The sequence below is a fragment of the Zosterops lateralis genome (assembly GCF_965231275.1).
Source record: "Zosterops lateralis genome assembly, chromosome: 3".
Taxonomy (NCBI): domain Eukaryota; kingdom Metazoa; phylum Chordata; class Aves; order Passeriformes; family Zosteropidae; genus Zosterops; species Zosterops lateralis.
This window is the reverse complement of record NC_139764.1, coordinates 6,431,665-6,553,560: the sequence shown is the minus strand read 5'-3', so window position 1 is coordinate 6,553,560 and position 121,896 is coordinate 6,431,665. Positions and strand designations below refer to the sequence as shown.

The following is a 121,896-nucleotide window of genomic DNA, read 5'->3' as shown; positions in this document are numbered from 1 at the left end:
CAGTGTGCTGTCTGGCAAACAAATGTGCACACTGCTCGTGCTCTCAGGGGCAGTTTGGATAGCAACAGCTTCACCTGCTGTCCACGGTGGGATGGTGGCAGTCTGAGTGGGCCTGAATGAGATGGTCAGAACACAGAGAGAAGCTGCAGAAAGGTGCCAAGAGAGCCTTTGCAGAAACCTGACTGGTGCAGGCAGGGAGCACAGACACTCACCAGGAGCTGGGGAAATCACACAAACATCTCCCCTGGTCCTGCCAGAAGCAGAAGTTTTTGGGAAAGTGCTGTGGTTGGCTGGAGACACTGGTGTGGGCTGGCTGGGGACTCCTCTGTTCATGGCTGTGGTGGCTTTACAGCCGTGCCCAGCACTTGGAGAGAGGGAGGGAGAATGGCTCAAATGGGCAGCCCTCTGGTACCTGCAAGAGAGGAAGTCACTGAAGATCAAAGTAGGTGTTTATTCAAGGCAGCTGGCTTGTCTGCAGAAGATTTTCACTCCTCTAGCACCCCGAAGACAGCAGCAAGTGTGATACACAAGGGCATGGAAAAGCAATACCTGGAGCTCCACCTTGCTGACCGAGAGGGTTATTATCATTACTTGCTGCTTAATGAGCAACAAAGATTTTCCGTCTCTATTCATTAACAACACCCTCGTGCAGTTGGAATTGGCTTCAGGAGGTGGTGCAATGCTACACAAACCCTCGTGGAAAGGTTTAGAAAGACTGGTACAGAAAAGGGGCACAAGTCACTGCAAACAGCACAGAGCCCTCTGATCAAGCCTTTGGAAAGTTCATTTTGTGCAATTATATCACATAACAGTTTATACATTTCCAGTGCATTTTCTTACACACAGTGTCATTCTTTCAGAATGTGACATCTGTGGGTTTATTGTTGCTGTTGAAGCTGCTGGTGGGTTTTTTCTGGATAGCCAACCAGTCTGTCCAGCTGGCAGGGCACTTGGGCCAGCTCCTTGGAGTTTTAGTTCCAGAGTCACCTTTTCACAAGATTAAAAACTCCGAAGCAGTTTCTAGCCCTAGATCCACAAAGCAGGTTCTCGATAAGATTGTTGGCTCGAGAAAATAGGAAATTTGTGGCTGGGCCCACTATAAAAGGAAATTCTTTTCTGTGATTTACAAATAAATGAACTTCGGTGCAGGCAGGATAAGACCCCGTGTATGAAGAATCTTTTTACTGTATATGGAGACATATACAACACGAGACATATAAGTAGGGAGATCTTTTTTAAACAAGAAACCACTTGAAACAGAATAAGAAAGGGAGAGAAGGAGGCCGGGAAAGCAAATTAACCCTTTTTTTGACTTCTGGTTCTTAAACTCAAGTAGCTTTTTAGTAGATCCCCGGGGGAGTTCTTCTGTAAAATACTACAATTTACAAGTGGGTTTAACTACAACGTGTTGCTTTTCAACCACAGACAGACAGGAAAAGATCCAATTGACACCTGCTTCAGAGAACAAATGGGACACAAAAGATGAAACTCATTTCAAAGGGTCTATTTGTTTGTCTCTTGTCATGGATTAAACCAAGGGGGCTACTATTGCAGGAGGGATTCTGCTCCCATTCCACTCAATGGGGAAAAAAAACCCTGTTTGAGTGAATAATGCAGAACCAGCCCCTTGGCAAAGAATAGAGTTGGTCTTTGCTGAAGTTTTACTGACAATTCTGCAGTAAGGGGGGATATGGCACTTCTGAAACACTCGATTTTGAAGCCAGATGTTTGAAATTTGAATATTCACACTTGCAGAACTTTAAACAGACCGATGAAAGTTTACTGGAAAACAATTGGGAATACAAGATTTTTTTTTTCAAGAATGCAAAGTACCACAGTGCTTTTTAAAAATAGGTTTTCAATTATTTGATTCAAGTCTAACTCAATTTAGAAAATTCTTCCTGTCTAAAGCAATTTCTTCCTGTCGAAAGCAATTTGTGTGTGTATGTAAGAACAGAGAAAAATTGCTGAAAATATGCTTTTTAGAAATTCAAACCAAAGGGGGGGAGAAAAAATGACTACCTCATTGCCAGTAGTTTCATTGAAGGGCATAACGAGATGCCAAAGCCAAAACTCCAAATCCTGATTGTGTTTAACAGTTTGTGTGCAGGGGTTGTGTTTACAGAGCTCCCCTAAACTCCTGCTCGTTGTTGCACTTTCTGCTTTGGTCCCTGGGCTCGGGGAGGTCCTGAACAGCTCTGCCTGCCCAATGCAAGAGAAAAAAAAAAAAAAAAATCCCTGCCATGAACATTTTGTTTCAAAGAGAACAGAACTTTGTCTCCTGCTTGCTGTCCTTTGATTTTCGTGCATGTGGCGGTGGCCTGGGTTTCCAAATGCCTGTCCCTTGCCAAGCAGGGAGCCAGAGTTTGTCCTCGCATTCCTACCTGCCTCTAATCCCCTGGAGCTGCGCAGGGTTTGGGCCACACTTCAGCTTCTGGCTGTGTATTTAATATCTGGGGAGGCTGTGGAGTTAGAGCCTGGGCTGTTATCTGCAGTTCTGCTCTCACCCTGAACCTCACAATCGCTTTCCCCCCGCCCCCGCCACCCTTAAAGCCTTCAAACTTCGAGCTACTTAAATTCACAGGTTATTTTTTAAGCTGGCATTGCTAATGATGACACGTACAGAGGAAATAATGAAGGTAAAGGGGCTCCAAAGCAGGAGGCAAACACTGGCAGCTGCAGATTTTAACTCCCAGCTCCTCAGCTGTGAGCACTCCAGCTTCAACCAAGAGGCCAGAAAACTTCATTTGGGAGTGTCACCCTTGGTGACATTTGCTGCTGCAGAGCACCCAGGGTCTGGAGGCCACCCCTGTCAGAGGGGACTGCAGAAATTTGACTTTGTAGGCAAGAGAGAAGCAGCCAAACCCCAAACGTGTCACAGAGCTGTAGTTCCAGTACACAGGAGATGATGGTGCACAGGTACTAACTCTGAATTTCCTGCCTTTTGTAGTGTATAATGTAGAGTATCCTGCCCCTTCCAACCACATTAAAATGCCATTAAGAAATAATTTCATGTTAAATGCTAGGTTTTAACATGCATTTACTCACATGCTTGAAATCTGTGAATGTTGAAATTGCTCTGGTTTGTCTCCTTCTTGTGGTTATCAAACTTACAGTATCTTTAGAAATGAGTTAAGTATGGCAGCTTTAATTCTGTCTCTAGTAAACACATGGCAATCCTCTGGGAAGCAGTGGGGCTACAAACACTTCTGGTTTGGGTAGAGCAGTGGTTGTATCTGTAATGGCATCTACTTATTGTAGAAACCAATATCAAGTCAAATAGTTGATACAGTCCTTAAAGAAATAAAGGACTTGGAAGAATTACATGAAACGAGATTTGATACCTCTTCGGTCCGTGGACGTTCTTTGATTGTTTCAGCAAAACACCAGACAACACTTACCTGGCCTTGCAGAGAGATTCCTGCTAGAGCTGATGACATGAACCAAACAACGAGGGCTGAAAGGGCAAAATTCTGCCACTGACTGAAAATTATTTAAACAGTAAACTTAAAAAAAAGTAGACTAATCAGAAAAATTCACACACACACACACATACACACACATATATATGTATATATAAACCTAAGAAGTGATTGCTAAATTTAGCAGGTAACCCAAAACTGATAAAGCTAAACAAAGCTGAAACAAACATGTGAGGAGGGACCTAGACCAAAAGGAAGGAAGGAAGGGAGCAGACATACAAGTGGATTGAAAAAGGTCTAGTAAAACAGCAACTGGTTTTCACGAAGGAAAATCACCTCTTTCATCCTATTGGACAGAGAAAGTGCCACATCATTAATTTACATGAATTCTGGAAGCAAAAAGGGACATGGTTTTAAATAAATAATGCCTCTCACACTGTAGAAATGAGTAGTGGGATTCAAACAGAAACATGTCGAAACCAGAAGAACAAAAAAATTCTCTGCAAATCTAAGCATTCTTATGTGACCAAAATCCCTCCCCTGTATAGCGTAATATTAGCAAAATCAGTGGAGTTCCATCTGGTTTTTAATGTGGAATGTTGCATTTGTTTCACGTGGATCTCTGTGTAGTTCCTGAGCCTGCTGACATTACTCTTGCTTCCTTCCAACAGCTGCCTGTTGCTGCCCCAAAGATTCATAAACTGCAAGCTGAAAAATCTCCTTATTAAAGGATTTCAACCCTTGGAGCTCAGGACACGGTCATCTCAAGACCAATTAAAAAAAAACAACTAGTGATGGGAATGGAAAGATTCTGCATTGGGCTTAATTATCTAGGGCAAGGAGAAAACATCCCTTTCATCCAAGAATTGTGTAATTGTCTATTATGGGCTGCAGTCTCTGCTTTAAAATGAGTGACAAAACTCATACTGAAATGAACAGGAGAAGGATTTGACCCATGAGGGTTCAGACATTTTGAAGCATCTGATTTGCTGATCGCTGACAAAAAAGAACATGGGGGAAAACAATTCAGTGCTTAGACAATATACTTGCAATAATTGATAAGCCTCTCTCTCCCCTGCAAAAAATCCAAACCAACCAAGAAACCTGGGCTGGGTGCTGCCTGTCTCTCTTGCTTGTGGGTATTTATGAGTAAGTTTACTTGTTGCCCAAGTGGAAGTCCGGGCCATAGAGAGAAAATGAATTTTGTGTGTAATTTGGGGGTTTCCTTGAGCTCAGGAATGTGTTTATTTATACATTATTAAAGAGAGGAGCAGTATAGGAAATCCAGAAATAATCAGCCCTCAAAAGACTGGTCAAAGCTACCATTACAAATAAAGAAACCAGGCTAAAAGACCAATGTGCCAGGCTGACAAACTGGATCTTAAATTAAGTTTAAGCTGGAATGAGTTTCTAAAGCTATTTTTAGCTTCAACCATGTGAGAAGCACATGGCTCCATAAACACATTCCCCTCAAGAATAAGTTAAGGGGCAGGGGTGTGTGTGTGTGTGGGTGTGTGTGTGTGTGGAAGGAAACAACCTAAACAATTCATTTAAACTTAACTGAGTGAAGAATTTTATAGCTTTGTGTTTGAAGCATTTGTCATTAAAGTGTGATTCACTTTTGCAATTACATCCATTCACAGACCAGCAGTGCATGGGACAGTGGGCTGATGGGGGCTTGAAGTGGGCCTCTCTCAACCTCCCTGGAGCTCAGCAAGAGGGGAATTGCTCAGCATTTTGGTGCAGTTGTGGTGGGCTCTGGCTCTGAAATGCCCCACCAAGGAACCTGCCTTTCCCTCTGCTCTTACAGGGAGGGCTTTGGGAGAACCAGCTTGCATGCATGAAACCCTCCAGGCATTGTTTTGGAAAACTGCATGCAAGCAGAAGGGTGAAGAAATGAACGGTCACAAAATAATGCCCAGACATTTTCACCAAATATACAGGGAGGGACGCACTGAATGCCCTAAAGACATTTGGTCTTCCAAAGCAAAAGAGAGCACCTCCAAGAGAAAGGATTTGTGCAACAGAGTCTGTTTTCCCAGCCACATCAGCAGACCTCACATAAAGGCCATGGCTCCTCTACAAACCTCCTCTGCTCTGGGTAGAGATAAAGATGACAAACGATTTGTGCAATTAAAGAGTATCATTGTGTCCTCAGTCTTCAAGCATTGCAGTCAGGGGATGCTCCTTAGCTTTAGAAAACAAAATAAAGAGGCAAAAAATAGGGAGAGATAAATGGGACTATGGGGCTTGTTTATTCTGGTTCATCCCCTGACCCAAGAGGTCACAGGCCAGTTGCTTTGGGGCTGCAGCTCCCTGGGTCTGAAGGCTGATGAGCAAATCCAGTCCTGGTACGAGAGCAGACAGGGGAGACTTGGCTGCCTCTTCAAGGAAGAGGCATTTTGGTTGTTTTGTTAAGTCACTATAGACATCAAATTGTCATGGTGAGTTTGGCTCCCAGTCTGGAGGTGACCCTCTGAGGGGTCTCCAAGACCATCTGCGGCCAACAGAGTCCTGGAGCAAGAGCAGCTGGACCTCTGTGCTGATGAAGGGTCTAGAGGAGTTGGCTGTCTGTTCCAATTTTGCAGATCTATTATTTATTTTTGTCATGTTGGATGGGAGATTGTAAAGGTTTCTCCCTCATTTTTCATGACTTGGTTTGTTACATGGGATTTCCTCTGGTACATGATCCACATAAAGGTTAAAATAAATGAAGAAATCCAGAAAAGAGATTCCATTAGCTGAGATGGCAATGAATTGTAATTTTTGGCGTGCTGAAGCCTGGGTTTTACCTCCCTGCTCTATGTGTTAGTGTGTGTATCTCTGACTGTGGACTTCATTTTCTTAAACTATACAGAGAAGTTTATCTTTGGTTACTTCTACTGTGGACTACTGGCTTTGCCTCTTTTTCAACCTACAGATCAAAGACATTATGTAAAAACAGTGCAATTATGACTAAAATAAACACTTTAAACTCTGTTACTGTGATTTCATCCAGATTTTTTTTTCCCCTCTAGGTTTGTTTTAACACTCATGGGACTGAATCAGCATTGGTAGCAATAAAATACAAATGATAATCCCCTGTTGATCCATCATTTGTACCCAGAAGACTTAACTGGCACAACTTGTATTTTACTTCCTTTTCCCAGCCTCTGTCAAAAGTACATGCCCTTATGAAATGTACATGTGATACTTAGAAATCAAAAGAATGGCTAATTAATTACATCCCACCTCCTCATATGGAAAATGGATCTAAACTAGCATCTAAAATACAATGTGTTTGCTTTAAATAGCCAAATGCTGAGAGACCAGAGAGATCTGTGGGGAATTTTTGGCACCATAAGAAGATTCTTTCAGCCCTTGAATCCCCCACCCTTGAATTCTGTGGTGGGTTAGTAGGGAAAGGATATAAAAATGTGGAATTTTTTTAAAAGGCTTTTCTCTTTGTTTTCTATTCTCCTTGGCTGCACTCTTATATTTTAATACCATATAATAGTAAGGAACAAGGAGGGTCATTCAAAAATATTTTTTAATCTTTATTAGAAACAGAACTGCCTTTTGATGCTGCTGGACCACATTTACCTACAAAGCCCTAAAATGGCTGAAGGAGCTGCAACCATAGCTTCTACTTAGGGGTTTTGAGGGATGCCCACACAAGTCTGAATGACTGCTGGCAGTGGGGAATACCAGGCTCTCACTGAGTTTGTACGTGGTGCTGACCACTTCAGTATCAGAGGCATTTCCCTGGGGTCCAAAATTAGATACCAGCCTTGCTCTTTTGCTTCGGAAACAAAAAAAACAAAAAAACAAAAAAAGAAAAAAAAAAAAAGAAAAAAAAAAAGATGCTTTGCTTAGGCCTGACTTTTTCCACTTAACCCCCCCCCCCGCCCCGTCATTAAGATATATTTGACTTTAATTTGCCATGATGGGACAGTGTGATGAATTTAAGGGTTTTGGTGAATGAGGAGGGGATGGCTCATGTATTAATAGCTATGAAGTGGGACAACAGCAAGAAATGGAGTGAACTTTGGTCTCTGCAGTGATAGGAGTCCTCTTTCTTCCAAGAGTACATGTATATTTGGGTTTCTTTATGGCTCTATACCTTGCCCTTTCAGACTTCATTCTGCTGCCTCCTTCAGAAAAGGAAATCTAAAAGTCCAACAAAAGCTTCTGGAAGGAATAAGAAAGGTACAGGGAGTATGAGGGTTTAGAATAGAAGGTTTCATAATTCAAAAGTATGAAGGCTGCTCCATCCTATTCCAGTGGTTGGGGTGGATGCCTGTTTGCTTTTCCTTCCTCCTACATGCTGTACAATTCCAGCATCTATTGCCATTTGCACAAATCAACACTGGAATTCCTATCACTGGAATTCATGGATTTCTTCCACTTGCTGTCATTTCTATTTCTTGCCCAGTTTGTAAAGCATAATCCAACCCCCCCAGTTTCCATGCCATGGACAAAATCTCACATTTCCATAAAAAAGAAGTCAAAATTGTGTCTAATTCTTATTCAGACTGATCAGATGATCCCAGTGCCTCACTTAGGCACAGCTCCTGGGAGCTGAACTGCTGGCATCACCTCATATCCCATATGGAATGTAACATCAGGCTATTAGGAACTTTAATATAAACTAGCAGTCATATTTAAAAACAAGCAAACAAGAAAGAAAGAAAAACCTAAAAAAAAAAAATAAAAAAATAAAAAAATTAAAGCACTATGAAAAGAATGGCAATTTGCCCTGTATAATGGTATAATGCATGTAAATGTCTGGGCTTCTCAGTTCCTATTTTTGATTGTGAAAAAACGTTCTCAGATGATTACAGAAAAAAAATCTAATATAGAGTTAATATAACTAATATAGAGTTAAAAATTCCATTTTGAAATCCCACAAAACATTCTCATTAGACCATAAGCATGCTACCTCATGCTCTTTGATGGAGTTACAATAGAATTTTTTTCTCTCCTAAAGAATGGGTAAAATGCAACTCCAGTAAATACTATGCTCTTACCAAAATAAATGGACCAACAGCATGTCACCCTGAATTATCTTGAGAAAAATATCCAGCAGAAATTACAGCAACATCAGGGATATGCCAACCAAGTATCTTAAACCAGTCAAAGTATCTATTATTGCTTGTTTTTATCTTTCTCTAAAGGGAAGCTATGTTTGACCTCTAAGGAAGGTCAACAACTTAATTATTGTACTCGAGACAAAGCTACTCTGTGCACAGGAAATGAAAGCTAAAGAGAAGCACTTCGAGAAGAAAGACGTTTCACCCTCTTAAATAAATGAGACCTGAAAAATTCAGCATTGTTTTCATCCTGACCAAGCCTTCTGGCTGGATGCTAAGTGATGTTCATTGGGTAAAGACAGGAAATCCAGGAGCCTTCCCGCCTTTGCAAGACAAGAGTCATAGCAGGGCAAATCTGCTTGGAAGATGGTAAAAGAAAAAGGTCCGTACAGGGAGGGTTCTCACAATCACAGTCAGAAAGCCAAATCCACTTGCTTGAGAAATGAACACATTGAGGCATTTTGATTAAAAAAACCCCATTCACTTCCAGTTTTTGGACACTGCTTAGCAGAGGGTAGCTTGGCTCTCCCAGAAGGTTGCAACTGGAAGAACAAGGACCAGGCAGAAGCAGCCAGGATCTGTGACATTCCCTCTCCTGACAGAGCCCCTAACATCAATCCAAACACACCAAAACAGGAAGAAAAACAACCAAGCAGGCAAAAAGGGATGTGTCACCATCACACAGGATAAGCACTGTGCTCTGGTGCTGAGCTATCTAACCAGAATCAGAATCAGATTCATTAGGTTGGAAGAGACCTCCAGGATCATCAAGTCCAACCCAATCCTAACCTCAACTAAACCACAGCACCGAGTGCCACATCCAGTCTTTTTTTAAACATATCCAGAGATGGTGAATCCACCACCTCCCCAGGCAGACTATTCCAATATTTTATTACCCTTTCTCTAAAAAGTTTTTCCTGATATCCAGCCTATATTTCCCTTGGTGCAGCTTGAACCAGTCCTGCTCTGCCAGCTTATGCCTCTGTCCTTGCTTTTGCTGCCACACACAGGAGCTGCAAGACGTTTGGCTGAGCTTGGAACTCCCTTCAGTAAAAATGCTGTGCTTTTATTCAGGTCTGAGCTGACTTGTGCTGATCAGTCCAGAAGGAAGGTCAGGCTGTAGGTCACAGAAAGCAAGGAAAGGTCCAGCAGGGATGTGCAATATTAGGACTACAAAGGGAACCCAAAAAGCTCAGAAAAGGGATGTTATTCACCAGTGCTGGAAAGACATGAATCTTTTAACAAGGATAGGCTTGCAAAGGTTTTAAATTACCAGCCACAAGCCTTTCTTAGAGAGGAAAATATGGCACTTCCAATGATTAATGCAAAGACTGCAGCCCTGCTCTGGGTATGGGAGGTGAGTGTCTGCTTTATCATCAATCACACAAATTCGGATATAAAATATCTTGGAATGTCCCTAGGGAGAGGAGTTTGGGCAAGTGTGTAAGTGTGCACTACCTCTTTCTAGAGCTTAACAATACATCTTAAAAGTACTTGTACCAACAAGCTAGAACCTCCAGAGAAATGGCTGGATTATCACCAGTTCAATGTGGCAGCTTCTCCTGTGCTTTATGTGCTTCTGGAGAAGTCCAAGAAGGTAAGGAAATCCCTGACTCCCTACTTGTCATATATCCCCACCTGTGGGGCTGGCTGATGTTGGTTTTTGGCAGTTTACTTGCTCAGTGATGACTCGATGGGATGTTTTCCAAGAACACTCCAGTGATTTACAGATTGCGTTGCATTTTCAGACATCATAGAGAACTTGGGAACCTCTTTTAATTAGTAATGCAAACGGCAAATCATTAAGGTAGGGGATCTGTGGAAAAATCAAGAGCAGTCGTGATGAGAAGCTATCCTAATCCCCTTTCACAAGGAAAATTACTTTAGTTTGCACAGAAAACTTAATCCTGGCAATTCTTAACATTTGAATACCTGACAAATACTTTCTTACCTCAAAGGAAGAACAATATGAACTGCTCGGTCTTGAAGGGTTTATGAGCTTCAAGAATTCAAGAGTGACCCTTTCTAATCAAACATCACCATTTATCCATCAGATCTTCAGTGATGTTTTGACTCTGATTTCCACAGAGCCTTGTTTCTTCCCTTAAAATTGGCAGAGCTGCCCTAAAAACTTGGCCTCTTGTCAGGTAATTGGTGTGATAACTGGCAACCTTCAGGATATTCATTACAGATGATAAAGCATTTCAGAGGGAGAAGAAACAAGCTCAAAATCAGATACCTCTGCCTTTTTCCAACTTGAGGGAAAATTGTCCTAAGCAGGCAAATTTTCACTGAAGTTTACACAGTGGCTGAGAACAGAGTGGTCTGGCTAATGAGAACAACTGATTATAGAGATTTAACACAAACAGATTTTAGGAGGTCTGAGATTGGATTTAATCTGTTCTTGTGCATGCAGTGACAAAGCCCACAGCCTGTGTCTGGGCCAAGGCTGTCACAGTCACTGTTTCCAGGATGTAAACTGTCATCTGAACTCTTTGTTCTCAGATGTATGACCTTGCATTTTGCTGGTTTAAAACACATGTTTAGAGCAGTCCACTCTGCCAAGTGTTGCAGTTTGCCTCGTAGACTTGACCCGTCTTGCTTTACTTACCACTGTGGCATCTCTGCAACTTTTCCAGCAGCTGATTTATTTTTTTTTTTTTCCCTTCCAAATCCTTGATAACAATAATGAATGGCCTGCGGGCAGGAACAAATCATTGCAGGACCTTGATGAAAGTACCCTCCTGATACCTTTCTGTTATAACAATTTACTCACTTAATATGTGCTGCATCTTGGGTGGTGACATGTAAGAATTATTTTGTACCACCATTTTTATGATCAAAACTATACTGACTGGTGTAATTTATGTCAGCTGTCAGTAATAATGTTAGCTCCTTCATGCACCTGATTTTCTTGCAGTTGTCAGAGCTGACATCACATTTGCCTGTATTTCCTTGGGGGTCACCTCCTTCATCCTTCTGAAATAGGGAAACATTTGCTCAGTTCCAGTCCTCTGGAATTTCCCTAGTACCTCATGAGGTAAGAGATGTTGATATGGAGTCGAGTGTGCTATAAACAAGAGACAAAAATCTCACCTTTGAGGCTCGGACACTAATGTTGTAACACTTGGCTTCAGCTGGATCGGGATGGAAATGGATAATATTTGTTTCTGTGGATTAGTAATCTGACCTGCTTTTGACTCTGATGTACTCAGCTTCCTTAAAGGTACACTGGATTTCTGCAATTTAAGTCCATCTAAAATCTCCAATGGCAGATTGCTGAGTGGTGCTGACCTCAGCAGCAGTGTGATGTGGCTGGATTGCCAAGCCCTGCCTGGTTTCCACCTCTTACAGCAATTTTCCTGCATTCCCACTGAACTGTGCCCCAGCTTGTGAACAGCAGCACAACTGACCTGAATTGCAGGATTTTATAAGAGCTCCTAAAGCAGGCAATTTTACCTGGTTTTGAGTTTCATTAGGAAAGCTTTGCTCCAGCTTCAACCATTTTTAAGGGCACCAGGGCATCACCTGTTAAAACTGGAGACAATGATCCATCCTTTAGAAGAACACCACAGCATGGAGACATCACTAGGAGAAAGTCTTTGACAGCAGACATGTTCTTCTAACTCTCTGTCAACCTAATTTTAAAGGCTAACCTTTAAAATTATTTTGCCACAGAAAAGGAACAGTGTCCTCTTTTACACTTGTATATTTTAGGCTGTGCATACATGGAACCATTTTAATGGGACAATAGAGTGGCATTGAAGTCACAGAGTGCTTCTGAAGGCCTGGCAGATAAACAGATGGCAAAAAAGTGAGTTCCTAGGCAGGAACTAGGTGTAGCAGTCAGTAGATAGAGCTCTGAAGAACAGCATGAAGCGTGCCCTGCAGTACATGCAGCTATGTCCAGTTGACAATTCTCCCATAAACACCAGAGAGAAATTTACGCTACTGAAAATTGAGCCTGTCTTTGACATTAAAATAATCTGAAAAAAAAAAAAATCCTGAATTGTGAAGGGAAAAGGGTATTAAACATTTATATCAAATTAGGACAAATCCAGCAAGAGAAAGCTTTTTGGCTAATGATCCATCTTTAAGAGACTCCCCATAGACTTTTAGAAAACACATAGATTCAGCTGCTTTAGCTCATTCTTGTGGTGGGGGGTAAGAAAAGAAAAAATACTTTGCTAGGAGTTAGAGATCCCTCTTGGCTTTTTTTGTTTTCTTTCTGTTAGGCTACCTCCTATCTGTTTGCTCAGGATGTTATTTTCCTTTTGTCAAGAAGTATAGTTTTCACAGATACACTGTTTACATGGGCACGGGGTCAATCTCTGTGCATTTTCTTCCACCACTGCTCACAACAGAAAGAAAAGAAAATTGCATAATCACAGAAGAGCTTTCACCGCTCTTTTAGGGCTGATCCAATATCAACAATCCTCTTTCAAGAATAACTCCCACTCTCAACACCACTGATGTAGAACTGGTCTTGGTTCTTCATTAAACATCCATCAGGCCAGATACCCTGCAGGACTCTTTAGGGCAGAAGGCAGCTGAGCTCAGAGAGAAAGAGCTCCTTTTGATGGGTCAAAAGTTCCTTGCAGTTCTTATGGACTCTGAAGGTTGGTTGCCCCAGATGAAGCCTCAAATGCACCTACAGAGACAGTTTCCTAAATTGGAAAGGCAGTACCAGCTCCATGTGCTTCATTTTCACACCTATTTCTTTTAAGATTTATTCAGGAGGTCAAGGTCTTTGACTGATGCCTTTCTGTAAATCAGGGGCACTGCTGTTCAGTGATTATCCATGGCAATATCAATTGACCAAAAGGTTTGGTGAACGAGAGTTTGTGAGGAATCCCAGCGCTTTAGAGAGGGATGGAGAGCTCCATCCCTCCTCCAAGCTGTTAAGGTTTGCTATAAATAAATTAATATTTTAAAAAGTTCCTTCTAATCCTTTTATGGCATTTCAGGACATATCCCATATCAGGTTTAACTTTTTCATTGATGTTCCTCAGAACTGGACTGAGCAATGATGCAATAATTCAACCAGACCACTCCAATTCTTGGCATTTCACACAACACAGATTTGGGAGCACCAGGTGTGACACACAGCAAGTGCAATCCAGCAGTGGCCAGGCAGGGAAAGCCAGCCCCTCTCTCCAAAATGACAGCAGTGGTGTCCCAACTGCACCTCCCCTCAGGTATGTTATTAGATCAGGAGTAGGAATCACCTGTAACAACTGCCTGGTTCAGCTAATTTTACTGTAATCACACCCCACATCTTCTCTTGCCTAATTGGGTGCAAGCTGTCAGCAAAAAATATGCTGGCTCTCTCCCTCAGTATTAATTTTGTCAGCCTTACAGATATTATTTCAAAAAGAATGGAAACCGGTTAAAAAGAACATGTCTTTTGTCTCCATTAATAACAAGGGGTGGAATTTAATGTTATCTTGATGCATTTGCTGCCAGAAGAGTTTCTTGTAAAGTACAAAAAAGCCACTGAAAATCATTGACACAGGCCAGAGGACTTCAGGAGGCTTTGCCTTGTCTGTAGAGACATGGGAAATACATCAATTTTTGCCCTTAGCCCACGTCTTGGGCTGCAGCAAACAAGCACTGCAATTTATACCAGACATTGGAGAATATGAATATTTTCTTTACTACTCAGCTCCAGGAAAGGATAATTATTATAAGCAAAACCAGATGAAAATCTGAGAATATTTTATGATCCACTTTCATTAAAAAAAATCCCCCCAAATAAAAATCTCTATTAGCCTTAGAACAATGGGGCCAAATTCACACTTGGGGTAACATGACTGACATCAGCAGAGCAGTACAATTCATTTGGCTCAGGGGATCTACTTGAAAATATAACATACTTTCACAAGGGTGACAGCCAGATTCTGTGGAGAAAATCTTTCTGTACCGACTAATTTGGCTTTAAAAAGACAGCACAGCTGTACAAGCAGTAATCCAATGGGCTGGATCTTCAAGTGCAACTCTGCTCACATCTGTACAATAAAGCTCAGTTATGACCACGTGAGAATTTGGCCAAGTGCCTTTTCCAGACCAAATGGGAGATCAGAGTACAAGTATTATTAGGCACCAAAATGATACTTGTGTGACATTCAAAGAAACAAAGAGAAAGATATTGGGAGGTAAAATTCAAGAATGACCAGGTAGCCAAAGATCTAAGTGAAATGCTGATATCCCTTGCTAATCCTTTCTTATCCTGTCTCCTCTCTCTCCCTCCAAGTGGTCTCCTGAAGCATGTTAAGCTGTAGGGAGGATCAGAAAAAAAGCAGAAGGCTCTTTAGCTGTTTCTGTCGTCATTTATTTATTTTTAAACAAAAAATTCTTGTCCCTTGCAGTGATGATGTTTTAATGAACCCATCAATCACTGCAAACTCCAAACTAAAATCCTACATAAAAGAGACGTATTTGTAATACGTGACCTAAGCCCATACCTATCGAAATTAGTTCTCAGGGAGACAATGCAGGTCTTTCATTGCTGTCTCCATGGAATCGTAGATGATTAAGCTGGACAGCGCCTTGTGGGACCCCAAATCCAGCCCTGTACACCTAGCATCACTTTATCCCTGCCTTGTTCCCCTGTGTGTGTTATCTAATCCTTTGCTGACTGATTGTGACCCACCCTACAACTTCTCTTCCATGGGCAGATTTCCATTGTGTGTTGCATAAGCAAGCTCTTGATAGCTCCTCTAGGTCTTCAGTTTCCCTGTGCCAACGAGTTTTAGGGTGTCTGGATCCAGGTTATCACTCCTCCCCTCAATTATTTTAAGTATTTCCAAAATTGCCTTTTATTTTTCTTGGTTTCTCATCCCTTTTCTGTGTACTTCTCAGTGCTGCAGGTTTCATCACACCTCTGCCACCATGCTGGGCTCCTCGGGGGACATTCATAGTCAAATCCTTGACTGTATTTTATTGCTGCAATAGGCAGTAAACTTCATTAATCGTGACTCAATTTTTTGCTTCTCTTTTTATGGCTAACAGACCCATTACAATTTGCTTTCATTTCATTTGCACCATTTCTCTCAGGTTGATGTTTCAGAGCTCTCACTTGGTGCTTTCTTACCACAGCACTGCTTTTCCTTGCCACTTGTCCTGTGCCTGCAAGATCTGAGCTGACTTCTTATGGTAGACTGAGAGGACTATGCAAGTTGTGAGGTCAAGAAGATTCTCCCTGCCCACTCTTCTTCCCCAGGACTCCCCCCAGTGACATCACTGAGATGCAAATCCTTAAGATGATCATGAAGATAAAATGTGACCTTGAGAAGACCCTGACGCCACATTCAAAAGTCTTGATCTCTCCACTCTTCAGTGCCTGTTGTTTTGGCTGCTGGTGATTTAATCTCGGTAGATGAGAAAGATACTCAGCGTGCTGCTTCCACAGCCAACTCCATGGACAAATATTCCTGCTGGCTTCAGAAGTATCAAAGAAAGCAGTTGCTGCTCCCTCGTGGTCATCAGCACCATCCCTGTTTTGGAAGTTAAAGTTACTTAAACTTTGCAGCAATTTACGATCTCCTGTCTGCTCACTGAGGTGCTTTTATCTATAGCTTGGTAAAGTCAAAGCAAGTCAAGGTAATGGAGATTCATTATTGAAACGGCTTAAGCCAAGCCATGTCTGCAGCCTGGTGGGATGACTCGACAAGACTCATGCCAGGAGATTGTAACAAACAGTTTCTAAAGCAACTGGGCCATCTTGAACTCAATGATTCCCCTTCACCCTTTTGTACTTTCTTTTTTACCACTTGGTACAGTGTTTTCACTGACTACATCTCCTGTCAGGACTGTCTGGCATGGCTGTTTCAAAACTTAGGTGGCCTCTTAATTTTTAAAGAACAGATAGAGAGCAGAACACTTATATTGTACACAAAGCTTAGATGTTATCACACAGCTGAACTCCTTCTGTGCTCACTGTCGATGGCATCACACAGCAAATCTGCAATTATGAAGTGAATGGCAATTCCAAAACCTTTAGAAAAAAAATCCCATCTTCATGTATTTGGAACAGCACAGAATGAATACTTTGTTGCTACTATTCCTTTCTTCTTTTGTGGTCCATTGTCCCTATAATCACTACCAAAATATTCCTTTACCCATCTGCTAAAACCAAGCGTGAAAATCAGACAGGGCTCTTGTGCCCTTTTCTCACTATTTCACACTTGAAAGCTGGCTTTACTCACTGCAATTTTCAGTCCTGGAAGGCAAGTATCACAAGTAGCTGAATGGAACCTGCCCTCAGAGGAATCTGCTTTAGCTGCCTGCCTCTCAGCAGCTTCCTTCACAGGGCTAGTTCTGAGGAAATATAACTTTTTCTATTAGCTTATCATTTTCCATTGGGACTGGAAGAGTTGTGTGGGGAAAAAAAAACAAAACCAAAAAAACCAACAAACCCAGAGCATCTGTAACTTAAAGCATTGTCCTCTCTCTGTTGGGGTTGTTCTTCAGATGTTTCCTCCTATCACTTGTCACTTCTATTCCCTTGTCCTGATTAGAAGACAATCTTTAATTCCACCAGTTTTCCTCATTTTTTTTGCCCTTGGTTCACATCTAACTTTCTTACTCATGGAAAAACAAGGCATCTCTCTGCTTTTTGTCTCCACATTGTTCCTCCCGTGTTCCAAACCACCAAGGAACCTGTCTGCTGCCATGGACACCCCTGTCCATGGACACCTCTGGTGTGGTGGGATCTCCTCTCCCTCTCTGGGAAAATCAGTCTGTCTTTTATTTCCCCCTTCATTCTCTCCTGTGGAGTCTCAATCCTGGCTGTCTCCACTGTCTTGTCATTTGGTCTTTGGGGGGTAGTTTCCCTTCTTTTCTTCTTTGCCTCTGAATTGCCTTCCTTCTCTAGTTGAATAACTTTGTTGCTCAGCTTCATCTCTCCCACACTAGCTAATTTCATCCTCTCTCCTGCCCCTGGCTTGTCCCATGGATATCCCTTTCCATCTTTTTGGCCTCAAGGCCACCTTCTTATTGAGGAGTTGTGTGCTAGTGTTGCTTCTGCTCTCTCCTGAGGGTATTTATCAGTCACATCTTTGAATTCCTGTCTGAATTTCAAGGTACATCCACTTGTCTTCTTAGCACTGGCATCATTTTGTCCATGAGTGTGGCCAAATTATGTTCCATATTTATGTACCTTCCATCTTGTGCCACACCACCCTGATGTGCAACTGGGAGATTCTGCAACCATCCATCTTTCCTTCTCTTTTGTTCCTTTCAAATTATTCTTCAGAAGAGCCTAACTGAATTAGGTACCACCATTCCATGGATCCTTGCTAGGTGCATAGGTTTATAATTCATGTTAGAGAAACAGGAGACTATCACAAGCTGTTAGGCAATAAAAATCCCTGCAACATAATCTTGTTGTGGTTGGATATTTTATTGAAATCCTGGACAGTCATTTGCAAAAAAAAGCTGACATGCAGGGTTTGGATTTAATCTTCACATTTCCCCTCAAACTGTGGCATTGTTTGAACACAACAGCTTTGGGATCCTGGCAAAGGAGTAAAACTGTCCGAGCTGTTCCACTCTGGTTTGAATTATCTCTCTTTTTATTTATTTATTTCTAGCTTTAAAGTGTGTGTGTACTTTGAAAATCAATGAACATTATATTAACAAGCAGACACTAATTACATTTTAACAAACAGGAAAGATTTGGCTACAAAACTCTGAAAATATAGATTCACATTTTAAAAAGCTTTCTAATCCAACTGGCACCATTGTCATATGACACTGACAAAGCCTGCACAGAATGGAAATGTTAAAGGAATCTGTTTACCAGAATTTTTTTTCTATGATTTATAATTAGTCTTCATCATTGTAATGTTTCATGCACTAGTTCTAGTAAACAGAGTACTCGTGACTTTTATAGGATTAATGGAGATGTGGAAATTAAAATGTGGAAATTAAAAGATCACTCAGATAATAGCAACACTTCACTCTTGTAGCTCTTTTCATTAGTTAAGCTTATTGTTTTACAAACTAATTAGGATTGCTATCAGAGTTCTACAGAGGAATAGAAATGAGGCAAGGAACACTAATGTGTCTCATCTGCAATTGCTTAGCAGAACAGAGGCAGATCAGAACTGGTTCTCTTGTATCCAGTTCAGAGCTCTAATGCTTAGGTTACAGTGGTTCACTGAGCAGTTTTTAAAATATTGGAGTGTGCAGTGGGAGTCAGAGAGTTTATATCGGGATGTTCAGCACATCAGGAAATGCCAAAAGTGTAAATAGATGGTCCTGGAACTATAAAAATATCATGCCTCTTCTGGCCACTCTGTCTGAGAGTAGCTGTGTCCTTGGTGTGAGGGTTGCTGGAAAAGCAGCTCCCACATGAAAGTAGGAACCCCAGCAATGCGTGGAAGAGTTTCTGCACAGAGCAGGGAGCCAAGACATCACGAGGTTTGTGTGGTAACAACGGCGAGAGAGGGACACGAGAGGACACAATCCTTGTGTCAGAGCAGGCTCCAGGAAACACTCAGGAGAAGCTGTGCTTTTGAAATGTCCCCACTGATTTCACCACTTCCATGAATTCCAGAACAGCTGCTTGAGAGGTGAAGAGACAAGGAACCCACTTCAGACGAGGCTATCTCGGCACATCAAGGCCAGCCTATGCCAAGGAACGTTTTCTCACTGTTGTGTCACAGACCATGAGGGGTCATGTCAGAACCCCACAGGCTCAGCAGGCTGTACTCTGTCCTGGAGGGACAGATACACCAATGATCAGGGCAACAAGCTTGATGGCACATCATGGCATGAGAGATCAGTTCTCTGTTTCAGGAACTGAAAGATACAAATACTCTGGTCCACCCACAGGACAGCAGTCAGCTCACGTCCATAGCAAATTCCTTCAGACAATTTCAATGGAAGTAATAGCAAAGCACCATTGCTCCATCACACACACCAGCATTTCTCCATTATACAAGTACTTGATTTGTGACTACTGATCTAGACTTCCTACAGAATCCTGCTTCCTGGCCAAATCTTCTGGTTGAGCTGAATTGCCAGAAAGCAGCTCATCTCCTGGAGTGACCTACAGCTCAAGTCCCACATCTGCACAGGTGAGGACAGACTGTCATGCCTGTCCTGAAGCCACATCAGGTATGCCTGGCAGACCAGCACAGGCAGTTGCCACCTCAGCACAGGCTGTCCCAGCAGTGATGCCCAGTAAGTGGATCCCAACCATCAGTGATTCCATGCACTCTTGTCACTAAAACAATCTCTGAGTTATTTCCAGCATCAGCACAGCTTGCTACAGCTGGTGGCTCAACCAACCCTGGCCAGCCCTGCAGCATAAGCTGTGGAATTTGGGTATACTGATAACAATGAACAGTTTTGGGCCTTAGGACAGCATCTGGCAGAAGTGACTTTCTGAAAAGGTTCTGTGAATAGAGAGCCAAGTATCAGGGTCACCTGTTATGGCACCCTATCTACCCTTCCTTCTCTTCATGAACAAACTGGAGCAATGCAGGTGGTGGGATGTCTCTGTTTGCCTCTTTCAAAGTCACTATTTTGATACTAAAGAGCATGTTTTCCACTATTCCACCTAGCTGGTTAAAAAGATTTAACAGCTCCTGTAATGCTTGCACAAAAGGTCTCTGTACACAACTGGATCTAGTCCAAGTCTCCAGGTCTACCACATCTCTCCAGATCCTGTGCCACTACACTTATGCTTTTCATTTGGTGAGCATGTGACATAAATGGATTTATCTTTGCTTCCTTATGCCACTTGTCAGTGACATGCCACATATGTGGAAACACACTCCCCTCTCCAGTAAGTGCTGAGCCACCAGCCTGACTCAGCCCCCGGCCCCCTGTTCCAATGGTGCTGAACTGTTATTTCCTGTGGTCAGGTGGATGGTGGTTTTGGGACCATCTTGGCAAGCCTGAAGCTCTGCGTCCCAGATGGATAAAGTGAGTTCTCATTACCTTGTGACTGACCTGCAGGGAGCACAAACCATGTGTGAGTAAACAAAGGAAACACCTAGCTGCTGTTTCTGAAGGCATCTGGAGGCTCAGATGTTCAGCTGCCAACAATGGCATGACATCTGCCATTTCTCAGCTGGTGGTGTGGTTTTCTTTAAAATTTGGTCCTGATCTGTGTTTTAAATTGAAGAACAATTAAACTTCATGCACAAATAAAAAGCAGATCATACATTAGAGAATCTCTATTGGATTTCGAAGCAGGCTAGAAAGTACATAAACACCTTTAGTACAGACTGCTTTTCTTACATCACTGCTTTATTCCCTGTCTCAGCAGGACAGGGAAATATGCAACACACCTTCAACCAAGCACAGTTTGGAAAAAGACCAGAAAATAAAACCCAGCTGAAACCCTACTTTAAATAGATCCACTCCATATCTTGGTCCCCTGTGAAGAGCAGCGGCTGTGAAACAGTCCAGAGACACTAGTGTTCAAACCCCTCCGAAACAAATGCAGGCAGCTCACCTCACCTCACACTGACAGGTTCCTCTCAAAACTGTACTAGCTCTAAACCAACAGTATTGACTTCAAAGCAAGACTTGACCTGATCTACAACTTGCAAAAATGACAGAACAAGCCCAGTCTTGGTTCAACAGCTTGGGCAGTTCAGATTCGGTTCAGCACAGAAATTTAGCACCATCCACAGAAAACTTTTTTACTTGAAAAGAAAAGATTAAAGTCTGCAAAAGCTGATGAGAACACCAGGAAAAGCAGGCAGTGAGGCAATGCCCAGAAATCCAACTGTTGCACTCAGCTCCACTGCAGCTGTCTGTGTGCTTTCCCCCAATAGAAAACAGCAGAACAGAAATAACAACACTAAAAGACAGAAGTGGAGGGGAGATCCACCTTGACAAGTTTGGTAAGCTCAGGAGAAAAGACTTTCTAAGAGATGAGGATGAATAAAAGTGCAGGAAAGAGCAAACAATTTAGTTTCTCTGTCAAACAGAAACTCTAGAGTTTTCCCATATCATAAAGGTCAATCCAGATTTTACATAAGACAACAGGATGCAGCTTGCCTACGAAAAGTTAGTGTAGTTTTACTTACGTTTCCACTGGATTAAAATATGACAACTTGAGCATTTTTTTAATTTATGGAAGGAAGCTCTTCAATACCTTCTAAAGCAACTTCAGAGAACTATGTTTTCCAAGAACATGCATGCCTGAAGAGGCAGCACATTCTAGGAAATACATGATCCTGTGCTAGAGGTGCAAATTCCCTAATGGATACTTCATCAGATTTTTTCAGACATGAGCTAAAATAGAATCTTCAAATACTGATCAACTCTAAATCTATTAAAATTGAAGTCAACCAGGAAAAACTCCACACTGTTAGAAGAGCAAGTGCCAGACTATAATAAACCTCATAGGGAAAATCTAAAAGACTGAAGTTTTCTGGGAGTTTTTTTATTGCTCAAGTGGAGCAGAGATTTCTCCCTAACTGTTCCCCAAGCCCAGGGGCAGTCAGTCTGTACTTTCTCTAGTGTGTAAGGGATGGAAGAAATCAGAAGAGAGCACATAATAAATCAACTGACAGTCTCTAAAAAATAGCTGTCCTGTCTCCTTAACATGAGTGAGAGTAATGTTCTGAGGGCAGGAAGAATTCCGCTTTAGACTGAAAACATTCCCCTATTGGGGTACAGAAAGTGATCACTCTGTAGTTTAATCAATCTCAGGCCTCTCTTTGAGAGAAATAGCGTGTTGCCTGCAACAGCACGTGTAATAATGTTTGCTGAAATATAAACTATGGCTGTATACCCCAAGATGGAAGGTCAGAAGTCAACTGAGGATCTGGCCGCAGATGTTCAGCAATAGAGATCAAAAAGCAATATATCAACTCCAGTACTTTTCCCTCAAGGAACAGGTTGCAGAAATTTCTCAACCCATCTCCTTTCCCAGTGAGTGCACTCACCCTGCATGTAACAAAGCTGTGCACCACAAACTGCCAGGTTACTCCAAGATGAAGTTCATGTTTCCTAATTTCTCCTTGTCCTGTGCTCCAGTATTTAAATATTTATACAGTGAGTTTGCTCTTATCCACAAACAGAGAACCTCTGCAGTGCTTTTCAAGTCCTTCTACCACAGTGAGGAATCGCACGACACACCACTTAGTCCTCTCCCAGCCCCTGATGAACATTTCCTAAAACAGACATTTGGTATTACAGAATGTGTTGTAATCAATTCTTAAAGTTATAGCACCACTGGATTTTTATTAACTTGCACAACAACAACAACAACAACAACAAAAATCCAACAAAAAATGGGCCCTCAATCAGTCAGCCTTGTTATATCCTGAAAGCTGCTTTAACAAGCAGGGAGTAATATAGTGTAATTGGTACTCCACAATTTAATTGTTCTGTTCTTAAATCTAATATTGCAGCTGTGGGTTAAGTTTACACCACAGCTTTCAAGAGAACATGAAAGTGTGGTACATCTGTGCAACAGAAAGCTAAACATCTCTCCTCTGATGTGTTTACAATGACATTTGATAGCATGGAATTGTTTGGAGTTCATTCTTAAAGCTGCAGAACTGCTTTTCAACACTGGAAAAAAAAAAAAAAAAAAAAAAAAAAAAAAAAGGAAAAAAGGCTCCAATTTCCTTGCAGCAACTCAGCCCGCACAACTCTGATGCTTGTGGCTGCTGGCATTGCAGGGAAACTGCTGGCTGGAACAATTCCTTCAGGTAGCTCTGAGCATTTGTCACTTGGGCAGTGGACAAGGGGACAAGGGCATCTTCCTCTTTAGGAGATACAATAATTATTTAAAAAAACAAACGACTCAAAAAAACCTCTGGACAGAACAACACCTGACATGCATAAAACAGACAAGAACATTTCAAGAAATGTTATTTCATGGATGACTGTAGCATGTATAGAAATGATGGCGTTTTCTATTTAACAGGTGGCAGAACTACTTATGGTACCTTGAACTTCACATTCTGCATAAGTAACAGCTTCAGCATTATGTACTTGTTAGTGAATTTATGAGGCCCATAAGTAGTTCAAGAAACTTAGGAACAGGCCCATAAATGTCATCTGCAGTTTGTGAACTGCAAGTATCTGACTGTTTTGATCAAAGTTTTTACAGGAAAGTTAAATGTTTATTAAATTTTATTTACTGCTGCTCCACAAAAAGGGAGCAAGCCTGCTGAAGAACTTAGTGATAAGATGTGATAGGCTGTAGGTCAAATGAGTTGTCAGAAAAGCATTTCTGTTTACGTCTAAGCACAAATTTTTGTACAATTCAAAGTTTAGAGTGCATTTAGGTGACCAAGAAAAGGTCTGTGGAGAGGAGGAATCTTCCCTTTCCCATAACCTGCTGTCAGAAACACATGATCTAATCAGGCTACTTTTCTTGTTCTCAGCATCAGACTTTTTCTAACACCTTCTGTCCTTGGAGAAATGCATGATAGTGCAACTTAGTTAAAGAGGTCACTTTCTGATCATTCCTTTGTAGCAGTCCACACCGGTGTCTCGATTTATGCTCTTTAACAGATCAAAGTCAGTCTCACTGATGAAGCTCAGCTATATTACACTGGAATCAATTAACTTTTTTTAAACTTTATTATTTCAGTCACAATTAAGACTATCTGAAGCCTCTTCATAAAAAAGGGCCATATCAAAAGCTGTATGTTAGCAACTGGATCAATGGATGCATTTGTTCTGCATCAAAAATACCTTAAGAAGGACAGATCTCCTGGGGAGGCAAATCTGTATCAATATTTCAGTCTCTTGAACACAGAAATTTGATACAACATGATGCAACACCCGAGCTTCCCCTCCTTTCAATTAACTGAGAAATAAAAATTGTCCTTAGAAGGGAAGAAATGCATTTGTATTGTTTAGTTTTCAGGTTTTCCGCCCTTTCATAGCATCATAATGTTCTCTTCATGGGTGGAAAACTTAATCTTCAAGTTCAAGCCTAGATTCTTCATACAGTTCAGGATGAGCTGACTTGGAATACCGGGAATATTTCAGATGTAGAAAATCACCCAATTCATCCAGAGCATTCAAAACCTGTAAGACCATGATACTTTTGTCAATTCTATTGGAAAAGAAATGAAGCTCTAGTAACTTCTACTTTACTGCAGAACAAGAAGATTATTTAAAAAAAAAATAAATTAAAGAAAGTTTAAAGGACAAATGGGAAAACTTTGCTTTCATTCTGTAACAGTGGATTCAAAAAGTAGCCAAGGAACTCTGTACCATAGGAAAGCAGCTCAGTGTTTGGCAGCATCTGACCCCTGTTCAAGAGCAGCCAACTTTTTGGCATGAAAGAAGGAAATGGCAATTTTGATTTTGAGCCTGTTTCTATAAAGCCACTAGATCAAGGTCATGAACAAAAGGAAGTAATTTGGAACAAAAAGAAGTAATTTAGTAATGGTTTATGCAGGAAGATAGCTTCCAGGTCATTAAGGAAGTTATTCTTGGGAGCTTGCCCTTCCATGGATCTTTCCTCTTTAGTTCCAGGCTGAGATACAAACCAAATTTTGCCAAAGGGAAACATATTCATTGTGCTTGTTACCTGTCGTTACCCTGGGTTTAGGCACACTCACAAAGTGTTTTGTCCTAAAAGCTTTCTTCCTGCAAGTAATTAAACTCAGGGCATTTCCATTCCCCCATGCTCTAAAAGTGCCACTAGCACTGTGGCAAAAGCACCTTCAGTGATGACTGGGGAGTGTCAGACCTTCCCTGGAAGCAGCAAGGTGCAGGGAGCAGGAAGTGATGGCCCAAAAGTGAGGTGGGCTTGACATTTGGGGGCCGGGGCAAATGAAGAAAATCAAAGCAGCAACCTCAAGAGATGAACCTTCAGATCAACTTCGTTGCCTGTCAACAGTTACATCAGCCAAAATCCTCACAGTCAAACAGCAAAAGTTGGTAAGGACCAACACAAGAACGTAGCTATGTCTATGAAAATGCTACCTTTATAGTACTGCACCTTCAAAAGCAGCAGTAATTTTGCACTGCACACATGCAAGGCAGGTTTTCCATGTTGTTTTAAAGCTACCTACACTAGTATTGGAGCTGGTCAGCAAGGCAGGGCTACAGCCTCCACATCCATGCACATCTCAGGGTGCAAAAGGAGAGTCAGGAGCTCTCTGCAGGCCCAAGTGCTTATTTGCGTTTAACTCAAATACCTTTCCGCGTCCAAAGATTTTTTGTTTTGACCATTAACACTCATGCAAAGAGAGGAAAAGCAAAGCCTGAAATTTATTGTTAAGCCTCTTTGTTTCATGCCTCTAAGTTGGCTTAGTCTGAGAATGAAAGAACATATCTCAAGCCAGGCCAAAAACACCTTCGGCAAAAAAAGGAAATGGAAAATTTCAAAGAGTTTATTTTAAACACATTTCTGTGTTGGAATGGAGGTTTATGATGGAAGTCTCAATATACTCTTAATGGTATTTCTGATATCAGAGAAAGATATAGAACTGAGACTGGCCAGACAGCACCAATTAAACTTGATTAGGTTCAAACAGTTCCAAATACTGTTTGCAATTTCCACCTGCACCCCCAAGGCTGTCCCATATACTGCTGCAATTCAAGAAACACATGGAAATATGAAATGGAAATATGGGTATGGAAAACTTGATTTTCAGTTATTTCCATATAGTTTCAGGTTTCCTACTCTGATAGTTTTGATGTAGCATTTAACTTTTGTCTCGCTGCGCTCTTCATGTAGGTTTTTATTAGTGATGACAGATTTGGTCACTATTAGAAATAGAAGAACATAAGAAGCTAAATGCCCCATAATTTATTTTAGAAAATAAAATGTATCAGGCTCAAATGCCTTTAAAGATCAAGTGACAAGGCCAGAAAAACAAATGTAAAAATGAATTATTGAGATTCAAAGTAACAGAGGCACAGCTTCTCCCAGCCGCCTTTGCACCTGAAGTTAATTTGGGCAGGACATCTGCTGTGCTTACCGTGTCTAACATCTCCCGTGTATGTGCAGCTGACACACAAAACCGAGCCCTGGATTCTGTGATAGGAGTAGCTGGAAACCCAACCACGACCACCCCGATGTTTCTTTCTAACATGCGTCTTGCAAAAGCCCTGAGGAGAGAAAAAGTAGAAGGAGGAAAAGCAGAAATACATTATACCCAATAAACTGAACACAGACAGAAAACACTCACATGTAATGCAACAATAGGTAAAATCCTGTTTTCAATTGATTGAATATTCCCACTGATTTCCATAAAAGTCAGAATTTTACAAGCAGGACTGAGATTCTTTGCTGCTTAGTGGCTCATGAAGCCACATGGGTGTTAAATACTAGAAATGTGATGGCAGAGAGGGCTCTGCAGGGTAGGCACAATTAATTTATGTCAATGAAAATCTCTGAGTACAAATCAAACCATGTGGGCATTAACAGCCCCAAAGGATGGAAGAAGTTGGTCTCGTGGAAGGTATGAATGCTTGGTTCCTGAACAGCAATAAGAACAAACCAATCTGTGTGATGGTTTATTTGCTCCCACAATTGCTCTGCCAGTTAGGAAGGCTTGTGTGGCATGTACAAGACCTAGAGCCCACAGCCACCCTAAGCTACCTGTAAATATTCCCCTACAGCTCAACACTTTCATTATGCTATTACGACTCCTGGTCTGTGCTTCCAAGTCACTGCACAAGTGCTGCTTGAGAGGAACTGAATGGTAAAACATGCAAAGACCATTCAAAGATCAGATGGGGAAAAAAAAAAAATCATCCCTCTAAACCAGTTCATACATCAGAGGCCATGTGTCTCCTTTAATGATTACAAATTCAAAACCAAAACATTCAAATTCAAAATGTTACCCAAAGTGTTATTCCTGACAATGTTAAAAAAAGAAAAGAGAAAAAATTTTAAAATTCTGACATCTGGAACAACTCCAAATTATACCTAGGGGAGAATCTAAAAGAAAACAGAACTAAATGATGAATTCAAATAACAGTGTATGGTTCTCCTGAGAAGCACCTACCACAGAGAACATTATCTTCCGCAGTTGTGTACCAAATAACCCACAAACTTGAACAGTGCTTGTTTGGGCAGCAAGGTTTCTTCAGTACTTACCCTATCTTACCAGGCATATAAAGGAGCAAGGGAACAACAGGAGAATCATCATTGCCATAAATGATGAAGCCCATTTCATGCAGTTTTCGTCTGAAGTACCTTGTGTTTTTCTCCAGCTGACGCACTCTTTGGAGCCCTGAAACAAGCCAGTCAGGAGAACAGTCAGTGCAAAGACTCACAACTGAAGTCTAGAAACAGGCAAGAATCAGGGCTGGGGGGTAACAGTTTGGCTGAAATGTAGATGTTGCCATTTGATTGAGAAGAAAAATATGGAACGAGCTAAATGCAACTACACTGATTATTATGGCATTGTAGGATGGATGGCTGATACTCCTGCACTTGTGAGGTGCCTTCCCATGGGCAGAAACAGTCCCTGTCTGTGGACAGACATGTGGACAACTCCCTGGACTTTGTTGTGCTAAATAAAACCTCCCAGATGACAAACACCTACAGAGAAGTAGTGCAGATAGGAGGTGTAAATCAAGTATGCTCTTTCTCAACATAACTGACTATTATCTCTGCATTGTCCCTGGCCTAATTTAGTCATGGATCCACAGATGAAACCCCCAGCAAAACTTACAGGAGAGTTGAAAACAATTGTTTTTAATGGAGGGAAAAGAATAAAAACAGCAGAGAAAAAATGTGCTTGAGAAGACATTTCAGCCATTTCCTTTTAGTGCCACAAAGGAGGTGGTTTCTGACAAGTGCAATTGCTTCCCAAGCCATTGCATAAAGAGGCAAGAAACATGCTCTATGTACTCTAGCAGGAGATATGATACATCCTTTCACCACTCCATCTGCATTATATCAGATCAGTTACAGTCAGATCAGAACTGATCTATGTGCTGCTCTTCCACTGCTGTGAGGTGCTGACAGGGGTGGTGCCACCTCCTCCACACCCACAAGCCTGCCTAGTGCCAGCCCAAGTTCACACAGCCAAGTCCAGCCAGGTCTCTCCTGTGCCTGACCTCACCAGAAACAAAACTGCCAAGCCACTGTTAAGCAGATTGAGTCTCTCAACCTAATCGCTGTTCAGCAGCTTGTGTCTGCCCAGCAGAGGTGGTGAGAATCTGTGGTAAGGCTGGGATTTAGCAGGACACAGTTACATGCTTAACTTTCATTTTCCTGCTGTTCATCAGCCCATACTTTCAATATCACTTACATTATGTCACCAGACATGAACACTGAAACCTCCAGTGCAACTCATTTCCTCTTTTCCCTTTGCTTTTCCCTTTGCCTTTGTACAGATGTGTTATGTTTTCACTCTCCATTTACGTTTTCATTTTACTTTACCTTTCATTTGCTCCATTCTTCATTTACTACTTTGTGCTGTCACCATTCTCTGATTGGATCCCTATTTCCTAATTCCCCATCTTGCTCTGTGTAACCACAGTTGCCAGTAAGGCATTTGCAGCAGCTACATGCCACCTTTGGCAGATTTGTCCTCAGACCACATTCTGCCCCCACCATCTGCTCTGACTTTTCTTCCTTTTCCCTCTTGGCTGAAGTGGGGATCACCACACCTACATGAACCTCTTTTCCATTAATATTTCTGAACATGTGTAGGTTTGAACAAGATCTACCGCTTCGTTTGTTCTGTGTTCTCCTGAGTCAAGGTTCTGTCAGTGTTCTGGCTGGGAAATTTATAGGGAAACTGGGACTTGCTTCACAGCGATTGGCGTTTTGCTTGAACAAATTAAAAGATCTCATAAAACCAGTGCATTTGTAACTTTATGCAGAAAACTGCCCACTCAGACAACCTGTTACTTACAGTCTCAGTCATTCAGTTTAAAGCACTCAGTGGAAGAGATCTGCTGGGTTAGAAAAGGCCACAAATAGTTTAACCATCTCTCTAATGCTGCTAAAGCAAAAACAGCTGTGCCAGAGCAAGGAAAACAAATGAAACACAAAAGCATCCTACTACAAAGCTTTCCAGTCACTAATAAAAACAATAGTCTGTGGTATTTCCAAAAATATTTTTGGCGTAGTAGATCCCAAAGAAACAGGAGGAAGTATTGAGGAGGAGGAGGAGGGAAGGGGAGATGATGGTAAGGACAGGGAGTTAGAGAACTACAGAATAATGTGGTTGACATCTAAAGAGAGATGTTTTCCCTCGTTAGAAATTGTAAAGATGTTATTAGCACCTCCTCAATGTCCAGTTTAGGAGGAGGAGGGTGGAGGAGTAACCTGAACTGGGGGCTCCAAGCCACTGCTGCTCCTTGCTATCCTAGCAGCCCTTGAGCTAGTTTCCAAACTCTCAGTTGGAAAGCACTTGAAACTACTAGGTTTTCACTTAGGGAAAGTTCTTCATAAATGCAGATGTTCTTGGCGAGTGCAGTTTAAGACTTGTGCCTTCTCCTTTCTATTCATGTGTTTACCACAGAGCTGGAAACACAGTGTGAGCCACGCAGGATTCCAGGCTGGGCTGTTCACTATTTATCAAACCATATGCGCAGGGCCCGGAGTTGAACCATTTTTGTCCCTACTTATTTTTGGTGCTGGAAATTTAGACTCCAGCTAAGGAAACTTCGGAACCGAAGGAGGAGGTTCAGGCAACCCCCCCAAAGTCAAACACCTCTTCCTTTTCTAGTCTTCCTTTCCCGACCTTACATCCTCAACCAGCTTGTGGTGAGAGATCCCCCCCTTTTAAGACTCTCTATGGAGCTCATTTCAAGCCAGCCAGTGCTGATGCAAAAGAGCCACTTGAATGTTTTAGCGACGTCCCAGAATACTAATTTCATTTGCAGGGATGCATCAAAGAGCCAAATAAAAGATCAGAGCACTCACATATATCTGGAGGGAAAAGAAGCACATTAGGAGACGATTGCTACACACACTGCATTTGTGGGTGGGTGGCTGGGAGGAATCTATTTCTTTACCAAATGTCAACACTTTCCTTTCTCATGTTAAGTTTTGTGGTCAAAGACCACAGACACACACCATATACGAAGGCTTCTTATATGCTGTCCCTATAAGAGCAATAAAACCATTGAAATTTGTAGCTGTATTTCAACACTCTTTTTCATTTTTTTATGGGACCTTCCAACGTCAGATAAGGAGGCAGATATGAGCAAAATGTTTATTTTTGTCTCACTGGCCTGATTTTTCCCCCACCCTGCAGATTAAGGGTGATGAATTCAGTTTAGAATCAGGTCTTAGTCCAAATTTACCATGGGATGTTTAAGTAAAAGCACCACACTTAGAAAGCATTTTCTTTGGTTCCTGAGGCTGGGATCTTGCATCCTTTGATATTTATTGAGTGAAAATCTGCCCAGCAGACCCTTGAACTAAAAGAATATGGCTGCACCTATGTAAGTGCAACAATTTACCTGTATGGGACTAATTAGAGGATCAGGTCCCTAGACAATAAATATATGTGTTACAAAATTCTTACTTTGCAAAGTCCTCGAGGATTTACAGTCTATGCAAAGAGCTTATAGCACAGCATGCAGCATATCCAGAGAGTTATATTCCATGAAATATGTGAACCACAACACAGCACATGTTTGGAAAAAACAGCCTGGACAGGGAAAAACAACCCTCCTCTATTTAAAACTAAGCACATGAAATGCTCCAGTGTTTAAAACTAAGCACATGAAATGCTCAGCTAAGGCTGAGAACAACTTTATTAAGTGCTCTATATCTTCTTATTGACTGAATCAAGAAGGGAAGGAAAGAGAGAAAAGTGAACGATAAACAATCCTCAAATTTCGTAAGTCATCGTCACGCTGCTGGGAACACACACAGCTGGTTTATGGGCATTTTTCTGAAATAAAGGATTATTTGCCTGGATAGTGCAAGAAAAGCAGATTTACTGCATCAGCAACCTACCTTCTGCTGGCAAATTTAGAGTTTTCATTTGGTTGCACCACTTTAAAAATATTTGGTTTACTGCAAAGCTCTAAGGTGTTGGCAATTCTGGGAAAAATGCTGATTGTATTTTTATGTGACACGCATCACTGTATACTGCTGGCTTTAGCTCATTAATTTATGCAAGCTTTTAGAAAGCTTTATAGCTCAAAATTAATATGGCTTAGTTGACATAAAAATACAAAAATAAGGCAAAAGAGAAATAGTAAAATGTAATAGCTTGGTCATAATTTCTTCGAAGCAACAAGCTTTTTAAGAGAGCCACTTGGAGTAGCAAGAGGCTTTGTCACACACTTTCAGGGCACCTGACATCAGGAAGGCATCCTGACTACATATCCAAGGGCCTGATCCTAGGCTGGCTTTACCCAGCACAGCTCTGTGCACTTCAATAGAACTTTGCTGTTCACGAGCTGAGGATCTTATCCTGGCAGCAAAAGAGGCAATAAAACTATCAGCTCTCTAAAACAAAATTCTGTTTTCCTCTTCCAGGGATGTCTGCTTTTGCCTGCCACAAAATGCTCATAAGCAGAGAAGCTGCTTGCATTCAATTCCTGCACAAACGTTCCACTTTTGAACTCTTCCTGTAGGCTCCTGCCCTTGGAAGCTGTGACTCAGTCTATTGGAAAGAGGAATAAGCCACCTGTAGCCTTTTATATCAAGATCTCAGGTGTAGGAGGTGAAGGAGAGCTCTTTTTCCTGAGCCCATGCCAGGAAAGACAACCCCACACTGTACTGGTTTTTGGCATGCAGTGGACTCTTCAAGACACAAATCCACCTGCTTTAATCCCCTCCAGCTGTTGTTTCATAGGGTCTTTCTGGATAATTAGTTGTACAATTGAGCTTTTACATACCAGTGTCAGTGCTCCTTGGATGGAGCATTCAACTCCCTGCCTTCCTCTGCTAACAACTAGACAGGAAAAAGCAATCTTCCATAGGCTGGAAAAAAAACTGGAAAACAATAGCTCTTTCCCACTAAACTATTGCAGATGGACAGATTTTCATTTTTTTCCTCTGGTTCCATTATAAGAGTAACACACATGTACCTCCATGTGCATTAAATCACAAAGAGAATGCTGTAAAACCGGGGTGCCTAAAGGAAATATGTTCTCAGATAAAACAATCTTCATAAAAAATAACTTTGCTATGAACTGGGGAGAAGTGAAGACATTTACTTCTACAATCTAATGTTAACTAGAAATCTAGCAATTTCAACCTAATTCAGCTGCTAAACAATCCCTTAAGGACTTCTTTTAATTGTGAACTGCTGCAAAACACTTTTCAGAGAAGATTAGGGGGAAGAAAAATGGCAACCTCGGTTGAAGCAGAAAGGAGAAAAACTGTAACGATTCGGTCATTTTGACTTTATTTCTCGAGTGAGTCAGATGTGCCTGCCCAGCCCCTTATCTATATTCAGATACACAAGGCAGGGACAGGGCAGCCAGCCTTGGCTGAGCCTTGTTCGCTCCCAGCACAGGTGATTAATCACGGCTCCGTCCCGCCGCTGGAACTCAGCCAGAGCACAAAGAGCTCCATCTGCATCCCATTAGGTGTTCCTGAGGTGCCAGGGATCCCAAAGCCGCTAAGGAACGGCGCTTTCCCTGCTCTGTGCTCGGCTGCGCTGCTCCAGCAGCATCTGCAGCAGAGGAGGGATCCTCACTCCCTCCTGGCAGGAAAAACACTCGGGAAAGGGAGCTGTGCCATGGAGCTGCCTGCTGCTCTCCCTGGGGAAAGCATTTCACCGCTGGGGCACAGGCTACAGGTCACAGCCAAGTCTGTCATCCCTCCTCTGCCTGCAGCTGACGCTTATGTCAGGATACAGGGAACATTTATCCCACGGGCAGGGTCTGCTAGAGGACTACAGCACTGGTTTAACTTTGAATATGAAAAAAAGTGACTGCAAACGAGGTAGAATTTGATTAATCCTCAGAGATCTTGCAAATCACTGCAAACACTATCAGTCCAAAGCCCCTGCTTGTTCAGATCAGCTGTTTAGATCCCTCCATGGATCCATCTGATGTCCTGTGGCAGGTGGATCACACGGCAAGTATCTCCACTAGAACAGCGTGTCTCACTCATTTTGAGCAAAGATGTCACCATTTAGCTCAGTTTCATCATCCACTGATGGGAGAACATCTGTGCTGTTCAGCTTAGACAAATAATAATTGTGGCAGCATATTATCATCACTAATATCTCTGCTGTTGTCGTGACTGGGAGCCCTAGCCATGGAGCCAGTGCTGTGCAAACAGGGAATAAATGTGCTTAAGGGCTTGAAATGTAACCACATACTTACTGGGAATATTAACTTTAAATTAAGCCAGGGTTCAAGCATTCTGCTTGCTAAGGGCCTAAGAGAAGCTATTCCCTCAGAATGAAGCAGCAAAATGAGAATTTGAAAAAGATAGGCTTTAGCATGACTGATTCTGCAAGCTGTTTTGAGCAGGTCCAAGGGGTCCACCTCTAAGCCACTTGCAGATTTAAAGCTTGCAGCAATAGTTTCATGATCAGCCCAGTCTGGCACAATTTATTTTGCTGCAAAACGGATTGTTCCTCTTGGCTCCAGCTGCTCAAGTCCTGACAGTGAGGCTCCTGGAGCCATATGGCAGGTTGGCTCTGGGGACCAGTTTGGGTACAAGATAACCATTTATGGGAGGGTTGGTTACTTTTCAGCTCCATCAGTGCTCTGATTCAGCTCATTGCAGGGCTGCACACACACTGCTGTAGGGAGAAGGGGCATGAGAAAGGTGATAGGCAGGGGAAGGAGAAACTGAGGGCAAGACTGTTCTTCCTTGCACCAGTGTTGGTTTATGCCAGGTCATGGTGATGTGGAACTAAGGTTTCTGAATTTACAGAGGATCCTTACAAAGCAAAACAAATGTTTTCAAAAGATTGTTGAGGACAGATAGAAGAGGAAAATGATGGAAACTGATTTTAAGGAGGTGCTCCTCCAGTTATACAAAAAAATCTGAGGCTGATGGAAATATCTTAAAAAGGAACCTTTTAAAAATAATTTCTTTAGTGCCAAACCAAAATAGAAAGCTGTGTTCTGCCATTTATCACAATCTGAATGAGCTCAAATGCAAGAACTCAAGAGTCTGCTAAAAACATAAATGAAAAGTAGTAGTTGCAAAAAGATAAACCAATCAGCACAAATGGCAAAGTAAATGATAATTTTAAAGAAACACTTACAATCCAAACAACTTCAGGAATTATCTTTTAACAAAATATTTTTTACTAGTAGATTGCAGAGGACAAACTTTTAGATGTTTCAGCATCCCATAAAAACATGAAAAATGCCCACTGATGTTGCTGAATTATCGTTTGCCATGCATTAAACAGAAAAAAATTCTTCCTTTACAAATGCTGCAATTTGCTTTTTACACCAGTATAATCTATTACTAGTCATCAAAAAGATTGCTTTGGACTTCCCAGCAGTCTTTATTCTGTCTGCCTAGTGGTTCTATTTTATACCTATCAGGTTTAAGTGTAAAAATATGCTTTTGGTATCCTTAAGCAGAAAGGGGGGAGGAAGAAAAGGTCTGAGGGCACAGCTGGAGGGGCTATGTTGCATGCAAGTAAGTTTACTTGTAAATTTGTGCAGGGTCCACACACTCTGAGTCAACCCCAGTCTCATCATGGGACAAAACCACTAAGGCAGCTGCTGAGTTTCCTGAAGTATCTCCAGTGGTGTAATGAGAAAGCCACGAGGAAAACACATAAAAAATATCTATATTATGAATTATAAAGAGTAAATGTCATGGGAACTTCCGCTTCCCATATTTCCTAATAAATGAGCAGAGACACATTTGAGATGAAAAGGCCACAAAGGCTTAAGATGGATAAAATTATTTTTTTTTTCTTTTTAATAGACTACATGAGCTGAACTGTGGAACTTGCTGCCTTATGACATTACTAGAGGAAATACAGCTGCCAGAAGTTCATACACTTTCGAACAACTCTATTATAGGAACTATGAAAGTATCTATGATGTTATGGTACTAAGAACCAATGTGTTTTGTTCTACAATGACATCAATTTTCAGAGTTCTGTAAAACATGGCACTGAGAAAAACAGGACTTTTACTCCACTAAAAATTTGATTTTACATTTGCATCTTTTATAGTCAGTTTCTGATTCTTTGCATATAGTTACTCAAGAAATACTGGTAATATTGACCTCAACCTGTTCCTCTCTCCCAGGCAGGAACAATGCTGTATTACCAATTTTGAGGGAGCTACTACCTTTTCCTAATTTAGCATTTCTTGCCCCTCATTTTCTCGAGTCACCACAGAAAACATGGCAAAATAAATGAAACTGTAATAGCTGGCTGTGGGCTCTGCAGTGTCCTCCCAGTCACATTATCATGACATTAATGTCTCACAACTATCACAAATGCTGATGTGGGACATAACCAAATGTTTATGATTTTCAGCGTGGAACAGACACTGGCTGTGGGTAATTTCCAGCTGAACAGTTTAGGTTTCACAGAATTACTCTGAAGGTGCTAACCTGTTCCTTCCTCGGGATGAAGCAGTACCCCCTGGGCCCATAAACATCTGTTCATATCCTGCATCCCCTGTGCTGATCCTATCTGGGAAATGTATATCCTGATTCCTTTTCCAAACAACCACATTCTTACTAATTGAAAATAAAGGAAGAAAATATGGAAGATCAATCAACTGGACACACATCAGGATACACAAGCAGTATCTGCACTTCTGGGCTCTGGCATTACCTACTATATAATTGCATCTGTGTTAGTCTTTTCTAAATCTGCTGCTTAAGAAATTAGTGGAGAATAACTACCAAGAAATTCAAGGGATGGTAACAGTCTTATATCTGGGAAAATAAAGAAGACTAAGAAATATGGATTTTTCTGAGCAGCAACTTAAATGACCAAATCAGTCTTCCTTCTCTTAGTTGTCTGTTAATCTGCCAAGGAGTCACAAAGTTCAGATGTAAGAACACGCTGGGTTAACACATTTGTTACCCCCCTTGTTTCATCCTGTTTTCAACAAGCAGCCTCCAATTCACACAGAACCTTTTAGCAAACTAATTCCATTATTGTCTAAAACATTCCCAGTGATTTTTGCAAGGCTCACTCTCCCAGAGAAATGACCTCTGGAGGACAAGTCACTGGTGGACATCTCCTTATAAAGGATTCCCCTATAAATTCTTTATAAGAGGGAAGAGAATGCCATTTGCAATTAATGGCAAAATAAACTCTTATGGATCTGAGAGGCCTCCAGAGAACACATGGTCGATACTACCCTGCAGCAACTTCAGTTTACTTGAAACTTCTCTGCTCCACAGCTCATGCTCTCACAGGAATTCACTCATAGGCAGGATTCACCACCTTGTGTGACAGTGGACCTAACAACTCTGTCCTTGGAATCAAAAATATCTAAGGAGAGATGGTGCTTTCCCCCTTCTGTTCCTTGTTCCTTTCTAAGCCACCACCTTCCTCTCTCCGACACCAAAGCAACACATTGTAGTGTGGTCCAGCACAGCATTTTTTCCCTGTATTTTGGGTTGTGGTGGTTTTTTTTTTTTTTTTTTTTTTTTTGTAGTCCACAAGACAGCCTAATGAAGGGAGGCCCACATGAAAGAAAACCCAAAAGACTAAAATAATGAGTCTGGCTCAGAAGGACAAGAAACATTTTTACACATCACAGCCAGCTTGCTAGCCTTTGTGCAATGGTCTAAGTTGTGATATATGATTTATTCATTTGTTTTCCTACTCATTTGAATTTCATATTACAAGGCTTTTTAAAAAAAAAAAAACAAAACTGACAAGAGCACTAATTTATTTCATAACAGATTTGCAGAAGACTTAATAAGCTCTTATTTAGCGCAGAAATGCAAACACTGTGTCATTAAACAGCCCTGCCTGTCGAAGAGAAAACGCTTCAAACTCTTAGCCCTGAGACAGACACGCACATCTAAAAGACTCCATCTTGAACCCAGTTCTCCTCTTATCCTGTAGCTGAACTGCACGCAGGATCACGCTAGCTGAAGAGCAGTTTTTTAACAGGCTTTGAAGGGCTGGAAAAATGCTCTCTGCGTGTTTCGTGTTTTCACATGCGGCATCTGGGAGCGCCGGGTGGGCTCGGTGTCAGACCGCCCTCTCACGGCAAGCGCCGGGGCAGGGTGTCAGGGATGGTCTCTCATAGGTAGGCATCAGCACATGCAACAGGGATCTTCCAAATTTCAAGCTGGAATCAAGTTTTTATGCCCTGGTTTCTCCACCAAAATGACAAAAGCTTCCTCGCCTGTCTGCGCACCGCACTGGAGTTTTGCTGCCTTTTTTTTATCTTTGCACTCAGCAGGATTTGGCACTGGGACTGGATTATCTATCCCTCCTTCTGCACTCTGGGTCTGTAAATTCTGGCCTCATCAAAGCGCTGTGATATCTGTCTTAAAAGCCTTGTATCTAACAGGACAGTACAGGGCAATATCTTACCTGCTCTCATCTACCCTTCCATTCCCACCTTATCCCAGTCATATCCATCAGGCAGGACTAATACAGAATTAATGCTGTTAGTCTCAGACAAAGTAAGAGAAAATAGCACTGCCGGAACAGTACAAAAGAGATTGCAATTCAGAGCAGAATCTGCATTGTCAGCTGCACATTAAAGAATATAGTGACTCTCAGGCATTCCTGAAAAAAACCTACATAAATTCAATCACTTTTTCTCCATATTGGGATTTAACTCCTAGAACACCAAACAAATATCAGCATTGTTTTGAAACAGTATGTATGTCACAGTTGTTTTGTTGCTTGTTGCATAGAAAACCATATTACACAGAGGATAAAACATCCCACAGAGGATAAAGCATGTCACACAGAGGATTGCACAGTAGCTGCATTTCCAACTTCAAGACAGGTATAGAAATACACCTAAGTTTTCATAAGGACACCAAGTACTCAATTCTTTTGGGACAAAATGTAGTACAAAACTAGGCTCAGGACACCATAATTGATGCCTGAGTGAGGTAGGAATTATTATAATATTTTTTTCATGCTATTATTTAACATACAATACCTGTTCTGAAATGCTGCACCATGCTTGAGTTGCTTGCCATTCTGAAGGTCCACACTTACAAAGAAGCTAAACTGACAGTGGCTAGCCCATAAATGAAGGCATGTCCTCATGAACCCTACTACAAAGTCAGACAGTATAGTCCAAGGGAAATCCATGCATTTCTATTTGTTGCTGCAGAGCAGGATGGGCTGGCAACTACACAGGCAGAACCCCAAAATCTTTCCATCCCTGCTGCATGTGGATGAGCATGGTAAAAAACCCCAAGGTCGACAGCACTTAGAAGTATGATGATTTGGGTATTAATTTTACAATAAAAAGGATTTCTTTTGCATTGTCTATTGCACTGCAATACTTCTTTGCTGCTGCATGACGTTTTTCTTGTTCCTGAACTCAGAGAGATGCTCTGGGTAGCAGCTGAAATGAAGGAGGGAGGGAAGGGAGGGAAGGAGGAAGGAAGGAAGGAAAGGAAGGCTTGCTTACCTTGTGTTGTCCCATCCAGTCCCATGAGACATTTCATTGCCCTGATGATTTGCTCTGCTACGGGGGGACACATGGATGTGGCGTACACAGCACTGTGAGAATGAGTTCGTAAAAAGTCCACAAGGCCCTTACACAAGCAAAACAAAGCATGAATGAGCCTCGAGCTTGCCAAACAGCAGATCTCCCTCTTAACTACTGCAGGAGTGGGAATGTGCAAAAGGAAGAGGACGTTTCACCAGCTACTGGATTGCATTCTTGGCTGCCACTGTTAAAATACATGGCCTGAAGAAACATCAGGCAGGTGCAAATGCTTTACCATATAAGTGGGGCAATTACAGCTGAAACAAAAGTCTGGAATAGAATAATGTTTACTTCTGTGCTAAGACATATTATAAAGGAGCCAAAATAATTTCAAGACCAATGAACAGCTGCACTTAAAACAGTGCTGCTGAGTTTCCCTCTGGTAATGAAACAAGGGCTATATGACATCAGTAAAGGTCCTCTGCCCCAGCCCAGGAAAAGCAACCTTAATGGGATCTGTGACTATAAGCACATAAATTTCCAATCAAAACTTTCAATCATTGTGGCAGGGACAGTCATGTCAGAGTTGGTATAACTGCGTTAACATTTCCTAAGAGCACAATAACTAAGAGCACAGTCTGCCCTCTTAGAAAAACCATTGATATACTGTAGGCACATCTAAAACACCAGTAACTCTCCTGAATCCAGGCATGCAGTAGAAATTCAAATCTTACTAAGATCATCATTGTTATAACAACTAATATGCCCTAGTGAAAAATATCAGAGTAACAGTTACCACGCTAAAAGTTGAGTGCATGTTAGTGAGAAAAACTTAAATACTGTCTTTGATAAAAAAATACCATCAGAAAAAAGATAAAATCCAGTGAGAGTAACACAAATCACTACCAAAATGCTGTATGAGTCTACACAGTAACTCCAGTGCTGAGGATAAAGATTTACCTAACCTCACACAGGTTGTGCATGGCCATTTTGCAATTGTATTCCTGAGGGTTTGGTTAAAAGCTAAGAAGGCTTCTGGGCTCCAGCTGATGCAGAATAAACAGCACCACTGTGAGTTTTTGGCTGCAGAAAGGAACGTAAGTGGATGAATGGGTGAGCAGCCTTCCAAGGCTGAGGAGCCTGAGGCTAAGCTTAGTGATACACACAGTCATGAAAAGAGTGACCTGTTTTCACTTAAAAAAGCTTCCAAGGATTAGAGGATAAATTACATAGGACTACTTTTCACAGGTCTAATATTTCTATACTTTCTAGCTACATTACACACATTGTCTTTGGTAAGAAACAAACACAGAGACACAAATTCAGGAAGCCAAGGAAACAAAGAAAATTGATTCTTGATATATTATAACACTTGGTTTTAAGATCTCCAGGGGCAAACTCAAAAAAGACAGTAAGAAATACACAGTTTATATTTTCTTATAGCCCTTTTATTCTACTGTAGGGCTGCCCTTATTAATGTTATCCTGACAACAACCATATGGGCTGTCTAAACAGGCTTCCCACTCATTCAGCAGACTGCTTAAAAAGTACATTCAGCTGGGTATGAAAAGAGAAAATAATCAGCAACCATTTGATCTCTCTGTCAAGCAACAAAACCAATGACATTTCACAATGGTGCTGATTATGCTTTCTCTTCTACACCCCCAGTTAAAGCAAGCTCAGCTCTACTTTTTGTTGACATCTGTTGTTGGCAAGAGATTGTTTTGTTAATGTACATGGAGCAACTGAGGACACAGAGTTTACTATTGCAAAAGGCCCCCAGTAACCTCTTTCTCCATTCTCCTAAAAAATGCAACTATGTCAATCCACAACTCTAGGAATTGTATTATCAGTGGATGAAACTGTGGTTTTAATCTCTCAATATTGCTCCACACACTGTTTACAAATGTGAAACAAAGTAATGAGTAATCTGCATGCAAATTAATGTAGGGAAGTATATTAGCTAACCACAACATGTCCAAACATTTCCAAGACAAACAACAATCATCAGGGTGGCACAGAATAACCCAACTCAAGCAAATTACATAATATGAACATGAGACAAAAATAAGAAAGTCTGACTGTTTGATGTGCATTTGGGATCCGGGCAAAAATGATGCTAACTTTAGAACAGTGCTCGTGTTAAGCAGGCTGTTCAAAAAGATACTGAAATATATCACACACCATCCAAAAGCAGTCCCCACATCCTTGATGTGAAATTGTTTATTTCCTTTTACCTTTTTGCCAGCTATGTATCCTCCAGCTGCGCCAAAGCTCTTTGTGAACGTTCCCATTAGCACGTCAACGTCGTCGGGACTCATCCCGAAGTATTCCACGACTCCTCGGCCCGTTGCTCCCACTGCTCCAATGCTGTGAGCTTCGTCCAAGTAGAGGTAGGCTTTGTATTTGTTCTTCAAGGAGACTATCTCTGGCAGGCGCACGATGGACCCTTCCATGCTGCTCGTGGAGAGAATCAGGGGTGAACAACAAACCCTGGGCTCCTTCCCAGACTGGCAGAAAATACAGTCATTAATTGCCTTATTCCACCAAAGTTCTTCTGGAATCTCAATTTGGCTTTTTACTTATAAGCCAAAGAAAACTCGCAACACGTTCCCGCTTGCAGGTGAGTACAAAACAGTTAAACAGTTTTAGAATTCAAACGTTCAAAACCAGTCAAAAAGTCCTTGAATGTTTGTAAATTGTCTACGTGTCAGAGGAGAAAAGGAAAGGTGTAAAGCAAGGCAGAGATATTTACCCTAAGCAGCACATTACAGTTCAACTCTACAAAAGAAATATTATAAAGAACTTCTATAATTCAGTCTGGTCCTTGCTTACTTCATCGTCAGCTACTGTGGCAATATTTGGGCATGACAGCTCTAGAGCAAATTCATCTGGTCCAGAGGACTTAGGTCCAACATACACTGGAGATTGGCCATGTGAAACCCACAGCTGGTGCCATAAACTCTAAGCATTCCCAGTCTTCACAGAATCAGGGATTAAAACAGGCAGCTGAAATCCAGTCTTGCCAATTTTTGCTTCAATATGTACTTTTTAGGAAATGGAGCCTGCTACCTAGTAATCAAAAGGAAAAAAAGTTTCCATTCCTTTTCTTTTTACTTTCTTACAGCCATACAGAAAAACCAAGTATCTGGAACTGGCACAGGCTGCCTAGAGAAGCTGTGGATGCCCCATACCTGGCAATGTTCTAAGCCAGGCTGGATGGTGCTCTGAACTAAACCTGGCTTAGTGGAAGATGTCCCTGTCCATGGCAGGGGGGGTTGGAACAAAATGAGCTTTCAGGTCCCTTCCAACCCAAACCATTCCATGATTCTGTGATTAACAGCGTACTGAGATTTATAGAAAGGAGAAGAGATGATAAATCTTTTGCACTGCTGGCAGTCATGTCAGTAAATGAGAAGGCACGGAAGAGGTGTCCAGCAAAAATGCAAGCTCAGGGAGATAAATAAGAAATACTCTCTGATCCCATAAAGATGACACATGCAGAATATTGCTGTGAAGACTTGTGCCTTGAAAACCTTTGTGGGATGACTACAGCTATGCTTGGATATGCTCAGATGCACTCAGTATTCATTTCATAACAAGTTAATCGTGTTCTCTTCCACTAGCTCTAGTAAGCAGGTCTTTGAAAACTAAAAACTTCCTATCAAACACAAAGTAAGTGTGCCATGTGCCAGAAAAACCAGGGCTCTGTGGCTACGGTGAATCCACTTGCAAATGCAACAAGTTTCAGATGACCATAAACATGGACTTTGGTCCGAAATAGCAAGTACAAAAGAGAAATGCAATCAATAGCATCTTGGAAGTTTTTGGATACTGGACCAATGGCTTTCACAGGCTGCTTTGTTGCCACTTGTACTGTGCAGCTGGATAATTTTGGCACAAAAGGAGCACCGTGTTGCTTTTAGCACTTGGGAAATTTCTGACACTTTTAGTCCTTCTTCATCCTTTGGTCTCCTAAGCTTGGAAACTGGTCTCCAGTTTTGAAGGAGGCCTGCCCAAAGGCAAATCTCCATCAGTGTAACAGCATGGGGGTGTAGCCATGGACAAGGGTTGCCTGTGCTGTTCACACTGGGAGGTTCAGAGAGCCTGGCTGTGTGTGCCTGGAGGCATAATTTTTGGCTGTTGGTGACTGCTGGCAAATCTTGTCCTTCTGTCTTGCCCAACCATAAAAGAGGCAGCTGCAGGACTGTGTGTTGGCACCAAGGTTCCTTGCAGCAAAGAAGGGTGGGCTTGTACTGCATTGGGGACTGGGCTTTCTCACTTTTCCCAAATGGCACTTGGCACTGGGGGAGAAGCAATTTAAACCACCACAGCCATTTTCCTAGTGAATACAAGGGCAGAGCCCACTGTCCTCACACAGCCCAGAGTCAAAGCATTAGTCAGCTAAAATGACATTGAACCACTGGGTGTGCTTGGACCATCCTATGTGCTGGGCCTGGCAGCTTTTAGCTGTGTTTGGCTGGTCTGCAGGGAGAGCCATGGAGCACCTCTGCAAACTGCAATCCCACCCTCCACCTTCCAGCCATGCTTGGGCACATCAGCCAGGTAGAGGAGGACAATTATAGTTTTTCCACATTTATACAGTCATCGTTAGGCTCCGTGGCTCACGGAGATTCAGGCAGGAGAGACAGCACTGAACTTCAAAAAGAGTAAAAAAATGGTAAATTAAAAATGCTGTGTGTTTGTGTAATGGAAGGAAAGTTGTGCTGAATCCCAGAATACATGGAGGTGGTACATGGATGATGCGAGATTTAACCCTTTGGAAGACTGAATGAAATTTTTTCTTTCTCATATGAGTAGGAGATTTCTCTTGGAACTCTAAGCTGCTTAGCAAAACAAGTCACCTGTATTCAGTTTCAGTGAATACAGTGAATTCAGTTTTGATCTACTGCTCTGAAAAGATGCTGGCTGACATAAATGCAATAGTTGACAGAATTCCTAATATGGCCTTGAAGTGTCCATGGAACAGGGACTAAAGTGCTGTTGGAGTCATGTATATGTTCTCTGCTGCCATTGCAACAGGTCTCAGCCTTCCTGAAGAGAGAGATGAGAACACAGGCTCGCCCTTGACACAAAATGGATTTTTTTTGCCCAGTTTATCTTGAAACTTCTTGGGAAAAGAGGTTTCTACATTCTACTATGGTACCACAGTTTCCTTTTTTATTTTTCTCTCAGGAAAACTAATTTACAAATATTCCACCTCTTATCTACTTGATCTCTAAACATGCCCTAGAGTACCACTATCTTTTCAACATTTAAAGAGTTTATCTGTTCCCTTTTCAGGCTAGTTTGTAATTGGGAAAAATCCCTCCTCTCCTGGCCTGCTACTCACAAGACATATACATTCCACTTTAACAGTTACTTTAGGCACTGTTTTCTTACATGAAACTTGTACATTCATACAACAATCTCTGTTTCATAGTTTAGAGCAATAATTTCAAGGTAATCTTTCAACTCTGCCCTCAACTACAACTCCATTTCAACACTGAAATGATAGAAATGTTAACCTTTAATGCTGGTCTTTGGCCAAAGACATCAAATATTACCTCGTTCCCTTCTGGAAGTCCAGTCACTTAATCCCAGGAAATAAAAAATAGCCCTGCTAAATTTCCTACACGATTGGCATTGAACCCCAAGGAGCTTCTAATGCATATGAAAAGGCATCAGACAATATCTAACTTATCAGAGCTATTTTCTTAGCTGGAAGGGAAAATACACAAATTAAATTAAAAGTAAGGAAAAAACAAATGAAAACCAATCTGTTTTGATCACTTTCTGATAACTCCCCACAACTTCTGCCCTGGGCCTTGGCCTGTGTGACTCCTAAAGAAATATGCATGGAAGAGAGCAGAAGCCCACCACAAACCATGTAAGAATACAGTAACTGATTAATACTGAACTGGAAATGGTAGAAGCCAAGGAAAACATTAGCTGGAGTTCAAATAATAAAAATACGATTTAGCGAGTCCGTTTAACTTGTGCCCTGGTCACTGCCAAAACTTGTTCATGCTTTTTGGAGTCAAGATTGATGGCTATATGGTCTCCCTCAGTTTGGAACACAAATGGAATACATTTGCTCCTAGGCTGGTCCAAGTTAAGAACCAGCTTTCACTAGGACTTACATTTACTTCTGATGATTTTTTTTCCTTTTGAAGATAATAGAGACATTAAAAAGCAAACAAACATATACTTAATGCTATTTATTTGACATGTAGCTTGAGTGCTTCCCAAGTTGAGAGGCCATTTCTGCCTTCAGTTGTAACCAAGCAAAATCTGTGGTTTATGGTTTCAGACACAAGTCTGATTTCCAGAAATGCTCATGTTGGCTAACAATGACCCTTTTCAAATTTTGCCAGCTGCTAAGTCTGGGCTTATGCACAGTATAAACACTTTAAGATACTCCTAATGGAAACGGAAGGCAAATTTCTTTCCATACCATTAACTTCACCATAGTAAGACTATGGTGTCCCATAGAACAATGTTTTTTTACAAAAGGAAAACTCAGTGTTTTCTTTCACATCTCTGGAAAAAGCATTTCTGTAAAAATTTGCCAAGCCAAACTTGCAAATCAAGATATTATAACTGGGAGAGTGGCTCTGACCAAGTTATTTAAATTCTATATTTGCTGTCCCTGAAACATAACTTAAGGAAAAAAATTAAAAAACAGTATTAACTATTGTAAGAAGAATACATTAACTACACTCTAACTCCTCTTAAACCCTCTTGATGAATGTTAATTTGGCAAATCTTCAAGAAAACTACTGTTAGCCAATACGGGGCTGGAAAATTTTAGTCTTTCAAAAACGCTGGGCCAAGAAAGGAAAGAACATACACACGAAAAAGAGTAAGAGTATTTATACTCTGTCTTCCAGCTTTTTCTTTTTCTTTTTTTTTTTTTTTTTTTTTTTTTTTTTGCCTATGAAATACTCTTAGCTACCAACTCTGGCTCTGACTGCCCAGGCTGTGAGCCTGCTCCTTACTTTATTATGCCTTTCAGAAGCATGGACACTCAGGGCATGAGTGGTCTTAATATTATTTAGCCTTTATGGAGCTGAAGGAACTTTATTGTTCCTTTTAGTAGGTACTCTGAGGTTTAACATGTTTTTATTTTGTATTCCAACAGAAGGTTCTTTGAACTTTTGAAAATGAAATCTCATTTGAGAATGAACTGCAAAACTACAGGAAAACTCTACACCAAACATAAATCTGGAAATAGAGTCATAAGTTAGTATATTTAAAGAGCTGTCAGTGGGTTTGTCCCACCGCTTGGACTGATCCATGCCTCTGTGTTACCGGTCTACCTTCTTGTTCCCTAGTGGTCAATATTCAGGGTAGAGGATTTAAAAGTGAACAAAGCTCAGCAGCTGGAACCTTTTCTGCCAGCCATGTAACCAATGGGAACATTTGTCAATAAAATGTTGGTGGTCCACTTAATTTCTGCATGATCAAAGTCCTTAAATCCGAGCTTTTCTGCTAGTAGTGCCAAGCAATGTTTATTTGTAGTTTTGCTGTGTTTATTCTGGTTGAAAGGACATGTTCAGCCTGCTTTGGATCAGCTGATCTGCTGCTGACCTGTTTCACTTCTGAGTGACAGGTGTTTAGATAAGCACCGATTTGGTCCCTTTGCGGGATGGAAAACGTTAGGCAAAAAGAAAGCACTGACAACTATGAAGTTGTGATGACATGAGATCATAAAAGATTTCTTCCAAAAAAAATGCTAATTGGCTAAGCTGTGCCAGCATTTTGCAGTAAAATGGTGTAAGAGACTGCCCATCCAGACTGGCTGCATTTCAGCCACACATGATACAATCCCTATACATAAAGTTCTAATGCCACTTTTATAAACCCTGTCATGTCCTGTGAATGAGTGGTTCTGATTTCCTTCTCTCTGGGGCAGGTGTTGCTACTCCCCAAAACACCCTTGTCCTGCTCCCCCATCCCTGTCATCATGGCAGCAACCTTGCCTAGATTCAGCAAACCCTCTTACTATCCAAACCTCTACTTCTTCAGCCCTTCCTGCCTTTCCCTTCTCCATGAGCTCCCTGGCTGCCTTCTCAACGACCTTCTCCAGACTGGAGCAGTTGCCAGGATGAAGCCCAGGATGGTGAGCATGGCTGGTGCCACTGCTTTGCTGCTCCACTCCAGTGACTGTTTGTCTTTCTGACTGGGTGCAATCTGCATCACACAAGTGAACAATAGCTGTCTGTCTGAGGAGCTCTATAATTTCATTGTATTATTGATGTTGCTATTATCAGATGGGTTCTCAAGGGCACTTCTCTCATTTGAACTGTTCCAGGGACTAGGGCTAGTAGCCCTGTCTTGCTCTCAGTACATCTCCCACTCAACTGTGATTTGCTAAAATCAACACTCAGAAAAATGTACAGGATCTAACTGGAGCTACAGGATACAAGGTTCAGGCTGTCATAATGGAAACCAACCTATTTATGAGATCATAGAATGTTATTGGAATTTCCTCTTTCATTCAGATTTCCCTCAGATACTCAGAGTTTACCCCATTCAATTCATCATTCTGTCCTCAGAAATGATAGAATACTCATCTTTCTACAACACAAACATACCTGTAAATGCCCTCCACGAGGATGATAATTTTTCTCCATGCTCTGTGGGTGCGAGGCTGTCCATATATTATTGCATCTCTCAGCAACGTCTCGAGGCTCTGCATATCTTTATTTAAAAACAGGAAAAAGGAGGAAGGAAAAACATTAACAAAGATTTTTATCAAGAACCTTCAATTTTCTCTTGGGTGCTATTTTTTCCTATGCAGCAAAAGACAACATTAAAAATAAAGTGCCCTAAAGATTAACTTCCTTTATTAAGTAGGCAAGACCCAACAATTCCTCTCATTGGTGTGAATGCAATTTAGTGACAAGAAGAGCTATAAAAAGCATCCAGTTATGCACCTGATCTGGGAAACTTCTAGAAATACTCTGCATACATTTATATTTAAAGGCAAAAGGGAATCAATCACTTTGCTTCAGTACTGAGGCTAACTGCCAGCAGTTCTGGGTAGCAGCTGTTGATATTCATAATTTATCAAGGCTTCAATAGTGAGTTTTAGTTGCTTTTCAATCAGAAGCTCATGATCAACAAGAATTTCTTCAGCAAAGGTTTTGACAAGGCTGCATGAAGCACATCAGGATGGCAGCAAGAGAAGCCTTGTCCTTCTCAGGAAGGAAAGCAAGTGGAAGGTTGCTGAGGAGAGAGGAAGAGACAAGTGGATACAAGCACATTGCATGGATACACTACTTTGGTACCTAAATGCTTGGCACTGGTGAGACTTCAATGTAAGAAGGCTTGGAACAAGGTTATGATCCTTAGCTGCTTCCTTAAGGGCTGAGAGTGGGTCATCTAAAAAAATTCTTGAATGAAAGCCATTGAAATTTTGAAAAAGATGGAAGAATCGAGAAAAAATACCACAGAAATCAGGGTCAGGTTAATGTGACTCAATGCACCAGCATTCTGGAGTCTCCAATGAATGGACACTCTTTGAAATGAATTATTCTGGTACTTTTCAGGAATCCAGATTGGCATTTCAAAATGTTTTCCAAGAATATCCTACAGAATCTCATAATACCCAAGAAACACTAAAGATCAGATCAAACTGTGGGCTGAGAAAATCAATTGCATTTTTTCACAATATAAACCCATTTGCTTCAGCAACACATCTTAACACAGTTGATACAACCTTCTACAATAGCACAAAGTGAATGCGTGAAATGAACTGTCCTGAGGAAAAAAAAATACACCTTAGAAATATTAATATTGACCCATAGTTTGGTTTCTGCCTGAGGGGAATGGGGCCATGCACATTAATTGCTCATTGTGAGTGACCTGTGCCCTGAGAGATGGCCAGGTTATATCTTGAACCCTTCCACATCCTGATGACTCACCTCCTCCTAGCAACATTCAGTGATGCTAATGGAAGGTAAAGGTGTCAGCAACAAAACTGCCACTCTGCACTTGACCAAGCAAGTCCCTGCTGTACTCTACAAAGCACAAAACAGGCATGGATAGTATCAGTTTCCCCTTGTTTCAGTAGTGCAATGGCCTGCACAGCTCAGTGAGCTCTGAGATGGAAATGCTGCTAGGAATGATGCAATGCAGACAGGACACTTTCCACTAGATGGCAATCAAGGAAATAAAAGTTCTTTGGTGCTTTATAAGGGAAAGTTATAACGAAGCTGATCATGTTCTCTTTTGTTTCGAGTAGATAATATTTAGAACTCCTCTTAAAGGGCTCCCCTCAGGATGACAGAGAGCTCACAGTAAAATTTGGACACCCGCTTTTCTCCACCAAATTATTCTCTACTGATCTCACTGTCATCTAAATCCTCTTGGGACCTTTGAAACCCTCTTTTGAATCACACAGGGTTTTTCAATTCAGTGTTCTGTCTATGTGTCAGTCCAGATTGGTTCTTGACTTCAGAAAAGTCATTCTACCTCTGAGCTAGAAGTATGGCTTGAAGATTCAGTTGTTTTAGCACATTCACATGAAAAGAAAAAAAAGGAAAGAGGAGATGAAATAAAATGCATATAATTCTGTTTTTAAAAATACATGGCTGTGAATAGGTCCTCTGTCCAAACTGCTGTGGAACATGATACCACAGACTGGGGAGAAGAACCTCTCCAAGAGACAAGTTTCCCTTTTTTTCTCTATTTACACATAATATTGTCCTGCTGGAGTACAGGCTAAGAACATGTCTATTTGCAGGATCAGGGCTATCTCACTTTCTTTTTGACCTTGTATTCTGAAAAACATGTATGTGTGACCCTTTCTGAAGTCTGTAATAGTCAACACATAATTTGTTCAGGTGCAAATGAATTTTACTGACTTTTAAATCTGCGCCTCATTTGGAAAGGGAAATAGGCAGAAAGAAAAAAAATAATCTGTAACCTTTAGTATTCCCCACAAAAGGCTGGTTCTGTTCTTCAAGGTGAAAACAAAGTGCTCCATGTGCTTGTGCTTAAGCTTTTCAGCAAGTGGGATATACTGATTAGCAGGAAAAACAGCAGTGCAACCCCAGGTGACTTTCAGATATCAAATTATTTACCCATTAAATATAGTTAGATTGAGAGACATTAGGACATTAAGATGATGAGCTGCACGAGTCCATCTTGAATAACCAGTCATAGAGAAAATAACAGTCCTTCTTTGTTTGACCATCACCAGCCCATGGTTTTCAGCAGCAATAGCAAACAACCACTCACCAGCCCAGGGGGTGGTGCTAAGGATTTGACTTGACTCATCAAAGCACACCCAGATCTATCCATGTTTCACTTTCCATCTTGTACTTTTAGTGTACTGTTCAGATACAGAGAATAAAGTGTCCTAAGAGGGGACAGTGGAAATATCAGTGGGTTGGTGGACTTGCATAATCCTTGTTTGGGATCTCTCGTAGCTACTTCAAGAGTAATAGCAAGAACACAAACTGCCAGTGGGCTGGAGCGAGTCTGGACCTGGGCAGGCAGCGTGTCATGCTGCCTCCAGTGCAGGTGGGACAGCAGGCTCCTGGAGGGAGCACAGACACGGCGTCTCCACCCCTCATCCTTACACTGTAAAGCTGGGGATGTCATCACCATTCCTCTGCGTGGGCTGGAAACCTCCTGTGTGTCAGCTGAATCCTGTTTAATTAAAATAAACAGGCTGCTACTACTCTTGTCACGTTCGTCCTTTTGCTTTGTGCTTGTAGCTCTGATTTTTAGGTTCTCCCCTTTTGCACTCTCACGCAAGCTGGCACAGACCCTGTGGCTACACACCAATATCTTTGTTTGGAACGTGGGAGTGGCGATTGCTGCAGCCACAGTAAGAGCCTGAGACTCCCCTTCCCTGCCCCTCCATAAATACCAATCTCTCTGAAAGTAAAGGGCACTGGCTCAGAAAGCTCCCTGTCCACAGCTGCGAAGTCAGATGTGGCTTTCTCAAAGCAGAGAGGGCAGGCACAGACACAGAGTGCACGGAGCAGGACAGACCAGTCTCCTTGCCCTGGTGGCGTCTGCATGTGTCACAGGGAATTACACCCAGCTGGATTAGGCTGCAGTCCACCTATCTGGGCAACAATCTTGTCTTTGATAGTGGCCAGAGGCTTCAAGGAGCACAAAATCTTAGTGGGTAAAGTGCCTTTCATGCTGCTCTGTAATAGCTATAACATTGCCCTCCCTTCTGAAATGTAAGGGTACCTACATACTTGGAAAAAAAATATTAAAAATTAAGGAACCATCCTGTACTAAACCACAAACTCTTTGGGTTTTGCAACCAAAGAGATCTCTTTCTAATTTTTACCTGTTTATTTATCTCTTTAATTTCCCCCTTATTTTATCTGCTTGATTATTAGTTGCACTTAGTTTTCTGCTTTTCTTTCTTTATTATTTTTTTCCCTTTTCTTTCCTTCTTTTTAGCTAGAAAATATATTTGCACTGAAGGGTGAAGGCCTTTTGCCATCTAGAAGTTCCTTCAGTATTAACTACAGCTCCTCCAGGTAGCTGTGCATTTTCTTTAAGGTGTCCTCATGGCACTTGTATCTGAACTCCACAGCAGTAATTTGACAGAGTAGACTGAGAAATGCCAGAGGTGGATTAACATAAATTCACAATTGTTGTCCAAGCTGAGAACTGTACTTTGTATGGAAACATGGACAGCTCACACCTGCATCACACACTTGGCATCAACCACTTGATATCTGTGATAAACTAAAAAACTCCCTTACTACTTTCACAGCATTGAAAAGGTGCGTAAAGAAGAATGAGAATGTATTGGGAATGTATTGCCCTGATTCCCATTTTAGATGTGGATTCAAGCACCGGATTACAGGCTGGATTTTCACCTAACCAACGTGCTTGGTTATGCTTTGCAATTCCCTGCCTTCCCTATAGGATCATTTGCTCTGTGTGGTGAAATGTCATTGAAAATAAGAGAACTGGATATATTTTTTCCCCCATGGCCTGAATTCTGTACCTCATCACAACATTCCCACAGACTGTTCATGGAATTGCAAATCTAAACCTCAGAACGGGACTGCAACTGAGTTGCTTGATGCTACATGGAAAAAATGTGGTAGAATTAGAAAGAGTAAACAAATCCTAAGCCTTGTATGGTCCCTCCTTTTACAGGCCGCTAAGAACAGAACTCACTTGCATGTAGTTAGTCTATAACACCCTCATCTGTTCACTGAAGGAACACCTGACACCAGTATAAGACCCCCCTATTAAAAGGGAGAGAAAGGGTGCTATGAGAGAAACCCCGTGATAAAATCACAGACTGCTTAATGGTTAAATATTTGGTTTTGCTTTTCAGGTTTTATTGGGAAGGGTCAAGGATTTTGGCTAATACTTAACCAGATAAAGGTCAGAGGTTCTGAAAAAGGGCTTTTAAATGTATGGTTTTCTTAAAAGATTGCCTTAGAAATTAAAAAAAAGAAAAAAGCAACAAAAAACCCCAAAAACTTACAGGTGATAAGTCAATCTCTCCCTGAGCCAGGAAGTAAAAACATCTGAGTTTAGACTCCATTCAGATGAAGGACTCCCAAGCCTGTCACTTGGGGGAGGTGGGAGAGACTCCATGGAGCCCAAGGCTGGTGAGGGTAACATCAGACATCTTCTGGCAAAAAAACCCCAACAAACCTAACCAAGGCCAGACTACTACTGCCCCAGTGGTGGGGAGATGTTTTAGCCTCCCACCTTCTCCCACTGTGCACTGGCTGTTGGCTGCATTCCAGTGCAGCAATGCAGCTCTTTCCTGTCTTCCCAAACAAATCACTGCCTGGGAAATGGTAACCTGAGGATTGTCCACACCACAGCAGGAGAGACAAAAGGCAGGTGCTTTATGGGCAGGTCAGAATGATTTTAGTCCACTAAAACACTACTGCATACATTTAGGACTGCTTAGACCCTAAAATAAAATGGAAAAAAAAATTAAAATCCCTTAGACCTGTGATTCAGAGCAGGGGCTCCAGGGAGCTGAACTTTGCTGCTTGTGCCCACAAAACCCCACAAATACCTGAGACAGAAAAACTCCTTTAAAGGCCAAAACCTATGTGCCAATACTGCTATGCCCTTAGCAGGGTGAAGACCAGAGACAGTGCAAATGAGAGCTCACAGGAAGGGAAGGCCCTGATCAGTGGTTTCAGTTATTGGGCTAAGATGGAATATTCTCTACATTTCTCTCACACAGATATCTCTAGGTGTGTGTGCCTGTGCATTTCTCTCAGCCCAGGTGTGTAAATTCCTGTCTATTTACAAGGAAGGGATCGTTCACTGGCAGGCAGGATGCAGGGCACATTCCTATGTCCAAATAAAAGTAGACTTACAGGTCCACGGCACATTTTTGTTCTATTATTTACTTTAAGGCTTGAAAAGCTTCTCATACACCCATGCAATGTTTTTGTCAAAAAAGGAAAGACATCCAGATGCCTTTTATTTCACCTAGGAAAACCATAGAGGTCTAAGGATTTTGTCTCTTGTAGGAAAAACTATTCAGATTTTTTATGGAAAGTGTAATGTCTAAGAGAGCTATCCACTTATTGAAATAGAACTTCATTACCCTTGTAAGAATAAAAACTACATTATACATAATTAAGGTAATACATAGAGATTCTTTCTTTTCTTACAAATGAAATAATTCTCTATTAATAATAAAATAATATTTACTTTTGAAAGGTGACAAATCAATCCTCTATTACAGATTTCATGCTTTGAAATAAAGTAACATTTTTACAGAATTAGCTACAGTACAGCCTTTGAAAGATAAAGGTAGTTCACAGCAAGTTTAAAATGGTAGATTTTACTCTTTTCTCTGTGAAATATTTTTATCATAAAACAAAGTTTTGTATCATTTTTCTTTTGACAAAGAGTTTTTCCATAACAGAGCAGGGAAAGGAAAGAGGAGAGAGATTTATGTGTTTGTTAGAACCTAATCAATGCTTATTAAAGATCTTAAAGCAGTAGCTTAAAGTGCAAAGTTTTCTATTCATGCACAGGGCCACCACAGCAGAAGGAACCTTGCATTCACACCAAGCAGTGTGACACAGAGCACAGCTCCATTCCCCTATTCCTGAGCATGACAATGACAGCAAGAGCACACTCTGACAATTTGGGCATGCCTGTATATGTCACATACCCACACATTAGCAAGAATGAATCTGGGAGCAAAAGCAACTCAGCTGTTGTTTTGCACAAAATAAACATCTGTCTAACTGAAAAGAACCCTCCCAACCCAAGCTGGAATTTTTGGTTACTTAATTAATACAGTTTTGGTCCTTTTTTTTTTTTTTTTTTTTTTTTTTGCTGTACTGACTTGTGTTACACTATTCCCTTGACAGACTGAGGGCACAAGGCTGTCTGCTCCACTTTGGGTGAAAGGACTACAAAGGCAGTGCTGCTGGGTTCTGCTTTCCACTGTTACCTCCCCCAAAACACACCCTATTTCCCCCAAAGCAAAAGGCACATACATACATCTCTGCATGTGTGATTTTAGTTGTTAGTGATGTGTATGATTAAGGAAATATTAAAAGACATAACTTTCTAACCAAGCTGAGAGACTCAGTGTGGGCTGAAAGAAAGCATGAGCACGTGAAGTTTCTTCATATGAAGTGCTCTCTAAATGCAGTTTAGGCTCAATACTACAAAATTGTAACAACAAAAGCTGTCACTCAATTCCAAACAGTATTTGCAGAAGTTTCCACAGTTTCATTCTGGAAATAAGTTAGGGTGATGTCTCAGCAATGGCATACAAGACTGTCTCTGACAAATAAGATCTCTAATCTAGAAACCAATGAGTTTTTCCAAAGCAAGTTGGATAGGCTTCCACTAAGGTTTGCCAAGATCCTTAAAGGAAGTGTCTGCATTTTCTAGGGCTAGATTAGCACTGTTTGGGTAGCTCATTATTATTTTTAGGTTCACCCATTCTTCAGAAGAGCATCAACTTTAATTTACTGTCAGTGCAATAGTAAGATGGTTAGGTATCAGATTCTGGGGAGGAGAATGAGATAGTGAGAGATGGTTAGAGATTGAATTCCTTAAAGCCAGCATGACAGCTCCAGGTCATATCTTCAGAGCTGAGAGTAACACACTCCTCAGACTGGAATGTTTTCTGAAATGATGTAGGAAGTGACACAAGCCAGCTGGACTGCATGAAGCATAGGTGGGTGGAGAGGCTGAGAACATCTGGATTTGGGTAGTAAGAGGTCAACCTGCAAGATGTGATGTAACCTGATTGAAAGGGATAAGGCTTTGAACAACCAAGGAAAAGCTGAGAAAAGACTGGGGCGGGGACCATGTTTAGCATATCCATATTTGTGGAAGTGGACCAAGCTGGGGTATGCTACAGGTTAACCGATGAATAATTAATTCTGCAAAAATATTTGTGTTCAGATGGTCTTTAATCCTTGAATGATCTTCAGAAATTGCTTCTGACCCAAATTATGAATTGATATTAATTATAACAACATCTTTCATTATAACTATAGTGTGCTTTTCATTCCAACTCATCCTTAGGCCTTTTACAGCATATGCATAATTCATTTTTGCTCCCCTTGGGGCTGAACACAACACAATAAAGAGAAGGGATTGTATTAGCCATTAAGAAAGGTAATCAGACCACTCTTCTGGTTTCTCACCATGTCACTAGCTTCTAAACCTTTCCTGCAATCACTGCCTCATGGCAGCAGTGAAGATGGAAAAGGGAACAGCAATGGGGTACAAGGGAAAAGAACAGGCTCCTGTCATCAAAGGCAGTCCCAATATCTCTGACAGTAACCACAGTAGCATTAACTATATAAAGTTAAAGAGCATGAGCATTTTAGAAGAGAACTGTACAATTGCAAAGTCAATGTGTGATTTCTATAGTAAAATTCTATTTCAAAGAATATTTGGGATGATGCTGCATCTTTGCTACTAGATCCCCAGGAATTCAGAGTAACCACTTCAAAGGAATACCATATGTTAGGGTAATTCTGGTTTCACTGAACCTGCTGGAAACAGAGACATGTTTTTTTAAGTGTATTTCTACTGTTTGGGCTACAATGACAATAACAATAAAATTTTTTGTGGCAGCACACAGTCATTCAGCAAGTCAAAAAGACACCATAGCAATTACAGTACTGCGCTATTAATTTTTCCCATCAGAAATCACTCATAATATTAAACAGTTGATCCTCCTGCCCAGACCAAAACATCATCTGGGAACTGGGCAGCAAAGTAAGCATTGAAAGAAATCATTCTTGCCTTTGAGGTGTGAATAACTCTATCTCTAAATTTTTTGCAGCTTCAATACTCACTATTATGCTTGAAGATTCTAATAGTGGCACCTGAAAGCCTCGCACCGAGAACGAGAGAAGTGTGGTTCAATTCATCACTTAAGATGAGGCAGCCCTGTGGAGAAGGAGTACAGTGAGCATTCTGCAGGAACTGGGAGGCTGCTGACTCGTGTGCCTGTGTGTGCCAGCATACACACTTGTCTACAACAGAGCATTACACTAATTAAGCTGTAAGGATTAAACATTAAATGAATTTTTCTGCCACTTTCCTGAAGGTGTTGGGTGCACTGCAAAGGCAGGTTGAAACAGTGGGATCAGATTCTCAGGCATTCCCAGGTACATGGGAGTCCAATATTTCCTGTAACTGGAAGTTACAGCCCATTTTGAGCTGTAAGGAAAATGCACCCCACATATAAAGGCTGTATGACAGTAGTGTAAGGAGGAGTAATGCTGAGGCTGGGCTGACATCAGCACCTGGGACTGCAGAAATGAGATCAGGAGACAGTGATGCTTCCTAAGTCCCACCTCCATTAACATGTGAGTGAAGTTTAGGAACCAGCGTCTTTCTCTGGTAAATGCATATAGAGTTGACCTGTAGTATACTTTTTTTATTAATTAATTCAGTTGAAAATTCATTTTGTTTTTAGAAATGAAAACAGAAATGCAGGAGAAGTAAATTTGTCTATTACATTAACAAGGGGCAGGAATCAGTTGAAATTCGAGCTTGAACCCTTGTTTAGCTCTGCTTTCTATTAAACATGTTTTGTTGTGTTTAATTACCCAAAGAGCAACACATAATTAAGTAAAAAACATATTCTAGAATCATAGATCAGGTCTAGATTGAGAGATACCCACACAATCTCTCTAGAGTCTGGTTTGCAGAACTAACAGTAAGTGTAGATGCAGCTTGACAAGAAAATGTTGCTGCTAGGCTTAATTATAGAGGATAACATAGGATTAAATCTCTCAAATATAGGGTAATTGAATAATATTTGTAATATGTATAATATATAATAATACTGTATAATAATATATACCAAATTAATATATATATATATTAAAAATAGTTACAATAATATCTTTACTTCTGCCATTTATATCTAAATATCCCAGCTCTGGAGAGGAGGTCCTTTCAGCACCAAGTAAGAACCCAACTTTTGTAACATGCTCATAACTTTAGACTTGCATTTGCTGCCAGCTTTCTTCACAGGTTCACCAGGAATGCTAAGCACTTTGCTTTTCCTTTTCTCAAAGTGTTGTGAAAACTATCCTAATCATCATCTTTCATCACAGGCAGCTGGGCAAAACCTCAGCAAGTAGCCTAAATACTTTATCCCACAACACCTGGACATGAGATTCAACATCTGGTTACTTTTTAGGGAGAAACAACTTCATGAAGAGAGGCTAGAGAGCTGTATCACTGATGCTTAGGGAGATGTTAGGTATGTGTGATAGCAACACTTAGATGATAAAGGAGCCTATTTAAAGTCACAAGGTCATCAGCTTCATGACTCACACATTCCTGATACCGAGCTTTGTTCCTCGATCAAGCCTTTCCACTCACTGAAAACCCAGAATACTGCAACAGTAGTTAATTAATGAAAGATTGTTCTGCATGTTCCTGAAGGAAGTACTCACCTTTCCAACAAGGGCTGGAATATTCATAGAGTTAGTTGCAAAGCCCATGCCAAACACCATAGCATCTTCCACACCAAGGAACGTGGCCACAAGTTTCTCTAGTTCTACATGTTTGTCTAGGGTGCCTGCAAAAATGAGCACAGGGAATATTAAATCTCATTAAACTGTGAAAGTTATGATGACACAAAACACACAAAAGAACAGGCCAGAAGTGTCTCATTAAGCTATGTGACAGTAAGTTCTAATGAGGGTTTTCCATTTGTATCCTGTGCATGTGGGCTAATGCAAGAGGTGCAAACCAGCTGTGACTGATGCTAACAAATACTGCTGCTGTTAGGGCAGCAAAGCAGTTCCTATGGTAAAAAGCTTCCTTTTCCCACAATAACTTTTGACATAGTTTATTCTGAAGACTAATTTTTGTCTTTTTCCCTCCCTGCAATGAGGACAAAAATACCTCCTTTTTGCAGGAAATGTGGGGCAAACATTTAAGGCATTCTTGAGTGCTCGGAAGATGTGACAACAAAAATGGGGGACAACAAAATTTTTCTTTTTTTATCACCTGCCTATATACGTGCACAAAATTCTTAATTAAGATTTTATATGGATAGACAAACAAAAGCATTCTCCATAATTTTCTGCTTTGGAAACTAAAAGCTATTCCACTCCCCATAACTGATGACAACTCCGCTCTTTCTTTACTCTCAACAGCAAACATAAATGATAACACAACACTAGAGACCCTTCTTTATTGCATGTTAATTATCTAATATTAGTGCTTGAGTCTCCAAACAAGTAAGGTGCTCCAACTATCCAACAAAAGCAGTATCTTTCCTGCCCAACTCACAGTGGAGGATGACAAAATACAAAAGGCAAACAAGCAAAAGAGTGGTGTTAAGAGACTGAGGTAACAGATAGCTTTGAACAGAAAGGAATCATCTCAACTTGCCAGCTCTCTAGTCTTTGGTTGCCTGGCTGTGCATTGCAGGGACCAAGGCAGAAGGAACTCTTACAGGATGATCTGTGGGGAAGAAAAGAGAGTGGCCTGTGGATTCTGACAGAGCATTTCCCCTATGAATAAGGCTGTAATCAGAGAACAGAAGAAAAAAATTAGGCAAGTGAGCACAAGCTGATGGCACAATAATACAAAGGGAATTACAATGGATGGAACAAGAAAGCTGTGTTCACTGTGATGGACAAAGGGCAGATGAATGGAGGAACACAGAAACTTGGCTGGAGTGTCTCAACAAGAATGATGAGTCAGGAAGATGATCTTACCTTCATCATGGAGCAGAGCTCATTAAAAAAACCCAAATATAAATGTCAGGAGAACAGTTTCTGCAACAGCAGTAAGTCAGCTGGTTACAGTGAAGTAGTGTTTTTGTTATTTTTGCTCATTAAATATCTAAAGTAAGAATGACATCCATTTGGAAATATAATGTGACAAGCATCTATCATGTAGGCAGGTAACCCTCCAACAGTCAGGGAGATAAGGAGTAAGAATCATGTAGCTTCTTGAAAAACCTGGATTACAAGAACAGTAAAGAATAGTATTGCTGAGATTTGGCCAGAGCTTTCCTGTGCTGTGCTAGACCTCAGCCTACTCCAGCAGAGCTTCCAGGGTGTCTTTGCACTCCTTGTATCACACTGCATGTACCTGGAGCTGGGTTGTCTAGCTGGGTTGTCTTTGTGCTCTGAGAATTAGGTAGTGACACAGAAAATGTGGCTCTGCAGAAACTACTGTGTGTGAGCTGAGTCAGTGTGAAGCTCTTTGAGTATGACTGTTTTTTGAATTTGTACATCCCAAGACACATGAGGGTATGAGCTGGCTCTGCACGCAGTCACTATTTTAGTACCCAGGTTCCATGAAACACAAAACAGTGTTTCAGAGCTGAGCTGCTCACTGGAAATGTGGGTGAGAATCTGATTTAAGGTGTAAGCCCAGCAGGACTCAGTATGTATTTCTGTGGTTACTTCTGTATTTTTTGCAAATTGGGCCCAGCTAGTCTTCAACCTGGTTACAGCACTCATGGAAAACTAAGAGTTCCAGCAGGATCAGCTGCTTTGGTATTCCCTGCAGATATTATTTTGTCACTCGAGAGCTATCAGCACACAAAAAGAAGATGAAGTCTGAAATGGAAGCTCGAAGCCAAGCACAATATGGTCATAGCTGGAATAAGAAGGTTTGTGAAAGCATGAGAACACAAGCAGTGTGTGCTTTGCAAGGCAGGCATTTTAAGGCATGACACAATTGTCCCTGACTCTTCCAGGGGTAAGTCTGACACTACTGGGGTGGAGTTAAATTGCTTTTTGGGGTTGCATCACATGTTTTCTGTTTTTACAAACAGGAAAAGCCTGACTCAATACAGACTGTTCTGTTAAAGCTCCTATTAGATGACCCACAAAGGAACATCACATTTTGCATCTATTTTTATTGATTTTTGTCATGGACAAGAACGACTCATTCCGAAAGTGACTGATTCTTATTATTTACTGATCCTAAGACTGAATGCAGATGATACTGTACATCACTACTGCCTACAAACCCTGGAATACAAACCGAAATTGGTTAGCAGAACAAAATCCTGAACGACAAGGATTTGCAAAATGAGGCCTGGTTTTGAATCATGTTAATTATTGTGGCAATACTGCTGATGATAGGTAAGGTGTTGCAGAAGCAATACAACACATGCCAGTACTGTCAGTGGGAGGTTCCTGACAGCTGTATACACTGAACAGAGCTGAAAAAGCATATAATTATGCAATTATTTAATCATATCAGGAGATATCTCTACACAGGCTGTCCTTGGACATTGTATAAATGGCATCAATTCTATCACCTCTCTCCCACTGGAAGAAACAAGGGGTCAGACATGGGATGAGGCTTGTCCACTAGCATTCCCAGCTGGTCACAGCCACCACCATGACAAGCATAAACAGCACTACCAGACAGATGCAAATTTGATTCAAAGGAACTGGCACAAGCTGAAACATCTCAAGCTACATAACAAAGGCAGTAATTACACAGCTCTTCATTAAATACAACCTTAGAGCTGTCAAGTGTGCCCTTAAAATGTTTTGTGTTGTGCTAGATTCAAGACCAGTATCATGATCTGATGAATGAAAAGTGATGGACTAGATATATCTTTTTACACAGAGACTTTCTACACTTGCCCTATAAACAGACATTAGAATTTCCCCACTGACTGACGACAGATTGGCTTGACCCAACAAATGAGGATACAACTGAACAATGTACACCAAATCACCAGTAGATTTAAGACAAAAAAAAAAAGGTACCTGCATCTTTAAGACACAAAATTAAATCCTTTTGAAATCCTTACTCTTCCCTGCTGAACAGCTGCATGCAATACAATACAGGAGTCACTGTGGTCCAAGATGATGCAGGCATTAAGATAAAAGATCATATCAAAAGTGGACTTTCACAATGGGTACCACCTCCACAGATTCCCACACTTCTCAAAGCAAATCCCCCTCCTTTTCAAAATCTGATGACCCAGTTCCCTCCATTAATTTGCCACTGCACTCTGGTGACAGGGAACATAAAATGTGCTTTGATAGGCTTTTTCATAGACTTTCCCGTGCTATTGGGCTGAAAGTCACTGCCAGACCACTAGACAGATAAAGCTGAAAAAATGGACTCTCCATGGATCCATAAAATCATTATTTAGTTTGACATTTTCAGCTTGGACAAGGTGGTTTATGCCACTGGTTAGTCTGCCCAATACTGTCTTTCAGGTTCTTATATACTAATGACACAGACTGGTTGAACTGCCAACACTGGCAACAGTATCCTGTAATAGAATTTTTTGTTTGGAATTCCAAGGCCCAAAGAAGACAGGGAAACACCTGCCTGCCTCAAGTTAAGCAAAAGCTGGAAGAGTACACTGATATGAGCAACAAGGCCTTGAAAGAAAAAAGAACAGCTGGGAACCCTGTGTATCCCTGACATGACTCACCAAGGTGACTGAGAACCATTACGCTATGAAAATGAGGGTTTGTCAGCAGCATCCCTGGGAGGGTGGGGAGCAGAACAAAACATCTGAACTTCCTTGTCACACTTGAAACTTAAGGTCACAAACTCACGCTGGTGAGATGCTTGTCAGAGATGAAAAAAACCCTGTATTACTGAAAGACATACACACTTTTACAAAAGCAAGATCTGATGAGTTATTAATAGCAAGATGAAGAAACAGAAGCTGTGGAAATGATTTTTTTTCTTTACACTGTGTTACCAGAGCAGATGATGGTGTCACTGTCCCACAGAGCCACTAGCAGAGGAAAGCCTCAGCTTGGAGGATGAGGCATGTTGGAAAGAGAGAGGGAGAGAAGCACACAGTAACGTTCTGCAGTTGCCTCATCTAACACTGAAAAGAGTAGAAAGGAGTCCCAAAATAAGTGGGGTTTTGATGAATCACTTGATAGAAAGGAAATGCTCAAGTCTTCTCAACATTGCTACCAACTGACAGGGCTTTCATACCACAAAGATGCTGTGGGTGTCATAGATCTAATAATCACTATTTAATTTAGTGATTCTCAGGAAAAAGTAGATTAGTTTTAACAAGACTTCCAGTTAAATTTAGATCTTCTGGTTTTGTTTCCTTGGTTTTTGCCTTTAGAAAAACAAAAGGTTAAAATTTCTAATTGAAATCCAGCCTCTTCATACCAAAGCCTGTATGGCGGCATCTTAAGTATCTAAATATCTGCATGCAGATAAACATCATATATCAGAGATACTTTAGGTATTAAACAAGTCACACAACCCTTAATTCCTACAGATGCCTTCAATTCCACCTTCTAGAAGATGGACTATCCAGACTAATAGCCTTGCATTGCAAAGCATACTTTTGCAATGGTGAAATACAAGGAACAAACCTGACCCAATGATTATATGAAATTGATCATAAGCTGGATTAGTTATTTATGAGAGGGTAGGCACTGTTTCCTAATTTATACCATACCCTATCAGAAAATAGGTAAGATTATGAAATACGTGTATATATACATATATATATATATACACATGCACACAAATTCTCATTTTTTGTGTCTTTATTTCTCCTTAAGATCCCACTTGGAAACTCTAAATTATGGGACATTCAGCTCTTTATCTCTTTCTCCAAACTGAAAAATGAAACATTTATTCATGTTTGTACAGTATTACGTTTAAAATGAGCCTGGCCCTAAAGCTCTGAAGTAGTATAAAAGAAAGAATGGCCAAATAGCTATTTTTATCTTCTTGAAACGCTGCTAGAAATTCACATTGAGCCTTAAAACCCAGTGGAAGGAGGTGAATGGGAGTGAGCTACTTTTGTATATTAAATGTTGGCACAGATTTTGAGATCTGCTTTTTAGAAATGAGACCACAGTCAAGTGTAAAAAACATCCTCAAAGAAAAAGCCCTAAACCCGAGTGCAAGTCAGGTGTTAAAGGGCAATCTCTTAGCATGCCCTCCAGAGTGAATCACCCTGCAAGTACTCTGTGCAGGCTCCATCTTGTCTTTTGGTCCAAGGCATAATCACAGGAGAAGGATTTCAAAAGGCAGGAATCCTGCCTGGCTGCTTAACCAGCACTAATGACACGTTTGCTCAGGTTACTCACGCATGTCATCTCCGTGAGGAATACTGGGGAGTTGGATAAACAGAGCATTGGGAGTGCTGGCTGTCCCTGTGACAGCCCTGTCACCAGCCTGGCCCTAGGAGCACTCAGAGCACGATCATCTGCTTTATCTTAAAAAAAAAAAAGTGTAACTTTGTTGATTTTGTTATCATCTGCAAGCAGCAAGCAGGAAATTAATTTGCATGTTTCTCAGTAATTCTCAGTCACATTGCTTAGAAAAGGCTGACTATAAATACTGAACAGCAGGATGGGCTCAGACAAAAGGCTTTTGAATCTGCCTGTCACAAGTGGCCAACTCCCACTCCAGCCATTAAAATATATTGATTTGCAAGGGAAAAAGGACTTTATGTTCAAGTTGTCGTTCTTTTGTATTTTTCATTATATGGAGGGACTACTTGCTATTTCATATTTATTTGGGTTCCTATTTGTTGGCAGTTTTATTAAGGTAAAAAAAATAACACTTTTGAGAGAAAAAATAAAATACATAAAACAGTGGAGATATTTTTTTGGGGCAGTTTACATGGAACGCCCTACCATTCCCAACACTCCAGTTAGCTGAAAAGCTGGTGTCCAGTTACTCATGGAATTGCAGAATGAATCACAGAGTACTTTGTGCTGGAAGGAACCTTAAAGATCATCTCATTCCAGTGCCCCCACCTTGTACAGGGAGGGACATGGACACCTTTCACTGGACTAGGTTGCTCCAAGCCCCACCCAGCCTGTCCTTGAACACTTCCAGTAATGGGCATCCACAGCTTCTCTGGACAACCTGTTCCAGGGCCTCACCACCCTCACAGGGAAGAATTTCTTCCTGAAATCTAATCTGACCCTGCCCTCTGTCAGTTTGAAGCCATTCCCTCTTATCCTGTCACTCCACACCCTTATAAAAAATCCCTCTCAAGCTCTCTTGTAGCCACCTTGAGGTACTGGATGGCTGCTTAAATCCTTCAAAATTTGAGAATTATTTTCTCAGACCCAACATTTATTCCTAAAAAGCAAAATTTCCTACTTTTTTTTAATGTCACAGTTGGTTTCTTGACCTATAATGAACAAGGCAAAGAAATAAAGAAAAAAATAACCTTTTCCTGCAACTACAGGAGAGACTGCTGCTGACAAAAGCTGTTTTAATTTAAATAACACCCATGGTCAATTTTTGTCAGATATGGTAGGTGCAGATCTCCCTGTAACCTCCCTTGGCATCTCTCAAAGTTAATAAGGACACTGAATGAAGAACAGTTTGGGTATTTTTAGTAACTACCAGTGAGCTCTGCTCTGCACACGTGGCCAGTGTCCCTCAGAACACAAGGGAGTGTGAAGTTGTGGCACCTGCAGCAGTGAGCTCTTTGGGTCTGGCAGCCTCCAGAATTTAGGTGAAAATCTTCCACCAGCTTCATACAATGCCCTGTACATCTGGCAGCGAGAAAGGCAATGGACAGTGAACCCTGACCACTCTTCCACATCACACCATTATGTTGACATTTTCTATAATTTCTCCCCTCAGGCTCTTTTTTTGAGACAGATGACAGGCCTTTGGGACAGCTGAAGACAGCAAGCTCAATAGCTCTTCACCCAGAAGCTGTCTGAGGCCTTTGATGATCCCTGTGACCCTTCTCTTACACTCCAGTTCTGCTAAACATTTTTGATCAGACCTGCACGGAGTACTCAAGACAACAACAAACAGCAGCTTTATGCAGTAACATACTGAGGCCCCATGGTTGGCTTTCTGTGTACTTTCCAGTAATTTCTAGTGCTTGATTTGCTTTCTGATCATGGAACAGCAAGTTAATTCTTCCATGGATGTAGCACTTATAACTTCAAGATCATGCTCCTAAGGGATAATAGCTAGCTTGGTCTTAAACAAGGGAAGAATTTTTATTTCACATTGAAAGTCCCACAAAACCCTCAGAAATGTGTCTTAAATTACACTGTTCTAGTAAGAAAGTAATTTATTATTATTACAATTGAAAAGAGCATGGAATTAAAAATGGAAGAAAAAGCCTTAAATCTTTTTATGGGAGATAAGCCTAGGAAGGTCAGACACTATTTTCATCAGTTTTAACCCTGTTATAAGACAAAACTACCTGCAAACAGAATTCTGATAGGAGAGCATTGTACACCCTCTCCACAGCTGTAAGAGGAGGAGTGTAGGCAGAAGACCATCAACTACAGTTTTACCATCATGCATTCTTTCAAATATCACTCCTATTACTTTTACTTGTGCCTTCTTTGTTTTTTACCCTCTCTCTGAAATCCTCTGAAAGTAGTGGAATGATCCTTCTCAAAAAGAGAGCTACCACTGCTTAGAGAGAGATCTTGGTGAGACTCAAACATACCAGACACTGAAATGCACACAAGCAGAGCAGCACTTTCAAAGTCAAATAGGTTGAAAATATAAATATGTTCAAGTGCTCTCTTGCTTTAGAACTCTACAGGGAATTTACAACCCTGGCTCTTGCAGCTCACTGTACTTTTACTTCAAAACACTTTAGCTCCATACACAGTAACAACAGAAGCTCTGAAATGTGATCTGCCCAGAAACAAACCCATCCTGTTCTGTTTATCTAAGATGAAGGTGAGAAATGATAATTTAAAAAGTTAAGAGGTTTCATTCAGACCCCTCCCCGTCTCTGATTTATTTAACTCAGAATTTTTCTGTTTGACTGTGATGAGAACGGAGCACAAGAACATAAAGGAACAAGGACAGAGGGTGCTATGAAGAGGAGGCTGTTTTCCTTAGGTTGTTCATACAGATCTTGGTGACAGACAAACTCCAAAGAGACAGAACCAAGGAATGAGCCACTGCTCAGCCCTTCCCTGTGGAGCCACCTCTCTCCATGGAGCACACAAACACAGGTCCTCTGTGCCCTGCCCAGGATAAACTGCTGTGACTGCTCATTTACACCAGCTAAGTCTGCTTTCCTTTCTTATTAGGTTCATATCTGAGCTGTTCTCCAAAATCCACTTCTAAAATCCACTTCACAAGGTTTTTAGGATGTTTATCTCCAGCCCACTCTTGCATTATTAATAGTCTTGATGCAGTTCATGGGACTATTTGCTGTGAAGGCAATTAGAATGACCTAAAATCTGGCTCAATCAGTCAAGAACTCTGAGCACAGGAGTTCAGATTAAGAGAAAATCCTAGAAATCTCTACACATTGACTCTCAAATAGACAAGATGAAGTTACCTAGTAAGATTTTTAATATTTGAACACAGAATCAACCTTTTAATAAGTTCTTTTTTAAAAATAAATCTTTCATTTAAAAAAAATCAGCAAAAGCTACAGAATAAGGAACACCAGCCATAATTTTAGATGTCCTGAAAACTACTCGAAATGTTCTCAGACAAAATAGAATCCAGGAGAAAAAGAGAGAAAGCTTCCTTCAAGACCTTAAAGGACTAGCAACGGTGACCACTTTCAAGCATGCAATTCAGGTTAAATAATATATTGCAGTCACCAGATGGGTCATCTACAAAAGGAAAGTAGGGTCAATCTGTGAACCCTCTCTGAGTGGTGTCACTGACATAATTATTATTGGCAAATCAAACCACAATGACAAGAGAAGAAGCAGGTGACAAGGTCTGCATTACTTTTTACGTCTGAAACGGAGACTTTAAATAAAAAACTAAATTAAATAGAGGGGTTTTTTTTCTGTAAGATTTATGGAAGAACAGAGTTTACATTGAAGATAAAAAATGTAATTTTTTTAGGTTGCTGATTAGAAAAAAGAAGTCTGCCTATTTTTTTTTTTAATAGCTCCCAAGAAAGATAAAGCTTGAAGAGAAACCTCTCCTTGCATTTCTATGGCTTGACACTGTTTATTTCTGAAATGTAAGATTATTGTACTATAGGGAATACAAGGCTTTGTGCAAAAACAGAAAGTTGAAGGTAATACTGCATGCAGCCTACAAACTAACAAAGCAGACAAAGCATAAAGGACATATAAACCAAAAATGTCAGATGGAGCCTTCCTGAATTTATTTGCTAAAGGCAAACTAGAAATTTCTGTTTTGTTCCAGTAGTATCTCATAATACATTTCAGTATATTCTTAGAACACAGGATTAAAAACATTATGTAAAAGATCATTTTACTAATCTGAAACCTCTGTGTGTGGTAACTGATATATATCTGTCACTCAGTTGAATTTGCCCCAGAACAATTGTTGAAATCTCAATGTGTTTTCAAATTCTGTTTAAGAATAAGTCTGTTACTTCCATCACTAGAAACCCCAGGCTAGTATTTTGGTTTTGTTTTCCAAAAATCAGTATTGGTTTTCCTTTTGAAAAAAAAAAACAAACCATGTGAGAACAAATAAAACACAGCATTCTTTTAAATTGTGAAACAGGTAATTGTTGATAAGATTAAAGTTCTCCAATCATTTCAATATATCTGTGATATCTAAGTATCCAATGATTTCAAGATATCTGTGAGAAAAAGAGTATAGTTACAGAACCTTTGGTGGCCATCTCACTGTTTACTCACCCATTTCTTGCCTGGTACTGCAGATTCCTGTCCCATATTTTTCTAACTCTATGGTCACAGTTTTCAAGGCATTAACATCTGTTTCTGCAAAGCCGAGGTAGTTATAAGAACCCATATTGATTACATTCTTGATAGTCCTTCCTGTAAACCTACAATTAAAGCAAATTTTGAACAGCAGTGCAATTTTCCCTCCAATCCCAAATGAAAAGGAAAATATCGTGAAATTTTCCCACCAAATTTTCTCCCAGTGTCAAATTCCTACTTGGGAATTTACAATCCTTGTACTCTAACAGCTCAGAAGTTTTTCTAGCCTTTCTCTTTTCCTAACTAAGTGCTGCTTCATGGTCAGGTCAGAGTGTTTTCTAGAAGGCACTTTGTAGATGATACTGCTATGAGGTGAATGGCTGCTTTTATGGACTTAAATAAAGTAACAAATTCATGACTTTATTTAAGGAACAATGTACAGATATTAATTTTCAAACAAATTGTCTACTGCTTTCATTAAGTCATCAGTGCTCTCACACACACAGAACTTAAACTTGATGAAAATATGGGAAACATTATGATACATTCTCAAAAAGCTCAAATATAGCCAACCTACATATTGTCTATGCTGGGAATTCCCATAGCTGCATAATTCAGCTGAAATACACCAAAACCTTCAAGCTGTAATCTGCTTTACTGCCAAAGACTCACTACGAAGGCAAGAAGCCACATTCATGCAATGCAAGAATTTGTGATTTAAAACCTAACCAAGGGATAAAACAAATTTTGTTGTAATATTCTGAGTCAGGGTCTGCTGTTATAAATGGTGTGTGAGCAGTCTTGTGCTGACACAGCCAAACCCACTTGCAATCGAGCTGGAAATCTATTCTGCATTTCCAAAAAAACACTCCAAAGAAAAGGGTCAGATTGTCAGCATGGTACTGATTGCAAAAAGAAACGTGCTGATGGATATTAGACAAGGATCTCAGCACAACTTTCTGTGCTTTGCAGAGGTGTCAGGAGTGTGCTGAGAGCAGCAGAGTGGAAGGTGACTCACCTAAATGTCCAGTTGTAATCATCTGTGACACGCTCCATGAGGTCAAACTGTGGCCCAGGGACACTGCAAATTGGACGATTCCAGTTATCCCGTATTCTCAAATAGAGGTTTCTGGTGTAAAAGTTCTCAAAATCTTGATAAAGTGGCACAAAATCCTGGTTTGAAAACATGCACAAGGTTATGTTGCTGGGAAAATATCTGCTTCTGTACCCAAGTCATTCCTATTAACAAGGGAAAACTGATTTATCAGTAAACAGAGAGCCATAGCAGCCTCATGTTCCTATGTCACTTACAACTCCGAACAGCAAATCTCTTACTATAATTCTTTTAAAACTTAGAGGGTAGAATATTTTCTCTGTTTCTGTTTTAAGATTGGGAATTTTTTAGTTGGTCAGGTTTTTTTTGTTTTTTTTTTTTTTTTTTTTAATGGTTAACAAGTTGGTTCAACTCTCCCTATATATCCTAAAAGTTGGAAATGGAAAAAAAAAAAAAATCGAGATTACTTCGCTTGAAGAAACCAGTTGCTTCAAATTGAGCATTTTTCTATGTGTGGAGTAGACTGCAAAAAAGGAGGATAAACGACTCACTGGATTTTATGAAAAGCTGGATACATTGGACAAAAGCTAGTCCAGTATATGTGATTTGGGAATTACTGGCCTAACATGGAGATGGAAACATCCAGTTAAGACAATTTTTTTAGTTGAGAATCGATGTCTATCTATGGATTTTTCTTGGAAATTAAATTTAAACAAAGCTTTACATGAAACAACAATATCTCCATGACAGGCACTGCATACAATAAACTGATGAAATAACGTGGCATGCAGTCAACGTATCTGGGAGAATTAAATAAATATGTGATTCAGGACAAAAATATTTAACTGGCACAATTGGAATCAACAAATGGCCAAATCATGAAGTGAATTGAAAGTGATATTCATTAAGTTACACATGTATCTTTGAAAATCTAAAACAGGAAACAATTTCAGGAATTTTATTTGCAAGAGAAACAGTAAAACTGTTCATGTTTTTCCTCCATTATGCCAGGTGTTACCATAAATGATGACTCAAACCTCACAGAGAAGGAGGAGCAACCAAAAATTCTAAACCAAGTTGGAAGGCAGTTGATCTTGCTAAGGTGCAAGTTTCACTAGGAACTATGAGGGATGAAAAAATTTTTGGAGTTACAAGAACTCAATTATAACAAAATTAGAACTGCCTTGTTGTGAAAGACAGCATAAGACAGCCAGATGGGAAAAAGGAAAATCAGAGTTGAAGATATTTGGAAAGATGATGTATTTAACAATAAGGCATTTATGATTTTCTCTTTCTGTGGATTGACCTAATATACTGAGATTCTGTTTTGCTGAGAGTATTGCAGCACTCTTAGAATGAGGTGAACATGTCCTTGGGTAAAAATGATGATTTTACATAAATGTAGGTACATAATCATACACATGCACACAATTCCACTGCAGGGTGTGTCACTCCTCTCACCCCTGTGCAACACTCTGTAAAATCAAAGTTGTCTGCCTTGTTACTTCCACAAGTTGCTGTAAATCACTTGCAAGCAGGGGAAAACTCAGCTGTGGATACATGATGACTTTTTCATACATACTTTTTGTTGTTCTCTCTCCGTAGCAATGTTACGTTTTTCTAGTCCCCAGGCTCTCATGAAATCTCGCAGGTAGCCAAATATCGTTCCCACTGCAAAGCCCACGAAAGTGAAAACTGCGACATACATTGGTGCCTGTTCAAAGTGCTCAATAAATGTCTTTTTGTAGAGTGTTCCATTTGATACTCCATTCTTCTGAAAAAACAGAACAGAAATTTGGGATTAATACATTTAATCTCATCAAAGCTTATGCACTTTGACCTTGAGGCAAATCTTTTTCTCTAATTGGGAGAGACATTTAGACCTCACAATGAATCAGCTGAAGAGGAGGACATTTAACACTGCAGTTGCTACTGACCACTACAAATATCTTCCATCTTCTCTCCTCTTATGTCCTCAGTTGCAGATGTGCCACTTCAACACCACTCCCTTGTCTATTTTGAAACATGTGAAACTCATGAAAGATTGGCAATGTATTATTGTGCAATTGGACAATTATTTCAAAGGTGATTAAATGGAAACCACAATACTCTGTCTCGCAAGACAGAACTATAAAAAGGGAAGGGCAGCATTAAAAGCTCACCTACACTGTGCCTGACTGCTTCTGGAAGTCTTGTGTAACCCATTGCAGCAACTAACCTATATAAAACAAATCCTGCCTAAAACAGGGCAGCTTGTCCATGATGTTCTCCAGACCTGAGGAAGCACCCAAAACAGTTATGATCCCTGCTGTCTATTTCTGTTCTGATTTCACAAATGCTTTGAATCCTATTTTCAGTGATGTCTCCCCTAATTCTAAGGGTACTTAAAAGCAAAATAGAGAAGAGCAAAAGTAAAGAAAGAAAAAGGAAGAAAACACACAGACAGCTTTGCTTGTTTGGAATTAGTGATCCCATTGAGAGCAAATTCTAGAAATTTACAACAGCGTGTGGACAAAATATTTTGTCATCTAAATATATTAAGATTTCCATTTTCAAATTAAAGAAGCAAAGTTTTCCAGTTGCCATATTCAATAGGCTCATCAGATTATTCTTTGGAAGAGTGGTAACTCCCTTCTGCAAAACATCAGGCCTCTACAGTTACTGTCTAGTAGCAACCTACCTGCTAATTCAAAATCAACAAACCACAATCCAGAAAAAAAATAGTGCCCTGTTAAAGAAAACCAAAACCAACCAACCAAATACCCAGGACATATATTTTGACATATTATAAAGCAAAGATCCCAGTGTATGAAGAAATATCATTAATACATTTCTGCCTGTGGGAGGGATGAACCAAAAATGTAGATTACCTAATTATGTAATGTAGCAAGCTGAAATAGAATATTCATATTAAGAACAACTGCCAATTCACTATACTTATAATGACAGAGTATTATTGATCCTCATATTGGATTAAAATGTCTTCATCCTCAAAGGATTTAAATTTCTGTTGTAACTTGCTGGTCCAATCCTGGATTCCCCAATAGTTTTTTGGGAGAAAAAGAAATTTAAAAAAAAAAAAAAAGGTGTTGTTGGGCACAAGAGAAAATACAAAGGCTGTTAAAGGAAACCAGAAAAAGGAAAAAAATGCTGGTTGGGCTGAACAGAAACACATTTAGACATTGGAAACACTGCCCTGCAAAGGAGAAGGAATGGACGGCTGGCTCTCCCCATGTGAGGGGACACCTTTGAAGAAATGCTACACATGCACTCCTACCTCAAGCTAATTGCTCTTTTAGGGCAGCCTATTCACAATGAAATACATTTTATGAGGATGAGTTAAATACATGGTCAAGTCAAATTTCACACCAGTCACAACAGCTGCGTGCACACAGTGATGACATAAAGCAAATACTTTAAAAAGGATTAAGCTCAGTCCTATTACCTTGCATTTGCCATGGGCTAATAGCATATTTATGGTCACCTATAGAAATTCAAGTGGCATTTAGCTGGATTCTCTCAAATCAATTGGCATCAAGCTGTGATGATGTGATAATGCCCCTTCACCCAGAGGAGAGAGTTACGATCTTTCTGTTCATGGATTTTATTAAGAAACACTTTATTGCTCTAAGCCTTATTGGTGAAGGAACAGGAAAGCTCCTATCAGACTTCTGCACTGTAACATCCTTCTTCCACAATAAATCTCTGCTGTTGTGGAACTCTCACTTCAGCGGGTGCCATTTGATGCAGTCAGGATGGCACTTGTATTTAACCAGGTAACCACTGTCACTGTCCTTAACAAAAAACAGCTGGGAGGAACGAGCACAGATGGTGGTGAAGTATGAAGAATGTGGAGCCAGATGTGACCCACATTCTCCAAGCTATGAAGGATAAAACCTAAGAGCCTTCCAACAACTGGTACAAGGCTGGCAGAACAAATTCAAAAAACACAGTGACAACTTGTCTAAAAAACAAAGTGAGGAAAAGAGCTTTAATCCATCCCTAGAGTCCCACAAAAATGTAAAGAGAGAGTTTCAAGAAAGAATCACCAAACCAAGTGGATTTGGTGCTTCTGGAGAATGGGAGAGTCATAACAAGGATGTTTCTGTGCAGCATTTCTGATCTAAGCCTGGGATGTATGAGTGACTGACTGAATACCATGAGGATGTTCAATTTCAGCCAGTCTAAATTGGCTGAATTGGTCAGCGAAACAATGGTTGCCATTTTGCACTACATTACTATTGACTTTTTCTATGTTATCATGAAGTTTTATCTCAGAAGAAGGAGGAGGATTTGGAGACTGTGCACTTAGAACAGCAGCTAGACAGTGAAGGGAGATGTAATTCAGCTGCTGCTGGCACTGAAATCAAATACAGCAGATTTCCTACAAATGCCTGAAGTGATTCAGAGATCATTAGTTACACCATTACACAGTGGGTGCTCTGCTGAATTGTGTCTTATTACCTGTAATAACACCTGCAGTAGACAGTACATTTTCTACTCCATACCTTCAACTAGCAATTGTTTGGGAAAAGATTCTAATATATATGTGTATATATATATATATATATATTCTTCTAACTTTAGCAATGGTGGCTTTGAGATTTTATGACTCTAAGGCTGTCTTATCACCTTTAACAGTCATTGGGGATAACTATGAATGTGTTCATTTTTGAACCTAAAAATATTGGGGAAATAAATTGTAACATTTGATAATTCATTTCATCTGTAAAAATGTTTTTCTTTTTTTATAATGAAATTACCTGACAGTGTCATGACAGTTTATTTTGACTGTTCTTGTCTGTTGTGCTTTCCTACTCAACCAATTATGCAACTCATAATTTTCTATACTTAAATAAATTCTGCCTCTCCATTTGTCTCTTCTCAACCTAGAAGAATCTTAGTCTATGTCATTCTAGTCCAGTTTCCTTGTCGTTACCTGGATTTAAACCCCAAAAACTAAATTAAAAAATCCTATATTTTCATGCTCAACTTTCTCTTCACTCTGCAAAAATCAATAAAACCTTTTTGACATGCACAGGATGTGAATTAAAACTGCATACCCCTCCTGAGGGCACGGTAGAGGTTTATACATCTGCAAATGATGCTTTGTTGTCTTTTCTGTTGCTTTTTACAGACTGTTAACATTCTATTTGCCTTCTTGCCACAGTTCACAGTTTCACTTCCTATGATTTCTTCCTCAGTTGCAAAAATACTGCATTTAGAGTACACTGCTGTTTGTGCATTCTTGGGACCATTTTCCCTTCCAATTAATTCTTTGGTTTTTATTTAGCAACTTGCATTTTTTTCTGATCTCCTGTCAACATTACACACACTACCAACAAGAAACTTCTGCAGTGTTTCTTGTTCAGACCTAATTTTTCAGCAACCTGAAGAATTCTGTATTGTCAATACATATTGTCACCTATTTCTCCTCACCCCTATTTGCACACCACCAATGAAAACATGAGAGCACACATCTGAAGAGTGATCCCTGGGGGACTCCATTCCCTGCATTTCCCTCGTTACCTTTTCAAAAATTGTTTATTTGTAACCTGTTGCAATTTTTTCCGTGGATGGCAGGGACAAGGAACTCTGTACACCTGTGATGCTCTAGAAACACGTGGCTTTATTATTACAAGGGTCATGGGTAAAGCGGGCCTGCTTCCAGCCACCAGCCTCGGCTGGAGCAAAGCCCTAAAGAGAGAATGGGGAGAGAGAGAGATAGAAGAGAGCTAAGGGGTAAAAACGGGGCAGGAGCAGGGGAAAAACGTGGGGAGAAAGCAGGAGCAAGGGAGGTGAGAGAGAGGAGAGGAGATGGGCCAAGAGAGATAAGGGAAGAAGGGTGAGAGGGCCAGAGGAGAGAGGTAAGGGCAAAAGGTAGGAGAGCCAGGACAAGAGAGGGGAGAAGAGCGGAGAAGAGCGGAGAAGAGAGCAATTCTCTTGTTACAATACATTATATCTTTTTTTCTGTTGAATATTCTAATTTACATTGACCAACCGGCGTGAGATACAAAACCTACAAACTTTGCATGCAGCCTATAAGAACTACTACATTACCATGTTATTTTACTTTCTAAGCTCTATAGAATTCTTTCTTATGCCCTTGTTCCCGGATGTCTTTGCCAAGGTGGAAAGGCAACATTCTTGTCTTTTTGTCAGCTAATCACTGTCTTCCTGCCTGCCATGCACACATCTCGAAACTGGCTTTCATTCCTATTTCACTCAGGTTTTATATCTACAGTATTTCTTGCCATGCAGTCATATTCATAAGTCCTTCCTGTCCCGTTTTTCCCAACAGTAACCCCTAATTTCTCTGGCGAAAAGGGCAGGATAAGCAGCTGCCCAGAGTTACTCAGCAACTTTATCCTTGGCTTCCATTAAATATTTTGAGTAAATACCCCTTGTAATCTGTTAATCCACAATTTACTGGTTTGTTTCAAAAATCTTGCTGGCATCTCAAATCAAAACAGCTTCTCAGTGGCCTGCCAGACAGTAAGTTTACCTTCCAGGCACAAATGCAGGGAACTTACTGGTGCAACATAAAGACAAACACAGAAAGGCCAGAGGTGAAATTCAAAGAGAATGGATGTTTTACCAAGGAGTTCTACAAGTCCAGGATTTCATCAAATTCTTGGAAACCAAAAGCCACGATCAGGATAAGCAACTTTTGTGTGTTGATCCTCTGGTTAGCTGATTTCCAGTAAGATATTGCAGCGAGAGAATTCCTTGCAGCAAGGTTTCGATGCCAAGGAAGTCAACAGGAGTGATGGCAATGAAGCAAAGTCAGTTTTAAATACAATTCCTCTTAGATTCAATACCTATTAGGTTCCTATTTGCTATAACTAACCCTAGTATTTCAAAACTCTCTCCTAATGAAGAGCCCCTTCCAAAATGTCTTCAGTTTTTTAAATGGAGAAATAGTGTCTGACAACAAATCTCAGAGTGCTATTAGAATGGACATCAGTACAAAATACTGAATATAAGGGACACACAATTTTAACTGAAATAGTTTGTTCTAATAATAATGTAAACTCATCTTGAAGTCTATTAAACACACTTCTGGCAACACCTTTACAAGCAATAGTTACAAAACACATTTGGATTAGCAAAGAAAAAAAATTATAGCCATGCAATAGCATGAATAATACTTAAATATTTTTTAACACTGTTGTTAAAATGAGGAGTTAGTTTTCCATTGCATTTAGGTCCTGCAGCCTTTGGAATTGTGCTAATTGGTATGTGCCAGATTTCCATCAAGGGGAGAGTGAAGAATTGAACAGCACAGAGTGCCACAGTGCCAAACCTGTGTGCTGGCCCTGAGTAACTCCACAGCAGGGAGATAACCACTGGATGAGTGGAGCAGTATCAAGGAAACTGAGCCCCAAGAACCCATGTTTTCATGCAAGTCTGTTCTACAGAGACAACAAGCTCTAATTAAATATTCTCCTGTTATTATTGGCCACTTCCAATAGAGCAGCAGTAAGTGCAGACAGGTCTATCCTTGAAGAAAAACTACTGGGAGAACAATGGAGTCTTTAAATTTAAAAGTTCCCTGCCAGGAATAAAATCTGATCCAGAGGTGGATGAAACTTTCTGTATGTTTCTGGATCAGATTTTATCAAGTTGTTATGTATAACCTATTAAAAAACAATGCAAGCTGACTGATCTCCACAATGTTTCCCATACAGATATGTATATGAAGAGAGAGGTGTTGAAAACTGTGAACCAAGTGACAGCCATGTTTGCTCAATATCTGACAGACCTACAAAATGACAGTGAAATCTTAAGCAAATTACGACAGTGTGCTCCTACAGCAAAAAAACCCAAACAAACAAACCAAACCAAACAAACAAACAAACAAAAAACCACTGATGGGAGAACAGACATAACTGCTAATGCAACATCTGATTGTTTGCAGACAGTTTGGTTCTAGACAGATATTTCCTCCCCAGTATTGGAAGAGCATCTGGTACAGGACCCTAAATGCAGATGATTTTAGATGTCCTAGGATGTGTGAGACAGCCACATGGAGAAGAATATAAATATCTATATAAATAATGACATAAATGAGTGACAGGATCTACAGAAGCTTGTACTCTTGTGGAGCAGAAGCTGAAGATGGGGGTAGTACAGGATTCCATTTCAGCCAAGGGAAGAGAATGGTCCAGCTGAAGCCCACTCAGCATTTCCCACTTGAACTTGACACTTCACAGCTTTAAGTGTCTGGTGTGCAATTCTATCTCCTACAGGTCATTGTCACCAGAGAGTGGGTCCCAAAGAATAAAACTATCAGGTTCTGTGCAAACCCACCAGGCTACTGTCATAGTTACTGCATTTTCCCAAAATCACTTAGGAACCCATTAGACACTGGAGGAATCTGAGTGATTGCATGCAGTCCCCAGCAGAAAAAAAAAAAAAGGAAAATTGAAAGCAGAAAATTATGAATTTTGAAATTATGAAAGCAGAAGTTTCCTGGAATGAATACACTATTGACATGAATTTAGACTACTTCATACATCTGCCCACTGACTGGCAATGAAATCCTTCACTTGAAATGAGTGATCTCTTTTCTGTAACAACACATTTCAGATCTTATAGGCTCAAGTTTCTAAACCATAAGCCAGAAATGGCTACACAGGGAATTCATAGGTTACTGTGACAAAGTAAAGACAAGACTTACATTAAAAATAGTTGTGAAACTTGAAAGTCTAGAAGGTGCTAAAATGAGGGTCACTGCCCCTTGCAAGGTGACAAAGCCACAAGAAAGTGGCTACAACACAAGCTGCAAGTAGCAACCAAGGCAAAAAAAGCTTTGGTTCTTATTAGTGTGCCTGCAGAACCCTTGTTTAGAATGATTATTGATTTCTATTGAAGATTCAAGAAAAAATATACACCTGGTAGTAATATCATCAATAAGGACTAAGAGTAAAATCTGCAAGGCAGTCCAGAAGGTTTAGGAAATATAGGACACTCTTAAAATAACTTAGGAAACCATGTACTCCTGAACTTGCAGATATTTAGGATTCAACAATTCAAAAACTCTAAAAAGTTCACTCCCCGTAAACAGTATTAAATGCTGCTTGTTCTGCTGCTTGAGGTTTGTTTGAAGATTGGGTCTTCACAACACTTTTCACAAGCACCAGGAAATGGCTTTTCATTTGTTAATGAACTGTCATCTAATTGCTGACTAAAAACTTGCAGCCTCTCTTCAAGACAGCACACTACAGGCAAACACCACAAAGGTATGAAGACAGGATCTTCACCTTCCTGACTTGCATAATCTTTTCAGTTGAGCACAAGTTAAACTCCAACATATTCATCTTGCAGCAATCCTTTCAGCATCAAATAAGTCCTGTAATGCTGACTATGACATTAATAATGTGAAAATACAGATGTGAATGACAAACACATTAGAAATATACTGTGAAATGCTGTTATGTAATGAGGAAAACAATACCCATACTGTATAATTTTCAGACTAACACTTGACTCTGATGCTAAAATGATACTTTTGATTGCAATATAGGAGGTTGAGAGGATACAGAAGACTTACTCATAAATAATATTCAGGAAGAACATTTGACATTGGCAAGGGTTCCACACAAGAAGAAATATGAACTCAGAAAGTACACATTTTATCTTAGTTTTGCAAGCTTTTATTAAGATATTTATATTAATTTAGTAAGTGTCTTATCTGATCTATCAGAAATTCTAGCCCTGCACACACTGCAAGCTACTTGCACTCCAGCATTAATGAGTGTTTAATTGCAACTATTAAGAAACTGCCTACTGTGTGCAATTTTTGCAAAAGCTACAGAAAACATCAGCACCTGTTTTCATCTTGCATGAATTTAGTCCAGCAGGTAGAACTGCTCACTGCAGAATGGTCACACCACTGTGTTTGTCAAAAGAAAACCCACATGTAACTTTTTATAGCACAGAAGCTTAGACTAATGCACACAGAATCAGGAGAAAATCCAGTAGCAAACCATGAAAATGCAATCTGATGAAGGGGAGAAAAATCATAGAAAACACTATTCTGAATGCCAAGGTTCATAAATTTCAATGTAAACCATAACAGCTACTACCCAATGCCAAGCAACCAAGGCACTTACATCAAACAGTACATGAGGGATAAAAAAAAAATGCATAGCAAACTCTTTTCCTAATAGCTTTACATTTGTACATTTCAAGCAATAGTGAGAAAAACTAGAAAGGGAAAGTAACATGACACTCTTATACAGCTGTTAATCTGCTGTAACTCCCAGAAACTTCAAAGTGACTCAACATAAATAGGAAGGCATGAGGGCAAAGATGGAGCTTAATAATTTTAAACTATTAGAGACAAAACAATGAAGTTCACTACCCAGAGAGATACTTACAAACACTAAAAGGTATTTCCTAACTTTACAGCAATTACAGAGCAGCAAGCCAGGCATGTGGGATCAGAGAGAAGTGGATGAAACACCTGGGTTACAGCAATCCCCACACTGTTGTGTGGTGGTGCCAAGTTGCAGCAAGTGTTTGCTAGGATTTCCAAAGCTCAGGGTAAGTTACAGGATTCACACTGCTTGGCCACATAAGAATATCTCCTGATCATCCAAATCCTATGGCTTTGGCTTTAAAAATAAACAAACACACAAGATGAAGATAAAGTGGTATCACTTCAAGGGCTGCCAGTTTCTGCACATCACTGGTGACGATCTGCTAATATGGGAAGCTACTTCCAGAAGTGTTCTAGCATTTAGAAAATAATCCTATGGATATCACATACATTTTTATTGGGATGAAGACTGTAACAGTGTAAAGATTCTCAAGATGTGCTAACTAGATTGCCAGTGATTTTGCCCAGTGTGGATTCTGAGTTAATATCCACATGATGCAATCCACCAACTCCTACACATTTCCTACACAGTGACTTTGCACCAGAAAATGTTTTAATTAGCTATCAGATCCCTCTTCATGCAAAATTCCCTTGTCAAGAAAATGCTTCATCTTCTGCACTAACCAGCATAATGAATCCTCATTGGATGCCAGACCTTTCCCCATTATATCACAGAACAGCTTCAACAGGGCCAGGATTTTGCATAGATTTAATAATGAGATTAATAATGAGACACACATGTTCCTTGTCAAAATGGATGTGGCCAGGGATGCTGGATCATGCCAAATACATTGCAAGCTTAAGTCTTAAGGTGTCAAACATTCAGAAAGCAGTCTCAGGCCATTCCTTATGCCTAAGATTACAGCACCAGTTTTGATAAAGACTTCTGGAAGTCACAATACATCCCTTGTTAAAGGAGGACAAACGTATTCACACTTCCCACCTGAAGGCTGCATATCACTAGGATAATTAGCATATTATTTCACTGATTCTGGGAGAAAAACACAAGTTGAGCTGAAACTGCATGCCTTCCAAGACATTCCTATGACGGCAATGAGTAACATATCATATTTCAAAAATGTGATGAAAGAGAAGGTCATTGCAAATGTTGTTAATGCAATCACTTTAGCTGGATTCATGCTGCCTCCTCCAAGGTAACTAACTACTTTAAAATGATATTTAAATACAAATATCTTGACATATCAAAGATGGAGAGGAGAGATAAGAAATTCCATAACAAAAAAAAAAAAAAAAAAAAAAACAAAAAAAAAAAACCAACAAAAAAAAAACCCACACAAGGGGAAAACAGAATTTCTCATCAACAGCTGAGAAAGAGGTAATCAAATTTGTGCTGCTAGCTTGACAAAATAGGGGGATTAAAACCTCAGTAGGAAGATGACCATTTGGGTAGACAAGGACCACCTTTGAGTTAGGATAGGAATTCAGCATCAAAAGAGAGCCCTAGGGTGAAAAAAGAATCAGAATAAATTCAGTTAAGGCATAGCATTTAGGTTTGCAGGACAGAAGATTTCAAGGAAGGTGAAGACAATACCCATCCTATGAACACATCAAGAAAATGAACAGTTTGACACCTTCAAACACAACAGAAGATTTTTTAAGCAAGAAGACAAAAACTCATTCAGCCTATTGTTAGGCAGCTTGGTAGTAGTGACCACGGCTAATTAAAGTCAGTTGTCCTACACCAAAGCCAGCATCACAACTGGCCATGTGATCAAATCACTGCACCATTTAATTTAACAACATGATGAGGGCTGCCAACCCACCTATCATCAAAGTGTCCTCAGAGAACCTCAGTCTAGAGTCCTCAGACTCATCAACTTGTGCCCTAATGCAGAAAAGCTACATAGTTTAACCAGTGACAACCAATTACTTTTTTTCTTTTTCACCTAAAAATCTACAGAAGCAGTAACATCCTGCTCTAGTTATTTTTTCATTTGAAAACTATCAGGAAAAGACAGTTTCAATCTGTTATGGTTAAGTAGTGCCCACTACTCACCTACACCTGTGAGAAGCTCACAACTGCATCCTTCCAGGTTCAACAGTTCTGCAGGAGGCTCTCTTCCCACCAATTTCAATTTCTGCCTTGTACTACTGTAAAAAGATGACCTTGGCCTGTATGCCTTCTTAATGGCTCTTTAATTGTTATGATATGAATTATTATTAAATTGACTAATTCAATCAAAGGTAAAAATTTTTCATTTCTTTCAACTGTTTGAAGATCAATAAAAATAATCTAGAAATAAATCGATGATTGTTTTTTTAAAGGGCATTATACATTGAAATGCTCTTTATAAGTTGTTCCAGGAATTCTCTAAGTCATAACACTGAACATGAAAACTGATAGCTTTCTCTCATCTGAACCTTCTGTAGCTATCCAGGTCTGCAGAAACACCCTTAAATGAACATTCTCCTCAGATTTTACAGACAAAAAAGGGAAGTCCTCAGCCGACCAGGTACTGATTTTCACCAGTGGATCAATGCCTGCCTAGCACTAAACACCTGGAGCCTGTGGTTCTTGGCTGAAAAGACAAGGTTTAGGAAAAAGAAACACATGAGAAATTCCAGAGACAAAAAACAGGTGCAAGAATACTGAAGGGGAGACTGAATTGTTTCAGCAACAAACGTTTTCAAATGCATAGCAAAAAGTGAGTTGAATTAGACTTTGCATTTTAACAATCCTAACCTATTTTTTTTTTTAAGAAAGCAATGGCCTACTCCCTTCTGTTACCCCTCTGTCAGCAAGGACCTGTCTACTAAAGCTTTTGAGCTCACAGAGCAATTTCAACCAAATCTGATGAGGCCTTCATGATATCAACTGTCCTAAAAACTTCAGAAAAATGTGACCTTGATAGGTAGCAAAGGGATCCAAATCCCTGAACTGAAGGACAGACAGCAATAAATTGGCTCTTTTGCCATTCTTGGGGTGAATTACATAAGCACAGTTATAATAACCCATTAACCAGCACCTGCTTAGGTCTGAACAAAGTTCAGCACATCCTGCCTCTTGCCCCTCTGGAATAAAAGGATGTGGTAGGCAAGCTGGGATGTTCCAGGGTGGTGGAGGCTGCTGGATATGTAACAACATGAAATCACTGCTTGTGGAAAAAAAAATGCTTACAGGCATTTCACAGGTCTTACTTCCATTATTGTTTCTTCCCATATTGCCATAGGGCAAATTGGAAGACAATACTCAAAACATTGCTGCACTTTGGAAATAATTTCAGGAGACATTACAGTGCATTAACTCAAAGTTTTCATTTACACTGATCATAAACTGACAGAAATCAAGGGACTTGGGAAAAGCAGGAAATGGAACAGCAGAATCACGGATTTCAGGAGAGCATGACTGTATCCAGAAGTAGCAGGTATTGCTATAGGAAGCAATATTAAAAGGAGTTAGAGAAAAACCAGCCATTTCTTAAGGAAATCATTTTGAGGGCAAAAGAACAAATCATTCTAGAGCTACTAAGCAGGACTAATACAGAACTCAGCTGAAGTGTCCACCCAGCTTCAGACACTGCTTTTTGAGAAAGAAGAGATGAACCAGATGGAGAGAACTGGGAGAAAAAGCATAAAGTCTGGTCAAATAAGTTATGAGCAAAGAATGAACAAATTTGAATTATCTAGTTTAATGAGAAGAGAAAACCCTAATGACTGGCAGCCCAAGAGTCTTCAAACAAGTAAAAGATAAGTGCAAAGGAAAGACAGCAATCTGTGCTCTGTTAAGCAGCAATAGGCTTAAATTACAGCCAAAGCGAGCTAAATCAGATATTAGAAATAACTCTGTACTGATAAAATCAGTTAAATGTGAATCTAGAGCAATGAAGGTGTTTAAGATGGACATAAACCTCTGGTAGGGACATTTTATGTAAAGTCAAAGCTAATATTGTTTTAGCAGAAGACCGCAGAAAGCAGTGCTGTCAGTATTAACAAAACCCCAAAACACAGTGGCACATCTTATGAGCTGAGAGGCTCCAGAACAGCCTTCAAGATATTCCAGCAGAAAACCAGCCCTGGATAAAACTGATTTGCAGAAATGGAAACATCCTAAACTACTTTTAAGCCTCATGTCCTATTTTCCTACTTAGCTGATGCTCATAAAGCTCACCATGACATGAAATGTGGAACAGAAATGACTGAGAACTGCAAAAACAGCTGGTACATATTTTCAGAGGGTGAAATGTAGAGCAGACAGAAAGAACCCCTGAATCACAGATGCTGGAATAAGGAAATAGGTATACAGACTTTCTGCTTAAAATTAAAATAAAATTAATATTACTCTGTCTCTAGAAAACTGTTGATCTTTGGGGAACTTAAATCTGTTCAGCACACTTCAAATCTGTGTAACAAAAAGTCCCCACAGACATTTCCCCCGTCTTTTGTGGGCAAACAATCCCCCCCCCCCCCCCCCCTTCTTTTATCTTTACCTCATTAACATCTATCTTTACTTAGTGGATCAATCCTCTGAAAGATATGATGATGTTTCTTTTAATGTTTAATGACTTTTCCTTAGGCTAACACTTTGGGTACACACGTCTGTGCATGTGCTCCTAAAATTGGGAAGTTCAGAGACAGAGCAACAATAGCTGGCAAAGCAAGGACTGACAGGGTCATCTAGAAGGATCTAGAAGCTCTGATCAAGAACACACTCTCCTGAGCTGCCTGATATGTTTCAAGAGCCACAGAAGATGCCTAGACACCAATCTGATTTCTTGTCAACACAGTCCAAAAGGAAGGCTCACATGAAAGGAATGTAGTTTTAAAGCCCATTAAAATGTAAAGATTTTAATATACTAGTAAAGTAGTCTCCTACTTCTTAAGGAAAGAAGTTACTGATTAAACTTAAACACATTAAGCAAATAACAGCAAAACTTCACACAGAAGAAAAAGAAACCTTTCTCAGAAGATCTCATGTTTCATGTCTTCTATATAAGAAGATAGAGTGACTTTTCTATAATGATTTCTATAATGACTGCTACAAATGTATTTCTGCAGAGAGGCAAATAATGAGCAATGACAAAAGGTCCCAGTTTTCTCTATCAACTGCAGTGGAGAGAGGTCTCAAATTCTCAGGTTCTGACAACTTTAGTTTGTCCAAGAACTCCACTGAGAGGATGAACTATATACTTACAGCCTACCATCCAGCAGAGAAAAACATAATTTACTTGTGAAAAATGTTCACATATGCAAAATGACCCCAGTAGCATGTTGCATGGTAGAAATCAGTTAATAAAGAATGAATAGAGTTCAGCTACAAAAGGGAAAAAAAGCCCAACAAACTACCTGAGGTCCCATGACAGAAACTCTTAGCAAAATCTGTCCAAGTAGACACTTCTGTAGCCAATTATTTAAAGATTTCAGACCTAATGCTTTACAGTGAATTCTGAAACAATATCAGCATACTCTGACAACCCCTGAATTTATGTTCTTTCCCAGTCCACAGGGAAAGCTGGGCACTCCCCTCATACTCAGTATTAAATTAACCATAATTAAGAAATGTTATGTGCCCATCCTGACAGCTCCCTTATGGACTAATGCAATAACATCAGCCTGGGGGGAAAAAAAAAATCAGTTGATAGAGAATCAAGAATGGCAAGCAGGACATGGAGAACAATCATCATAATTCAAGAATATCCCCCTCTGAGGACCAAATTCATGCTAGATAGTATTGTTGACTCTTTTTCCACCCCTCTTTTTTCTTTATTTTCACGGATTAAAGCTGCTGGAAGATAGTAAGTATAATAAAATACTTTTGGCACTTCCTATGCCATGATTTTTTTGACTGGTTTCTGCTTAGGAGGAAGAAAGTGGGAACCCTTGAACAAAACTCAGGTAGAGCTGCCCTCCAGCAGGGGCTGGTGAGGCAAATCCAGGGTGTTTCAGTGGGGAATGGAGGTAAGGATTTTACCCCAGATCAGAATTTCATTTAAAAAACCCTGACCAATGGAGGAGTATCCAAATTGAGATTCTATCAGCCAAGGAGTAAGGTTAGCTCCTACACCAAGAGAACTGAAAATGCAACAGACAGTGCAGGGAAGATATACAGGGAGATACAGGAAGGAAAGATAATTATGCTTGAGGTTCAGATTATCTCATAGGTCTTGAATGGAATGGAATGTAAAGTCTTTAAAGTCTCTTCACTCAGGTGCATCACACCATATAGATTATTTACATTAAAACAGAACATAACCTCTGGGGGAATAAATCCCTGTCAGAAATGGAAAATATTTGACACAGGCATTCCTGCACTGTCAGGAGAAAAGATCACAGACCACAGAATTTCGAAATATTTTTATTTTCTGTGGGAGCCATTCCAAAAATCTGACCACTTAGTTTGCAAAGCTGAGTGGAATTATTTTGAAATTCCATATATGTCCCTTTGTCTCTGCAGCGAACTTGAGTTAAGTGCTAACAACTTTTTTCTTGTGTTACAAATCTCAGTAGAATAATGTGGAAGTCTTGCATTCCTACACAAACCCCTACAATTCTATCCTCATTTCCTAAGATCCATCTCAGTCCCACACAGCCCTCAAATCTGCTTTTGGTACCTTACCAGACATGCTGCAGAGGACACCACATTTCCCCATGAAACACTACAGTTTTGGAGCCTGGAAGAAAATTTTTAAAGAGTTAAATAAACCTTTGAAGAACGTACGACGACATGGATTAAAGCACCCTTAGGGACTCAGACAAACTGAAGAAAAGTATTGCAAGCAGTTCCAGAAGGGGCTGTGATAGAATTTTCCTAATGGGGGTGTAGAATGGGGGTGTAGAATGGGGGTGTTGAATGGGGGTATAGAGCTGGTGGTAGCAGCAACTGCTGGCTGCCGTTTTAACTAAATGTTCAGTCAACACTAAAGTATTTTGAGTACTATATGCTGGTCGATACACACGCTAGCTGTGAAATTATTTGTGATTCTGCAGCTACCCACGTTCCAGGCTTACTTCTTTGATACTTATGAAAAAAAAAAAAAAAAAAAAAGAAAATCAACACCCTTCAAGATTCAAGACTGCAGTTGCTCAGAGATCTCCATCTTCCCCCTCCTGGAACCATTCCTCCCCGTCATCCTGGCTGAGATCACCTGTCACAGACTCAACCCATCCACCTTTCACCTGCTCTTGGCTTTCCCCGTTTATCTGCCCGGGGCTACGCCGGCCCCGGGAGCGCAGCCGGCTCGCCCCTGACCCAGTTCTCACAGCAGCTCATTCCGCTCCCTGGGGCAGCTCCGCCTCCCCTCCAGCCCAGCACTGCTGACACCAGCTCGGGATAACCCAGCCAGCCGGACTCTCCGGTCTGACCGCTGCTTTATCTGGCTGCCTCATTTCCAGCCTGCCCCACTGTCACTGGGAGAGAGCTCACTGTCCCTTCGCTAGCAAGGATTGCGCTGAGCTGGAGGAGTTACAACAGCTCGGCTGTCATTCCTTGTCCCCGATACTGACATCTGAAGAATTACAAATTGCCGCAGACATTACAGATATTGACACCTGAATAACTACAAATTGCTGCAGTCTCGTTTCCAAATGTGTCTTTCTCGGGTGTGAAAGTGGGACCTAAACCAAAGTGTTTGTTTGTAGTTGTTGCCTGCTTATGACATAAGCAGGTTTGTATCCAGCTGATGATCATCACCTTTAATATGCAACTAACCCGTATTAGGTAAATCAGATATCAGGTAGCTTGAGAATTAATTTTCCTAAAGCAAAAGTGACCAGGATCCATACATGAAGATCTATTTCTGGCAGCTTTTGAGACACTTTTCCCTTTCAAAGCCTTGCATGTGTATGCATTTTTTTATTCCTCCCACCTCCCCCACTGAGCTGAATTATTTTCAAAATTCAGAGTGTTTCAATGCACTGCTAATCTTCTTACCTACTCAACTGCTAAAACACTGGTGTTTATGAACTCTGCTAAACTTTACACGTTGAACAATATGGGCTGAAAAAACCCTCCAAACTCCTATTCAGTTTTGCAATGATCTGTGAGAAAATGTGAATAGATAAAGTACAGTTGTGCCAGCTTGTTTTAACCATGGCTAAATGAGGCTAATAAAGAAAGGAGACTCCAGCATCTGCTTCAAGTTAAGAAAAATATTCCTCTGTCCAATAGCATAGAAAGTAACACTGGTTCATTTGCCTCTACCACAAGTTTCAAGAAATTGAGTCAGAAGATTTATCATCAGACTTGGTAAATCTTTTTATCACCATAATCTCATAGATAAAGCTGTTTCCTATTCCAAGAAGGTGCAGTTGGCAAACATGATTTATTACAGATCATCAATGCCCATCTCTGTTACCTCTGCTAAAATGCTGCATTCCAAACCCAGCATGAATCCTGTGGAAAATGTCTCTTTTTTTTTTTTTCCACACATATAAGTGGGGATGTAGCACAGCCAAGAATGCCACACACTGTGCAGTAGTGATTAAATGCAGCCTTGAAATGGAGCCATAAACTAGAAAGAGGTACAAGGCTGTAAAATAGAAAAGTAGGAATAGCAGCAAACAGTGGAGTCTGCAAACAAATTACTGTCACTCAACCATGGTGGTTACTTATTGAGAAGTTGTCAAGTGCAGAGATGTTTTGATGAACTTCTCCAGCAAAAAAATCACTCAATAAAAAAAGAAAACTAAAGAACCCTCAAACCCTCTGTCAGTTTGTTAAGGCTATATTTTAAAGGCACAATCCTTCTTGGATATCTGGTTAAAAGCTGTTTAGTCTTCCCACACTACTCAAGTAATTTTGTAAGCAGCCCTAAAAAATAAAATATTCTCATCATGGTCATGTTAATTTCAAGGTAGAAGTACTCAAAGCCCTCTAAAATGCCTGTCCATCAACCTCCAGCCTGAGCTCACACAAATTACCTGTCACAGAGTGAGAGGTTTGCATTTCTGTCTTTAAGATGATGTCCTGAAATACAGCCCCAACGAGAACGCTGCTGCTGAGCAGGTGAGAGACTTGATCAACAGGAGGTGAAGTGAAATCATAGAGCCCTTGTGAACAGGAGGAAGCCAGGCAGACCACAACAATGAGTTTGGAACTGCTCCCCTTTGGATCAGACTGCTCTAAAGATGAAGAACTGATGCCTGACTGAGTTGGAAGTGAATTATGGAAAAAACTATAACGTTTAACATGAACTCAATTCATCTGCAGATAGACTGGTAGAACAGGAATGTCCCATGAGAAATGACTCCAAAACACACTTCATCCTGACTTAGTAGCATCAACTAGAACATGAGACAGGGCAACTACTTTACACAATACTGATGACAAATCACTGATATTTGAAGAAGTGGCAGGCTTGGATAAAAATCCCTGTGAATAAAGGTACCCTGAACAGACACTGATCCCATGTGTACTAAGTGTTTTACAAGCAGAGAACAAAATAAAATGTCAAATGTCTTTATCTCAGAAAGCTTATGGACTAAACAAATTCCAGAGAAATGCAAAGATAAGACACACACCATGCAGAAATGAGATGGAGCAGAAATAAACAAAGAAGTGTGAGCTCTGGGTATAATAAATTCTGGGGTTTTTTATGTGTGTCTCATGTTGGTTCTCATGTAAAATAAAGGAACACTCCAACAGAACCTTCTTTCTTATTTGGAACATAGGTCAAATCTCCTTCCTGCTGCAGACTGCCCAGGTCACTGGAGGAATGAGTTCACACTGCAGCTTCTATTATTTCAGCAGGGAAGGAGCCAGGCCTTTCTCCTGTGTCCAAAAGCCTACTTAAAGCAAAGACTGGATGATACAAAAATGGCTCATGAGTTCACAAGCTGTTAAGTTGACAGACAGATAGCATCACTAAATAAGTTTTGCTTATTTAGGAAACCAGCCAAGATTTTATAATGCTACCACGCTGAAAACTCAAACTATGTAGGGGGGGGGGGGGTTCCCCCTCATATAAGACTCCCCTCTCCCGAATCACACATATCTTGGACACACATAAAATGTTCAGTGGGGAATAAAAACAAACATGCCTACCTGAGGTTTTAAGAACCTGCATAACTGGCCACTGATTGAAATTTTGTTTCCTGCAGATGTTAACATCTTTATAACAAAATCACAAACTGACAACACTGTTTCACAGCAGGTATACACTGAAACAGTCAAAAAAGCCCAAGTAATAATGATCCCCAAAAACCAGATTGAAATCATGCTTCAATTTACTTAAATAAACCCATGGGATTCTCAGCCCACATGCAAGAATTCTAAAGGTCTTTGGTTATACTGAATCACAGATAAAAAAAACTGCTAATGTTCTTATCTCTGCAAATTTTAAAATGTTTTCTACCTATTGATAGGTAAAGCTAATTTTTACCTTCTGATTTGCTTGATTTTAATTATGGTGTGGTGGAAACATAAGGAAGGTGATGTAAGATTTTTAGAAGTGTAAATGAATGGATCCTTTGGGCTAGGGATGAGATGGAAGCTAAAAGAGCTCCATTTTTGATCTGTCATGCTTGGTAATGCTGTCTTGTTTATTACCAGTACAGTGTCTGTTGACTTTCATTCTTGCATAACCTCCAGAGATATATCTCTGGTGCAAAACCTACTGTGTTGCTTTACCAAATCAAAGAGGTGATGACAGGGCTGCATTTGTAGAGGAAGACGGTGAAAGGCAGAGATTTCTCTCATCTCAACAGAAATTTAGTAAAAGGCAGGACACTAATGGAGTGTCCTTGTTGGAAAGAGACAGGTGACCTTGTGTGCTTTGGAAGACACTGTACGTTCAGGGAGGTGGAATGATCTTGAAGACATTTACTTTATGCTGAAAACTGCTGCTGTAACACCAAATCCTCTGCTAGAGGACCAAGGGGCCAGTCTGCTCAGCTCCCCATCCTTACAACAGACTTGTGGACAAAACTCAGCCTCCCTCAAGCCCTTCTTGATCCTGAATATCTGGCTCAAGACAGTCATTGTGTGCACAATTTTATTTCTTTACCTTTCACTGGTGAGTAAGAGATGCAAGGAGGTCAATTAATTCCTCTTCAGGGAGGTAATAAGTTACACCTCTTCTTGGATAAAAGGTTCAACCCAAGGTGAAACCAGATTTTATTAAAGCTGCTCCTCCATTCCCAAAGCACAAGTCTCCTGTCTCAGGACACAACCTCAATTATTTTGCTAACTTGCTAGTGCTCATAGCGTATTCAACATTTCACACTCTGCAAATCAACATATCAGTTCCATTAATACACATCTGATAACAGACACAAATTATGGAATTGATACATTTTCTAACCCCTGAAAACAGATTTTTAAATTTTATTTTTTTGCTTTTAAAAAGCCCTTAGACTTGGCATATATCAACAGCACACTTATCTCAGAATAAAAAACAAAAATACTAGCTTTTTTCTTTAAAAGTTGTAGATTTTGGCCAACTCATGTTTTTGTTTTGGAATCTGTATTTCTTGCTTGGTTATGGGTAAGAAATCGAATTAAGAAGCAAAGGTTCTGAGTTCAACCAGAAAACACACTGTTAAAATATGTATTGAGAGCCAAAAAGTAACAATAGACATGGGATTTGCCCACATGGGATTCTTCCCAGATAATTTGATAAATTTCTTATTTGGAATAAAACTGGGCTGTACACAGAGAGAAATTAGAACCTGCTTTGCAACACCCCTTACTACTCATTTACCCAGAGATGCACCAATCCAATACTTAAAGGCTTATTTTCCCCAAGAGTTTTTTTTGTAACCTAAAGCAAGTGGAAAGAAACCAAGGGTAAGGCCTGCAGGGGAAGGTGATTGGAATTAGAACAGAGGAAAAGGGGTGGAGATTGAATCAAAAGAGTGTGAACAGAGTTTTGTTTCATTTCTGATCAAAATACAACAATCGTAAGCCAAGAAGATTTCCTCCTTCAAGATTAACACACCCTTATATCTGCTAGAACCTCCCAGACACTTTTACCACCCACATATGCAAACAAACAAGCTGTTTATATAACAGTGATGCAAGGAAAATATTGCACAGGGGAGCAATTTATAAAGACCCTTTTATAAAGAAGAGATGGCTTCAAGAGACTTGCAGACACACATTTTGTGCCAGAGACGAAGTAAAACATTCCCTCTGAGAATGACTGATGTCAAGAGATTGTTGGAAGTTCAAAAGTTTGAACTCAGAAGCTTGTATGAATATGATCTCAAAAAGCAGAGGAAAAAAATTTTCAAATGCTGTCTTGGACCATGAAATGCCTTGGAAAGATCTTGTTCAGTTTGAATTGTTTTGTAGTTGGGTGTTGGGATCAGTGTAGCATCTGAAGGTTTGAGGTTGGTTGTGGGCCTGAGAGATTTTAGCCTGCTAGCAGCTGCTAACTTCTTCCCAAGGAAAAATTTCTCAAGAAAGCTTCTCTCAAAACAATCTTGGCAAACAACTCTCCTTTCTCAAAACAATCTTTCTTCAAGTGGTGTTTTGGTGTTTCTCTGGTTTAACCAGTGGGATTAGAGAGGTGTCGTTCCAATTCACCAATCATGTTAAATCTGTATCGGAACACCTTATAAAAGGTAGTAAGAATTAGAAAATAAAGGCTTATTTTAATATGCTCTTTGCCTTCTGAAATATCTGGAGTCTCTCACCTTTTTTTCGTATCCTATGATGAAAGTTGGTCAGCAAGAAATGCCTTCAATCAGATCACGGGGCCAGGATTCTTTCAGGGAATGACTGACAATGCAGTACAATGTGACAGCGATAGGTGGCCTCACATTTATTCCTCAGATTACATTTCCTGACTTCCAAGGTTTCGTGTAAATCACTGCAGTCACTGACACACAGCTGCTAGGACTGGGTGGAAATATCTGTGTCCTGTCCTCTGCAGGCAGCAGTGTGGCTGATATTTACAGATCTCTCCCACAACAGCATGCATAAGAACCTGACTGCAGCTCACCTTTACCTGCAGGAATTCCAGCCTGGTGATGACAGGGGAAGAAATGCTCCTTTCAGAAGACAATCGAAATTTTGTGGAAGTACAATGAATGGGCAGGAAATAGAAATTCCAAGCTAGATTGAGGCATTCTCCTGCAGAACAGCCCTGGGATGCTCAAGAACATAGAAACTGGCTGCTGTGATTCCAGGTGTAGGCTGGCAGCTTTAGGCTGTGAGATTAGCCAGGCTGAAGTCTCAGATAGCTACATGTGAGTCACAGGGAGAGATGCACGGCAGCTCTTCAGGCTGTATGAATCAGCAGCAGCGACAGGGAAGCAGAAACTCAAATGGAAATTCCTGGAGGAAGCAGAGTGCAGCATTATGTCAGCTGAAATGGCTACAAGTCTCAGCTCTGCATCTCAAATTTGTCTCGCTGTATTTCTTTTTTAGGCGAATAAATCCTCATGTCTCAGTAGGCTGATGGAGAAGACCAAATTTTTTGGAAGAGGGAGAAATGAGAGAGCACATGTTTGTGCTTGATCAAATGAATGAAGGCAAGGATACAGCTGAATGACTTCCAAAAAAAACCAAACCCTGAGAAGATCAGTAGAACAGATAAGGCACTGCTGTGTTACATCTACCCTGGATGTTCTAGAAATTCAGAATACTTCAGGTGGGAGAAAGACACCTGGCCTTAAACAGGTTAAATGCTACTTTGTTCTGAAGACATGGGTGTACGTAGATGGCATCCCGCCTGGAAATTCAGCTCTTCACCTCACAGTTTTATACTACAGGTATCTCACAGAATGTTCTAGTTATCTGCCTGAATTAATGTATCTTTTAGTGCAAACCACTTCAGTTCCCCTTCAGTCTGGCACAAAACACTGCTGGTCTTGCTGCCTGCTCTTCTCCTTAAGTGGCATTTTCCTTCCCAATTCCATATCCATCCCACAATGACAACTCTCTTAGACAATACCCTCGCAAAATTCCTGGCTGGGTTGCTTTCTCAAAGTATTTTCTGTGGAAAATCAGCTGCCAGGAATGGCAGGAATTCTCTGGCTGAGCCACTGGTCATTGTAGGGAAATTTAATTTCCTGCTTTGATGGTTAATGCCACAGTCCTAGCCACAACAAAAGTTACTTTTCTTAAAAAAGAAAGTAAAAAACCAAAAATCCAGGAGAGAGCTCATATGTCTATTGGCAGAAGAAACAGACCTGCATATCATGATGAATTAGGAACTTCATGGTTGCCTTGTACCCTATAAACCAGGATCTGAAACATCACTGCACACATGCAAAGAGCAAGCTGTGAGAGAGGCAGCACGATGCTAAACATTTTTCTGGCAAAAAGTCAGATTTTATAGAAACTGTGGGAACGTAACAGAAGATTGTTGAGGAGAATTATACACATGCTGAAGTGATCTGCAGCTGAGGTGTAGAAAAACATATACACCAATTACTGCTTAGCTTTGTGTGTTGTTGGGTAAGCTCAATGTCTGCGTTTCAATAACACAGGCCTGAGATACTTAGAGGCAACTCAATTGAACATGGTGGAGATTCCTTCCCTGAAGGGAGGTAATCTACATCTGTGACAGCCCCTGAAATACAGGTGAATACAGCAGGTTCAGAGATCCTCTAGCAAGGACCGAGCATGAACTGAGTTCTCTGGTGTCCCTGCTCATGTGGCTCTGCCCAGGTGCTGCTTCAGGATCCCTAGTTTGACAAGGTAATGGAAATAAATTTACTTTTTTTCATTTCATTCAATATTCTGTGGTCATGCCTGGGTCCTGTATATGCCAGCTAACACAGAGACCCAAAAAGGTCCTAAGCAGCCATTATCTTATCATTATGCTCATTATTATTCATAAACTTGCTTCTGCAATGGAACACATCCAGCTGCATCCCTCACTGACATGGCAGGTAGAGGATGCATTTCACCTTTCTCATTTCTGAAAGCCAAACCGCCACTTAAAGCTTGCAAAGGTAATTAATTCTCAGGCTGAAGGGATGTAAATAGGCAGGCAATGGCCCTAGCCACGTCATGGCTTTCTATTACTAATTACTTCTATTGAGCACGAATAAGCTGCTTGCCAGACAAATATTCACAGAAACCCAACTGAGGTTCCGCATCAATTCCATCCATTTTTGGATCACCACTGCTAACTCACCACTGAAATGCTGCCTCCTTGCACTGAAAGGTCACAGCCTCACTTCGAGTGGATGGTCTCTGTTTCATCTTCATGTTTAAAGGCAGGTCAACATCAAATTCCCAGCAGGATTTTGTCCAGCTGAGCTCTGAAAGGCTCCATATGTCCCACTGCTGCTACCCATATCTTGATTCCCACTCCCCCCCTCCACACACCTGAAACCCCTCCAGTCTGCAGGAGTATGAAACCATTAACCACCACTCTTTGAGCCTCATGGTCCAGCCAGTTATTACCCATGTGGTAGTCTGCCCATTGAGACCATAGTGTCCCCAGTAGCACATGAGGGTGGTGTGGCCAATGTCAAGGTAGGTGACATCCATCACTTACCTCTCATACACAAATCTAGGCAACTCAGCTTAGAAGTCAGTCAGTCAAACATTATTTATCTCTGGTACATGTATGCTTGCTGTCCCAAATCACTTTCCTCTCTATGCTCCCAGAAGCAACCTCTGCTAGAAATGATCTGCCTTTTGAAAACAGGTGAGACATTTGTCTTAAGTGACCAGGTATCTTTGACACTTGAGAGCTTCCAAAGCTGATAGTGTGTGCTATTACTGTGATATCACCTACCACACGTGAGTGCTTCCCTCCTGATCTCCTGTTCTTGTATGGGTTGCCATTTCTCAAGAGATCCGTGACTCAACCTTCTTTCACTGCTGGTACTTAGACAACACAGAAGCTTGGAGGTCTTTGATGGTGAAAAGTGAGGCAAATAAAGCACACAGTACACCTTACTTGCATCTGTGGTCACTAAGTCATGCATCCATTTGTTGATGGGACATTTCTTCCTTGTTTATCTACTTATGTAGCAGTGAAAGCTGTTCTTGCTTCCCTTGATATCCTTGCAAACCTTGACTCCAGGAGATCTTTGGCTTTTCTAATGCCACCAGAATGTTTCAAAATTCCTCTTTCAAAGGCCATTCCTGTTTCTATCTATTGTATACAACTTATTTTTGCACGGGAGCTCAGCCATGGGTTATGTGTGTGTAGCTAAGCCAGTCTCCCAATACATTTACTTGCTTTCATGAGTAAAAGGATGAGCTGTTACTGTGCTAAGAGAAGGCTGACCTTAAAGACCTGACATGCTGAATATTTCAAGCCAAAGTAAATTACTATCTGCTACTTCTGTCAGGGCTTTACCTTCCAAAATTTAATTACCTGAATTTAGAGATTTCCAGGTGTTAAGAGGGTAATGGCTTTAGACCAACCTTATATATTGAGCTATGTCAAAAATCTCAGCTTTGCATTTAAAGTCTCATGCAACACGCTCAAAGCATTGCTACAGGAGTCAGAGACTGTTACATGTGCCCACACAGTGGTGACTCCTCGGCTGCAGAAAGATGTCCCCAGTGTTTCCTGCTTCCAATGCATTGAGCTCATCACATAGCAGGGCAGATGACAGAAACAAGGGTGTGGATCCGAGACCTGTGATTATTATTGGAGAGGGCAGGTGCAAAGCAACACATTTCTCAGGCTTGAAACCAAGGAGAAAAGAAGGCAGGAACTGAGGATGAGGAGGCCGTATCTGTGGTGCAGCTGAAGCAACAGGTACACTAATTGGCAGAGAAGCTGAATAAAACCCAAATCTTGATTTTTTTTTCCTGTTTTCACTATAGCTATGAACTCCAGAAGGCAAATTGCAATTGCACTTTCAATAAACACATGCACAACGGAAAACATCCCAAATCCCGAGCTGCTGCAAGTGAAACAGGCTGGACTCAATGAAGTTCCCTTTCAAATTTTTATTTTTTTTACCCAAACCAATATCAAAATATGAAGATATTTCAGAAAAAAACCTATTATGTTGGTAGATCATTATGGCTGCACAACTGATGCTGCAAACAGCTGGAAAGGCCTGATCAGCCTTAATCCTCTCTCCTTGTTCTTCCCTTCTTAGTAACAACCCTTATTGCCTAACTCTGATTGTGGGAATTAGTTTATTTTTTTTTCCTACCAGACTCTAACATTTATATTGGGCATGCATCTAAAATACCCCACTTACATCAGGTTTGAAAAAACACTTGAAGTGCTGTCTGTATTTGTGAAGAGAGAGCAAAGAAATTATAAGAGGCCTTTACAACATACAAGTTACTGCCATGAGAACTGCATGACATATTCCTTTCGTGACTCTCTTTCTAAACAATCAATCTTTAAGATCCTCATTAGGCAATAAATGACATTGTAGAGCAGAAAAGAGAGAAAAAAAACTAGGGTGCCAAGAACATGGAAGAGACTGAGACTGGATGCTGGAATATTGAACTAAATAGCTAAGTAGAACAGCTAAGGAGTAGGTTCTGATGTTACAAGACAGAGGTTAAACATTAATAGCTTCTGAATTTTAGAGCCCCCAAATGTTGGAGACTATCACATTTTGGGCCATCAGAAAAGTGAGGCACATACTACTGGGTTGGATCTCATCCCAGGCTCTATTTTGCTTTCACACAGAAGCTTGAAATCCCTGGAAAAGCTTGTAGTCTTGTTGACTACATGTTTCTTCCAAGCCCTGCCATTCTTTGTGCAGGACATAAAAATAATGATTTTGCAGACAGCTTTATAATATCTTGGAAGCTAAGGCATCCAAGGACATAATCTATTGAAGAAATGAAACTGTTGCACGTGTTTTATAGGGAAAAATGTTTCCACTAGACAAACATGATTTGTTTTAAAAATCCCATGTCCCCTATTATTGGTACCCAATCAACAGCAATGTAACAGCAAATAAACCCCAAAACATCACTAGGAAAATACCATCTCCTGGCCAATACAGTTACATAAATAGGTTAGCTACTGAATTGTGTTTTGGGTAAAGGCAAGCCCAGACTAGGATTCTGGGAGAACACAAAGCATCTGCCTCTGCTAAAAGCACTAACAAAGTAGAAGACATGGTCCACCACTCACCTCCCAAAGTTTAGGTTTTACTATGGCCCAGCTTTCAAAGAATACCAGGATGCAGCATGGCTGTGGGGGCATGGTTAAGCCTGATGTCCATTACAAAATGGAGAGTCTGTGCTATCAGCTAGAATTGAGTGAATCAGACTTAAAATAATCACAAAAGCTATCAGAACAAGCAGTCCCACCTCAAAGCAGTCTAGCGCTTCCCCAAAATCAGCAGCTTCTCTTCTTCACTGCTTCTTTATCACTCAGCTACCTCCTTTCTGTCCTTGGTACGCCACAGATTGCTAGAAACAAAGACAGCCTCCTTGCTTCCCCACATTTGATCATCCCTAATTACTTTTCCCAACCCATTAAACAAAATCCTTTCTTTAGAAACTCGGGGGATTTTGTGGTATCAGAATTGTTTCTCTATTTCTGTCAAGCACACAAAGACACATAAAATGTTCTTACATCATTAGGATGCAAAACGCATTGTTCTTGAGCAAGTGTTTACAAAAGCAATGTTTCCAAAGCCATCACTTCCTGAAGTCAGTGCTTCCTGGGGGCTCCCTTGGAAAAATGGAGTTTACAGAGCTGATTTCTGCAAAGCCTGATGTTCCAGTCAGTCAGTTGTGCAAAACCATTGCTATAGGCTTAGAAGCCTTCACTGTGCCATTCTCTCCCTGCAGTCTCCGCCCCAGCTGCCTCTCTCAAACCACAGCATCTCTCCCTCCTCTCCTGCTTGCGAAGCAGCACAGCTGTAACTAAGCCCAAAATTTTTGTAACTCTCACAAGCCTAGAACCAGCATCACCAGCCACATTCCCTGAATATACCATTATATTACCTTATTCTGTAGCACCTGATTTTGCTACATAAGGTGCTTGATGGTCAATTCATTTACTGCATAGGCAGTAAAGTAGGTAAATGTGTGTGTCAGAGTGTTAGGGGAAAGAGGGGCAAAAGAACAAAAGAGGAAGACGGAAGATTTACTGGAATTAAGAGAAACTTGAGAGCCTTGTACAGGCTTCCTTGTGCCCCAAGCTGCCATATTCCCTGCTTCTCAGAGCCCAGCCTGGGAAGTGGGAAGCACACCCCAGAGCAAGGAGTGGCACAAGAGCACGGAGGATGGTGTGGAGGCTCATAAACAGTGCGGGGAGGAAGGCACAGGATCTGCTCCTGTAAAACAGCATCAAGCATAAGCACTGAACAGGGTGAGGCAGCTGGGGCGGGGAAACAGACCAGACAGGAATGGGGAGATTCCTACCAGGAATGAGATTCCTGGTTCATTCAGGACTCTTGTCTGTTATTGTTTCCTTCTTTCCCAATGTGTGTTCGGAGCAGGCAGAAAGGGGAAATGGAATGTAATTCGGAGCACAGTGCTCGACCTGGACTTAACAAATCTGCCTTTGATAAACCTCCTGAACTTTCTAAGTCTTCACTTCCTCACCACTTCCCTCAGCCATGGATGGTTATTTACCAGTGGCTCAGTGCTACTGTCCAGTGTCACACAGCAGGGTAAAAGACCTTCTCCTCCAACCATGTGGTGTTTGTAAGACTTCAAGGTGCATCTACTAATATTTCCTTCATTGCCACTCCTTTCAGGCCAATATTTTTTCTCATCCTCAACAATATTATTCATTATTTCTCTAGCTGTTTACTTTACTTCTTTTTTTTATTAAGGAGGAAATCCTAATTAATGCCCTCCTGGGATTTCAAAATCACTCATTCGCAGCAGTTTAACAGTAACTGAACGGCAAAGCTTAGTCCTTGAAATCTGTCACAAGTGGAAAGCAAAGATTTAGAAAACCACTGTGGCAAATAGTGAATGTACAAAATGACCAGGAGGTGTATGTGATATATAACAGGATACTGAATTAGGTCTCTGGAAGCTAATCCAAGGAAGGCGTTTTTTCAATCATTGCACAAGATTTTTTTGCTTTCCTCATCCAACACAAGCCAGTGATTGGGAAACACTCATACCAGCGGAGACACCTAAAGCCAGACAACCATTAAACATGACACTGGGCGTGCCCTCATTAGAGCGCTAAGGCGTGTGAGCGCCCCATTTAGAGAAAGATAAAAGATAGCAGTTTATCTCTAAAATAACAGCGGAGCCCTCAGCACAGCCCCTGTCTACAGCTTCCAACAGGGGTGGTCAGGTGAGCGCACGGGCTCCACAAGCACCTTTTCCATCCCCTCTGCCACCACCACACTGTGCTCTGTGTAAAGCCAGCCTTCTTACAGTCACTACAAGACTTTCTCCTAATGATCACATCGAGATCCAGAGTCAGGACGCTGTGAGACAGACAGTGAGCTCCCAGTCAGAACAGGTATCACGGAGAGACAACCTGTAAGGTTTGGGCTCTTTTGGTGAAAGTATGGTTTTAGATCTGACGTTAATTTCTCAGGATGTTACATGCCAGCAGTCTCTACAAAATATTCACGTATAGGAGAAGTGCTGCTTTCAAAGAGAACAGCCTGAGAAAATAGAAAGTAAACTGGCTTGGCTTTTAAGCAGTACAAGGCGGGAGAGTAGGCATCAGTAAAATGTGGGGATCAGCTAAGCCAACCCTGCAGAAATGTAAACATCAAGAAAAGGTAGCTTTCCCTGCCTACGTATATTTGTTGTTACACTTGTACAGCATCAATTCACACTTTAAAAATTACTCCAGACATGCTTGAAGCTGACAAAACAGCTTTCCACTAGTGATTAATACATTGCAAAGCCAATTCCACCACCAGTTAAGCTTTAGAAGGAAGTTACTACATGTGTTTGTTGTGTTTGATATGAACTAAAGGCAAAGTCAGTCCATGGGATGGATCAACAGCATTTGCATGAGCATTCCCAACTCTCTCTGCAGTTTAGGAGAGACAAAAGCAGCGTTAGGTCCCACGATTACAAAACTGAACACACAAACCTAATCCATACAAGCTGTTCAATGGACACTAAGACGACCATAAAATAGCTTAATAAGTAATGTTGCAACTACCTATTTGTTTTCAATATTGAAGCAATTAGGGTAAACAATTAAACCTTACCTTCATTCCTTTAGTGATTCCATTTTTCTTAGATAGTCCACTCTTTAAGAGGTTATTCTGTTTCTGATGATGATGATGGTGGTGATGTAGATGTCCATTGCAGACAGCACTGGGATTAGCCATCTGTTTAAATTAGTCAGATTCTCAGTTCTTAAGGGTGTCTCAGGTCTTTCTACTGTAAAAAAGACAGTGGGATGAGAAGATAAAGTTCTTGGTTAAGGCCTGAAAGGTATCCAACTGGTCTGTCAGGATTTTCCAGGATGAGAGGAGGAACTATCTTTTGCAATGTCTTCAAAACGTAAAACTTTCTTTCATACAGCTTCAGCCCCAGCAAACTAGAATGTGAAATACATAGCAGGAGGTGTGCTCTTAAAATCTCTGGAAAATACTGCTCATTGCTGGCTCTTGCATGAACACGGCTTCTGTGAGTCAACAAGACTGCTGCAGCTATCAAGAAGTGGGTGGATTCAGAGGCGGAGACACTTAAAGATATATTACCTCTTAAATACCTCCCAGGGAGAAACCTTGCCTCTTTTCTCCGAATTACACTCAATGTTAGAGTGATGTCACTCCATATAAACTGCCAAAATGCTTTGTAAATTTTAACAGAGTAATCTGTAAAATTACATGGCTCATCCTTCTAAGAGTGTGTTAGCTCAAAACAAGTAGTATTGCCCTGAGTAAAGCAGAAACACCTTTAAAAATTTCTTTTAATCTCTTCTTTTGTGAGTAGCATGACAGACACAACAGTATACCTGCAAAGAAATGGAAAGCATTTTAGTATTTAATAAAATGAAAAATTATCTAGAGCTAGGTCCTACAGACATGTGCACGAACATTCACTAGAGTGAACTGTCCCTTTAAACTCAGTTCAGCCAGTCGTAGGATAAATGACATGCTACTACAATGAATGAGAAATGGAGTTTTATAAAGCTGATTAATTTAGCTTTAAAACAAGCCAGGCTTTAATCACATGTGAAAATACTTACGACAGCTAACATACATACTTTCTTTTAAGAAAAAAGGTTTTTAATTGTGAAAATGCATATACGGTCATTGCTGAACCAAATTCTCGTGCCTCAGATTTAATGACAAAAAGTAAAAGTAGAAGCATCTCTGGTAGTATTTAATAGAATCCCTTCCTCCTAAAATAATTAAAAGTAGTGTGGAGACAGATGAAAGGAAAGATATATTATAATATCAGTTTTGAAAAACAGTTAGGATGAAAGGCTGGGAGAATAAAAATACTTGAAGTTCTTTAATTAGAAGAAGTTGCTATGCCATCCTGGCAATGAAATGTAAGTTATATACAGAAAGAGCAGCCTAGAACTTGAGTATGTGGTATGCAGGAGATGAAATGGTAAATAAACCACCGTGAAAATACACAGGGGTACGCACTGTGTTTGTTTTGAGAACTTATCTTAGACATATATTAAAAACTGTTAAAATATAATTTCTTCTTTGAAGTGATTTGCAAAGTGAGATATCTTCAATGTAGTAAAAAATTTTGGGTCCTGCATAAGAGTGATTTAAACTTAAATGAATAAAACCGTAGTATTTTGGGTGAAGAAATTAACCTCTTAACTGACTAAAATGACATGCAAGCAGTAAAACACCCAATTTTTTTGCTTCACAATTTCACAAGATTCACCATCAGAAATCAGAATTTTTAAGTTTTATCTTTTTGGTGCTTTTCGTAGACAAGCATACCCCATTTCTGTTTGGATCAGTCTTGTTTAGGTTTCATTAAGGCATCTGTAAGCATAGCTCAATGACAAATGAACTGTGAATATAATAATGTCAATTCTAGTGCCAAAATAAATTGTTGGTCTTAAGTGGCTAAGAGTTCATATCTGCAAAGAAAAAAGGAGATTGAAATGAAGATAAGCCTGCAGGAAGAATGGCTGATAATATTCCCTGCCCACCTATCCCCTATGGGCTTCTGATAAATGGAACAAGGTGATGCAAGGAATTCTCTCCTCACCTGGTACCCCATTCTTATCAAGGAGCTTCCTTCATTTGGGAGTTGTGTCCTTGACTGTCACAGCAAATCAAACACCTGTAAAACGTGCCATCTGCTCCTTCAGTCACTGACCATCTTCCCCCTGTTGTGATAAAGACAAGGGCACTTACCAGAGCAGAGCTGTTCCTCTCAGCAGCAACGTGTCCCAGCTAGCACCTCTGCCAGGTGCTCTTCCCAACAGGCTCAGCACCTTTCAAGGCATAAAGCAATAAAATTAACATATCATATGTGTCTTTTTTCTTCCCCCCCCCGCCCCCCAATTAAGTTCACGAGGGAAGTGGAAGCTCCAGTTAAGACAACAGTTCAGATAATGCAAATTCTGTTGCTAGTTCTCAGCTCTAGGTCTATACTTATCTATTTCAAGACCCATGAAATACCAGTGGCCTTACATGAATAAAATAGAAAATGTGTTATGGTAATTTTAATTTTCAATGTGTATAATATTTAAGATAACAAGCAAATAGAATTTTTAAAAATAACACATTTATATATGAGTTTAAATGAGCAATTAAAGAAAAGAACTCAGAGAAGAGCTGCCCATTCAGGTATCTGTTAACTATGACCTAAAAGCCAGTGCTCACAAAACAAATATCACTAGAAGCTGACTAAAATTCCTTCCTTGATTCTGTTCAGAGCAAAAGATTTATAGAAGGGATGGGTGTAGCCAAATGAACAAAAATTATCTGTAAACAGAATGTGATATTTTTCCTGCAGTAAAAAACCCCAAAAAACCAACAAAAAAACCCCCCCAACAACAATCCACCCAAAGAACCCTCCCCAAGCCCCCCAAAACCTAAACAAACAAACAAAACCCCCACAAAACCACAAACCAAACAACAAAAAAAAGGCAAAAAACCTACCACCAACAAAAACGCAAATCAAACCAGAAAAAAAAAAAATAATTGTGCCCTTCAGAACTCTATCTTACTCAAAGCCATTTCATCTATTACTCAGGCTTCTATATACATATCAATCACGTTACCTATTACCTGTATCTAAATCTATTACTCAAAGGTATGAGGATCTGTGCTGCCTGGACACTGGAGGAAGGACTGGAGGAATTGTCTGCTTTGCAACACCAAAACCACCTCTAGCAATACCCTATTTTTATCATTCTGGGAAGTGGGAGGAAAACATTCGCTGTGCTGACAAGAACCGCGTGTATTTAACTGCAGGGAACAACAATCCCACTAAGACTGAATGTGCACTTCTCTTTAGTGGCTTGGGTACTGGTCACTCTTCATATTTTGGCATGAAGATAGTGAATGTCTAAGATTACCAGCAGACCACACACCATGTTCTACAAAAATGCTAGTAAAGTTTGCAAGGCATGACTACAATTACTATAAATCTGTAGGAAAACCATCAATGAATACCCATCTTCTAGGTTATGGATCTCCCCAGGTTCTAGGTTTTATTCCTTGCTTTGTCATCAACCTCTTAACACCACTGGATCTTTGCTAAGATGAAAATCACATAAAAATCAGGATAAAAGTCTTTAAGTCCTTTTTAAATGCTCTGAGACAAGTTGCTGAGGAGTATGGTGCAAAAGTGAAGTAAAATATATGCAGTTAATTAGCCAAGGTCTAACAGCAGAGCAGAGAGAACAGAGAGAGGTAGGGCTCTGTCTCAGTAGTCTCTCAGTGTTTGAAGAAAATAATTTTTCTGGTAAAAAATTCCATTGTTACATAGGAGTGGTTTAAAGGCTGAACTCTTCTGATGCACCCAAGAAATGGGGACAAAACATTCTAACCTTCCATTCTAACCTTTGGCCCAGTCAGACATGTAGTGCTCCCAATGTCCCCATTTAAAATAACAATACTGGACTCACAGTGTCCCCATTTATAATAGCAGTACTGGATTACCAACCAATAAAACAAAACAAAATGTTGCAAGAAAGCATGAGAGATCATCCCAGAAATCTGTCATGTCATAAGCCAGAAGGATTTCGTAGGATTCCTGCTCATCCCAGGGTACAGTTACTTAGAGCAGAATTGTGAAATGGTCTTGCAATCTAATTGCAAGTCCTTGACAATTTCAGTTCATGACAGATTCACATTTACATATTAGATGAAACAATAAGGGTCTAAACAAAGACACCAGGTAGCTTTATGCTTGTTTTGAGTGAACAAACACTGATGTCAAATAAGAGCTGAAAAAAATGGGAACCCAAGTCTATTCCTCTGTTAAAATCCAGGATTCTAATAGTGTTTAAATTGGCAGCAGAGCATGTGCATAATGGAGTGCACAGTAAAAACATCTTTTTTGTTCTCACAGTCATTTCCCTTACAACAGAAATCCATCTCATAAATTCTGTGCACCATTGATGACTTATATTTATATTTGATGTATGTGGACACATGGATGTTGGAGGCGATTCTTACCTTGGATATGGAGATGACTTCATGCAGAGATAGGGAGACACCATAACAACAAAGCAAGAGCAAGTACCACCCATCAGCTGGTCAGTCACCTCTAGGGTGTCTTTTGAGTCATCTACATTCCACCAGCACCAGCTGTAGACTAAATGTCCTAAATCCTTACGTGGAAGAACCCCATGCCTGTGTTTGCTCCTTTATACCCTACCCAGCAACACATACGTGGGGTTGAGTAGGGATATGTCACTGCACCTGAGAATAAAACTGCACACCAACACTGAAAGATACCCTCAACTGCCCTTGCACAACTTGAAGGATACACAAAAGGGGTTGATATTGATCAGGGAATAATCTAGAGCAACTCAGAGCCGTGGCACAGGTGGACACATGCAACCAGTGTTGCAACAGGGCAGGGCATGGTGCAACAGGCAGGGCTGCTCTGTGTCTGGCAGGTCCACACAGCCCCTGCAGAGCCCTGGGGCTGGCACAGCTGCCACTTGACACCTCTGCACCTCCTTGTTCTTCACGGGGCACAGTAAGATGACAAGACAATGCTTGAAAGCCTTAAGCATTAAAAGGTGCTCTCAGCCTGGTTTTCTTAGGCAATATTACTAGAACCAGTTTTCTGACTGCATCTGGATGTCAATAAGCTTTGAGTACTCATAGCATCAAGAAATTGCTGGGATTTTCTGTCTGATACAAATATCTGATTGATATATGACACACAAATCCAGTTAGGAATCTGTACCTAACCTGGGGACATTTGTAGCATCTGTGACTTTTTTCTCCATGCAAGGACTAAGGATTCATAAATTGCACAATTGATACAGTTCTGTCCTTATCTTCTGACACAAAAATAAAATAAATCTGACTAGAATGTCATAATCAGACAAAACCAACATTAATTCAAAATAATCACACCAAGACAAAAAGAATAACCATATAGCAACTAAGAGGCTGCTGCAAAAATCCACCAGAAAGCACAAGAGAGCCCAGCATGACTTTTGCTCTATCTTTGTGCAATTCTAAGGCTGATGCCATTACTACAGTCTTATCTGGAAATTTCTCATAAAGTTGAATCTGTAATTCTTACTCCTTAAATAAAAAACTTATATACTAGACCCAGTGATGCCAATAGAACTACTCAGCCAAGCCAAAGGCTAAAAAAAACCCACTTTACAAGCACTAGATAAAGGCAAAATCTCTTTCCTGGGACATTTCTCTACTGACCTCTTTCAGCAGTGATGTGATCCACAGTCATGTAACCTCCAAAGCTGTGCAAGTCAGTTTACTTTTCCAAGACCTCTGCCAGTCAGGCTGATTTGTTTGCTGAGCTCTGTAATTTGCTGAGAACCAATGTGGTATTATCCTGGACATGAGGAATGGAGCAGGGGCAGCTCTGTGCCATCTGTTCCTGCCCTGTGTCATCAGCACGTCGATTTGGACAAGTTATTCTCCACTACAAACATCTGGAACATTAAAACAACTGATACTTAACCAGGTAGCCAAATCTCATTATTATTATTACTAATAAAATGGAACAAAATAGTTTTAACCTATGTTTAATAATGATGTAAATGTCAGTCTCTGAACAGGAAATTATGAAGTGATTTCACACAAACATTAAAAATTATTGCTTATTGCTCCTGTAATGTAATTTTTCAGTGCTTCCAGAAGCATGAGATTTATGCAGGCCCAGATGAGAACTTGTAATGGTACTCAGTTAGGAAAGAAAAAATAGTAGCATTGCAAAACACCCCATTTTTTTAATCTAACAAGTGGCTCTGTTTTGCAATTCTTACTCATTCAATGAAGCACTTCATTGAATTAGACCCAGTGAGGTCAATAGCCCTGCTCATGCAAGTAGTAGTTATGCTTCAAAACCTTTTTATTAGCATTACTAAACTTAGTGACATGATACAGTAGATTATTTTCCTTCCCCATTGCCAGTGAACAAATCATTTCAAGACATGCCACAGAATTAGATTTTTATGTTACATGTGACTCCATACATGGGCACTCTGGAGACTTATTTCATCCTCTCACTGACTACAGTTTTGTTATTCACCATTTCAGTTTTGTTCATCCTATCTCTTAGGGAGGTACAGGTTTAGAGAGAAAAAATTCCAAACGAAACTCCAAAACCTGTGTGTTGCCAGTTATGGTGAAGAGGTGGGAGGTGGGTTGCCTTATAAAAACTTCATATTTTTCATTCAGTTGCCTCATAATACTTCTTTACTATGGTTGGCATTAGTTATTTTTACCCTACACTGTCAGACAGATGGAAGAAACCAAAATATTATTCACTTTACCTACTTAACTGTAAACATTCAAACTTTCAAAAGCTTTATTAGATCAAGTTTTTTTCTATTTTCACTTAGGGAGAATTTCTTTTGACTATTGAGAGTTTTGCTCTCACCATGGCTTGGCACAAATCATTGCAATTCTGTTTTAAGCAGACTGAACTTCAATTCTTTCTCAATTTCATGCCTTATTGAAGTCAATGGAGCTCTGAAGTGGCACCAAGTGTCAGATGGGAGTCTGAAAGGGGGAATGAGAATTGAGAAATTCATTCTGGAAATAGTTGCCAAATGCAGGTAGGGCAACTTCACAAAATTATCTCAAGAGTATTTTTTAAATCCTTGAGTTCTGAGGCGTTTTTTGAAGCTTATATTTATCATTTTGACAACAAGTTAAATGTTATTTCTTACTTGAAGTTATTTGCATTAAAGGTTCAGTGCATAAGTCTGAAACACCCTGCATTTGTTATGGAAGCTTTAGGAACACAGTCTAATGTTCCAGAAACACTGCCATGTTTCAGGAGCTATAACTCCAAGAGTTCAGTTCAAAGCTGGTACATATGCCAGAAAATAAAATCAATTGAAGGTTTCCCAGAGCAACAGCTCCTATTCAACACAGTTTCAGTCACAAAAGATTTTCATTAACCGCCCCCCCCCCCCCTCAAGTTTAGGATTGGAGTCTTTTAACTCTCCTACCAAGATACTAGAAAACTGAAGTTTCTTTCCTGTGATATTTATTTGTTTTTATATTCCATGTGATTTCTAACTTTAATATTATGCACAGCAAGCTTGTCCGACCTCAGTAAAGAATTGGAATCAAATGTCACTATTTTCCAGTCTCTACAGCTCTTGAAACAAATCCCTATTCAAACAAAGCATATTTAATATCACTGGAGAACAGTTGGGCGAGTTGGGCCTTAGAGTACTTTTAGACAGGTGTCATTCCACTATCCAGCCCCACATCCCTTAGCTGGGGAGGCCACTATTGCAGTTATTGCAGCTCCATGTAGCAGCCTATTGCTTGTACTGGACTTCAAAGCAACCTTTCCCACACAGGACAGAGGTCCTGTGCTGCTTTTTCAATGCTGCTATGATTTCAAGCCATCAACTTGCTCTGAGAGCAGTGCACATCCTTCAGCTCCAGCACTCTGACTGTAGCTGGCAGACATGGGAAACAGTCTCTTACCTGGAGCAGCTCCTCTCCTCACCTGCTATGCACTGTGCTGGCAATCAGCAGCTGATGTCATAGACTTACTGCATCATTACAGTTTCTTTGCATAAGGTTTCCTGCTCTTCTTTTGATCAGCTAAAAATGGAACAGAGGTGATTCATAAGTCATGACTGAGATAGCCAAAAATGAAATACTCAGCAGTAAAGGCTCTGCTATGCTTTCCACTGCCTGAGCTGGTTCCCTGCTTATGCTCAAGAGGAATTCCTGGTACCACCTCAGCCCCTTGGACCAGGCCACACCCCTGGGGGGCCTTGGCTGGATCCCCCAGCCCAGCCTCTGCCCAGGGCCCGGCATTCACCATGGCCAAAGCACAGCTTCTGCAAGGTCTGCACCTGGGTGATGGTCCAGAGCTTCAGCTCATCCCCTTTCCCCTGGGGCCTGGCTGTGGTACTGCTGCCAGTCTGTGCAGAACAAGTGAGCATCATTCCCAGCAGGCTGGGGAAAGGTTTATACAAATGCTTTTTATGAATCCCCTGCTACTAGTTCTTTAAGAATCTGGTGATGTTTTTCAGGCATTTGATTTGTCTGCTCATTCAAGTCTTCTGTTTCTACACTATGATTACATAATTTAGTCTTAAAATGAGAAAATCACCAAAAAGAACTGACCCATAATAACTAGCAATATTACTTTTCAACATGAATAATCATTCACTGACTATTTGCAAAGTATTTAGGATTCATAAACATCTTCAGGGCAAAAAAAAAACATTTGTCATGCAGATACGCATATGCAGTTGTTAATAAGAAGCCACAAAGAGAACTGAAAGAGCTGACAGTGCTTATGACAAAATTATTCACTATTTTGTGTGGTATTCAGCCAAGTCTGCCCAGGCTTTATAAATAACTGCTGACTTAGAGATTCTGAAGGCCAGGCAGAACTGCTGGGTCATTTTTCGGAATTTCCCAGGTACTATTGATCAGGGATTAGTTGTGCTGGATGACAGTTACATCCATGTGCATTTATTGGTTTAATCCTGCTGCATATAGTGAGACTAAAAAGGTTTAAACAAAATTTAGAAAAATAATCTGGCATAGTACCTGATGAGGCCTAATAAGAAAAAGGGAATGTTTAGTGCAGCAGTCACATATTTAAACAGTGCAGCACTCAAGTCACAGTCAACATTTTCTCCATATGCAAGTTAGAAGGGTTTAGAGACTTTCTTCTTCCTTCTTTTTGCAAAATCCTGTAGAATCCTGACGGGAAATAAGATTCCAGAGAACAGAGACAGTTGTTCCTCTGCAGCAGAAGTGGCTGTTAATGGAAAGAAATGCAAGACAGCCATCTGTTGGCTTGTGCAGAGACCTGTTTGGTTCGCAGCCCCAGGGCAGGCTGCTGCAGCCCCGGCAGGAAGGAGCCCGGTGCTCACTGCCGGGGCAGGTGGCCTTTGTGCACAGTTTAAACTCGGGCCGAGCACCAGCCCACTGAGAGGGAAAGGTGTGCCCGTGAAAAGGGCTCCTGGCAGTGCTGCAGACACCTGGGCCACGGGCAGGGCTCTGTCACAGCACGTTCCTGCTTGGACGCGGCATTTCTGCACCTTTTCCCAGGGAGCAGCTCCGTGCTGCAGGAGCCAGGGGCTGTCACAGGTGATGGTTCCGCACTGATGCACTGCCCAGGGAGGGCAAATGCTGATCAACCTCTCCTTGTGTGCCAGGGCAGTACAGGAGACTGGCTCGGCCCTGGGCTTGTGTGACACCTGCAGGGCTGCACTGTAAAGAACACACAAGGGAAGATAATTTATCTTTCAATACTTGGGATTAGGGTAAAGTTTGAATGAGGTATCTTGGATCTTTACGCTTTATAGGCCTTTATTAGAAACGTTTTTCATCATACAGATCATGAAATGAAGCAGTCAATATTTGTCTTTGATGGTCCAAGATCTCCTGACACAGATTTACAGTTTGATAAACAAGACTAACCGTGTGTCATTGCCGTTTGTGCTGAGGGGCTGACCAGCACAACTTCTTTCCCATCTCAGATACTCTCCCAGGCACCTACTTTGAACTGGGACTGTTTTGAACTATTCCAGGATCTGGGACCATTTCGCTTCAATTCCCAAGGAAAAAGAGGTAACTTCACTCTGCTTCTGTCTCCAGACTTTTTATTAGATAAAGATAGAACAGTGGATATACTGGCTCTGCCTCTCACCACAGTGTTAGATTGAGCAGGTTCTCTCTCTTTCAGGGGACAATAACACAAAGGAGAACTCTTGATATGGTGCTGTGTGTTTGGGCAGGGATTTTGTGAGCCTCTCACAGATTGTTGCTGTCACTGACCAAAACAGCTGCATGCTGGTACTCAGGATTAAAACTCCAAAAACACAGCAATTTCAATGGAAATGTTATCAGTGTTCTTCTCTGGCACAAACTGCGATTTTCTAGAGGTCCCTGGCTTGCTCCTTTTTTTTCCTTTATATTTCTGTTTTGTTTTCCTGTCTCTGCTAAAGCCAATTACAGTTAAAGCTAAGAAAAAAACTGAGCCACTGTTGAAAATCACACCCTCTATATTTCTGAGCATAGATAGATTGAATTTCAATAAAAATGAGAGTGAAATAAGTGGTCACTTGGTAATTCTAATTTAATTTTAAACGGGTGTAAATTAATATTGGCATTTTTTTCTCTAAATTCATCACATATCCTTTTGTAGATCAGTGAAATCTCAATAAGGGAATACAACCACTGGGTGTTAAAGATAAGGGCTGAGGAGTTAAGGACGTCTGAACCCTAAGAAAGGAATCCAAATAACTGATTATACTAAATAATGGAGCAGAAGGCTGTACTGCTTGAACTGCACTGATGATCTGTTTGCTGTATTTTGTGGCACCCATCCTCTGTGAACATTTCACACCCGTGATTGTTCTGGTGGAGATCTGCAAACTGTTTGCAAACCCCGAGGATTTGACCTCTGCATTCCCTGTGCTGAGCATGTCTGGGATTGGCAGCCCTGGGCTCTCTCCCACCCCTCATTCCCCAGCTTCAGTAATTTGGCTCAGATTGGGACAGCCTCTGGTTGGGATGCATTTATCCCACGTTTTCCACAGGAGATCAATATTCTGTTTGAATTGAGGCTCAGCTAATGCTGGACTGATGGAGCTGGAAGGAAAAGGGCCCCAGCTGAGGCAAGGCCAGCCTGGGAACATCCCCACAGCTCATCTTACTGTGGGCCGAATGTTGCAACACTCAGCTTGTAACTCTCTGAGAGCTTAAAGTTGGACAGGGAAAAGTGGTTAATTAGGAATTCTCCAGTCCCTAGCAGAGGTTTAAAATCATTCTTTGATGTGACAATACACCCTTAATGCACAGGAATGTTCTCGATATGTACAGGAGGTCAATCTTGTGCTCCGAGCCCAAAATCAGTGCACAATTCCATTGGAAAGGCATTCCAGTCTATGTGTATGTAACTATTGGAATAGGAATATTCCTCACATCCCACTTGCTAATAGAGTCCTCTGACCTGAGCACAAGGCCCCTGAAAGAATGGAGGAAAACACCTGCACAGTTTCAGGGGAGATGCCTGACAGATTGTGTGCAGGATTTGAGAAGCTGGCCTTTCTGCTGGCTAAGGCTTTGCTCTTGCTTCATCAGCAAATTGTGACAAAAAAGCTCTAGACTGCTTCTGATTTTGTTATATTTATTAGGAATTTCATGAATTTGCCTCCATTTTCATCTCTAAAGTCTGGATTTTTCCCTTTAACTTCAATGACCTGCTTTTGAAATTGCTGACTGCAGCTCTCTGGGGGTACTCACTTCCAGAAGCTTCTGGGGAAGGACTGATCCTGAATGCCAGAGGAAGGTACAACTTCCATCCTGCAAAAATCCCTTCATTCTCAGAGCAGTCTGGCGAGGGATGTGGGAGTTGATGTATTGGTTTGTGTTGATGGCAAGGGAAAGGTAACACAGCTTTGACAGACATGGTGATGGAGGCTTTATGGTAAGCTAAAGAAAAACTCTTAGAAATTTGGGAAGAAAACCAAACCAATTTCTCGAATGGAATGATTTCCTAGGAATTCTGAATATGTTTGATGCTGTTAAGAACCTTCTCCACGCTTTGCCTTCGACCCCAAAACCAAGATAAGGAGGCGGTTTTACTTTTGTTGTTCAAGACAGATGAGCTTGTTAGAGCAAGCCAACAAGTGTGGATGATGTCACTACAAATACAGAAGGGGAAGGTGACACTTCAGGTGCTTGCCTCTGGCCAGCTCTGGGAGGCCAGTGCTGTATTCCTACCCAGGCACAGCCTTTCTGCTCAGCTTACAATAAATTAAACTGACTACTAGTCACTAGGGCTGAAGGAGCTCTTCTTTTTTCCCTTTCTTCCTCTTTTACCTCAGGGTAACTAATACACCTTTGTTTTCCTGTGGTAAAGCAGAGTGAAAGCAAGACACTCCAGTTTATAAGATCAGTGCTATGCATCTGCCTAAAGCTGACACATCTCACAGTGAAACTGAACTGTTCTGACATTGCTGCTTTTGTTTTGTTTTAAAAAAAGAAAGAAAGAAAGAAACAATCTACAGGCTTGTGTGTGCTAATTAGCCCGGCTAAACACAGCATCCTGAGCAATGAATGCATTGTTTTAGCTCCAGAATTCCTATTTATGCTGGTATGGAGGTCCCAAGGCTGACAGTAGAATTTCTGTCTTGGAAGCAATCTGTCTCCTTCCCATAGACAAGCAGTGTTCCTTCATTTCCTGGTCGTTACTCACTTGCACATTTCAATTTGATTCACTCCCCTGCCATTCTGCTGCTCTCCTTCCCAGATGGACCTGCTCAGATTTAGTCACTTTTACAGTGTTTGTCCGGCCATCAGCTTCCTGTTTCACTGTCACCTCTGGAGCAGATGTGATTAGCTTTGGACCAGCATTTGGTCTCCCTGCACAATTCATCCTTCTACCTCAGAGTGGCAGCCTGAGATTTGCTGGTTTCCTGGACTTAAATCAATGAACTCCATTTCCCATCATTCTCATTTATTTGTTTCTCTTCTCTGAATTAATAGGTGAGGACTTTAACCCTATTCCTTTGCCACTCAGCTTCTTCATTTCACTGTACAAAGGAAAAAAAGTCTGTAGATCAATGTAAATAAATAATTATTGTCTTCATTCCCACTGCACCCAGAATTTCCTGACTATACTCCTATAGAAGTGACACTGGGTTATTTTAGATACTTTCTAGCACACAGTCTCACTCTTGAAAGTTTCTGCCCACAAGGCTCCTTGAAAGGAGGGGCACAGGGTAATAAAGCTCTGAGAAATTCTCAGAGCTTGCCTCAGGGACAAACACAAGGGAAAATCTCATCAGAATGAAGTCAGCTTCTCCCTTGCCCCCCAATCTTTTTGGTGGCCCAGGTGGGTCTGTTCCAATAATCCCAAGGTAGTTTCTACCATGCTGGGAGTGATTTAAGTACAAGTGTTTCTCCTGACTTGGCAGCCCTAGAAACTGGATCTTCTCGAGTGTGTTGTGAACCCAGCAGCCATGAAAATTGGGACTAATTTTTTTCATGCTCATATGATTTTTTTTTCTGTCTTATCAAAGAAGAAATATTTATATTATTGATACATAATATTAATTTCGTAATATTTATAAATATTTATATTATTTATAAATAATATTCATAAAGAAGAAATAAAGTGGACAAATATTTTAAGAAAACATTCTTCTGAAATTTCCAAACAGCTGAGACAAAAAAACCAACCTCCCACTGAATATAACTTCTTTTTTTTGCAAACATTTGATAATACATATTCGCCATGCTGTCAAAAGAGAATGGTGATGCAAAGCAAAAATAATCCCAGGACTCCCTTATAAATCTTTGGTTTCCACCTCAAAAATGCTTCCTTTTTGTCATGTCAACATTACTTCAATCAGAGCACAGGAGCTCAGATAATTGCAGGACCGTGTTCCATACACATTCCCAGCCACTGGACACCAGTACCAGTTCCTTCATCCAAGCAGTTTTAAGGCCCTCTACTCCTCCAGTTTTGCAGGGCAGCTTTTTGCTGAGCATGAAAATGACCCTTCACATCTCTAACATGTTACATGGTAGGAGGGTTCTTGGGAACAGTGAGAAGCTCATGAACATCAAATGTCTGCTCAGGCAAATGTCTTGGCTCCATGCAGTGTCCCAGAAAAAGCACCACGTAATGATTGTTCTGGATTTGGATGTCTAACTCAGCAGTTGACAAGGGACTGGAATGGATAGTGGAATGACACCTGTCTAAAAGTACTCTAAGGCCCAACTTGCCCAGTTGTTCTCCAACTGGGATGGGATTGATGAGTTTCTTCTCCCCAATGAGAAGGAATTCAGTAGCATTGAAATGTTTGAATCATTGAAATCGCCCAGATGTCATTTTGGCAAAGCCCTCCAAGATCTTCAATTCCAGCTGCTCCCCAGCACTGCCAGGCTTGCCACCAAACCCTGTCCCCAAGTGCCACATGCACACAGCTTTCAGTCTCCCCAGGGATGGGGATTCCTCCATTGACCCCAAATCCCATCCTGTTCTGCAGAGCAGATCTCAGTGAGATGAGTGATAATTGATTATCTACAGCCATTCATGTGCAGTTGATCATGTCTAAATACAGCTGAAATCTTGCCCACATTGAATTACACCCATTTTCACCAATTTGGCAGGAGCTGGACTTGTATCCTACACCCCAAAGCACTCGCCCCTCCAAGCTCATGTCACCTGCATGTGAACAACTTGGATCCCAGGCTGTTCATGAGGGTGAGTCATTGGCCTTCTTCTCCTCCTTCCTAGAACTGTATCACATACAGCCCCACTTTCTGCAGGCTCCGCCGCTGCTTCTTGTCTTTGTGTCTTTGGTGCCGGCTGGAACCGCAGCCGGAGCCTTTCGCTGCTTTGTGGATTCACCGCTTGATTTTCCTTGTGCTGCGGGTCTGTTCGTTCACGGCTTTGTGGATTCCGGCTCTCGGTCCCGGCTTGGCTCATCAGGTGTTGGAATAAGTTAGTGGAGACTCCGTTTTCTTCATGTGGGAAAAGCCGATCCTTTCTTCACATCGCTGCTTTGATACAGTTTTCACAGACTTCGTGTGCAGCACCTATTGGCTGGGAGTTTTCTTCGTCCATTTTTTGGGCAGAATGTGATCTGGGTGTACCTGCTAAGATTCAGGTTGTTTACGTTCTTCCTTTAGGGCTTCTCCTGGAACAGATCTTCTTGTTTCCATAGATGCACTTCTTTTTGAACCCACGACTAGGTTGTTGTGTTAAGCAACCTTTCCTACCAAGCTTGTTTTTGCATGGGAACTCGCAAATTGCTGAGCTACTTAGAAGAGAAGCCAGGCTAGCTCTTAACTGAATAGAGCAGGCCTGATTAGATGAGACCTTTCTTTTGTAATTCTTCTAGCTGTCCCAACAGTGACAGGGTAAAACTGCAGGCCAATGTGGACATTTTCCCTGCAAGAGAGGCTGCTGCAGCCCTTGCTGCAGTGGTAAGAAGTAAAGCAGCTAAGATGGGATTGCTGTAATGCATTTAAATGAATTCTTGGGCAGATGCTATTGCTAATTGCTAAGGTGTTCTGCTGTGGGATAGTCCTGCTGCCAGCCTGCACAGTTGGAACAAAGTCCCCCTTCTGGAAGCTTTCAGCCCAACTGCTGCTCCGGGGACTGGGCTGCTCCAGTGTGTGCTGCAATGCTGCAGCAATAATGAACTCTCCTTTCTTCCCTTTGGCTTTGCTTCAATGCAGTGCTGAGCATTGCTGCAGCCACGCTACTCAAATAGCAACGAGTGCCCTGCGTGACAAGAGTGGGCTGTCACCTTTCCCAGTCAAACCAGAGTGAACACTGCCTCCAGCACCAGTCTGACCTACAACCTTCAGCCTGAGGAAGGATGAGTGGAGGTAGGGACATTGGAGAACAGTTGGATTTTATTAAAAAAATACCCAGGAATTGTTTGTAGGAGTTTCACCCCAACACACACCCTCCTGTAAAGAAGGTGCCAGGAATGCCAAGAGCAAGATCCCTGTGCAGAGAATGGCCAGTGCAGCTCTGCTGGGATGGATCAGCCCCAGCTGGCTCCACTACCTCCTCCATCCCACCTCCATGACCTGGTCCTGGGATGAGGGAGAAGGCTGGCATGTGAGAAAATTCCCAGGTTGAGATCCAGACAGTTGAATAAAACCAAAGCCATTCACAGGCACAGCAGAACAAGGAATTCATTCCCCAACTTCCCTTGTGCAGGCAGGTTGAGCCACTCTGGGAAAGCAGGATTCTGTCCTTCTAACATTCCTAAAACTACCTGGCCACTCCAATTTTCTTGCTATTCTGCTAACAGCCATTATCAGCTGCAAAGAGAAATCAAATTGGCAAAGCTCCTGCACTCTTTGATTAATTCAGTAAGCTATCCATGGTGGGATGGGGATGGTCTGGTTGCCCAAAGGAACCACAGATCAGCACAGCAGCAAAGCCCTTCCCTGGGGACACTTCAGTGCCAGGATGGAAGCAGGCAGCCAGTGTCAGACAGGAGGAACTTGTGCTCTCAATTCCCCACAGATCCTGCTGCAGGTTGAACTTAGGACCTGTCATCTCCACAAAAGCCCTTAAATTTCCTGAAAATGGTGTTTAGACATAGAGTAGATCCACAACAGACCCCTGGCATTGGTACCTTTTTCCTCCAGCTGGAGCTCTGTAGGGATGCAGAAGATACACACCTGCCTGTCCCAAGCTGCCTGCTGTTCTTCACGTTAGGGGCACACTGCCGCTTCCCCCTCCCAGCTATGAACAGCAGAGTTATCACAATTGACTTCATTGTGGGTTGTGGTGGGGTTTTTTTGTGGGTTTTTTTTTGTTGTTGTTGTTTTCTTTGTTTGTTTTTTTGAGTAGGGTTTTTTTTTGCCTTTTTTTGTTGTTGTTGTTTTGTTTTTTGTTGTTTTGTTTTGTTTTGTTTTGTTTGTTTTGTTTCCCTTCTAAAAAGGTATTTTAAAATTACTTATAAATCCACAGAATGTGGTCTTCAAACTTTCGTGCTCTTCAGCTGAAAACTATTTAGATATTTTTTCAATGTGCACTTCACTGTGGTCAATTAATACTGGACTCCAGTGCAGCACTGAAATAATACATTGTAAGGTACAGTACTTTGCTGTAGCTGTCCTGGGGCCACTCTGAGCACCTTAAGTTCCATAACCAGCAGGGTTAATGCCAAACAGAGCTCAGTGAGGCACAAGAATAAACGAAAACTTGGAAGAGCACTGAGAAGAGCACTATTCTATCCATTCCAGTCCCTTGTCAACTGTTGAGGGAAATGTCCACATTGGCCTGCAGTTTTACCCTGTCACTGTTGGGACAGCTAGAAGAATTACAAAAGAAAGGTCTCATCTAATCAGGCCTGCTCTATTCAGTTAAGAGCTAGCCTGGCTTCTCTTCTAAGTAGCTCAGCAATTTGCGAGTTCCCATGCAAAAACAAGCTTGGTAGGAAAGGTTGCTTAACACAACAACCTAGTCGTGGGTTCAAAAAGAAGTGCATCTATGGAAACAAGAAGATCTGTTCCAGGAGAAGCCCTAAAGGAAGAACGTAAACAACCTGAATCTTAGCAGGTACACCCAGATCACATTCTGCCCAAAAAATGGACGAAGAAAACTCCCAGCCAATAGGTGCTGCACACGAAGTCTGTGAAAACTGTATCAAAGCAGCGATGTGAAGAAAGGATCGGCTTTTCCCACATGAAGAAAACGGAGTCTCCACTAACTTATTCCAACACCTGATGAGCCAAGCCGGGACCGAGAGCCGGAATCCACAAAGCCGTGAACGAACAGACCCGCAGCACAAGGAAAATCAAGCGGTGAATCCACAAAGCAGCGAAAGGCTCCGGCTGCGGTTCCAGCCGGCACCAAAGACACAAAGACAAGAAGCAGCGGCGGAGCCTGCAGAAAGTGGGGCTGTATGTGATACAGTTCTAGGAAGGAGGAGAAGAAGGCCAATGACTCACCCTCATGAACAGCCTGGGATCCAAGTTGTTCACATGCAGGTGACATGAGCTTGGAGGGGCGAGTGCTTTGGGGTGTAGGATACAAGTCCAGCTCCTGCCAAATTGGTGAAAATGGGTGTAATTCAATGTGGGCAAGATTTCAGCTGTATTTAGACATGATCAACTGCACATGAATGGCTGTAGATAATCAATTATCACTCATCTCACTGAGATCTGCTCTGCAGAACAGGATGGGATTTGGGGTCAATGGAGGAATCCCCATCCCTGGGGAGACTGAAAGCTGTGTGCATGTGGCACTTGGGGACAGGGTTTGGTGGCAAGCCTGGCAGTGCTGGGGAGCAGCTGGAATTGAAGATCTTGGAGGGCTTTGCCAAAATGACATCTGGGCGATTTCAATGATTCAAACATTTCAATGCTACTGAATTCCTTCTCATTGGGGAGAAGAAACTCATCAATCCCATCCCAGTTGGAGAACAACTGGGCAAGTTGGGCCTTAGAGTACTTTTAGACAGGTGTCATTCCACTATCCATTCCAGTCCCTTGTCAACTGCTGAGTTAGACATCCAAATCCAGAACAATCATTACGTGGTGCTTTTTCTGGGACACTGCATGGAGCCAAGACATTTGCCTGAGCAGACATTTGATGTTCATGAGCTTCTCACTGTTCCCAAGAACCCTCCTACCATGTAACATGTTAGAGATGTGAAGGGTCATTTTCATGCTCAGCAAAAAGCTGCCCTGCAAAACTGGAGGAGTAGAGGGCCTTAAAACTGCTTGGATGAAGGAACTGGTACTGGTGTCCAGTGGCTGGGAATGTGTATGGAACACGGTCCTGCAATTATCTGAGCTCCTGTGCTCTGATTGAAGTAATGTTGACATGACAAAAAGGAAGCATTTTTGAGGTGGAAACCAAAGATTTATAAGGGAGTCCTGGGATTATTTTTGCTTTGCATCACCATTCTCTTTTGACAGCATGGCGAATATGTATTATCAAATGTTTGCAAAAAAAAGAAGTTATATTCAGTGGGAGGTTGGTTTTTTTGTCTCAGCTGTTTGGAAATTTCAGAAGAATGTTTTCTTAAAATATTTGTCCACTTTATTTCTTCTTTATGAATATTATTTATAAATAATATAAATATTTATAAATATTACGAAATTAATATTATGTATCAATAATATAAATATTTCTTCTTTGATAAGACAGAAAAAAAAATCATATGAGCATGAAAAAAATTAGTCCCAATTTTCATGGCTGCTGGGTTCACAACACACTCGAGAAGATCCAGTTTCTAGGGCTGCCAAGTCAGGAGAAACACTTGTACTTAAATCACTCCCAGCATGGTAGAAACTACCTTGGGATTATTGGAACAGACCCACCTGGGCCACCAAAAAGATTGGGGGGCAAGGGAGAAGCTGACTTCATTCTGATGAGATTTTCCCTTGTGTTTGTCCCTGAGGCAAGCTCTGAGAATTTCTCAGAGCTTTATTACCCTGTGCCCCTCCTTTCAAGGAGCCTTGTGGGCAGAAACTTTCAAGAGTGAGACTGTGTGCTAGAAAGTATCTAAAATAACCCAGTGTCACTTCTATAGGAGTATAGTCAGGAAATTCTGGGTGCAGTGGGAATGAAGACAATAATTATTTATTTACATTGATCTACAGACTTTTTTTCCTTTGTACAGTGAAATGAAGAAGCTGAGTGGCAAAGGAATAGGGTTAAAGTCCTCACCTATTAATTCAGAGAAGAGAAACAAATAAATGAGAATGATGGGAAATGGAGTTCATTGATTTAAGTCCAGGAAACCAGCAAATCTCAGGCTGCCACTCTGAGGTAGAAGGATGAATTGTGCAGGGAGACCAAATGCTGGTCCAAAGCTAATCACATCTGCTCCAGAGGTGACAGTGAAACAGGAAGCTGATGGCCGGACAAACACTGTAAAAGTGACTAAATCTGAGCAGGTCCATCTGGGAAGGAGAGCAGCAGAATGGCAGGGGAGTGAATCAAATTGAAATGTGCAAGTGAGTAACGACCAGGAAATGAAGGAACACTGCTTGTCTATGGGAAGGAGACAGATTGCTTCCAAGACAGAAATTCTACTGTCAGCCTTGGGACCTCCATACCAGCATAAATAGGAATTCTGGAGCTAAAACAATGCATTCATTGCTCAGGATGCTGTGTTTAGCCGGGCTAATTAGCACACACAAGCCTGTAGATTGTTTCTTTCTTTCTTTCTTTTTTTAAAACAAAACAAAAGCAGCAATGTCAGAACAGTTCAGTTTCACTGTGAGATGTGTCAGCTTTAGGCAGATGCATAGCACTGATCTTATAAACTGGAGTGTCTTGCTTTCACTCTGCTTTACCACAGGAAAACAAAGGTGTATTAGTTACCCTGAGGTAAAAGAGGAAGAAAGGGAAAAAAGAAGAGCTCCTTCAGCCCTAGTGACTAGTAGTCAGTTTAATTTATTGTAAGCTGAGCAGAAAGGCTGTGCCTGGGTAGGAATACAGCACTGGCCTCCCAGAGCTGGCCAGAGGCAAGCACCTGAAGTGTCACCTTCCCCTTCTGTATTTGTAGTGACATCATCCACACTTGTTGGCTTGCTCTAACAAGCTCATCTGTCTTGAACAACAAAAGTAAAACCGCCTCCTTATCTTGGTTTTGGGGTCGAAGGCAAAGCGTGGAGAAGGTTCTTAACAGCATCAAACATATTCAGAATTCCTAGGAAATCATTCCATTCGAGAAATTGGTTTGGTTTTCTTCCCAAATTTCTAAGAGTTTTTCTTTAGCTTACCATAAAGCCTCCATCACCATGTCTGTCAAAGCTGTGTTACCTTTCCCTTGCCATCAACACAAACCAATACATCAACTCCCACATCCCTCGCCAGACTGCTCTGAGAATGAAGGGATTTTTGCAGGATGGAAGTTGTACCTTCCTCTGGCATTCAGGATCAGTCCTTCCCCAGAAGCTTCTGGAAGTGAGTACCCCCAGAGAGCTGCAGTCAGCAATTTCAAAAGCAGGTCATTGAAGTTAAAGGGAAAAATCCAGACTTTAGAGATGAAAATGGAGGCAAATTCATGAAATTCCTAATAAATATAACAAAATCAGAAGCAGTCTAGAGCTTTTTTGTCACAATTTGCTGATGAAGCAAGAGCAAAGCCTTAGCCAGCAGAAAGGCCAGCTTCTCAAATCCTGCACACAATCTGTCAGGCATCTCCCCTGAAACTGTGCAGGTGTTTTCCTCCATTCTTTCAGGGGCCTTGTGCTCAGGTCAGAGGACTCTATTAGCAAGTGGGATGTGAGGAATATTCCTATTCCAATAGTTACATACACATAGACTGGAATGCCTTTCCAATGGAATTGTGCACTGATTTTGGGCTCGGAGCACAAGATTGACCTCCTGTACATATCGAGAACATTCCTGTGCATTAAGGGTGTATTGTCACATCAAAGAATGATTTTAAACCTCTGCTAGGGACTGGAGAATTCCTAATTAACCACTTTTCCCTGTCCAACTTTAAGCTCTCAGAGAGTTACAAGCTGAGTGTTGCAACATTCGGCCCAC

General features: G+C 40.9%; 1 protein-coding gene across 1 annotated transcript; it reads right to left on the bottom strand.

Annotated features, from left to right (window-relative positions):
* Nucleotides 1-24,135: 24,135 nt before the first annotated feature.
* Nucleotides 24,136-101,230, bottom strand: SPTLC3 (serine palmitoyltransferase long chain base subunit 3). The gene is made up of 13 exons (XM_083856078.1): nucleotides 101,168-101,230; nucleotides 100,473-100,647; nucleotides 70,668-70,859; nucleotides 69,050-69,204; nucleotides 68,008-68,156; nucleotides 57,889-58,013; nucleotides 56,272-56,365; nucleotides 47,560-47,665; nucleotides 41,197-41,416; nucleotides 38,939-39,065; nucleotides 27,546-27,681; nucleotides 26,422-26,551; nucleotides 24,136-24,514 (listed from the first exon to the last, which is right to left on the bottom strand). The coding sequence occupies exons 2-13, from the start codon at nucleotides 100,593-100,595 to the stop codon at nucleotides 24,401-24,403; spliced, it is 1,671 nt and encodes a 556-aa protein (XP_083712204.1). The 5' UTR covers nucleotides 100,596-100,647; nucleotides 101,168-101,230; the 3' UTR covers nucleotides 24,136-24,400.
* Between the last annotated feature and the right edge of the window lie 20,666 nt (nucleotides 101,231-121,896).

What these genes read in the sequence shown, in the direction of transcription:
- SPTLC3 (XM_083856078.1), bottom strand. Translation starts at nt 100,595, where the DNA reads ATGGCTAATCCCAGTGCTGTCTGCAATGGACATCTACATCACCACCAT. An exon ending in TAGAATCTTCAAGCATAATA is followed by an intron (nt 47,666 to 56,271) that starts GTGAGTATTGAA and finishes TTTTAAATAAAG; the next exon opens with ATATGCAGAGCCTCGAGACG. An exon ending in GATACATAGCTGGCAAAAAG is followed by an intron (nt 39,066 to 41,196) that starts GTAAAAGGAAAT and finishes TGCTTGTGTAAG; the next exon opens with GGCCTTGTGGACTTTTTACG.